The 144179-nt window shown below is 34.6% G+C and overlaps 1 pseudogene; it reads right to left on the reverse strand.

The window, feature by feature from the left end:
- Window positions 1-38847: 38847 nt before the first annotated feature.
- On the reverse strand, window positions 38848-104774 carry LOC121491845 (annotated as a pseudogene).
- Window positions 104775-144179: the final 39405 nt, after the last annotated feature.

The raw sequence follows: 144179 nt of genomic DNA on the forward strand, positions 1-144179 counted from the left end.
AACTATATATGGTGATATACTATCTAAATTCTAACTGATTTTTAAATATATTAATTACAGATTTATCTGGAAATACAGATAAACTAAAGAACAGTGTGTGTGTGAGAGAGAGAGAGTGGGGGGTTGGGGGGGGGAAGCCTTAAATTAAGAAATCAAGGGAGAGTTTTACTTGCAGCTGGCAATACTCCAGAAATGGAATGATCCTTCAAGATTGCTCATTCTAATGTTCTCAGTGTACTTATAATGAAGCCAAAGACCACAGAGGGAAAGGCCCACAGAGAGAAATTGAAGACATGCCATGGGAAGAAATAGGACTAGAATTCAAATCTTCTGACTTCTATTCTTTTTATTTTTTTATGATACTTCTAGATGCCACCCCTGTATGTATACAGAACTGCTATAGTAAAGGATTTAGTCACCATTTCTACCATTTTGGTCAAGACTCAAAAATAGAGGAGGGATAACTTTGCAGTGGAAGAAAGGGAAGGCTTTAGGTGTGATTGCAGACTATTAACATGGGGAAGCTGAAGACAAGTTAATTAGAAGTAGGTCATCTTATGTGATTGGTTAGGGGTGCATATTTGCCTTTCTCCAGTTGGTTCTAAATCAAAAGTGGGCCAAATATTAGGAAAGCTGTCAGTTTTAAGCAAGTGTTAGCTATTTGGGGATTGCTGTATTAATGAGTTATTGTTTGACTTCATGAACTGGTTGTTGCAGTTAGTAGTCTAGTTTCCTTTTTTTTTTATTGATACAGATAGTAGGTTGTCTTCCTGGGCTGATTCCTGCAATTCATGGCACAAAGGTTTTGTTTTGTTTTGTTTTGTAAAGTTTTTGTATCTTTTTATACAATCTGGCCATTGTTTGTTTTTATACTTAGTATATTAGTCCCTCCTTTAGATCTCTTACTTGCAAGAGGTTGACCAATTCAGGGAAGGCTGGAGATCCATATCTTCATTTCTTAGAGATTTCTCAGTTATTTTTATAGTCAGTTGTATTACAAGATCTTCTTGATCTTTTTGTAGCTATCATATCATCATGGTGATCATCTGATGAGAGAGCAACTACATAGAAACATTTAAGACACTGGAAAGAATACAGCAGACCAGTATTATGACCTTATGACAGAAACAAAGACAACTTATATTCTCTATAAGGTGCTTCAGATGCCATTTGCCCAACCCAAATCAAAAGAATAAATCTCATAGGTTGTGAGGATCAGCTTTTATAAAGCCAAGTAGCTTTTTCCTTAAGCCTATCTCATCTTACCTATCTCATTGATCTAAGTACAACATAAATATTAGCAAAGGTTTAGACACCAGTTTCACTAGTCAACAAGAAACCTAGAATGTGATTGCCCATTACTACTTATATCAGTGAGTTAACATTGATATATTCCATTTAGGTCAGAAGTGGTGCCATTAATAACTTCTACCAGAGTTAGTGATGGGTGTTTTAAGTTTTTTTCTATTTGTATGATTCTCCACAATTGAAATACTGCTCTGATTGTTTGCCTAAACAATGAGTCAGTAATTCCCTGAGGAAATGTCTCTGAATAACTAAGAGTAGCCACATTTTGCATTTTATTTTTGAATTGGACTTTCCAGTATTTGTGATTGATAGAATTAGAATTAGTCTTTGTGTATAAACAAATCACAGAATATTATTATTAAAATATATGACATGTTAGTCTGAGGCAAACATGACCAGACATCTGGCCACAAAAGAAGTTATATCCAATAGGGACTCATGGAGACACAGAAATAAAGGGGTTGTTGACAACACAGGATTAGACCCTTGGTTGTACATTAGTTGGGTTACATAGTTGGATCCATGTTAATCTCTTCTGGGCAGTATTTGGCCCATCGCACTATAAAGGTTGTTGACTTCAAATTTATAATTATAAATTTGTAATTGTAAAAATTGTAATAATCAATTCTTTCTCTAGGAGAGGGATATACTTCTGTGGGTTGATTTAGTAAAATAAAACACTAATGTAGGTGGAGATGGAAACACCATCAACTATGATTCTCTGTAATCTCATTTGATGAAACTAAAATTATCCAATTTTCCATTTTAGGGTTCTGGTGAAAATGACATATCCAAAAGTTAGTAAGAATTAAAGATATGGCTACTGTTTGGAATAATATAAAGATGACATTAGAATGAGTATGTTCTGACCTAATAGTTACAATAAGAAAGGGATAAAAGAGAAACAAAAAAGCTATTATGGGTGAACAACAAGGTATCTATAGAGAATGAGGAGAATGCTTGTAAACAGACATATTTTAATTTTTTTTTTAAAAAAAGAAATAGATAGAGATCTTGATCTGACATGGTGGATGGAAACCATCTGCTATCCATTATCATCTTCTTATTTCAAAGGTCTTGGGTCATTTGTCTGCTTTTGGAGATCATATGCTTCTGGAGAATTTTTGAGAATCTTCAGATTGAGGCGTCCTATTGGTTTGGCTTTCAATTATGTAGAATTCTGAATTTCTTCTTAGTTGTAAAATGTGAATCCAAGGACTGACTCTCTGGAGTTTCACTTCAGTGTTTGTTATTAACAATACCTAATCTTTATATTTTCTAGTGAATTCCAGAACAGTTGTTTTTCCTTCTCTGATGTCTCTTACAGTAGACAAAATATTTTGACTGAAGATTATTAAAAGACTTTTAGGAGAATGTTTAGGAAGGTGGCCTTAGCCTGTTGGTGATAGGAATTGGGCAGCCCCGGTGGCGCAGTGGTTTAGCGCCGCCTGCAGCCCAGGGTGTGATCCTGGGGACCCGGGATTGAGTCCCACATCAGGCTCCATGCATGGAGCCTGCTTCTCCCTCTGCCTGTGTCTTTGCATCTCTCTCTCTCTGTCTCTCTCTCTCTGTGTCTCTCATGAATAAATAAATAAAGTCTTTTAAAAAAAAAGGAATAGGAATTGATGCAAAATGTTGCCATGTCTGCATGAAGTAAGACAAGGTCTAAGATCAGAGGTGAGATCCCAAGACACATAGGCCTTCCTGTTACCAACTCATCAGAAAGGTAGACTTTTCCCATACTTACAACAGAGTAGACTATATGGCCATAAAGACAAGCCAGAATTATCTTTGGCCAAGGGAGCTCAAGGGTTTCTGTAAGTTTTGATCATTTTAATTAATATGCTCCTGGTCCTTTCATCCTTTCCAGAAGATTATAAATGTAAGATCAATGCAGTTTATGACTAAGGGGTAATGCCTTACAGAGTTCTTTTATAATGGTTCCCATGAAGTATGTGTCTTAATCACTTGATATAAAAGTTGGGATGTCCCAGATTGCAAACAAAATCTAAGCATATTTTTAGTGGTTGCAGGAGCTGTAGCCTTTTGTCAAGGAAGTTTCTTCACCTCATCTGGAAAATATATATGTTAACTAAAAACATATTCAAATCCAGTGTGGGGTAGATGTTGGATAAATGTTGTTTTGAGAGGAAAGTTATCTCCAATACAGGCCTTTTGTGTATTAAAGGGAAGATGGTGGTTATATAATGTGAACAGTAGATAACTGTTCCAATGACCACTATTTGTGGTAAATTTACAGCTGCTGCTAATTATGAGACTGTCTTACTGGGGTTACAGGATAAGATCTAAGTTTACAATAAGTCATATTATAGTATATTATATATGTTATTGTATTTCTGACTCTATGTTTCCCTTCCACTCCCTAAAAAAAAATCCTGTTCATCTTTCCCTTCCTATGGACTAGATTCACCATCTGCTTGATATATAACAGAAAGGCTAAAACCACAACATCTTTTATTATTGCAAGAGTATTTAGTTCTGCTTGTAAGAAAACTTAAAGCTCATAGAAGTGTTTTCTAGCTCCATAAATAGTAGGTGAAATAACTTACCTGAGAGTACTTCCCACTGGGTTCCTAGTGAAGCAATATCTTTATTAATCTATGAGAAAGATGAGGAGTTAAATAAGCACATGATATTCCCAAAATGTTGTCCAGCAGTTGTGTTTTTCCATAAAAAAATGAAATTGATCAGACAGCCTAAAGAGAAAAGTAAGATTCAAACCAAATCCAAATGAACAACCCAGTGTAAAACTAATTTTAAATAAGACAAGTTTCTAATAGTGTTGGTATTATGTATATATGTACAGGTACCCTAACATCTAAGTATTTGGGAATATGATAATGTTTTTCCATCAAAATATTCTACATAAAAAGAAAAACTTAATATTGAAAATAAATATATGCTCTTAGTAGTTAATGCTATAAATTAGAATATTCCTCAATAACTGCATTTACGGATCAGATGGAACCATACATCTCATCTGATCTTCACCAACAACGATAATGTAGTGCCATTGACTGCAAAGGGACGTTGTCCCAGTAGTGAGGTGCCTATTATAACACATTTTCATAAACAACAGCTAAAAGCTTCTCCACTGTGAAAGCTTGCTTAACTTCCCTCCTCTGGTATCTAATGCTGAGTTTGCACCTGTCTTGTGAATTTTTATTTATTGTTTGTATTTGTATACTTCTTTCATTATCTGCTAAATATTCCATTGCCTGTAGGTGGGTGCAACTTTATTTATCTTTGAACCTAATATTGGTACTGTATTTGGTGTAAGTTAAGCAATCAGAATCCACTGATTCAATGAGGGGTTTTCCTACCACAGTTACAACCTTCAATTACAATTCCATGTTACAGTCTCATTCAGTGAAACACTTCCATTAGTTCCTTTGATATTCAAAGCTGTTGCATGAGGTAGATCAAAGTTCATTATGTTAGAAGGCACAACCTCTTAACCAAACAAAGAGTTAAGGTGACTTTTCAAGTCATTACAAATAAGTGGGTTTCTAAACCAAAATAAATAATTGACTCCTAATACAGTGTGAGCACTTCCTGTCACTTTATTATGCATAAAATTGGCAGCACAACATTAAGACTCTTTTTTATCTTACTATCTCAGAGAATGAATAATGCTATACTATCAGTTCAACACTGAGACTACTAAGAGTCAATACTAACCTAAATCTGTTGTCCTTATAAGTTTATAGTATTTCTGATATTAGCACAGATGTTTGTCTCTTGTATTTACCTAACCCTCAATAATGCACTTGAATGTACTATCACCATGAACCATAGGAAGCTCCGAGGGAGGAAGCCATCTAACCTCCATATTATCTCAGGGAATAAACAGAGGTAGAAAGTTAAGAATACATAGACCTTCCTAGAACTGGGCCCTCAGAGGGAAGAGTATGCATTTGTCACCAAGCCACTTGAGGGCACCATTATGTCTTGGGACAGGATGTGTGTTTCAAATTCTACCATGGGATAAAAACTTTACATTCTTTTTCAGTGTTCTCCAGGATTCCAAAATATGTTTCCTCATATATCTTCTCTGCTTAAAATTCTCTGGTCTTTCCCTCTCCCAGCATATAGCATCATTTTATTATCTTGTCCTAAATTCCCCACCCAGTTTCATACCGCAAATTTCTTCCACCCACAAGCTCCAGTATTCATTGGGAATAGTCCATTTACTCTCCCTATGACATTCCAACCCTACTTATCCCCAGTACTTTCATTCATCTTTTTCTTTTGGTAGATGATCTATTTCATGTGGAATTTCTCCTTTTCCAGTTCTTTGAATAGTAAGCTGCTACAATTTTGCTTAGTGGTCACTTGGGATACTCCACAATTCTCCCAGACAGTTAAAATGTCCTTTTAGTATTCAGTGAGCCTTACATTAGTAAGAATAAAACCTTGGGGGGTAAATTTGTGTCTTTTTGCCTTTTCCTCTCAAAGAACTTAAATCAGGTCTGAAATTAGAAAACATGAATATATATTTCTTCATGAATCAGTTGAATGCCCCAGCTCCCAATAGACAGCTTAAAAGTGAAAGGACTGTTATGCATGGCTGACATACTGTGTAGCACAAAAGTTAGATCATGGGCTTTAAAGCCAAACTCCCTAAGTTTAAATTCTGGCTCTGCTATTACCTGCTGTTTTTTGAGTTAATCTCTCCATGCCTCAACTTCCTTACTTGGAAATTGGATAATAACAATACCAGTCGCATAGGACAATTATAAAAAGAAAGTTGATTAATACATCACAAAAGTATGGGACAACTGGGTGGCGCAGTAGATTAAGCATCCAATTCTTGATTTCAGCTCAGGTCATGATCTCAGAGTTGTGAGATTGAGCCCCACATTAATCTCCTTGCTGGCTGTGGGGTTGCTTAAGATTCTCTCTCCCTCTTCCTCTGCCCCTCCCCCAGTCCCACCCCTACTCACTGTGATCTCCCTCTTAAAAAAAAATAATGTATTTGGTGGTATGGCCAATATTTTTAATGAATGAATGCATAAACAATATAAATGAGAATACTATTCTGTTTTTCTGGAATGTATCTCACCTCTGCCAAATCATTCTGCTTGGGAAACCCCTCATTCATTCACCAAAGCTCAAATCAAATATGCTCTGGTATTTCAAGGAATTTTGTTTTATTTGATATCCAATGCTGTGGCTACTAAGCATGTTTGGTTATTTAAATTTTAATTAATTAAAATTAAATGTAATTAAAAACTTAGTTCTTTAGCCATACAAGCCACATTTTAAATGGCCACATGAAGATAGTGACTATCATACTGTGTAGGATCAATTATATGGCTACTAAGCATGTTTGGTTATTTAAATTTTAATTAATTAAAATTAAATGTAATTAAAAACTTAGTTCTTTAGCCATTCTAGCCACATTCTCATGGCCACATGAAGATAGTGACTATCATACTGTGTAGGATCAATTATAAAACATTTCTATCATTGCAGAATGTTGTATTGGACAGTGTTTTACCTAAGACAAACTGGGAAATTGTTTCAGTAATTTAATCTCTGTAGTATCATGTATTATTTCTTATTGTATTTATATACATATACAAAATTACATATATATTTACATAAATATATGTGTTTAAAGGATATATACATATTTCTTACATATACCTTAATACATATTTTTACATATGTGTATGTTATATATATGTAATATACATATCTACACATGGGACATGTCTATATATTCTTTATACTAGGTATGTTCCTCATGCTAGGGAAAATTATCTTATTAATTTTGTATTAGGTCTCTTACTAATTTTTTCTCAATATACAGTAGTGTTCATGATGCATACAGAAAACACGTCAAAATAATTGTGAAGTAAGAAAATGAGTTGGTCAATGAATAATCTACCTTACAAACTAAAATAGCAAGGTTTACTTTAGATTCCTAATAATATACGTATAAGCCAATGAATTTTAAAAAGTGTATAGTATGCAGCAATTGATACCATGATATGACATTGGTGTATTACTTTAATAACATACTCTGTAGTATATATAAAAAGTTTTAAATTCATGACTTATCTCAGTAGCATACTAAATACTGTATTGCAACTTTCTGCTTTACAAACAGCTGAGTAGAACTCATCTCAGAACAACCTCTTCTTAAATGGTCCATTCCTTGCCAATATAATTCTTTTTAAAGCTTGCATCTATATGCTCCATATTCATATACTCTGAGAGAGTCTAAATAGTCAATGTTTGGATAATGGTATATTCATACTTAACCTACACTGCCAGTACCTAATCAGTTAGTGAAATTCTGGCTCACAAGAGAGAGCCAGAAAGGGATTAATCTTTGAAGACAGACTTGGTATGGCATGATACCAATTATAAGGGGAAGTGATAACAAATGTTTGGAACCTTTATTAAGCATCTAACTTTCCTCCCTGAGCAGAAATGAAGGCATCCTACCTATCCCAGTCATTTGATTGCCTCTTATTGCCCAACTTCCTGAAGGGCCCAGCTATTTGCAGGACAATATATTCCCACTTTTTAAAAAAATGCCTTGACTTCAAAGAGATAAAAGCAGTAATTCATTTGGCAAATTATAAGTATACATCAACTACCAATCATTATTTAAGGAGGAATTATCTTGGAAAAAATAAAGAGGGTTGAAAATGTATCTTTAAACATCGCTTAGAACAGAAGCAGATTGAAAAGGATGGGTCTGCTAAACACATGTCTTCAGTATATTGCCACATATGTTCAGATGGCATGCTACCCTCCAGTTCTAAATTTCTGAAATAGAAGAATTTTGTAGGTGTGTTATATTTAGGTTTTAAAAATCATTTGTAATGGTAAGTGTATAGAAATTACATCCAAAGTGTAATTGGTAAACCCAAAAGTATATTTATATTTCATGTACTGAGGTGTATACAACTCATACTCTAAATGGTACTAATATTAATCTTTTAAAATTTTCTTAATCTCCATGTTTCCTGTTAGTTAAAAATATATCTGTCAAAATCCTTCACTGTGGGCAGCCTGGGTGGCTCAGCGATTTAGCGCCACCTTCAGTCCAGGGCATGATCCTGGAGACCCAGGATCTAGTCCCATGCCCAGCTCCTTGCATGGAACCTGTTTCTCCCTCTGCCTGTGTCTCTGTCTTTCTCTCTCTCTCTCTGTGTCTCTCATAAGTAAATAAATAAAAAATCTTAAAAAAAAATTCCTCACTGGGGGGCAACTGGATAACTTAGTCAGTTGAGCGACTGAATATTGATTTCGGCTCAGATCATGATGTAAGGGGTGTAAGATTGAGCCCCCCTTGGGCCTCTGCTCTCAGCATAGAGTTGACTTGAGTTGGCACTTCCCCTTTGCCTCTCCTCACCCCTCACTCTCTCAAATAAATTAATCAATCTATATCTATTATCTATCTATCTATCTATCTATCTATCTATCTATCTATCATCTGTCATCTATCTATCTAAAATAAAATCTCTTACCCAGAATTGTAGGAGGCAGGGGGTATTGTGAAAAATTTTATGTTCCAGAGAGTCTGAGTGGCTCAGTCAGTTAAGCATCTGACTCTTGATTTCTGCTTGAGTCATATTCTCATGGTCATGAGATAGTGCCCCAGGTTGGGCCTCATGCCCAGCACAAGTCTGCTTGAGATTCTCTCTCTCCCTCTCCACCTCCATCACACTCTCTCTCTAAAAATAAGTAACTAAAATCTTTAAAAAATACATATTCTAGGGGGTGCTGTGGGTGGCTCAGTCAGTTAAGCATCTGCCTTTGGCTCAGGTCATGATCCTGCATCAGGCTCTCTGCTTATTAGCAGGGAGTCTGCGTCTTCCTCTTCCTTTGCCCCTTCCCTCCCACTCTTGCTCTTCTTCTCTCTCTCACTCTTTCTCTTTCAAATAACATATCTTAAAAAGATATGTTCCAATTATTTTCCCTTCAAATAATTAAGCTATAGAATTCTGTTTTAGAGTAATCTAGATGTTACATAATTCTTTTTATTTTAGAGGTCAAAGGAATCAATGCAGCATTTATCAGGCTCAGACTTGGGGCTCAGAAAAAAATGGAAATTCTGTGTTTACAAAATAAATAGATGCAATTGCTATAGACCTAAGCTTCCTTCTTTTGAGGGTACAGATTTTATGTCAATATAAGCCAATTAGCAAAACCATATGGGAGGTGATTCATATTCAATTCTCTCCTTTTATCATATGATGATCTTAAATGAATCTTTAATTTTTTGTTATTTTTTATTTTATTTATTTTTATTTCTATTCTGAAGTGAATCTTTCCTTTAGCTCATCCATGTACAAATGCCCCCTTTCCTTAGATCAGCATTATTCAAATACCTCAAATTGTAATAGGGACGGACTATCCTTGGTATCTACCAGGAAGCCTCTTTTCCTGGTAAGGCCTTATTACCTGGACCTAGTCTCTATCCTCTTATGTTGAGTAATAGTAGCATGTATGTATCTGGTAAACAATTGTGTTGGGGCCTACTCTTTGATTTCAGTTTGTATTGACTTGATTTAGTTCATCTCAGGACATTAATTTGTTATTAGTAATTTCTCTAATAATACAATTAATGCTAACAAATAAAAGCAAGGCAATGACTCATGCAGATTTTGAGAGGCTCCAAATATAAAATAAAATTAATAAATCTCTGATGATGGGAGTTTCAAGTTCCTTAACAGATTAGAGTAACAAGATAAGCAGAAATATATTAGGGTACCAAAGAAAAAGAGCTTGTAAAAGAGTGTACTAGTTAAATGGTATACATCTTAATTATCATAGTCTACCTGCAGTTTCTAGAAGTTATTTTTATTCTGAAGTCACTTCTGATTAGTCAAGTGTTAACCTAGAAATCTTATTTTTATCTAGTTTCTAGTTAATGAGAGATCCTTTTTCTCTCTTGCCATTACTGTGGAGATTGAGGTGCAGCTATTCTAGTACAAGCAGTTATTCTAACACTCCATGTGAGGTAGTATATCGTATGCTTGGATTCCAGGGAACAAAGGGCTAGATGAAACTTCTCTTTCATTTCTTATCCCATTTTCAAACTTGGCAAAACCTACACCAGACTCTCTAAAGACACTGGATGACAAATACCTTTGTGTTGCTTTCTTTGCAACCCTTATTTGGGAAGGTCTGTTTTTGGAGGGACTTTTGGATCTGTTAGTTCCTGCTCCTTAAACACCACAGGCTTTACCAATCATGAAGGGGAAAAAAACCTACATAAAATATGTATTTAGGCAAAAAAATAAATAGATGAAACTTTTCTCTCTCCCTGTTCTTCGACTGTCCCTTATGAATTTGTATCTATTACTGTTTTTGAGACTCTAATTGGTATATTTGCATATTGACAGTTTTACTTAGTATTACAGTTTCCTTGTAACAGAAGGTGCTTGTTCTATTTTCATTGATCTAATTAGAAAATTTACATATTGACAGACCTTAGAAGATTCTACCTGGAACATATCCTTTGCATTTATTTGAATATTTTTCTAAGTCTCCAGGTTGCCCTGTGACATAGTTTCCCAATAGCTAGCATGCCCTGGCACCCTCTGGAGGTGTTTCAAGTTCTCTGTTTCCAGAGGCTCAGTACTTGATTTATCTCCTTTTCTGAGTAGTCTGTCATGTATAATATAGTGCTGATGTTTGGTTTGTTTAATGAACTGGTGCACAATTGATGCTGCTTTCATAAGCCACTTAAGCAAAGAAAATGATATCCTTTCTGTGCAGGAGACCCATTTGAAACAACACATCTTTTTGGAGTGTGATTTTATGGAAAGTTGCATGAACCATAAGAGAATGCTAAGCAAAACTGAATAAGGTATTTTCATTAAAAGTTTCACCTTTAAGTTCTATCCTTAAAATGCAAGCTATACAAAATCTAGAAGGTAACTTACATTTATATTAGTATTTATTTTGTACAAGCCTAAGTACAGTTAGGACAGAAGTTTACAAAATGCTTCCTTTCAAATAAAAAAAAAAATCAATAGATAAAACATATTGTTAGTGCTCCTGAGCTAGGAAAGTTTGATAATCTTGTATATGAAGAATTTTCTTTATGAACTATTATATACCAAAGAGAATAAATTACCAGACCTATATTTGGAGTTTCAAAAGAGCTAGATGAAAAACCAACAGAAAGAAGAAAACAGGAGGGAGAGAGAGGGACAGAGAGAGAGAAAAGGCAGTAATAAGAAATTCCTTCTTAGATCATGACCATGATTTCATAAGTGTATAAATCGGTCTCTGTCTCTAACATGAGATGAAATTATCAATCTCTATTGACTGGGAGGGAGTTCATCACTTCCTACTTCTATCAAATTTATTGGTCAAGTTAAGGATATCTTAATAGACCACCATCACAGAAGCTGGGCTTTTTGCATGTACAGAAAAGGGATTAAAGGAAGCCCACAGATGAGATAATGTTTTTGGCCTGCTGCCTTTCATGTGAACCACCCAGGTGATGAGAGTGAGCTTCCACTTCACCTTGTGGGAAGGACTACTTTCTGTATCTGCTCTTGTTCTCCCTTTCATTCTTGGTTCTTGAGATTTTTTTTCCTCTTCTCTTTCATTTTTACTAAAGATATCTGGGAGGGGTCTCTTCTCATTTAAGAGGAAATGCTTTTCCCCACTTCTCTGTCCATCTTGAATATTTAATAATAGCAAGAGTGAGACACAAAGAAGACCTAAGATCTTTCCTATTTGCCATTCCCACAGATTTTGGAAAGCTCAATTGGTCTAGAATTCAGAATCACCAGTTGCTTTAGGATTGGACTTCAATTCAGCTAGTAACTGAAAATCTGTTAATGCCAAGTATGTCATCAAAAAGTCACAGGGTTATTAGTGGAAGCTAGAAAAGTGGATTGGATTGTTTCTACATCTTGCTTATCCAAATCCCTTCTTTCAGGATCTTTGCAACTCCATAAAACAAAATATTCCACTGAGCTTTCAGTCCCATATTACTAAATGTAGAGAAAGAGTTTACTGAATAGTTAACAATTTCAATTTAAGCCTTTGCTCTTCCATGATAGAGAAGAGTAGAAAATCATTTTTATAAAGAGGTAACCCAATTATTTGGTAATTTTATTTATCTCACTGTCTCCTATCTCCTGCTTTAATGTATTATTCTGATGGTTCAAAGATCAGAGATACCAGAGATATTCCGTATTTTGCCCAAAGATAAAATAATACTTCAGTATGTATATGGTATATTGGTTCAACTGCAATATATGCTTATTCAGGAAGGTACAACTAAAATGACCAAAATGAAATCTCTACCTCATTTTGACTAGAGACATATAAACATGACTTGAATCATGTTTGTAAAATTTCACAATTTTGACTAGTTCCTATCTTTTTGTATGTCTTTTTCAATAATATTTTGAAACTATTTTTCAAACCATGCTATGGTTGATAACTTTCTTGTTGAATACAGTTCATTTTGGAGGTGCTTTTTTTTTTCTCATTTAAGCATTCTGTCTTTTAGATGGTGCCATTCACATAGGTTTAAATGTAACTCAATTATAAGATGATAAAGCAAATCCCTCATTCATTTTGCAGGGTTTTTTGTTTGTTTATTTGTTTATTTGTTTGTTTCAGGGAGTTGATATTTAAAGGAAGAAAATAACTGAAAAGAAATACCTTTTTTTTTTCTTTTGGCCTCACATGCAATTCTCTGAATATTGATGGTCTGTGTACTAACCCCTAATACTTCTAATATTTGAACCTGAATTTGAACAAAACTGAGATACTTATGTCTTTAAATATGACATAAGTACATAGATATATTGGAAAATTATACTATTTTAATTATGTATATGTAAGCAAGAATAAATAATCTATAAAGTTTATTTTACACAAAATAAGATATTTCAAAAGTATTGGTGTCACCTAACTATATATGCAGGTTCATTCCACTGATGGATTTCAGAGCAAGGGATTATCACTATTATTCTAATTCTCCTTTACAAATAATTTATCACTTATGCAAAGCAGCTAAGGTATTCAGGTAGCTGAGACAATGAAGAATAATCCAGCTCAATTCCAGAAATCCTTTCTCTTATCTTTCCTCTATTTGATGAAACCTTTAAGAAGAATTTATTGAATCTCATATATGCAAACCATTTGATCTCTTTAAACATAGCAACATCTAATACCATGGAAGTATGGACCAAAAATTATTTTCTGAGTGGATATATGAATCAGATTCTTTCATGAAGATGAAAGAAACTAGGTTCTAAGTTATGATTGCTGGCTTTATTGAAAGAAAAAATGTATGTTTAGACAGACGAGAAAAATACAAAAGCATACTCCACAGGGATTTATTAGAACTGTTTAGTTTCTAAACTTGACATCTTTGTGAATGTAGATGAAATGTTCTCTTCCTTCAAGCAAAAATCCTCTTGCCATGCACTAACACCAAAGCTGGCTGACTGGCTGTTCTTTGGCAACTTAGATGCCATTTACTGAGAGCTGGAAAAATGTATTACTTTGGATATGCGGCATTCTACTTTGCAGGATTCTGAAAATTATCCTCTACCCTCTCCTTTTCAAACAAACAAACAAAAACCCTGCCAACACCACTGCAACAAGAACCACCATCATAACACCATAAACACGGCAACAGGCTATTCTCAGACTATATACTCAGCTAGTCACTTTGAACATAATGGTAACTAATTTATTTCAAAAAGTATGCACTAAATTGGATCCACATATATAATGTATAGAAAATTCCTCTCCATTTCCAAACACCTTACTACGATTTTCTATGCATAGTGTGTACTATTCTAACAGGAAACTTGGTAGTGAAAGTTTTTTTTAAAAAAATCTATAGGATTATGATGGTTTCACATAAAAGTGTGACTCAGGAGAAAGTTGAAAACACTTTGGTTCACAATATACCATATTCAGTAAAGGAAGAAGAGATCCACATACGTGGGAACTGAAACTAAGATTCCTTCTTGTCCCTTCTGAGATCAGGCATATTTTCTGTGCCTCTGTTAAATAATATAGAGAAACAGTAAAAATAACTTGGATACTTATCCAAAGAATACTTGCTAATGGAAGTTATGACTATGAACCAAATAAATAAGCTAATTATCAAGAATAACAGCTTGTTCATCAAGGCTTTCTTTTTTAAGATTTTATTTATTTATTCATGAGAGACACAGAGAGAGAGGCAGAGGGAGAGAAGCAGGCTCCATGCAGGGAGCCCGATGTAGGACTCGATCCTGGAACTCCATAATCACACCCTGAGCCAAAGCCAGACGCTCAATCACTGAGCCACCCAGGCATCACCATCAAGGCTTTCTATAAGAATCTCACTTCATTGAACCCCCAAACCCTAAGTTATTATATCATAAAATTTGCTCAGTTTCCTACCATGCAAGACCTATCTGAAACCCTGCTGGCCCAGTGCCTAAAAATACTATAAACTTCCCTGACTTTCACCTTCTGAGATCTGTTCAGATTCTGTAAATGCCTAATAAACTTATATTTGCTTGGCCAAGTAGACTTTTCTGGTAATCTCTTGGTGACCTGATACTTAATAAATCTAATTTCAAAGTTCTTTTAACATCCTATTAAGACAGTCTTGCTGCTGTAGCTCAAGACCCTTGATTTACAAGAGCTCATGTGTTTCCAAACCTCTTGCTCAGCGTTCCAAACAAGAGTACAGTAGATTCTACATTAAATCTGAGATCCAATTTGTCTTCATCAAGCTCCCAAATGATAAGTTTATTTTGTCTTCTAGGAATAAAGAACAATTATAGCAATCCTTTGAATATCTTATCAGACTTGAAAACTTACCTGGCATGGAAAACTGCCTCTTTACTAATAGCACTACTGTTTATCATTCTGTCTTTGCTACTTTTTGTTGTAAATATATACAAAGAAATTTCATGACAAAGATGGTTAACATAGGTCGGATGAGTCTATGAGAGCCGGCTGTGAGAGTTTACAAGGTCAGCCATTCTCATCAAACTGGCATCTTTATAGGGCAAACTTTTCTTTGGGTTACCTATCAGAATTGTATGAAAACATCTCAGCCATCTCATTTGTCCATGAGAGTCTTTGAGACAGAGATTTCCCCCAAAGTTCCCTTCTATTGAAAGTCACAGATTTAATGGGTCTGCAATTAAAAATGCCTAAGTGTCACCTTGGAGGTCTAAACCACACAAGCAACATTACAACAGATATTACCCTACACTCTTAGGTTCATCTCAGTCCAAGTTCATGATCAAACTGGGCCAGACTCCTCTAACTTAAATACTTTTGTGCTAAGATTATGATTCATATGCTTCTCTTTTTTATATCATAATAAAAAATTCAGAATTAGAGTAGTCATCTGGGGAAATTTTGATATGTACATAATTATTCATTTACGAAGATCATTAGAATGAAAAAGAAGTAACATTAAAAAAAACTTCAGATCTCTAATAGTCTATATTTTTTTATTGGAATAAAGATGCTTCCAAAATAAATTTAGATTCAAAATTTATTCTTTAATGAATTCCTTACCCAAAGCAAATAATTTTAGAAACTAAACTTGTTTCTCTTCTACGTTCTCCAAAACCACAGTCTTAGTTTCACTGATTTCATTTCATGATTCCTCTACTCATGTTCTGTGACTTCCATTGCCTTCTGCTCTTAGCACTCTTCTCTTCCCTTCTGGTTAACAAGAAAAACCCGTTTTCCATTTCCTCTTAGTGAATAATCATGTTCAGAAGAGAATAAGGTATTTGAGGTTGATTTTCAGCTATAGTTTTGATATGAACTGAAAATCATTGTTAAAAATGTTCTAGTGTCTACAAAATTTAGACAGAAATTTACAAAGAGATTTGCAATATCTCTAGCAGCACATAATCTAGGAGTCCTAATCAGTGTTATTTGTTTCACATATTAGAAGGACAATCAGTGGAAATGATTTGATGGAAAAATCCAGACAAATACTTAAGAAATCATGAAGTAGTAGAAACCAGAAGAGCTTCAAAAAATGACAGCTGATAAAGAGTTATAGGGTCAGTTTCTAAAATATTTGTAATTAGGGGCACCTGGATAGCTCAGTTAGGCAAGCCACTTGCTCTTCATTTCTCAGGGTCATGAGATCGGCTCACATAATGATCTCAGAGTCATGAGTTTGAGCCCGGTGACAAGCCTCATCTGTGGAGGCTTAAGATTCTCTCTCAGCAATGCCCCATATAAATAAGATAAATTATGAAAATAATTAGAATATAATGCAGTTATGAGAACAAAGACTGAATTACGTTAAACAAATAATGGTAAGGCTCCTTAACACCTAAGATGGCATTTAGGAGTAGCATCTATGATCACAACTCTGTCTCTCACATTTTGTGAACAACCTTAAGCTAGGGTTAAATGAATAATTATGCAGGAAAAGAAAAATAAAAGATGAGACATATCTCCATTATCAGATCACCCACCTGAACATTTCAAAGAGCAATAAAATAAAAGCCAACTAAGCCTCAGAATAAACTGATGACTTTAGAGCTAAAAACAATTAGATACTCTATTATTCAGTTATTCTGTATTTAATTATTAAATCTAGGAATTGAACATTTTCATAAAGGAACATGTAAAATTATATATGTATAAATGTATACAGTATATTAATTTCCTGATACTGCCTTAACAAATTTCCACAACCTGGGTGCCTTCAAACAACACACATTTTTCTTTTTCATTTTTACAATTCTTGAGACCAGAGCTTCAAATCAAGGTGTTAGCAGTGTTAGTTACTTCAAGGAACTTGGAGAGAGATTTTTTTTCTATGCCTCCCTCTTAGATTATGGTATTTTCTGGCAATCATTGGAGTTTCTTAGTTCATAGCCATCTCTGTCTCTGTCTTCATATGAACTTCTCCTCTGTGTGTCTCTCCCTGTACTTTCTCTTGTAATTGAAGGATCCTATTTTTAAATGAGGTCACTTTTTAGGTTCTGGAAATACATGAATTTTTGGTAATTATTATTCAACCCTCTACAACCTGAAAGAAATTTATAAACACACTCAGTACATATGTAATAAGCTCTTTGATATCAGTCTTAGCAATTTTTTTTTTTTGAGTCAGTCTCCTCAGTCAGGGACAACAAAAGCCCAAATAAATGAGTGGAATTACACCAAACTTTAAAAAAATAAAACAAATCCCACAAAACAACTTTTGTACAGTGAAATAAGTCATCAGCACGATGAATATACAACCTACTGAACAGGAGAATCATACAATCAATAAGATGTTAATATCCCAAATTATATAAAGAACTTACACAACTTAATATCAAACAAACAGCCCACTTAAAAATTGGGCACAGAACTTGAATAGACATTTTTCTAAAGAACGTACAGATGGCCACCAGACATCTGGAAGGATGTTCAACATTATTAATCATCAGGGAAATACAAATCAAAACCACAATGAAATATTACCTCACACCTGTTAGAATGGCTACTATCAAAAAGATAGGAAATAACAGCTGTTAGCCAGGATGTAAAGAAAGGAAAATCCTCACATAGTCTTGGTGGAAATGTAAATTGGTGCAGTCACTGTAGAAAACCATGGTAGTTCCTCAAAAACCTAACAAGAGCTACCATATGATTCATTCCACTTCTGGGCTTTTTATCCAAAATAAACAAAAACACCAACTTGAGGAGATATGTGCAGCATTATTTATAATAGCCAAAATATGGAAGCAACCTAGTTGTCCATCAATAGATTAATGGATAAAGAAGATATGGTATATATGTACAATGAAATATTACTCAGCCATAAGAAATAATGAAATCTTGCCAATTGTAACAACACGGATAGAACCTAGAGGATATTATTCTAAATGAAATAAGTCAGGAAGAGAAGGGAAAATACCATATGATTATACTTATGTGTGGAATCTAAAAAACAAAACAACCAAACAAACAAAACAAAGTAGAAACAGACTCCTAGATACCATAAACAAATTGTTGGTTACTAGAGGTGTAAGGGTTATAGAGTAGGGGAAATATTTAAAGGGGATTAAGAGGTACAAACTTCTAGTTATAAAATAAATGAGTCACAGGATTGTAATATATAGCATAGGGGATATAGTCAGTAATGTTGTAATAGATTTGGTGACAGATGGTAACTACACTTACTATGGGGATTATTTTCATAATATTGAATAAAAATAGTAAATCACTATGATGTACATCTGAAACTAAGATTATTGTACATTGATTATACTTAAATTGAAAAAAAAGGTAGCCACTCAATAAATATTTATTGAATAAAGAAAAAACACCTAACAATGAATTAGAAGACTTTATCTTAATTCTCAAAAAAAGATAAATAGGACAATAGAGAAATGTTAGAAATTTATAAAAAGAAGTAGTCTGATTGTTGTTAAGGAAAGGCTTCATGGAAGATTAAAGAAATACAAAAGGATAAATAAGATGTACATACATTGAGGACAGAAGCAGGGCTTTTAAGGACAATTCAGGTAGCAAAATGTTCAACATGGTATTTTTTTTTTCTGAAATTGTTGCTGTGTAAATTGATGGAAGAATTAGTTTCTCTTTCTTCTCATTAAAACATTTGTGGCACTCATCTCTTCTATGATTGTCAAGTGGAATTTTAACTTTTGTTCACATTATAGGCAAGGTACAACATTGGCAGGATGAATTTTATTACTTTTAGTTAGAAGGAAAAAAAGCAAAACAAAACTAAACCTGGATTAAATTTTCTATATTTGGATCACTGATGTCTTATTGTAATAAGCAGATCACTTGATTAGCTATGATGTCTTTATTTTCTTTTTAAAAATTTTAGAACTACATATGTTCATTTGACAGAAGAAAAAAATCTGTAGTAGTAAAATATGATGTATTTTTCTTAGAATCTATAGCTTGGAGAGCAGTGAGAGAATTTACATAATCTACTGGAAATATTAAAATAATAAAAAGTATGTATTTATGTGTATATATATAATATATACATATGTATTATATATTAAACAGTCATCCATGTCAATAAACTATTATACCACAAAATAGAAGAGCAATTTTCAAATGCTTCTCACCCAAGAGATAGAATTATTCTGGTTAAAGGCTTATAATCTAGAGTTTTGCCACTAACTAGTCATGGGGTTTAGCCAAGTTACTTAAAGATTTAGGGTCATAATATCTTGACCTCTAAAACTCGGATAATGATTATACTCACTTCATTGGGTTGCTTTTGATAATTAAATAAGCTAGTATAGACAAAACATTTAGAATAATGACAAGCGCTAAAACCTCAATAAGTATTTTCTTTTTACTACCATTATTACAGTTACCTATTCTATGGAAGAAACTATTTTGAGCATTTTTCACTGACATAAATAATGAACCTCTCCTCCAAGGAACTGAAGCGTCACATTGAAGAAAATAACTACTGACTTGAGAAAATGTTTTAAAGTTAAATTATAGTGAAAAAAAAAAGATATTGGTTTTTAAAATATCATTATCCTCATTATCACTACCACCACTATAATCACCATTATATAATTAGTTGTCATATTATAATCATTATAATCATGGTAACAATGGCATTGACTGAATTTTTACATTGTACCAGGCATGCCTTTAAAGTTTTAACATATGTAACATAATATAGTATAAAACACACATAATTCTCTCACAAGTCAATATTGATGATTAAAGACATTCAGTTAATAAATGGAGTAGCTAGGATTCGAATGCAGAATTTTTGTTTCCAGATCTCATGCTCTTAAAATTATATATATATATATATATTACATATGTATATACATATATATATATATACACACACACACATAACTTGTAGTTCTCTCTCTCTGCACTTCCAGTGCATGTGCTCTCTTGCTCACTCACTCTCTCTCTCTAAAGTACATAAATAAATCTTTAAAAAATATAGAAGTCTTTTGCCTAAGTAGTGGCATCAGGGAAAATTGTTTGTTTCCTTTATATTTTCTCTCAATTTTTTTTTAGTTAATTGAGAGAATACTAAAAATATTCTGTTTTATTGAAATATACACACATTCTGAGATGCAAGCTGATGTCTGAATGCTAAGAGTAGTGATTAGATACTGACTGTATAAGGTTTTGTATTTGGCCATAATGAAAACAGGGAGTTGTTAAAGAGGCTGATCAATATTTTAAAAAGTCTGATTTCAAAGTGGTATGCTGGAAGGAAGGCAGGCTGATTTCAGGCGAAAAGATCTTATTGTAATGTCTGTGGTATTTATAATTGAGGATTGGAACCATTATTAAAATGACACTGGAAACTTGGAAGAAGCATTGGATGCAGGGGAGATTTCTGACGAGGCTGGGCAAAGCTTAGTGATTGGTTCTAGTAGTTAATAGAAGGACTCAACTTGGTAGTGGTAGTGTATGGCATCCAGTGAAATTTCTGACTCTGTTAATCAGGTCTCTTGGTGAAGTGCCTCTCATAAATCACCATGGCCAGACTCTGTCATTGGATTATCAAAGTTCAATTTGGAAATATGACAATACTGGAAGAGCGAGAATTCTATTAACCAACTGACATTACTGTTGTACTGGGCTAATGACAATTTGTTAATCTGAAATTGTAAATAGAATTACTGAGAGCATACATTTAATCTCTCTTAACATTACAATCTCTTAGTGCTGAGAAATCTGAATGGGAAAATACAGTGTAATTAAAACTTGCCAGATGAACACAGAATCTAAGCAAGGAGAATTAATTATATGATTTGAATGTTTAGTCACATGAAGCTAAGATAAAATGACAAATCCACCTTTACAATTATCTTTACACTCAGACCAGTAGATCTTGTGGCAGAAAGGAAACGTCTTTTAAGAGAGAAAGAGTAAAAAAAAGGAACTTTTATTTTTATTTATTCATTCATTCATTCATTCATGAGAGACAGAGACACAGGCAGAGGGAGAAGCAGGCTCCATGCAGGGAGCTTGACGTGGGACTCGATCCCAGGACTCCAGGATCACGCCCTGGGTCAAAGGCAGGTGCTAAACCGCTGAGCCACCCAGGGATCCCCAAAAAAGGAACTTTTAGAATAGCAATGCTAATAGCTCTCTGTCAGTACTCATACTCTACTTCCATTGTTATGGACACCACTCATATCACTTTGGGTCATAGATACAACTTTATATTTCATAATATTTTTAAAAATTCTAACAGTTAAGAACATCTGGCCTATCGGTTACTTGGATATTTAATATGATTTTCTGTCTGTTGGCTGTGATTCACTATGAGTTAATTTAGTTTCCCTCTCAGGGGACAGTAATAGAAGCTGGCTTTTTGACTTACTGTGAAGATTAAATGAGTTTATATATGTAAAATGCTTAAAAGAGTGCCTGGCAAGTGGTAAGCACTATATAAGTGTTTACTGTTCTGTGTTATTATCATTTTATTCTATTTTTCTTAAAATCTCCGGGGATATATCACTCCTGAACAGTAGTGCTGACACAGACCCCAGGCTGTACTCCTCACCTGTTAACAAGGAGACCAATTCCACCATTCAGAGAAAGCATAGACATTACAGTCAGATTGATGTTTGGCTTCCAGCTGTGCTATCTACTAAATGTTAGTACCTGAAGAAAGTACTTAACTTCTCTGAATCTTATTCTGTTTACCTGAAAATGTTGTCTGACTACCTGTTCATGTTTTGTGGCTTGAATGCATATATAGTAGCTACTTGCCCATTTCAGGATATGGTAGCTACCTATGCTTTTTTTTTTCACATTTTTAATGTTATTTATTAAATATGAGGCTGTTGAAATAATTAAAAATGCTTCCACATATATTACACAGATTTTGAATTGTATGTGTTTCCAAGGTTCTAATGAACTGATTCATGATTAGTGGGGAATAATACCTGTAATTGATGCTTTAAGTCATTACTCTTTTTTATAAGAATAGCATAATATATTAGACATGCTATAATTGTTCCCTTAATCAAAATTCCATATGTAGAGAATTTTCCTACCTTTTCAGCAAAAACAAGGAATGGATACCTTAGCCTAGCTAGACCAAGCAGATTTTGTCTTTTTGAGTTGGAACCCAAAGAGACCTAGAAAGTTAATAGGAGGGCCTATATGCCATCATAGGCCCTAGAGCTGTTGACAACATGATGGGCCTTTTGAAATCAGAAAAAGGAACAGAAAAAAAAAAAAAATGACAGGCAGAATAAAAAAAAAGCAAGAAATAAGCTTTGATGAATTTCAGTTAGATTTTTTTTTTTCTCTTGGGTTTGTGAAATACTACTACTTCTTGGAAATAAATCATACTTATCTGAGGTCACCTTGAGTGAGTTTTTGATGTTTGTTTTGTTTATTTACAAAAAATTAAGATGTAGCTTATTCTACATCATCATATTTCAATAGTTGCACATATTGGGAAAGTTAGGGATCTTGTAGGCAAAGGGAATGGCTTGAAATAAAACAGTGAGGTATGAAACATTCACTATTCTGTTCAGTATTAATAGGGCAAACAGTGCGAAGCAGGAAGCCAGGGGAGCTAAAAGGAGGTAAGACACAGCTCATGGACTGTCTTATTTACTATGCTAAGTTTGGTTATTTTTCTTCTTTATTTTCTTTTCTCTTCTTCTTCTTTTCTCTTCTTCTTCTTCTTCTTCTTCTTCTTCTTCTTCTTCTTCTTCTTCTTCTTCTTCTTCTTCTTCTTCTCTTTTTTCTTTTCGGTCCTCTGTACATGACAAGCAGGAATAGTGACATGGGTACATCTGCATTTGGTATCACTATAGACAATAGTGATGAAATTGACAAATATAGATGAGGGAGGACAGGTTAGGTCAAGGTATATAAGCTCAAGTAAGAACAGTTATTTACATATGCCAGAAAACATATGAATGTTGTTTTATTTGCTACTTACAATAAACCCTATGCAATAATTATGATTAGCTTCTGATACTTGTAGCAGCAGGCTAAATTTGCATAGCTAGTCTGTGACCAAGATTGACTCTGTGACCAAGATTGACTTTGAATCCAAAATTCCCACACTTTTAAGACCTGACTTCTAGAACTATAGAAGTTTTTAATAAAACGTTTTCTTCATTTCCAAAGCAGTGTCGCACGGTCTTTTTAGCAGCTGAAAAGGACACTGCATGTGTGGGGACTGTTTAATTTTTCAGCATTTCTGTAGAGCTTCTTCAGAGTTCCACTTTTATCTGATTTTTTTACATATTGGATTTCCACTTAAAATTCCAGTTGGGAAGAAAAGAATTAGGGATAAGATGAATTCTACTGCTGTTAAAGGAATAAATGTATAAATATACCCCAAATAAATGCATTTTTTAAAAATCACACTTTTGAAATCTCACTAGATCTTGTGATCTTTAAGCTGCTACTTAAGTGGAATACCTTATAGCAGACATTACTGAGAAGCTATCCTTAAGATGCTAGATACCTCAAGAGAAAGGTAGGTTGTTTTCCAGAGAGAGGGAACTAATATTGAAGGAAGAGAGTTGCACCCAGTTTTTCTTCAGATTGAATCTGAAAAATGAAGTCTATTTTTAAAATATCAAAAGTTCTAAATTAGAAGTGTACCTGATGTGTCTGCTTTTGATTGTTTTAAGCAAACTGGCTATTCCAGCCACTTGTTGGGTATGTGTGATGACATAATCTTTAACAGAAAAACTACTTGCTCTGGAAAACCAAGAAAAACTTTAATTCTAGGAGAAAAACCCAAGAAGAAAGATAAAAGGAAACACCGGGACACCCTATTTGCAATTATTTTGCATTGTATTCAGGGCAGCACAGTCCAATAGAAATATTTTACGAGCCATATAGATAATTTTAAATTTTCTAATAGCAGGATTTTAAAAGGTAAAATAAATAGGCCAAATTATTATAACATCTTATTTAAAACAATGTATTGAAAATAGTATTCTAACGTATAACCAAATAGCAATGATGAATGATATTTTACATATTGCACATATTAATGTAGACAGTAAATTTTATGATCCATACTTGACACCGTGAAATTTATAATTGTAAATATAGATTCACATACGCAAGTCATCCCAAAGATGCTTAAATGTTTTTCAATAATTAAATCTAATATCATATTTTAAATTTAAATTCATTATAATTAAGTAATATTAAAAATTTAATTCTTTGGTCACACTTGCTACATTTCAAGTGCTCAGGAGAGACTTGTGGCTTATGACTATATTAGAATGTAGCTATTTTTGAGTGAAAATGATCAAAGAATGGGGAGTTCTAGCTAATTAAATATTTTGATACCAAAGGACATCTGTAGTTTTCATGCTTATTATTAAAAATATTTTACATTTTCTGAGGTCTTTTTTCTGCCTTGATCTAGCCAAAATATTAGGAGTTTCAAGGTCACAGTTCCATTAAAATATTCTTGTTTATTAAGATTGGAGCTGGAGATGCAGTAGGTATGAGAGATTGAAAAGAATGAAACTTGAAACAAGAAAATGATATTCTATGTGGTTATTTACTCTTTTTAACTGATTTCTTTATTTTTCCCTCTTTCTCCAAAAACAAATAATGGCTACATCACTCTACCCAATGGAGGTATATGACATTTGGGGGATTCTATTTTAAGAGACTTGCTGCATAAATAAAATGATACTTTGTTTTGAATCGATAATAGCCCCCCAATTTCCTTCTCTACTAAGACTATTAGTTAGAACAATTTTAGGTTTTTATTATTTTTTTACTTTTTAAAGATTTTATTTATTTATGATAGAGAGACAGAGAGAGGCAGAGACACAGGCAGAGGGAGAAGCAGGCTCCATGCAGGGAGCCCGACGCGGCACTCGATCCCAGAATTCCAGGACCACGCCGAGCCAAAGGCAGGTGCCAAACCGCTGAGCCACCCAGGGATCCCCCAATTTTAGGTTTTTAAAAGAACTGAGAGGAAAGTATAGACATTTCCCATATATACCCTGGCAACCACACATACATTGCCTCACTATAATCAACATCCCCGACCAGAGTGGTACATTTGCTACAATTGATGAACCTACACTGATGCATCATAACCACCCTAGTCCATGGTTTGCATTATGGTTCTCTATTGGTGGTGTACTTTCTGAGGGTTTAGACAAATGTCGAATGGGATGTATCTGCTATTAGGGTGTCAGAGTATTTTCACTGCCCTAAAATCCTTTGTGTACTGACTATTCATCCTTCCCCTTCTCCAAATCCTGGCAACTGCTGATTGTTTTGTATTGTCAACATAGTTTGCGTTTTCCAGAACATCACAGATGTGGAGTCATAGAGTATGTAGCTTTTTTTAGATTGGTTTTGATTACTTTATAATGTGCATTTAAGGTTCTTCCATGTCTTTTCATGGCTTGATAGCTCATTTATTTTTTAGCACTGAATAATATTCCTTTGTCTGGATGTATTACACTTTATTTACACAATTGCCTTCTGTAGGGCATCTTAGTTTCTTCCAAGTTTTGGCAATTATAAATAAAGCTATGAAAATATCCATATGCAGGTTTCTATGTGGACATAAATTTTCAACTCCTTTGAGTAAATGCCAAGAAGAGTACTTGATTGATCATATTATAAGAGTATGTTTAATTTTATAAGAAAATCGTGAACTTTCCTCCAAAGTGGCTGTAACATTCAGCATTCCCACCAGCAATGAGTAAGAATTCCTAATGCTTTACATCCTTGCCAACATTTGGTATTGTCAGTGTTCTGGATTTTAGCTATTCTTAGAGGTATTTGGTCGTATCTCATTGCTGTTTTAATTTGCATTTGCCTGATGACATTTGATGTGAAATATCTTTCGTATACTTATTTTTTCATCTGTATATCTTTTTTGGAGGGGTGTTTATAAGGTCCTTGGCCTATTTTTTACCCAGGTTGTAGCCCTCTGATTTTAATGTGCTACTATCTAGCGTTTTCCATGATGAATTAAATGATAGACCAAAAACGCTAAACAGAAGTTAAACATGAGGTTCAATTTGGTAGATGGGAGTTATTATACTATTACATCTACTTCTGTGTATTCTTGAAATTATCCATAGGTTACATCTCTGGGCAAAAAGTCATTAACAAAACTGATATTTGGGACACCTGAGTGGCTCAGTTGGTTAAGTGTCTCCCTTCCCCTCAGGTCCTGATCCCAGAGTCCCTGGATTGAGCCCTGCATCAGGCTCCCTGCTCAGTGGGGAGTCTACTTTTCCCTCTGCCTCTCCCCAAGCTCATGCTCTCTCTTGCTCACTCTCTCAAATAAATAAACAAAATCTTTAAAAAAAAGCTGACATTTGAACCCATTCTGATTTCTCCCTTTACATTAAAAACTTCTTTGTACTGATAATGAATATAAAAAAGAAGACACACATTCTTGGGTTATAAACTACTTTCCAGAATCTGCAATTCTTAGGGGTATTCCTTCAGTTATGTAAGTTCTTGCAGAGCATATATTTTTTCCTCTGTGTGCAATGATAGCAGTTACCTTGCTTATAGGTAAAATAATATATGCAAAATCAATATTTACTAAGAATACCTAATGTTTAGACCTTCCTTGCTATATGCCAAGCACAAAATGTTTATCTGGAATAACTTAGGCAGTATTTATAGAAGCCTACAAAGGAGGTAACATTATCTTCACTGTGCAGATGAGATGCAGAGGGATTAAAACCCTGCCTGGCTTCACATAGCCAGCTAGCTATGTCTCGTGGACCCATGGTTCAACAAGGACAAGTTAATTATAGGGCTTGCACTCTATCTGAAATATTATGGAGCACTGACTTACCACATGAGCCCTGTGATAGCAAAGCCATTCTCTAAATTAGCTGAAGATCTAACTGGAGAGGAACCTGGAACCTATTCAAAATGAACAATTCAAACACCAATGCAGAAAAGAATGTTCTGAAAACAATAATGAATCAGAATTGATTAAGCTGAAAAAGATTGCCAAGGGAAAGCTCTTTGTAAAGTTCAGACAGGAGCTGAGCCTTGAAGTATGAGTGACATTTGATGATGGGAAGGGGCAGAGATGGAAATCCAAGGAAAGTATAAATTAATAAAAGTATAGAAATCTATGCTTCTTGGGCAGCCAGGGTGGCTCAGCGGTTTAGCACTGCCTTTGGCCCAGGGCCTGATCGTGGAGACCCAGGATCTAGTGCCTCATCGGACTCCCCGCATGCAGCCTGCTTCTCCCTCTGCCTGTGTCTCTGCCTCTCTCTCTCTCTCTCTCTGTGTGTGTTTCTCATGAATAAATAAATAAATCTTAAAAAAAATAAAAGAAATCTATGCTTCTTGGGGGTAGTAGGGGAGAACAACTTACTGTAGCAAAAGTACAACTTGGGGAAATAGTCATTTTAAATGAATTAAAATCCAGTTTCCCACAGAGTATTTCTTGTGGGTATAGAGGCAGAATCTACTGTTTTTTCCCTAGATTTTGTTTCGACCTCAGAACCCTGAAACTCTGCTTTCAGCAAACAGCAATTACCTTTTAGCATTTGTATGGTTCTTGTGCTCATGAACAACTGCTTTCTGGTCTCACAAGAAGTTTGCTATCTTCTTCCTTTTTCAAGGCAGTCACACTCTGTCAAATATAGGCATAGTTTACTGTGGTTATTTCTCTCCTCAAGTAACACATACAAAAACAGCAAATTCTGTCACAGATCAGTAAAAGCAAATAGCTCCTGGTGAGCCTAGAAACACCCGGAATCTGTGGATGGAACACTCATTAGCTTAAAGCCTGGACCACAGTTGGACTTCTTTTACATATGCTTGCTCTTGGCCATTGTCTTGAGGTTGTCTTGTAAGCACTGAGCAACCTGCTATTAACTAGGAAAGATACTCATCCAGACCTAACGAATGCAGAATACTCTGTAGTTTAAAAGTGTACACAAATGAAGGTCAGAGAATGTTGTAAGTATTCAGAGCAGGACTGGACTATTTTGTACGGATTAAGATAAGGAGTTAAGATTCTGAAGGTAAGCTGCAAAAAACTTGGAGATAATCAGCTCCAAGGATTAGTTACTTAAGCAGTAAGTCATACTTTAGTAATTTTAAACATGATCTAGGCTGCACTTTAGTAAATTTTACTTTGTACCAATGCAAAATAATAATGATGATAATAGTTGAATGGTGAAGAAGAAACGTTAGGTAATTGGGATACTTTATACTAATAATAGTCAAAATTTATCATGCCTTTGTTTACATGTAAAATTATCTGTGATGCTGTATAGGTTTGAAAGTTGAGCTACTTCCATGTAAGTACTCAAACTCAGTAGTTCAACTTCAGGCTTAGCAAGTATATTTTTTGTGGTAGTAATTTTGTCGTACCTTTGTGTAAGGGAAATGTTGGAGTAATTACCCAAATTCTCATCGTTACTTTGTCTATGGAGACATAGCCTAAGTTTACTATAAATCATGAAATAGTTACTTGATTGGCAAGTGGTGGACCAAACTTCCACAATTTCAAGGGATTATTTAATACTTCAAAATCCACAAAACTCGTGAATATTACTATTATTTAGCTTTTTTTTTTCTTCTGAGAGAGAGATGGGGGGGGAGAGAGAGAGTGCACATGAATGGGGCAGAAGGAGAGGGAGAGAGAGAATTTCAAGCAGACTTCATATACAGAGCAGATCTCGACCTGGGGCTCAATCTCATGACCCTGAGATCATGACCTGAGACGAAATCAAGAGGTGGACATATTCACTATGACACATTTTTTTTCTCAAGTCAGTCTGATGAACAAAGTATGTATTTGCAAAACTGTTGCAGATATAAGAAATACCCCATATATGTGGACCAGTGACCCTCCTGCAAATTTTGGTGAGCACAATTAATGGATTCATTGTGTAACATTGGGTGATGGCATCATGGCATACTTTCAAACTTAAGTATGAACAAAAACATTAAAAATATTACTAAATATTTTCAATATGTAACATATTTTCCTTTACATAGTTCTACCATTTTAAAGATACCTATGGCAAGCCTGTATCAACATATTGTCTCACTTTAGTGAGCAAATATTTTATTGTGAGGAAAGAATTCACAAATATGAAACAATGTAGAAGCTAAATCCTATTTTATAATCAAGAATTAGGCAGAGGGCAGCCTGGGTGGCTCAGCGGTTTAGCGCCTGCCTTCGGCCCAGGGCGTGATCCTGGAGTGCCGGGATCGAGTTCCACATCAGGCTCCCTGCATGGAGCCTGCTCCTCCCTCTGCCCATGTCTCTGCCTCTCTCTCTCTCTCTCTCTCTCTCTGTTCTCATGAATAAATAAAATCTTAAAAAAAAAAAAAAGAATTAGGCAAAGAATGAGTGTCAGCAAGCACTTTGCAGATGGTTTGAATTATTAAGGTAGACTTCATAGAAGGAGTGACCTCAAGAAATTTCTTGGAAACTGAACAATTGACAGGGAAAGGAAAGGCAGAGCCAAATAAGGGCAAGGAGAAAGGATGGATAGGAAAGAATACAAAGGGAACTAACTTGTTAGCATCAGGTGCACCTAGCCTCAACTCTTCAATGTAGATATTGTGATTTTGAACATTGTGGATTAGGTAAATTAGGTATATCTAAAGTTATACTAGTAGAGAGTGATTGAGATGGAACTGAACTAGGTCCAGCAAGCTCTTTTTACTAATTACACTAAGGTGCAAAGAGGAAAGTTAATTCAGGTGAATGTGAATACAGTATACTTTCAAGCTCAGATAGCACTATGTCTCAAAATTGTTTAAATAAACCAACTTATTATTGATGGTTGCAATAGGAATTTAGTAAGTTTGTACCTGCTTTATAACAAATATATAAATATAGAAATAGAGGGAATGCCTGGGTGGCGCAGCGGTTGAGCATCTGTCTTTGGCTCAGGGCATGATCTCAGGATCCAGGATTGAGTCTCACATTGGGCTCCCTGCATGAAGCCTGCTTCTCCCTCTGCCTGTGTCTCTGCCTCTCTCTCTGAATAAATAAATAAAATCTTTGAAAAAAAATAAATATAGAGATAGAGATGATAGATTGAGATATGAATTTACTATGATAAAAAGAAAATCATTGTATATATCAACTTCATAAATATGTACACTGAGAAAACAAGGATATAACTAAAACAACTATACTATAAATTTTTAGCCTAAGAAAAGCAGCTGCAAGGCAATAACTGTATACTGGTGAAAGGGTTTTATGAAGAAAATTCTTTATTACTGGAAGTTATGATCATAAGATTATAAAACTAACAAGAGCAAGGAACAAACAAAAAAAAAAACAATGCCTCCTTGTAGTAAGATGGCTCTGACCTATTGTCACACAAAAAATACTGAACTTATTTTAACATCTTTGGAAGATGTTTCCTAGAGATTTTATACAATGAGTAAGGGTGATTCTTTCAACCAACTCTTAAAGGACACATATTTTTATCCTTAGAAGTGACTTTGAATATTGAAAATAGAGCAAGTACACAGGATTTAGAAAAAAAACATGTTTAATATTTTACTTCTCAAAAATTAAAAAAAAGTTTGTGAAGAGTAAAGACCAAAGGTAAACATGAAATGTTAAGGCAAGAGATCCTCAGACATTTCTCCCTCTCTTACGGGGAGAAATAAGGGAATCAAGCAAAATAGTAGAGTGGTCGTGGGTTGAGTTGATAGAGAAAAATTTTGTCAAAGACAAATTACCACCCTGGGAGTGACTTGAAGAACACACACATCTGATGTTAAAATGTAAATGTAGTTTTTAAATGTAGCCTATTTTCAGTCATGTGCACTACACACACTCAAATCTTGCTGAGTTGGTGCTTTGGAGGGACTATGGTCCAACTCTTGGTCCAGGCACTGGAATTAAAACTCAAGTGCAAATAGGAGATTGACAAAAAGAGTTAAATGAAAATCAGAGAATGTAAGTCTCTCAGGATTGTTGGATATCCACTAGCTGTGGAAAGGGGGTTAAATCTTAGATCCAGTCTCTAAGCTATTATATACTTCTATTTGAATAGAAAGAAAATAAATATATGCACACACATTTGTCCATCTCTATGTCTATCTTGAGTGAAAGCTTATTCCAGATAATATTTTTTAAAGATTTTGTTTATTCATTTGAGAGAGACAGAGAGACACAGAGAGACAGAGAGAGAGAGAGAGAGCATGAGCAGGAGGAGAGGCAGATGGAAAGGGAGAAGCAGACTCTCCACCAAGCTGGGAGCTAGATGTGGGGCTCGATCCCAGGATCCAGAGATCATGACCCCTGCCGAAAGCAGACACTTAACCATCTGAGCCACCCAGCACCCCTATTCCAGGTACTATTAAAAAGAAAAAAGAATGATGGCTCTTTCCTTAAATTATTCAGGCCAATATGATTATAATAAACACTTGCATTTCTTATAAGGAACTAGCACTGGTTATGTGGACTTTCCATGTGTACAGTTCAACTTAATCTTCATTCTCACATTGTGAGTGAGATTTTACCATTTCTATGTGTCTTTTGAGAAAGCAAAACTTAGGATGCCTAAATATCATGTCTAATATGATGGCAAATTTGAGAGTCAAACTTAGATCCCTAATGTTAAAATATGTATTTTTTACACCCATATCACTGCCTCTCCTGATGTTCTGCTTGGCCTCCCTTTGCTTTATTCTTTGTAAAACCAGATCTGAGCAGCCTTAGGGAAAATTAAAGAGTAACCCTGTCCTCCACCACCATTTTTGTGTTATTTCTTGGTTGGAATTGAATTGTCCTCTACCTGCCTAGGACTCCCTGAATAATACTCTAATTCAAGTTTACCTTCTCCAAAATCAGTATGCTTGACTTTTCTATCCAGATATTTTGTTTCTTTTTTTTTTTTTAAGATTTTATCTATTCATTTGAGAAAGAGAGAGAGAGACAGAGAGAGAGACAGAGAGAGACAGAGAGAGAGCACAAGCAGGGGGAGTAGCAGAGGGTGAGGGAGAAGCAAGCTCCCGGCTGAGCAGGAAGACCAATGCAGGACTCAATTCCAGGACTCTGGGTTCATGACCCAAACCAAAGGCAGAAGTTCAACTGAATAAGCTACCCAGGTGCCTCCAGATATCTTATTTCTGAAAGCAAACCTGCTCACACTGAGGGCTTACTATATGCTTATTGAATTTTGAAGTAGCCTCTAATAAGTTACCTTCTGCATTAATTACGGGGGGTAATAAATTAAGCTGTCATGCTTAAATCACTCCAAGACCTTTCCCTCCCATCTATTATGTATCTTCTACAAATGATCTAACATTGGCTTTTAGGTGTCTTTTTTTTTTTTTTTAACCTAAGGGGCTGACATATCTAATGAGGCAAGTCTAATTTTCTTTTAAGTCTTAGAAACTATACAAATAGAGACATCAAACAAATGACAATGTCACTTTACCTAGGGCACCTCTCTAGGTGGTCAAGGGGGTACATCTTCCTGGGATTATTAGAGCAAATGAATCTAAAACAAACAAATGAACAAATAATGCATTCAAACTGCAATGATAAATATATTAAATATGACCTACTTTTTGGATGACCCATTCTTTTCTGTTCAAAATAAAAAAAAATTAGGTGACTTTCCAAATCTACTTGAAAAAATTTATACATATTATGGATGTCACAGGTGATGAAGTAAATATGAGGTCGGTTTTCATAAAACTCTGAGGGCATGACATATTTTGAAATTAGCTTTTAGTATATCTGATATTTTAATATTTGAAAGATAGTAAAATGGAGCCTAGTTAAATGTGTAATTGTGGGGGCAGCCCAGGTGGCTCAACAGTTTAGTGCTGCCTTCGGCCCGGGGTATGGTCCCAGGGACCCGGGATCGAGTATCGCATCGGGCTCCCTGCATGGAGCCTGCTTCTGCCTCTGCCTGTGTGTGTCTCTGCCTCTCTCTCTGTGTCTCTCGTGAATTAATGAATGAAACCTTAAAAAAATAATAATAAAAAAAGATAAATGTGTAATTGTGAGCAACAAGCCACATGTCTGTTTTATACAGAAACATCCTAACTCAATTTTTCTCAGTAGAACTCCAAATTAGTAGAGGTTGGAATTCTAGAACATTTTATATATGTGACCTTTAGTAAACATGTTTCATGAAATTTGATTTCCACAAATTAATTTGAGAGGGCTCAGTTTAGAATATGTTGTTGAAGTGAGAAAAATAGCTTGCCAGACTACAGAAAAAGACTAGAGGGCAATGAATAAATCAATCACCATGATAAAATGTCAAGGAATACGAGGTGGAATCAGTGCTTCCGGGGTTGCTATGAAGTCATGTATTATTTAATGTCTTCATTAAAGCCTTAGAAAAGGGAATTGATTGACACTGGGAATTGGAGTTGGTCCTTCTGTACAAAACTATTTAGATAACACAAATACTAGTGTTGAATTATAGTGCACCCATTTATTTCCAAAAGAAGATTGGCACAACTGTTTCATAAGACATTATCCAGAACAAAGTAGCTGGGTTTATTTATTTATTTATTTTTTATTTATTTATGATAGTCACACAGAGAGAGAGGCAGAGACACAGGCAGAGGGAGAAGCAGGCTCCATGTACCGGGAGCCCGACGTGGGATTCGATCCCGGGTCTCCAGGATCGCGCCCTAGGCCAAAGGCAGGTGCCAAACCGCTGTACCACCCAGGGATCCCCAGTAGTTGGGTTTAAATTCAGTATATCAAAGTTTCCATTATGATATTGTAGGCAAAATTTTATCTCTACTCTGTTTGCAGACACATCAGTATAAGATTTTCATGACATGGGAGCTCTCATAAAGAAATGAGGACTAGGGACACCTGGGTGGCTCAGCAATTGAGCAGTTGTGTGTCTGCTTTTGCCTCAGGGTATGATCCTGGAGTTCCAGAATTGAGTCCCATATCAGTCTCCCCACAGGGAGCCTGCTTCTTTCTCTGCCTATGTCTCTGCCTCTCTGTGTGTCTCTCATGAATAAATAAATATAATCTTAAAAAAAAAAAAGAAATGAGGACTACGGGAATGGTGAAACCTATAGCTTTTTTTTTTTTTTTTTTTTTTTTCGTTGAAACCTATAGCTTTTAGGTTAGATTGACAGAGACAGGCAGTTCTGGAAAAGTAACAACTATGTGGGAAGGCTAATAGAAGATAATAATCAATCCACTAGGTCTGTTCATAGAGAATTCTCTTGGTCTTAGCTTCTCATCCTTGATGACAAGAATGTTACTTTCCTTCTGCTATAGGAAGGACATTTTTTATGTAGGAATTTCATCTGCTCTTAAGAAAAAGTGGGAAAGTCAGAGTGTTTTTCTTGCATTTGCTGTTTTTTATTTTAAGTACCTTTATCTCAAAGCAGTCAATATTCTAGAGTGGCACATTTTGTCATGGCATGTTCTTCTACCTTTTAGTATCAAAATTTCCATTTCTTTGAACTTCCCAAAAGTATTGAAAATGATAGTATATTAAGCATCCACTATACAGCAAATATATCTTATTGGTTGATTGAAAAGAGGACAGTGTTATGACGATTTATTTGATTTAAATTTCCTTACACATTGCCCTCCACATGCTTGCATATATATACTTATCCTGATCCAAATCTGAGGATGGCAAAATGGTGAAATTTAACAAAATAATTGCAGACACCTGTGTATATTTTGAAACAGCAGAACCCACAGAAACAAAATATTAATTCAGGTAAATAATTCCATGTGATAGATGTATACTTAATGTCTACCTGCTACCCTAATATCAGGCACCAAGAATAGGCAGAAATAGGACTATTCTTGGGTGAAAGTGACTTCAGACCAGAAAGAAAAGAAAAATGCTGGAAGACTTAATTGGAAGGACTGCAATTGCTGCCTTGACAATTTTGCTTACTCACTCCTTCAAATTAATCACTTCTTTGGTCTCAGGTCTCACAGGCCTTTTGGAAAGATGGACTGCCTTGCCAGACTGCTCTTTGTGTTCCTTAAAAAGGCATTTTCCTCAGGTGCTAACTTAGACCTGTTTACTAGTCTCAGGAATTTACACTTCAGCCAGGGAGAGAACTAACTTTCAAATGTGAATGAACTAAAATATCTACTTAGGGTTTGATCAAATTCTTCAGTTTTTAATCTTAATTAAGCTCAAAGAAAATAATATACATAAACTTACAACAATTCCAAAGTGCTACATAAGTATGTAGATTGCTCAGAACATCAAACATAGCTGATCTTTAAGGGAAGAGATATTAGATGGAAGTATCTTGTTCTTCATTCTGGAGGACACTTAGCTCTTCTCTGTCATTTGAAGAAAATAAGAAAACATGAGTCATACTAAGATTTTGTTATATTTTCTACACCTATATAATTATGTATGAATATCCAGTTGCCCAATGCACCTGACATGAGCAAATCAAACACAGAGTTAGTAAAAAAGAAGTGTTGCCTTTGCAACATTTTCATAAAATTGAAATAGCTATTTTTTCTGATTATATGAGTGATACAAGTCAATGATTGTAAAAGTTCAAAGCAATGCAGAAAATTAAGAAAGAAAGTAAAAATTCACTGGAAATCTCAGTGCTCAGGGATAAATATGGATGTCATTTATCTGGTACGCATTCTTTAACGCCTATGAATATGCACAAATACATAGCCAAATGTATAACTCTACATGAGTAGAATCATATTACACATGATATTTTTACTTTAAGCACCACTTTATTTATTAATTCTCCCATTCCTCTTCCTTCTCTCCTATCTCTTGACCTTCCACATTCACACCTTCCACATATTCAGAATTAAATCATCATTTTCCATGACAGTCGTCATTATTTTCATAATATGTGATAATGCTATTTTTTGGATCAAACATGATTCTAGAAATTCTTTTAAGGTGATTACTAAAGCTGTAACTCAGGATGCCTGAGTGGCTCAGTCGGTTAAGTGTCTGCCTTCGGCTAAGGTCATGACCCCAGCATCCTGGGATCAAGTCCTGCATGGGGCTCCCTCCTCAGTGAGGAGTCTGCTTCTCCCTTTCCCTCTGCCCACCCAAATGCTCATGCTCTCTCTCTCAAAATAAATAAATAAAATCTTAAAGAGAGATAAAAGTAAATTATCACTTGTAATGATTATGTAGAAATAATTTATAGTTAGTTATAGCAGAATTTATTGTTTCCTGTCAGCGATTAACATTCTGATTTCTTAGTTTGCTCCCTTAGAAAATGCTGCAGTTGGAGATCCCCGAGTGGCTTGGCGTTTTGGCGCCTGCCTTTGGCCCAGGGTGCGGTCCTGGATCGAGTCCCACGTTGGGTTCCCGGCATGGAGCCTGCTTCTCCCTCTGCCTGTGTCTCTGCCTCTCTCTCTCTCTCTCTGTCTGTGTGTCTATCATAAATAAATAAATAAATAAATAAATAAATAAATAAATAAATAAATCTTTAAAAAAAATGATGCAGTCTCCATGGTTATTTTCTTTTAATTATGAAATTCTCCAAGGCAGAAACTACTCTAATAGTTATGGCTATAGTGTGATCCAAAGAGTTTTTAAGATATACTTAATGTTCATTTTATTAGCAATGAATGAAAATATGTTTTTTACTCTGCAGTCTCCTCTTTTTTTTTTTTAAAGAGAGAAAGTGTGTGTGCAAGGCGGTGGAGTGAGGGGCAGGGGCAGAGGGAGAGGGAGATAATCTCACTTCCAGTACAAGCTGGACTGGGGATTTGATCTCATAACCTGGAGTCATGACCTGAACCAAAACACAGAGTTGATCACTTAACTTACTGAGCCACCTAGGTGCCCTGCATCTCACTTTTAATCCATCTTGCATTTCCCTAGCTTCTACAACATTTGAACAACTTTTAAAGGTTACTTTTCTCTTCACTTTGGTGATTACCTATTTATACTTTCCCCCTGTTTTTCTATTGTGCGTTTTTGGTCTTTTTTTCCCCTAATTAAATTTCCCAAGTTCTTTATTAAATGTAGTTTTTCACTTATTATTTGCCATATGCATTGCCAATATATTTTTTTGAATTTTATTTTTATTTTTTATAATAAATTTATTTTTATTGGTGTTCAATTTACCAACATACAGAAAAACACCCAGTGCTCATCCCGTCAAGTGTCCATCTCAGTGCCCGTCACCCATTCCCCTCCAACACCCGCCCTCCTCCCCTTCCACCACCCCTAGTTCGTTTCCCCGAGTTAGGAGTCTTTATGTTCTGTCTCCCTTTCTGATATTTCCCACACATTTCTTCTCCCTTCCCTTCTATTCCCTTTCACTATTATCTATATTCCCCAAATGAATGAGACCATATAATGTTTGTCCTTCTCCGATTGACTTACTTCACTCAGCATAATACCCTCCAGTTCCATCCACGTTGAAGCAAATGGTGGGTATTTGTCGTTTCTAATGGCTGAGTAATATTCCATTGTATACATAAACCACAGCTTCTTTATCCATTCATCTTTCGATGGACACCGAGGCTCCTTCCACAGTTTGGCTATTGTGGCCATTGCTGCTAGAAACATCCGGGTGCAGGTGTCCCGGTGTTTCACTGTATCTGTATCTTTGGGGTAAATCCCCAGCAGTGCAATTGCTGGGTCGTAGGGAGGGTCTATTTTTAACTCTTTGAGGAAACTCCACACAGTTTTCCAGAGTGACTGCACCAGTTCACATTCCCACCAACGCATTGCCAATATTTAATTGCAATCTGCTATTTACACTTTTTTCAGGATAGTAAATTGTTATATCAAAACTTAAATGTTTATGGTCATATATTATTAGCCCGTCTCTCTCTCTCTCTCTCTTTTTCTTTCTTTCTTTCTTTGTTTCTTTCTTTCTTTCTTTCTTTCTTTCTTCTTTCTTTCTTTCTTTCTTTCTTTCTTTCTTTCTTTCTTTTCTGAGAAGGGGAGAGAAAGAGGGAGAGGAAGAAGCAAGGGAGGGAAAAGGAAAGAAGAATCCCAAACAGACTCTACACCCAGTGTGGAGCCTAATGCAGAGCTCAATCTCGTAACCCTGAGATCATGATCCAAGCTAAAATCAAGACTCAGATGCTCAACCAACTGGGCTATCCAGGTGCCCCTATATTATTAGCTTTTTGAAACAATGTTATTCTCTTAGGGAAATAAGTCATACCAACAAATGAATCCTCCATTCTAATGGAGAAGTTAAGGAGAAAATAATAATACCGAAAAAACATTAGCTGGCTTACAGGCATATAAAGTAATACAAAAGCAACTACAAAGACAGAATTTCACCAAAAAAAAATTATGCAGAAAAGTAGAGGAGAAAAGAATAAAGCTTTTCTGATGTACTTTGGAATTGTCTTATATTTAGCTTGTGAGAGACCTTTGAGTTAATTTTGGAGGGTTCCCAGGGTCAGAATGTCTATGAACTTACTCGCATTTTAATATCAAAAATTTGGGATTTTTTTATTAGATAGTTTATGTTCTTACAGAGATATTCTAAAAAAAAATTTTTTTTTTGAGTGGAGTACCTGGTTTATTTCTGATGCAGGGAAATCTCGGGACAGTGGCAAATTCTGGGCTGAGGGGGTGGTTGTCGGGAACGGAGCTAGAACTCCACCTTGCAGGCGGGGAAGGCCGCGTCCTGCATGGACACGGTGCTATTGCTACCCAGCACGGTGATGCCCAGCGCCTGGTGTCGAGCATGCGTCTCCTCGTACCACTCGTGCATTGCCACTGAGTCGAAGGTGGGGATCAGGGTCACCTGGAGGTCACGGTCCCACTGCTGCTTGCCCGCGAGCAGTGCATCCAGGACGGCCCGCATGCCCTCTTCCTTGCGCTGGTCCTGGCCACTGATGACATAGCAGAGTGCACGCACCCGCCAGAAGAATTCCTCATCCACTAGCCGGGCACTGCTCCCGCTGGGCAGATAGGCCAGGTCAAGGTAGACGGGAGACCCTGGAGGGGCTGCTGACCCACCTGGCCGGAAACAAGTAGGCAGTAGTCCCACTTCTCATCATTTTACCCTAAGTCTTTCCAAAGATGTTTTCTGAATAACTGACTGATACAATAAATCATCCATTCTCCTTTATCATTCATTCATTCTTAAGCCATTGTTCACATGGACATGCCTCTATTTAAGTATTAACAATAACTGTTATGCATTGGTCTCATTTCTTTCTGTGCAACACAAGAAGAAAGATACTTTAATAAATATCATCAAAATAAGTTGAAAAAAAAAATAAGTTGAAATAAGCAACTATTATTTGTGAAATGGTTATTCCAAATTAAGAAAATAATAATTTTCAGTAGATCATAATAAATGTTGGTGATTTGAAGGTGGTTCTGTGATAAGCAAATGTGTGATTTTAATATAGCAACAGTTGCAAATTACCCTCTTAAACATAGACAAGGGATTTGCACATTTAAGGAATTATGAATTATTGAAAAGTGCTCAGGGCTAAATTGGCTAAGAGTGCATGTTAAGTGAGCAATCAGGGACTCGGTACACAAAATAACTCACAGCCAAAAGTGAATTATTTTCAAAAGGGAAATTGAAGAGTCAGTTGAATTCTAGACCATTGTACATCTTCTGCCAACACATTCTCTTCATGACTAAGAACATTATGTTGGGAAATTAATGGGTTGCTTCAGGACAATCTTAGAAACTGTTTCAACATTAGGACTGTAGGTCACAAGATGAACATGATGAGTTTCTTTTTCTGTGATTAAAATTGATCATAAAATCATTCATCTTATAGGGTTTAAAGCTATTGCAAAAAGTTTTAGTGGTTTTGGTCATGAAAGATCATGACTATAAGTCGTATTTCAAATTAACTGTAGCCTATGTAATTTAGAATCTTTAGCACTATGAATACTTACAGGCATAAAAGAAGTAACTAATTAACAATGCAGTGATTTAATATTTTAAATACTCTCTTTAATAGCAGTTTAAATGTGATATGCATTCTTGTTGGGGTAGATTTCCAGGAAATACTGAGGTGGGACTATAACAACAAGATATATTTAGAAAGACATACAGAAAGCTGAAATGAAGCAGTCATTAGGATAACTTTGTTCATGAACAGTTTGAGTACCAGGCCAAACTTTGTCAGTATTATCTAAGTGGGCACTAAAAAGTGTGTGTGTGCATGTGTATGTGTGTGTATGAGAAAGGAAGAGAGAAAATGAGAGGGAAAGAAAGAGAAATAAAGGAGGCTAAAATGGGGGCATTTGGCTATCACTAGATTAATCCATCACCATAGTGTCAAAGTAATACAGGGTCAGGAGGGAAAATGAATTAATTGAAGCAGAAAGGTTGGAAGCCAGGAAAGTAGATCAACCAGTGGGTCAAATGAGGGGAATTAAAGAGAAGATTTATAAAACAAGGCAAAGATGGTAAGAATGATATACATGAAAATTGGAGAAATAATTATTCCAATGCCATCCATCATCTGGAATTATTTCTGTGAATCACAATTTCTTAAAGTGACTTCATGGCCCTGGGAGTGCTTTACCTAAGTAATTAGACAAACCTTTTCAAGGATAGATACTTCTTAGGGCTTATGAATGGCAAGCCTGCTGCTCTGCTACAGTTGTCGAACTCTGAGATCTAAATCTGCCTTGTTAAATTTTTACATTAAAACAGGAAGCCAAGTTGTTTTCATTAAATTTGAGATGATTTGTTATGTGTACATTTTGATACTATAAATATATAATTTTGGGCAGCCCCGGTTGCCCAGTGGTTTAGCGTCGCCTTCGGCCCAGGGCGTGATCCCGGAGACCCGGATTGAGTCCCACGTCGGGCTCCCTGCATGGAGCCTGCTTCTCTCTCTGCCTGTGTCTCTGCCTCTCTCTCTCTCTGTGTGTCTCTCATGAATGAACAAATAAAATATTTATATATATAGATTATATATAATTATATATGATCATATTTATTTATAAAATTATATATATATATATAATTTTGGCCATTAATTTTTTTAGATTTAATTTATATAGCAGAAACCAACTTTGTAATAAAAATTGCCATTTACTAGGAACCCTTTATATTTTGAGAATTTTATATGTTTTTCTGCCATCTCATAGAAAAACATATTAAAAGGTGAGAGAACTAAAGTTTTGGTAGGTGGAATCACTTGTCTAGGGTCATGTACTTGAAAATAACTGTTCCAAGATTCATTCCCAGGTCTGTGTGTCTCCAATGCATAGGCTTTTGACTTTGTTTATTTTGTCCTGCCATATCACATGAAATCATATCATATCAGCAGAAATGTAGGTTAAAAGTACAAGCAGACTTGGAAAAAGTTGTTACAAATCCTCAGAGAAAACTCCAAAGCAAGCAGTCAGGAATATGAGAAACCATTCCCAAACTTCTGAAATCAACTTTGTGGAGAAACAAAATGTCTCAATAACAAGATCATCAAATAATTCCCATTGGTGAGGCTGTGCCAGAGACTAGCCCAGCATATAATCGCCTTCATTATTGTTTTCTTCTTTTATTCTGTCTTTGTGTGGCTTTCAAAACTAATAGAGTCACCTTGTATTAAGATATATTATTTCAAGCAGAAAATTAGGATGACTAATTCATCCCAGTTTACCTGGGACTGTCTTCATTGGCCTAAGACTTTCTGCTTTGACATTGAAATCCCCATGTTCCTGGAACACCCTCAGAAACCGGAATGAGGGGGGATCCCTGGGTGGCTCAGCGGTTTAGCGTCGCCTTCAGCCCAGGGCATGATCCTGGAGTCCCAGGATCGAGTCCCACATCGGGCTCCTGGTGCATGGAGCCTGCTTCTCCCTCTGCCTGTGTCTCTGCCCCCTCTCTCTCTGTGTCTCTTGTGAATAAATAAATAAAATCTTAAAAAAAAAAATAAACCAGAATGATTGGCTAATCCACCTGAATTGCAATATAAGGAGAGAGAGAGAGAGTGTGTGAGGATAGATCAACTTCCAAATGAAAAATGACTTAAGAAGATGGATGGCACATTCAAGTTCATGTGGTTCAAACTGGTGGTGGTTTACAAATAAGATGTAATGACATTTATTTAGTTTATTCTACAATGAAGGAAACAAATAGAAGCATTTGGTAAAGAACATTTCATTTCTGGATTACAAAAAATCTACATTTTTCACCTTCTTGTTTATATTAAGAAGCAAACTGCTCAGACCATAAACTTTGTTCCAAAGTAACTGAAATTTCAAGACTCCCCATACTAGAATTTCCTAGCTATAATTTCTTTAAGGTTCAAATATTTCTAAAACACAATAGTCTGACTCCAGTGTTTTAGAGTGTGTGTGTGTGTGTGTGTGTGTGTGTGTGTGTTGGGGAGAAGGCTACTGGGTTGCTTTCTCCAGGGCACAAAACAAAACAAAAACACAAGAGTGTTTTTAGAAAGCTTGGAGTCTGTAGAGGAAAAAGGGAAAGGAAAGAGAATCATGATCAAAATGGTCACTGCAAATCTTTGATAAAATTTGAAGGAGTGCTTCAGAAGAAAATTATTCCTCATTATTGGACATGAACACATTCATAAATCTTGATACTTTTTCAGGATTTTAAGATCTACAGATACAGGAAGAAATATTTCGGAGCAAATATAAAGTCATGAGAACTGGATAAGAGCCCATTGTCTGAAAGTATCTCTTTTATCCTGTTTTTATATATTCCCTTTTGCATACTGCAAATCAGAGCAACATTAAATGATTTACTGTCTTATCAAAACTGCTGTAATCCCAATAAGCAGTTACATTATAGAGGGTAGAGCTGAGGTGCATTGTGCAACTAACTGCACTGTTTTCCTAGTAGCCCAGAGATAACAATTAATATTAACTTAATACTCCCGTGTAGAGCTTGTGTATCTTTTTAATAGCCAACTGATTTGTCATATTCTTTTACTTTTTTTTATTTCTCATAAGCCATTCAGTTTCTAAGAGTAATAGTTTTTGCATGACTTTCTTTAGTTACACATATTTTATTTTCAATAGTTTGAGATATTTGAGTCCTTCTATTTAAATATATATTTCACATACATATTATTAACAAATCACTGTTGTATACATTTTAAATAAAAAGAAATACAGAAAAGCAAAAGGTAAAGTAATTTTATTTCTTACATCATTAAAAATGGCACCCCATATGATTGCTTACTTAGTTTTGTGGCCTGCTTTTTCATTTAACAATATATATGAACTTTTTTCTCAAGTCAATTACATACATACATATGTATGTATATATACATATACATATATCTATGTGTTTATATCTGTGAGTGCACACACACACATGCATGAGAGAATGAATGAATTGGGTACATAAAGTATGAATGTCTGGTTGCATAAAGCACCACTTATGGCTTGTGGTCTTTAATTTAAAGTGAGACCAATGAATGTATTTTGTTTTTGTTTTTTCTTCCCATGTACATGAACCTATCTTGGTACAAGAATGGAGTAAGAATTTTCTTGGATTTAATCAGAAATGTGGTTTTGGCAAGAAAGTTGGATTAGTTGAGAGGAAAAAAAATGTTCTAGGTATAGATAATGGAGTGATTAATATGATTTATCATGGAATTTGAACTAATAAAAGAAGAGATTGAGGACATTGAGGACAGGAGGAACTATAAAAATCATTCAGATGGAATCATGGATTGTTGATACCAGGATCCTAAAAGCAGAAATAAAAAAAAAAAAAAGGCAGAGAACAGAGATGCTAGTCACAGAATAGAAAGTATAAAATTAAGGTGACAAATCAATTTTTAGTATTGATAATGCCAAGTGCAGGCTATATCTGAAGTGTGAAGGATGTGATCATTGGAGAAGATGAGCTCAAGGATTGGAGAAGCATGAGCATAGGAAGGATCATCTATGCATGAATTGCAACTGCTATGAATTAACTAAAATGATAATATTGGTAAGCTGATAACTTTAAATCAATTAAGGGAAAGTACCTGGTTATTATTTGATTATAGCCTTGAAAGGTAGTGGATGAGGCAATATAGTAACATAAAGCTCAGAGCTAGTATTTTGGGGGAGAGCAAGGAAGAAATAAGAATGTTCTGAAAACAGAAGTAGGATACACCTACACCACCTCCCAGGCTCAATGATACAAAAAATATAGGAAAAGTTAACAAAACAAGCAGTGTAAGACCCTTTTGGGGTGGCTGAAGGCAAAGCAACATCTTTTCTTTTCTTTTTTTTTTTAATTTATTTATGATAGTCACAGAGAGAGAGAGAGAGAGAGAGAGAGGCAGAGACACAGGCTGAGGAAGAAGCAGGCTCCATGCACCGGGAGCCTGATGTGGGATTCGATCCCGGGTCTCCAGGATCACGCCCTGGGCCAAAGGCAGGCGCCAAACCGTTGCGCCACCCAGGGATCCCAGCAACATCTTTTCTTGAGACGTAGCAGGATCTTTCCTGCCTCTCAGACATTGATCTCATGGATTTCCTCCTTTCTAGAATTAATTAGTTCACTCATTTATTTCTTTATTTTAAAAACACATGTGGAATTTAAGAAACAAAACAAATTATCGAAGGGAAAGAGAGAGAGGCAGTGTGTGTGTGTGTGTGTGTGTGTGTGTGTGTGTGGTGGTGGGTACTAAGAAACTTACCTTTAACGGTAGAAAACAAACTAATGGTTACCAGGGTGGAAGTAGGGGAGGGGTAAAGATGATTAAATGGGTGATAGGGATTAAGGAGTACATGCGTGATGATCACTGGGTAATATATGGAAGGATTGAATCACTACATTATACACTTGAAGCTAATATTACATTGTATGTTAGCTAACTGGAACTTAAATAAAAACTTAAGAAAAACAAACATTGACCATCTGGTAAGTGATAGAATCTGGATATGCAGCATTGAATTGCATATCAATGTTGGAGACAGATAATAAAGAAATTAATAACTAAGCATAATAAAATTCTGAGATCAGTGAGAACCATGAAGAATAATGTAGCAAAGCATGGAAAAAAAGAGTAAGAGAGTGAAAGATACAAAGTAGTCACAGAAAGTCTTTGAAGTTCTTGCCCATGAGGAGAAATCAAAGTAAAGAGAACCAACTCAGGTATCATCTAGAGTAAAATGGCTCTAGCACAGGAAACACAGTTGAGCAAGTATTGAGACCCTGAGGTGGAAATGGAATAGAATAGTTAGAGCAGAAACGGTTAGATGATGGTTAGGTGATGGTAGAAATTTAAGTTTAAGTCAAAATGATAGTGAGATGCTTGATCATACTGAGTCTTGTCAAAGAGAAATTGTACCAGGCAGTTGTTTGAAGACAAGGAAGACTTTACTCAAGACTATTGCAGTAGGAAAGAGTCTTTTGCAATGGTGCAAAGACATCAAATTCAACTCCACCAAAACACAAAGTGTGATAGTTTTTAAGCACGGGGTAAACTGGAGGCAAAGTATGGGAGGATACTGGGGGGAAGTCATGTGTTTGCTAATTGGCATTTATTGAAGTCATTCTCTTACCTTCCTATAGAGGCTAGGAAATACTGTCTCCATCTTCCTAGATGGTTAGATTTTAAAGGGATGATTCCCAGGTCTTTGAAAAAGCATTACTGAGTTGTAAAGTTGGCGAGAATCTGGGAGACTTAAATCTCATAAGGACAGAGAAACAATTTATAACAGCAAGTTTTCTACAGTAAATGCTTGAAGAAAAGGGAGTTTAGGAGCCTGTAGTCAGGAGGACTGGGGAAAGTTTAGTCAAGTGGAGGGGAAGATTGCAGAAATCCTAGTCAGTTTTATAGGCTGTGTAGGGACTTTGATCATAATTGGAATATGATGAGGAGGCTATGGAAGCTTCACAAGAAAGGAAAAACGTGGACTAATTTATACTTTAAAAATCTAACTGTGAACGCTCTAAGTAGAACTAAGTGTAGGAGAGATAGTGGACATAGAGAAGCTGCTTGCTGTATTGCAGAAATCCAGGTGAGTAAGATAGGAGGCTTACAGTAGAAGTGAACATCATCATGTAGAGATGACCGGGTTGGCTAAGGGACTATGTATGTATCATATGCCAGTGAGAGGAGGTAATGGTGGTTCTTGTGTCTTGTCCTAAAGAACAGAGTGAATGCAGTGCCACCAGTCAGTGAAAGATTCAGACAGAGAAGCAATAAAGTGTTTTGTTTGAATGTATTGAGTTAAGAGATATATTAACAATAAGCACAAATCTACAGAGAATAATGTAATGAATGCCATTTTATTCATCCTCCAGCTCCATCAAATCATGTTTCTTTAATATTTCCTTTAGTTTCTTTTTTAACCTAATACAGTCTTATAGATAAGGTTAAAATTCACTGTTTACCAAGTGGATGATTTGTTTTCTTCCTTTCCCAGACATACTCACTTTACTGAATTTGGTGATTATCATTTTCATACAGGTTTTAATATCTTTCAATTATTTATGTATGCACAAAGATGATACAGTCTTGTTTGGCATACTTTGACATTTTTCCTATTCACTCTTCTATAGAGAATCCATCTTACTTTAACATCCTGGCTTTTATCCATTATCTTTATTATAAATAATTTGTTACTCTTTCACTGTTTTAAGTGTTTGCTTGCTTATAAGACTGTAAGTTGCAAGAAATCAAGGAATATCCCTATTTTGTCCAAAACAGTATCCCCATATAGCTTATGTTGTATGTAAAAGGTAATCAAATATTTGTTGAAAAAGTGAATTATTGAATATCTATGAAAAATCATAGATTTTTCAGAACATTCATAGATTTGAATCAGTTTGAGTATTTCTTCTACAAAAATAGAAGACTTTAAATTTCCTAATTGGACAGTAGAACAATCTCATTTGGTTTCATTTCCACATGGTTGTTTTCTGTTTTATCTTAATCATAAAACTCTAATTTCACATTCTTAAGAGAGGGCCATAAAAACACATAAACTTGCTACTCCTTGAATAATGCATTTTTACTTCGATATTACAGTCACCAATTGAGATGCTATCATCACTCTTAACATGATAACCATTGAAGATTTTATTTTAGACACAGGGAAAAAGTGGGAATTGACAACCCCTAAAATGGTAAAAACCATGTGCCAAACATTGTAGGCAAATTTCAATGAACTCATGGTCTGTTTTCTGGGTTTTATAAATGAAAAGCCAAAGTTATGAGAATTGATTTTAAAGGACTTAGTCTGGGCACCCAATAAGGGGTAAATTAAATGTTTGAATTAGAAATTCTCTTGTTCACTTCTCCCACATCCCTCCACAATATTTACCTGCAAGCAAAAGAAGAGGTTCCCTTAGGTAGGTAGAAAACAATATCTACATGATATAGTGGCAGATGGATGCAACTTTCCAGGTGAGCAGTTAGAAGGAATGTCGCATAAAAGTCACAAATTTGGAGATCCTGAAAATGCAGCTGAACAAAAGTATATGGTTAGGTACCGTATGCATAGGCTCTATTAATGAGCTCTGACACTAGGAACAGGACCTCACACACAGCCTAGAGACCAAGCACAGGACTTCATTCTCTCTAAAATAGAATAGAAAGGAGGGGTACAAACAAACAAAAAAGACAATGTAGAACTTTATTTCTAGAACAGCTTATAAAACAAGCCAGGAAAATCAGAAAAGGAGCAAGGCAAAGATAAAGCTTTTCAAACAAAAATGGATGTAAAATAAGAAAACTGGCACCAATGGTCAAAGTAAGGCAAGGGTGAAGTCTGTTTGGAGAGTGAGTCCCTTATCTGCAATATGGACCTCTTTAGAACTGGTATAGCAGTTTAAAAGCATGAACTATGGAAGCCAACTTTCTGTGTTGGAATACCATTTTCTAGGTGTGCAACCATGGGCAATTTATTTATTTAACTTAATATCAGTTCAATTTCCTTGTTTATAAAATGTGAATCATAAAAGTACCTATTTCACAGGTTAATTCACTAAGGAGATTAAATTAGTTAATTTATAAAAGCTCTAGATGAGAACATGGCAAATATGTGCTATGTAAGTATTGCTGAGTAAATTAAATAATTAGCATGATCATGCTGAGTAAGAGCAGAAATTATTTCATAGCTTAGGCTTAGTTTGAAGTTCAAAGCACTCTAAATATGAGGTTTGACACAGGCCTAACTCTTCTGTTCTAAGTTACATTTTAGTATCCACAGAGCGAGTTCATTGTTTTAAACAATTTGCAGTAACAAAAGCTCGTGGATATTTAAGGTTACCCCAAACTGATTTATGTGATTATGAGCTCCATTTGGCTTTCAGGAAGCAGTGACATGGCATGTAAAGATGTGAAATGCTTAACAAAAAGAGTCCCTAGAAGAAGAACTCAAAAGGCTAAGAAAAAGGGGAAAAATAAGTCTTACTTTGAGCTTAGGGGAGTTCAGGTGGTAAAAGCAGTCCCATTTCCCTATACTCATGCTGTTACCTTCATTTGAAACTCTAGACATGCTATGAATATGAAGTCTATGGGGCTGTGCATTAAATGAAAAGATAAATAGATTTTGTGTCCATGCATAAAAAGCTTGAGTTATTTGAATAAGAAGGGAGTAATGTAGGTTAATTGTATTAAGAAAGGCAAAATTTGAAACTAAAACTATTAATTATTAGATGAAGGTGTGCTATGTAAATGGGCAATAAATGAACAGACTGCAAAATTTCAATAAAAAGAGGAAGAGTGGGTATCCATTTTAGCACAGGAATTTGTCTGATTACAAGCCTAACCAACCATATCAGAGTAACACCCATTCTTGGATGAAAGATAACTATGTCAAATTAAACTCTACACAAAAGTCACTGAGAGGGCCCCAAGTGCTCCCTCCAAATAGTCTGCATTTCTTGAATTTATATTCTCATTATTGTTGCAAACCTCCTTCTGACCTCATTATTCAGCTCCCAGGCTTGCTGTCTGATTCTATGCATATTTATATTGCTTGGTTCAAACTAACTTTATGCCCAAAGTTAAAATTCTACTGGAGAAAATATTACCCAAACCCAGAGGCTGTACCGTTTTCTTTCTATACTTTAGGCATAGGAAGGAAGATGTCATTTTCCTAAGGTTCACATTTTCTACTCCTTGATATTCAGAGGATTTGGATAAGCTTGACCTGCGCTGCACTATGACCCAGACTAGAAAGAAATATGTTAATAGGATAGATTGATTCAGAGGAGAAATCAGATGGAATTCTAATAGTAAATCGAATAGAAATGGTGTCAGTTCTGAGAAATCATTCCCCTGCTTCACATCATTTCCCAAAACCATTTACATGTGGCCTACAGACCTAAGGGTAAAAGAGTTAACAACTCTAGAAGGAAAAGGGAGGACATTTCAAAATCTTGGAAATCGGCAAAAAAATAGGGCATACATTCAGTAACCATAAAAAAGATGGATAAATCAGAATTAATTCATTCTGTGTTCATCAAAATTATTGCATTACGGTGAGAAAAGGAAACCACGTAATAGAAGATAATTGCTATATATATATGTGTGTGTGTGTATAAAGATTCGTATACATAATAGGAGCTCTACTCCTATTACTCAATAAGACAAAGATTAAAATATGGGTGAAAACATGAAAAAATACCTCATGAAAGAGGATCTTTAAATGGTTAATTAATATATAAGAAGGCACTTAACCTTATTAGTCATCAAAGAATTGGATAAAGTCACAATGCAATTCCACTGCATACCTATTCAGATTACTAAAATAAAATGAAAAAGAGACAGTTCTAAGTGTCAGCAAGGACAAAGATTTTGGAGCAACTGGAACTTTCCTCTATATAAATTGATACATGCACTTTGGAAAATTATTGGGTGGTACCCAATAAAAGATGAATAGCCCATCTACTCTAGTCCTAGGCATGATCCTTACAGAAACACATATATGTCTTTACCAAAAAAACTTTGTATTATTAATAACTATCCAAATACCCATCAACAGCAAAATGGATAGATATATGGTGGTATGGTCATAAAGAAATACTGTATGAAAAGAAAGGGAATAAATTACTTCAGTAAGCAATACCATAATTGCATTTCACAAATGTTGAACAAACATGGGGGCACTTGCATGACCCAGTTAAGTGTTCCACTCTTGGTTTCAGCTGAGGTCATAGTCTCAAGGCTGTGGGATCCAGCCTCAAGTCAGCCTCTGCACTCAGTGCAGTGTCTACTTGAAGATTGGTCTCCTTCACCTCTCTCCATCTCTGCCTTCCCCTCACTCGCACATGCCATGTGTTCTCTATCTCTCAAATAAATAAAATCTTGAAAGGAAAGACAGATGCAAGAGAGTTCATGTATCATGACATAATTTATAGCATGGAAATTTACATGGCAAGTAAAAGTAATTTCAATTAGAGTAGTAGTTTGCTACTACTGGTGAGAGAGACCAGGCACTTCTAGGATACAGGTGATATTCCTTTGATCTGTCCTCTCATCTGGGAGGTGGTGACAGGGGCTGTTCATTTTACAAAAATTAACTGAGATTTACTCTTATGATTTATGCACTTTTCTGTATATATATTGTATTCTATGAATAAAATCACTCTTAAAATATAAACATGAACTATTATTCATTCAAAAGAATGGTTTTAAATCCTGACCTGAATCCTTACAGAGTTGTATAGATTAGTTAGGTATACTTCCCATATTTCACTTTCTTCATTTGTAGCAGGAGGTTAGCAATTTGTGTGTGGGGGGTACGGTGGTGGTGAGGAAAGTGTAATTGCTTCATGTGACATATTTAATACTAAATGGCAATTTTGAACACATAGAATATCTTATTTCATTTTGGGTTCTATTTTGACAACTCAGTGGCTTTTTAAAAATTGTTATTTTTAAAACTTCAGCAAAGTACTACATATGTCTTTAAAAAATTAAATAACAACTCTAAGGGTTTTTTAAATTTTTAAATATTTTTTATTAAAAATGATTTTTAAATTACAGAAAAGATGCAAGAATAAGGATAGTACAAAGAACATGGGTATCCTTACCTAGTTTCACGTATTGTTAACATTTTGTCCTGCTTGCTCTATAATTTATCTTTCTCTCATGCTTCATCTCTCTCATTCTCTTTCTCATTCCCTGCATGGGTGTGTGTGTGTGTGTGTGTGTGTGTGTGTGTGTTTACTTAACCATTTGAAAACCAATTGCATATATCATGTCCCATTACCAACAAACACCTTCATGGACAGTTCTTCTAAATATGGATACTCTCTTTCATAATCACAGTGTATTCATCACTCAGTAAATTTAAGATTGCTGCAATACTTTTGTCTAGTTTATCATTGTTATTTATTTTTTAAATGACCTTACAGTTTCCCTTATAATGTTTCTTACTCTTTAGTGTACAGCCAAAGGTGAAATACTGAATTGCTTGTCCTGTCTTTTTAATCTTTTTTTCAGTGTGGAATATTAACACAGCCTTTTTTTGTCTTTATGACACTGACATTTTGGGAGAGTATAGTACTTTATATTACTATTATTATTATTACTATTAGAGCATTCTTTGTTTTAGTTTTATTTGATATTTCCTCACAATTAGATTCAAATTGTGAATTCTCAGCTATTGTAGTGCCTCAGTGATATTGTATCTTTTTCTCAGGGCATTTCTTCTAAAAATGCATAAGGAGTATCTGTCCCTCATGTTAATTTTGATCACTTGGGAAAAATGTATGCTTCTGTACTGTATAGTTATTATCGTTTTTATACAAATAATCTGTGACAAGACTCTAATAACTATTTGTGGATTTGAATCAGCAATGTGACTAAGAAACTCTTTTACTTTGACACATTAAATAATGTGTCAAGGGACGCCTGGGTGGCTCAGTGTTGAGCATCTAACTTTGGCTCAGTGCATAATCCTGAGATCAGGGATCCAGTCCCACATAGGGCTCCCTGTGGGGAGCCTGCTTCTCCCTCTGCCTATGTCTCTGCTTTTCTTTCTCTGTGTCTCTGATGAATAAATAAATAAATCTTTAAAAATGAATAACTGCTGGGGATTTACCCCAAAGATACAGATGCAATGAAACGCCGGGACACTTTCACCCCAATGTTTATAGCAGCAATGTCCACAATAGCCAAACTGTGGAAGGAGCCTCAGTGTCCATTGAAAGATGAATGGATAAAGAAGATGTGGTTTATGTATACAATGGAGTATTACTCAGCCATTAGAAATGACAAATACCCACCATTTGCTTCAACGTGGATGGAACTGGAGGCTATTATGCTGAGTGAAATAAATCAGTGAGAGAAGGACAAACATTATATGATCTCATTCATTTGGGGAATATAAAAAATAGTGAAAGGGAATAAAGGGGAAAGGGGAGAAAATGAGTGGGAAATATCAGAGAGAGTGACAGAACATGAGAGACTCCTAACTCTGGGAAATGAACAAGGGGTGGTAGAAAGGGAGGTGGGTGGGGGGTTGGAGTGACTGGGTGATGGGCACTGAGGGGGACACTTGACAGGATGAACACTGGGTGTTATGCTATATGTTGGCAAAGTGAACTCCAATAAAAAGAAATTTAAAAAGTAATAAATAAATAAATAATATGTCAATAAGATGCATTCTTAAATTCTTAATCAATTTTAGTACAGTCTCCAGCTGTGGATCTGAAGACAGATCTCAGGGTGTCTCACTTTACTGATAGAGCTTTTGGACATTGGGAAGAATACACATATCTGTATGATTTGAGCTTGAACAATGCTTTGACGGGTGGGATCAAGATATGTGAGATTGGCTTGTAAATTACAAATATATTTCAATGTGAGCATATAAATAGTTTGTGTTCTGTTATATTAGAACAGATTAGAATGAATAATTCTGCAGCAATGATACCTTACCAAGAATTAATAACCATTTACAAGATATTTAACAGACAAAACATTCTGTCCATATATGAAACTCTGCATCTCCATTATCATTCCAGCTCAACCATGAATCTTTGTTTCAGTGTTTTTCTATTATCTCACAGATGTTTAACAACAAATCAGAAGATTAATTGAATTGGTGTTAGAAGCTACACCATTATCTAACACATCTTAGTGTATTAGAAATAAAAATGATATACATGCATTACATGTATTAGGCCTCTAAATTCTACTAATTAGAGTTCTTTGTTGAAAATAGACCAAAGTACACATAACTGTTATAATCTTTCTGTAAATTCTATTAGTTTGGGAAGAGGTTCTCCTATCCAAAAATATTTGGACCTTGCTCAAATATAAAGAATTATAGAGCTTGTTAATTTTTACTTTGGATATATTGATTCAACAACTCTATGCAAATGCAGCTTTCAAAAAAATCAATTGGTTAAAATAGCCCAAGTTGAGATATATCATAGGGAGTGTATTAATAAACTAATCCTGTTGCGACATGTTTAAATATTTAAAATTCAGCATAACTGATGAACATCTAAAATGTATGCAAGTGTTCAGGAATAATACGTCCAGCTTTTGCTGAACACAAATATTTTCTCATAAGTCCCTCGTGCCTCCCAACTTTCTTTTCTTTCTTCATTGGCTCCTTTCTTCCTCATATAGGTCATTAGGTGAATTATATAGGATGCTAGTATACAAAATTTGCTTTGCTAACTACTTGTATACTGAAAGAAACCCGTTTGGGGGTCTGTGCACACAACAAAATTCAATGACATAAAAGTACAGCTATTTCTGGTAATGTAATAATAGTGTATAGCATGTTACTGTGATTAGTTTGGGCTGATAAGAGAAATATGAAATAAAAATATTATTTTCTAATAATAGTAAAATTCTTTGAAGAAGAAGAAGAAGAAAAAGAAGAAGAAGAAGAAGAAGAAGAAGAAGAAGAAGAAGAAGAAGAAGAAGAAGAGGAGGAGGAGGAGGAGGAGGAGGAGGAGGAGGAGGAGGAGGAGGAGGAAGAAGAAGAAGACAGCCTGGGTGGCTCAGCGGTAGTGCCACCTTCAGCCCAGGGCCTGATCCTGGAGACCCGGGATCCAGTCCCAGGTAGGGCTCCTTGCATGGAGCCTGCTTCTTCCTCTGCCTGTGTCTCTGCCTCTCTCTCTCTCTCTCTCTCTCTCTCCCTCTGTGGGTGTGTCTCTTGAATAAATAAATAAAATCTTTAAAAAAAGGGAAAAAAAAAAACCTGTACTTTAAAACCTTTGTTTTATCCTTTTTTTTTTTCCTTTTTTTTCCCCTTTGTTTTATCCTACCCCTCTAATTTAATAATGAAGCCAAAGCTGTAATTCTAGGAGCACTCTTATTAAATTGTTTTGTCTTAAAAAAGAAAAATATTTATGCTGGGTAACATAATTTTACTGATTAAATCATGAAGTAAATGCAGTATGGGTGTCAACTTAATAAGGAAATAGAGCATTTATAAGTTTTCTAAATTCAAATTTGATATTAGAGAATTTTATTTTGATGCAGATATTGACTTTTCATCAATGACTTTGACTTTTTAATGTTAGTGTCACAAAATAACTTAGGGAACACATTTTAATCTCCTGGAAGATTGCTTCCCTATAGCAAAACCTAAAAGAATTATTATTTTTAATGGTGGATTAAAATCACACGAGTCTAAGTTAAAAAAATAAATGTTGAGGATCCTGGGTGGCTCTTTTATGAATCTAACTCAATTTTGGCTTAGAATATGATCTTAGGGTCGTGAGATCAAGGCCTGTGTCGGGTCAACTGTGTTGAGTGTAGAGTCAGCTTAGGTTCTCTCTCCCTCTCCCTCTGCCCCTCCCCACTACTGCACTCTAAATAAATAAATAAATAATAATAAATAAATATTAACAAAATATTGTAACTATCCAGTCTTAGAAAAATACCTCTGTGGGTGCCTGGGTAGCTAGGTTGGTTAAGTATCTACCTTCAGCCCAGGGTCTTGCTCAGCAAAGAGTCTGCTTCTCCTTTTACCCTTCCCCCTGCTCATGATCCCCCTCTTTCTCTCTCTCAAATACATAAAATCTTAAAATAAAAAAAAAACCCTCTGCAACCATCTCAGACTTCAAAATCAAAGGTAGCATGAACGAAGATGTAACGCTGCATACTTATTAGAAGTAAGCTGTCTAAAGTAATTACTTCAAAAGATTGACTTATAAGCAGTCGTTTCAGATTATTGTCTTTTCTCATTCTAAATGTTGGTCTATGCTTCCAATTTCACTTCACTCCATCCATATTTACTATAAGAATGTTATAAGTCAACTGTATTTTACTCTTATTTGTATTTGGCTCCCAGTAAAGCCTAGAATAACATTTGGAAATGAAATGATTTACCATAACTGCGGTTGGTGAATGAGCAACCTGAAAACAAAGCAGCGTTTCACTGTCATCCATTCCTATCTGGAGTATGATATGTAACATATTTTTTCACTATTTTCCATCTGCTATTGTAATAATTCCTATTGCATGCTTTCTGACTTATCTCAAATAAATGTGAATATCATGAAAAAAGATGCTTATCTATGAAGCAAAAGAGTAAGTTTGGGAAAATATGATGCTGAAGCTCAATCATTTGGACACATTAGTATTTATTTATTTTATTATTTCTTAAAGTATTTTTAGTATTTAGAATAATGGGTTCCCAAAAATGTCCATCTCTTAATCCTTGGGCTTATACTTCAGTGTTGTACATGAAAGTTATTATCATATCCAAGGTCATTCACATTTTCTCCTGTTTTATCTCCCAGTTTTATAGTTTTGCATTTTACATTTAGGTTGCTGATCAATTTTGACTTAATTTTTTTCTGAAAGGTGTGAAGTCTGCATCTAGATTCTGCTCCTCTTTCTTATTCTTTCTCTTCCTCCTTCTCCTCCTTCCTCTCCTTTGTCCCCTCTTCTTCCTCCTCCTCCTCTTTTCGGTCTTCCTCCTCCTCCTTCTTCACAGGTCCAGTTAAATTGATATGGTTTTATGCTACCAATTTTGTGGGAATTTGTTACAGCAGTAAAAGAAAATTTAAAGCATTAGCAATAGAACTCTTTTTGTTTGTTTGTTTTTAAATATTTTATTTATTTATGAGAGAGAGAGAGAGAGGCAGAGACACAGGCAGAGGGAGAAGCAGGTTCTATGCAGGGAGGCCAATGTGGGACTCAATTCCAGGTCTCCAGGATCACGCCCTGGGCTGAAGGCAGTGCTAAACTGCTGAGCCACCCGGGCTGCCCAGCAATAGGACTCTTGATTCTACTCATTTTGAACCCACATTTTGAGGCTCTTTGTACAAGGCGGTAGTACACTGGGGAATCCAGTGTTTCATTAGCCATTCTTAGGGACTTCTTCAGCATATCCTGGCTTGTCAACCTCTTTTCTCCTTCATAAGTCTACTCCCATATATATCTAATGGCATGCTTTCCTAGGTTTTAACCTAGCTCAGAGATAAATGGATTGGAGTCCATAAACTGAAAGCTATAATAGAGACCAAGTTTCAGAGCTATCCTACTCAGATGACTTAACAGTTATTGGCATAAAAATGGCTTATACTTGCTCAGACACACACATATACACACCAACTGGTACAGAAACACTTCAGAGATCTTTGATGAAAATTTTTCTGATTTTCCCATTTTTAACAAATGACTTGGTTTCAAGATATCAGCTACTGGGAACTGAAACATACTTACCAAATAGCTTCATCTCCCAAACTCATCCAAACAACAGTTCCAACCTACACTTCCTCTACCCTCTCCTGTCCCCTCCCCCATACACAACGGATTCAGTATTCATCATTCTAAATGTGAGATATGTAGTCTGAACACTTGACACTGCTTAGACTTAAATGCAAAATATTACTTGATTTATCATTATAGTCTTTTTTCATATAGTAAAGAGGAAAAAAATCTAAAGAATATTGAAATGTAGAGAAACTTGAAACATTAGAAATAGTCTAAAACATTTTTAGTAGGAATGATGTTTGGGCGATTGTCCAGCCCAAAGTGTCCTAAATATATATCTATGTACCAGCTGTATTAGAATAACATGGAAATATATTTATATATGTAAATTCCCAGAATCCCACATATACTGTTATGTAAGCTGTTAGAATATCTCTGTGTTAAATTTGAGGTGGAAGCTCAGGAATATTTGGAAAATTTAATCCTCCTGATCATAACTTATACTGTGGGGCAATGGTCATGAGCTTTTCTATAAATACCTTTTATTTCTATTTGGCATAACCATGACTAGATAAAAATAAACTCCAATTTTAAAATTTACACTTGAAGGAAAAGTTCTCATTTACTTCAGTTTATGGATGCATATTTTTATAAGTGGATTTTTAGTGAATTCTCTATTGAAATAATCACAGAAAATATTTTCTGCCAGAACCTGTAGCAATTTAATATGATATTATTTAAATATAATTAATGAGAATTTAGAGATTATATATACATGAAATTATATGTACATGAAGGGTTAATAGGTATAGATTCCACATCAGTTTTTAAGATCAGTTACTGATGCCAGTATTTAAAATCCATTCACTCTCTCCACTGCCATTATTGTCACCCTTCCTTAGACTTGTCTGTGCATTGGGGTATATTTATTTCTCTTAAGGTCATGCATGCCTCTAGCTTTCTTGAGATCTTCACTCTTTGCACTGGCTTTTATCCCACCCCCCAAAACTTAGCATATGTTTCTCCCTAAGTCAACTCCTTAGTCATAATGTGTTGAGTTTTAGAAAAATGGAAATCATTAGGCAGAATGACCATCTTCATTTTTTTGCTCTTTCTTTTTTCTTTAAAGAGCAGGGGTAGGGGGTTGAAGGATGGGGAGAATCAAACTCCCTACTGATCAGGGAGCCAGATAATGGGGATCTCAATCCCAGGACCCTGGGATTATGATCTGAGCCAAAGGCAGATGCTTAACTGATGTTGGGTCACTCAGGTGTCCTTCTTGCTTTTTCTTTTTAGCCAGGTCCTCAAGTCTTCTCTCCCAAACAGTCCCTTATCTAAAGCATTTAGCATTTTTACATTCTGGGCAGCCCCAGTAGCCCAGCGGTTTAGCACCACCTTCAGCCCAGGGTGTGATCCTGGAGACCTGAATCGAGTCCCATGTCAGGCTCCCTGCATGGAGCCTGCTTCTCCCTTTGCTTGTGTCTTTGACTCTCTCTCTCTCTCTCTCTCATGAATAAATAAATAAAATCTTAAAAAATTATTACATTTAAAGACATTTAGGCTTATCTCTAATATTCCTTCCTTTAGTAAGATGTCACAATTAAAACTATTTGATAACCATGTATAGAGCCAATATCCCTATCATGTTTTTTTCTCACAGAATATTTGTCTAACCAAAATATCTGTTCTTGTTCATTCTTCATGGAGATCATTTAGTGCAATTCCCTAAGTTTGTAGATGAGAAAAAGAGAAATGGCTTGCCAAAAGTCACAGTTTTTGTTATAAGAAGAGCCATAATTAAGCTACACACCTCTCAATTGTGGTCAATGCTGTTTTTTGTTTCCTTTTGCTCCGAAATGGCATCATTTTCCTCACATCATGCCTTAACTCCTTTCCTCTGCATTCAAGGAAATGAAATTCAGCTCTACTCAAAATAAAAGTTGTTCTCTGATTCATATTTCAAATATGAAACAAATGTTGGTCTTCAGCTTATCAATGAGAAATGAGAGATTTACTCTTGCCTGGGTGTCCATTAGTTGTAATTTTTTTTATAAAGTGACGAGAGAATGCACTCTCTAAGAAAATGATGGTTCACTTCACTAGCAATGCAGTCTTCCTCCTCTTCTCTGGCTTTCCGTTTTCTGCTTATAACTATTGCTCATGTGGGATTCTGGCCTAAAGTCATCTCCAGATGTTTTAGTATAGTGGAATGCATATTCTAGTACATCTTTAATAGTTTAGAGGAAATAACACTTCCCAGCAATATTGGTTCTGTGTGTGAGGTGGAATATTTATTCCTGAGAAAATATATCCTCTGACATTAAGACAGCTTTTGGAAGTTCATGTTGCTAGGTGATCCCTTACTGGCCTTTAGTCAAAACTCTTTTTATGAAATATCCTTTGTCTTAACTAGGTGATCTTGTAAGACAAGATATTGAAAAATAATTTCCCAATAATATTTTAAGCGCTTACTGCTTTCAAAAAAAAAAAAAAAAAGCTTACTGCTTTCAATCAAGTGTAAAAGCACAAACTATTTCTTTCCCAAGTGCCAAATTTTCTCTTCACCTCCCTAGACTATTGAGAAAATGTTTTTTTTTTAATTTTTTTTATTATTTATTTATGTAGTCATACAGAGAGAGAGAGAGAGAGAGAGGCAGAGACACAGGCAGAGGGAGAAGCAGGCTCCATACACCGGGAGCCCGACGTGGGATTCGATCCCGGGTCTCCAGGATCGCGCCCTGGGCCAAAGGCAGGCGCCAAACCGCTGCGCCACCCAGGGATCCCGAGAAAATGTTTTAATAAATATTTAATAAATATTTCTCTATGTTTTTCTTTTATGTCCCGTTTTATCCATCAAATGCTAAAAGATAGAGGTTTTTCTCCAGAAAGCTGGAGAGTGACTGACCTTGGACAATGACTAAGGAAATTGTACCTTCTTAGGAGCCAAGCTCTTTTCACTGAGATCAGAAGTATGTTGAGGAGCTGGGGAAGACTACTCTGCCCTCACTTGAACACAAGAACAGGAAGGACAGAGAAAATATTCTGTGTTCTTGATCTTTAGATCTGTATATGCTACCCCAATTAAACATCAGTATTAGAGAGAAATAACACTGAAGGTGTAAGTCTCATCACCTTCACTTCCTATTTGATTCAAATAAATACCAAAAGCATCCTGCAGCATAGTCCTACCAGAGACCACCTTCATCCTGCCAGATTTAAGTCATAGTCTCAGACTCCATGAACATTACAAGTGTGCATCAAAATTTCATAGTGCTTGGTAAAATCTTAGACACCTAGTGGTACAGAGATCTGGATTTTTTTTTCAGAGATTTTTAACCATTTTCCATGAGAGGTTCTGTTGCCAGTGCACAACTGTCTTGCACAACTATTCTAAGGAATAACTATCACAAAGCCTGAAATACTCTGATTTCATTATACTGTCACTTATATGCCAGTCCCTGAAACTGGTTGTATGAACCTCGTCTATAATCAACCTGGATACCCTGTTCCATATACACTATATTGTTTTCTATCTTCCAACATTTCTTCATAAATATCCTTCAAATCCTTGCTACTTTTAACTTACTTTGTGTACTCTTGTGATTAATTCCTTCATAGAGACAGTGAGGACTTAGAGAACTCCACTTAAGCTGGGATGTGACACCTGAAGTTATATTTGCCTCTGGGAATGGTCTGGGTGTTTTCCCAGTTTATAAGCAATGGGACTATGCTGAGAGGTTTATTTAAGATGCATCATCTATGAGGGACCCTGAAAGTAAAAGCTGGTCATATTTTCTGGGCAAACTGTCAATTGGAAGGGACAGATAGAAAAAAATATATCTGGAATAGAAAGTGGTAAAACATAAGAGATTAAAACATAATTAAAAAAAAGGTAATCAAGGGTAAATATAGAATAGCTGCTGAAATAAACTAGTGATTTTTTTCATGTCCTTAAAAAGTAAAGTTAGAGAAGAAAAGGTCTAGTTTATGCCAACATCAGTCAACGGGTATGACAGAAAACCAAAGCAGTCACTTTCCCAATATTACTGCTTTCATATTTATGATAGCACAAGCCATTTATCATCAATTTCAGTGCTGTTCAAGACACTGGATCACATTTATTGAAAAATTTACTATCATATCGGCTATAGTAAATCTATGGTTCTTAAATACAGAATATTCCCAAAGAAGGGATAGAAGTGTGAGTGATGAGTTACTTTATATCATGGTTGTTTATCAAATCTTAATAAAATTGAGAGAAAGTCACACTGCAAGGAGCATATGGTCTCATCATTTAAGGAATTACATGAGTAAATAATGACATTTACATGATCAATCAATAAATCAGTGACTATGAAATTAAATTGAATATATTTAACCTCTTACAAAACTTCAAGACCTTTTGACTTTATTCAAATTAGGGTATTGCAGATTCTTAAATCCTTCTCATTCCATTAGAGCATATAGTATTAAAAGATCATGGATAATGATCGATAATTATGATGACCATCATTATCATTTAACTATCCATATAGTGGTTCTCTTAGCTAGGGTGAATTAAATGCCTTTCCTTTATAGATATATTATATATATATTCATATATATCTTTATATAGATAGATAATATATCTATAATATATATTAATATATATTATATATATAATAATATACTTTGAGTAATATTATCATGAAAAGGGATCCTTAGGCTTCCCTATACTTCCAAATAGTCTATAACACAAAAACTGGGGGCCAGAGGCTATGGTTCTCACTGCTTTGCATCAATAGTAGCACTGTAAATTTTCAAATTAATATATTTTAATTATGTGCAGGAATGGATTTATCTATATTGTTTTACGGTAAATAACATTTTACTAAAATTTTGATTTTACTTATAAATAATCTTTAAGATCTGACCAGGGCTACTTTATACTCCAATAAATTTCTATTTATCTTTTTTCTATTTATTCTATTTCCAAGTACGATTTGAGCAAAGTGAGCTCACATTCAAAGAGAGGTCATATTGATGGTAAAGAGAAAGAAAAGTACTCATAAGGCTGAAGTCCTGGCTTTAAAGTTTGTCTCCTTGAACAAAACATTTAACTCTTTTAAGTTCATCTTCCTTATAATGGACACAGGAATGCATTCATTATTCCAACAACAAATATTTATTAGTAATTTTTTATTATACATCATGAGCTATGTTAATGGAGCATAATAATGCTTTACCTTTCATGAGGTTTTCATGAGCAACAAATGACAATGTACATGAAAGTACCTTATAAAATTTAATGGGCTACAAATATAAGAAACATTTCTAATGCTCTGTAAGATTTTAAATTGCTTTCTGAAATAGAGAAGACAAAATTATATCCAGCAGAGCTTTAATATTCAGGGAATTTTATTGAATTATAATTCTTGGAAATTGCTTTATATTATAACTTTCTCTAAAGTGTATTATCCATTTTATCAGAACACCAGAATCTGTGATACAGTATATAATCAAAAACCTCTTTATTAAAGGTTTTTATAGTGTGTGTGCACATGTGTATGTATTTTGGGAAAGGGTATTCTGGCTATTTCATTTGCTTTTTCAGTTCAACTTATCTTTGGAAGCTTGTTGTTTTTGTTTCTAAATATATATGTTTTATATTATGATTATTATTAATTTCCTCTTGTATCCTTCAATTCAAGAAGCTTACCCTTTGTGTAGTTACTTTGTTCCTGATAATTATAGTTAACCTGTCTGGGGCCTTACAAATATGTCTATAGAAGATGGTCATGAAACAGATGTCTGCTTTATATTACCCGTATTTTTTCCTGTTCTATCTAATATGAAGACAGAGTGGACTTATATGCAGGTCAAGAACTTAACAGGAGTTTAAGAGATTTATATTATGGTACCTAATCTTTTCAGGAAAAAAATTCACGATACTTAATTAAATACTAAATGAGCATTTGTTGAGCACTCATCTTATATCCAGAATTAAGTGTTGATGGAATAACAAAATATTAAGAACCTTCTTAGATAAAAAAAATACTTAGTTGATTAAAAACTGGAAACCTACATTATAGTTATACTGTCAGGTGTTGATGAGTGATCAATCTGAACTCTCTCCACTGTTCATGGACAGTTGGTGCTGAATTGATCCTTAACAATGTTAGGGATAGATAAGTAGTATTATGGATTATATGCATGTGTTTGTTTTTAAATTTTTTTTTTACAAATACTAGCTCTATCCTCTTGAGAGAAAATTATAATTCTTTGTCCTATTGGCTCAAGAGCCATTAGATTTGCCCAGAATAATGAAATGTGAGCAAAAGCAGAGTGCATTACCAATAAAGAACAGCTTTTAGAGCTAGTGGATGAGTAATAATGATTTCCTTTTTTTTTTATTATAATGGGGCAAGGTAGTTGAAGGAGGCTGCTTAATCAGTCTGCATTTTGGATAGCAGAATAGATGGAGTAGAATCAGAGCTGACCCATATTGGTCATGTAATATGGGCAAAAAATAAAAATTTGCTCTTACAAACCTCTGAGTTTGAGGTCATGTGTGTCTGCAGCATAACTAGCCTCTTCTGAGTAATATTAGTAAGTGAACCTTTTTGGGCTTTTTTTAGCCTTGGCCCATAGGTGGTGCTCACTTACTGTTGGACAAATTTTAAAATGCAATAATTTTAAGTGAAATATATGCTAAATACTACAAATGCAAACAAGGAAAATGATATGGGTTCTTAAATTACTCATTATCTCATTGCAACCAGACATATCTCTAGTTATAATATCATGTGATAAGTGGAGTAATAGAGGCATGTACAAATATTTAACTAAAATGGGAGTGCATAATTCAGATGGGTAAGGTAGGGGGGAAAGTCTTTTGCTCTTCTTCCCACCCATTTACCAGTACCCCTCCCCACTTTTTCATTTCTTCTTTATGGGAAGAGTCATTGATAGTTTAATTGGTATGCTAATTTTATTGATTCTATGACAGATTATCATAAACTTTGTGACTCGAAATCAAACAAATGCATTATATTAAAGTTCTGTATATTAAAAGTCTAACATAGGTCTCGGTGGCTAAAATCACATGTTACTAGGGCCATCTTCCTTTCTGTAGTTTCTGGAGAGAGAACTTGATTTCTTGTCTTTTCCAGCATCTAAAGGCTGCCCACATTTCCTTGTCTATGACACCTTCCTCCATCTTCAAAGTCTACAGCTCCAGGTCAAGTCCCTTGCACACTCTATCACTTTGACCTTCTCTTTTCCTTTTTCATTTTCTTTCTGCTTTCAAGGGCCTTCGTTATTACAGGCCCAGGTCAAGTCCCTTGCACATTCTATCACTTTGACCTTCTCTTTTCCTCTTTCATTTTCTTTTCACTTTCAAGGACCTTTGTTATTTGTGGTCCCACTCAGATAATTCAGGATAGTCTCCTTGTTTTAAGGTTAGCTGATTAGCAAACTTAATTCTATGTGCAGTTAATTCCCCTTTGCCATATGGGATAACATAGGTTTCTAGTATGAGGACCTGGCCATCCTGGGAAGCAGGGACTACTCTGTTCTCCACCATAATTACTAACTGAGTGGGATGTATCTGAGTGGGATGTATCACAGATTCATTTCATTCCACTGAATTCATTCTATATAATGTCCTAGATCAGCAATGTCTCCTTATACTGAGTATATAACTCAAGGGATTAGGTATTGAATGAAAACAGCAAAGAGGTATCCTATTAGATGCACTAGACCAAATTTATCTGATAAGCTAGGTTTTTATGCCTTAAAATACAAATATACCCTCTCTGATTACTGATTTATGCTTAAGTGGCACTTGCCTCTGGAGACAGCCCAGAGTCTGCTCTATTGCAAATGTCTAAGAAAGTGCGTTCATGGCTACCCTTGGAGCCATTTCTTATTTTTCTCTGTAGGTGCGCAGCCCCAAGCTAGCCACATGATTTAGAACTTGGGAGAGAAATGAGAACCACACTTCAGGACTAAAACCTAACTTACATTCTTTAATTAGATGTTTATCAGAAAGCCCTGATTCAGATCTGAAATGTAGCCTTAGTTAGTTATAATGAATGTTTGTGATAATGTATGTATATCTCATTCTTCTATTTTTCTCAAAAGTCCGTTTGTTGGGAATGCTGGGGTAATGAAACATTGGCAGTAAAGTTAGATTAGGAATAACAGGAGTCCATATGTGCTATTTTTCTCCCTCTGGGATGAATCCACTGTTTTCTGTTCCCTCTAAGAAGATACTTAGAAGTTAGTTGATTTGAGTGCCACAAGGGCCAGCTTGTGGGAACCTATTTCCAATTTCTTAGTCAGGGTCCAAAATGGATGCCATGGTAGAAACTCAGTGGTTTTCTAACCTCAAGCAAAACTAAAGTGAGGCCATATTAGCAGATGGAGTCTCATAATTAGGACCAAACTAGTTATAAGCACTGCCTTTACTTTGTACATATGCTTGTAATATGAATAAGTATGCAATCCTGATACATTATATAGTTTGTCAAATGCTGATTCTCCCAAACTTAATAAAAATTATTTGTTGATAAGACAAAATTTAGAATATTGTTTCAACTACTCTAGAGAAGGTCATTTTGCTAAGATCTTAGTAATGTCTCAGAAGGGGAGGACAAAGTCAGGATATTTACTAAGATTTTAATATTGGCTTAAAGTAATTCTTTGGTTACGATTGAGAAAAATACCATGAGATAATAGTTCAGTGATTGTGAATAGACTAAGGTGAGGATTTTAAAGCCATAGGTTTCAAATGTCTGTCATAAACTGTAGCTTGATACTTCCTTTTGAAGATTTGATGACTATTTTAAGGAAGTTCCTGGAATGAGCAATAACAATATTTGCAACTCTAACTTCCTGAGCAAGAACGTCCTGGGACAGTAAAAGAATATTGATGAATACAGTGAAATAGGAAATTTATGTTAAATACTAAGCTGGGTAGAAGATCTTAGGTTTCATAATCAAGGAAATGTGGCAGAACAGTAAGTCTTAGCATGCACAAAGTCAGCCAGTGAATTATTGAATAAGGACGACATCTCATCATTATTGAGGACATAAGAAGATTTCTACTAACCACCATATCTTTGGTGTTTTCATTCAATACCTAATCCCTTGAGTTTTATCCTCAGTATAAGGAGACATTGCCGATCTAGGGCATTAAATAGAATGTATTCATTGGAATGAAATGAATCTGTGATACATACCACTCATATATTCTCCAACTTGGTCGAGGGTAAACTTGTCCCAAGTTTCTGGAAAGAGGCATCTATCAGAAATAGACTAGTGTCATTCTTTAGGGGTTTTATTGATGAAATATTACATTTGATGGAAAGATAATTTTCCAACTCACTTGGAATAGCTTTGACTTGAAATATGAGAGTCTATTCTCCATGATAAAATTAAGATCACCAAACAGTGTAAAAACCTCTAGAAACTACTGCTTATTTAGCCCTTTGGATGCCAAAATTAAGAGCTACCTCAAAGCATCTGTCAGGGAAATTTTAATACATTGTGGAAAGATGTTCATAAGGTACTTAAGATCCAGTTGAAGGTAAAAGTCCATTAACAGGTGTAGGGATTTCAGACATTAATGAATGTTGAACACCCTGAGATTGTGTGCTTGGCTACTTCCTTCTTCTGGGAATTGGTATTTCTTCCCCTGCCCTCACAATTCACATGAAACTGTAGTGAGAAAACCTTTAGTATAATGTAAGCTACTATCCCTTGGCCACAGTTCAATAATTCAGGAATAGAAACATGGCACAAATTTGCCACTGAGAAAACTTTTCCCTAAGAATTTTGGATTTGGAATCAAGAAAATCAAGCTAAACATTATCCATTTCCTGAAGCTTAAAGATTTACATAATAGTACTTTTAAAGTCTTTGAAAGCAAAAAGTGTATCCTGAAGTTAAAGGAGGGAAGTTGAAGAAATAAATGCCAGCAATACTCTATTCCTAGAGCAGTGGTTCTCAAAATTTTTAAAACACAGATTTCTGGGCCCCACATCTAGATTTTCATATTCTTTAGATCTGTGACAGGGCTGGAGATTTGAATTGGTAATAAATTCTCAGATGATACTGATGTGATCGGTTAAATAACTGTACTGATCTAAAACCACTGGCCTAAAAAAATAAAATAAAATAAAATAAAATAAAACCACTGGCCTAGAATAAAGGGAAAAACCCAGATGTTACACTAAAAAAAAAGATGTCTTAGGAATATGGCAAAAATGCATTTGATGGCATCAATCCATATTAGTGTGTTTCCCTTCCTAGATTTAGGTGCTTTAATAGCTTCATGCTATGTAGTAGCCAGGAAGAGTGATTTGGAGATAAGGAGATTTCCAGGTGGAAGGCTAGTGTGATTCTCAAAAGATGGTAGGGTTGGTAGGGTTTTGAATGAGTTGGAAATGCAGTCATTTTTCAACCTTAGTAGTGGGAGTCCTGTATATCCAGCTGTCACCAATTAAACTCCTTAGTAAACTGCCAAATTTGTACTTGGCTTGTCACCCTGATTTAAAAGGAAATGTCAATATAGTGAGTATGGCAAAAGGGACATGGTTGCTAAGGTTCCCTAATAGCAGTGCATTTGACAGTTACAGAACACTTCAACTGACAGTTCCTAATAATAAAGCTCTGTGTCTCTGAGAATTTGAGGCCAGGCTAAGCATAACATGTATATAACACGTTATGTTTTTGAAAAAAATGTTGTAATTTAGTAGATGTTTAAAATCATATATAGTCTTTATGTGTGCTGAGCTAGAAATTTAAAAAAATATATTATTAAGGACAATGATGAGTGAACAATAATTTTCATAAAAATAATTGGCCCTTATGATTAAGATATTTAAATTAAATCCCAGGAATTTCTCCTTCCATTATGTAAAATTCATTTAAATAACAGAATTTGAGTAATTCCACTTGAATTGGTGGAAATAATTGCACAGTGCTGAGAAAAAAGTTGCATGCCTACCTACACAAATGAATTAGAGTTCTAAGGGTCTGCCATTTTTAGTGCCAGGATAGAAGGCACTAAATTTCCTTAAAAGGGTCTTTAAAAACAAATTAACAAACTCATAGAAGGATTTTCTATAATTAGCATTCCATTGTCCCATCCAAAATCTAACCTGCCTGAAAACTAGGATAAATTCTTCTTTTAATATTATATAAATCTTTATTATTGCATTTTAAGCCTTTCTCCTCTGGACATTTACTGCACATAATATGTATAATTTAGAGACAAGACAATTAACACATTAATTGAGACAGCAGATAATCCCAGTTTCTGTTTTAAGTTTCAAAAAGATAAATTGGGAGACTGATAAACCAATCAATTGGACCAATCTGATCTATTTTGGCAGTCTATACCATCGTCATGCAATGCTCTAATTACTAACTGACTTCCCCACTTTGAACTTAACATGTTATTATAGTGGTTGGAATGATTTTCAACCATTTTGGAATAATTTTTATGAAACAAAATTCATAGATTCAAATAATTAATAACATACAAGTATTACAAATAAGCTGGAAACATATGAAAAAGTATATAGCTTCAGTACCCCTAATAATTTGAAGAATTCAAATTATAACAAAATACTTTTTTTTTCATTTATCATACAGACAGTAATTTTGGGAATATACTTTATGGGAAAGTATTGTATGGATTTTAGTTTACAGTTCAATGAGACTTGAGAAATTTTTAACACTCATGTACCTCCATCCTAATCAAGATATGGAACATTCAAAACATTCAGAACTTTTTAAAAATATCAGTTATCTTTAAAAGATATTTTTAAATGGAGAAAAAATTATTTACTTACTTGTTTACCATTTCCACTGTTCTTAATTATTTATTTAGATCTAGAGTTCCATTTGGTGTTTTCTTTCTTCCTAAAGGCACACCATTCCTGGAGTGCAGAAGTGATTAATTCTTTTAGGTGTTGCATTTCAGATGGCAATTATTTCCCCTTTACCTTTAAAAGGTATTTTTACTAGGTATAAATTTCCAGGTTGACATTTTATCCTTCTAATGCTTTAAAGATCTGCTCAGTGTCTTCTGACTTACATTTCTAACATTTTTTTGTCTTTATCCTTGTTCCTTTGGACCTACTGTGTCTTTTCTGGAAGCTTTGAAGATGATCTCTTTATCATGGGTTTTGAGTAATTTGATTATGACATTTCTTAATGTAGTTTTCTTCATGTTTCTTGTGCTTGGGATTTGGTTTGTTGAACTTCTTGAATTTTCGAGTTGATATTTTTCATCAAATTTGAAATATATGGGCTGTTATTTCTCAAAGACCCCTCTTCCCACAACCCTTCAGGGTCCCCAGTATCATGTATATTAAGCCACTCAAAGTTGTCCCATAGTTCGAATTGTTGTTAATTTATTCCAACTTTTATTTTTCTTCTGTGTGCTTCATTTTGAATAATTTATTTTGATATGAGTCTGTATTCTTCAGTATTTATTTTGCTACTAATTCCCTGCAGGATATTTTTTTCATCTCAGACTTTTTTCTTTTTCTTTTTATATGTTCCTTGTGGGTCCTATTCTATTTTTCATTTCTCTCTCTAACATTCTCATACTTTCCTCTATATTCTTGAATATATGTAATAACTCTTTCTACTAATTCTAAAATCTGCATTGTTTCTGGACCTCTATTCTTCTTATTGATTTTTTCATTTATTATGAATCATATTTTCCTGTTCTTTTGTATGCTTGGAATTCTTTTTATTGGATACCAGATATTGTGATCTTTTTTCTTGTTTTGTGCTAGATATTTGTATATTCTTATAAAAATTTCTGACCTTTTTTGGGGGGACACATTAAATCACTGGAAATGGTTTGGTATTTTCAAATCTCACTGTGAGGCTTATTTTCAGAGGGAGAAGAGCAGCTGTTAGCCTAGGACTAATTTCTCTCACACTACTGAGGCAAAAAATTCCTACCTGATGTTAAGTCTATCGTAAGGTATTGGCATTTTGGCAGATAGGAATACCAACTATTTGTAGCGCTGTCTGAGCTCTAAGAATCGTTTTTCTGTTTTGTTTTGTTTTGTTTTGTTTTTTGTTGTTGTGGTTGTTGTTGTTGCTGTTTGTTTTTTGATGTGTCTTTCCCCACTCTTGGGTAGTTTCTTTACATGTAGGCATTCATAAGTGTTCAGCTCCAGACATGAGGGGAACCCTGTGAAGTTCTTTAGAAGACATCTCTGTGTGATTCATTCCTCTCCATGCAGGTTTTTCCTCTCCTGTATTCTGCCTGAAAATTTCAGCTGGCCTCCCAAATTCCTATTCTCCTCAAAACAGGACTGGGTATGGGTTACCCATTCATACACTGTAGCTCAAAAGATTCCTATCAGATAATAAGTTAGGGTATTTGCAGACCTACCTTGTTTGTTCCTTTTCTTTCCAGGTTACCCTCTGGCATTACCTGTTCTCCAATGTCTTAAAACTGCCTTTCCATTTATTTTATCTGGTTCAGTAGTTGTTTGAAGCAGGTGTGCAGATTTGGTTAATTTTACTCCATCTTGGTCAGAAGGTGATATGCCAATAGATCAATGTAGAAAACAAGCAAACAAATAAAAAAAATATAACTTAGAAACTCATAATGTTTTCTATATCATCAATAGAAAACATAAGCAAGTGGAAACTACATTATTAAAGTCCTTTGCTTGAGTTATCTCTATAGTTGAGATCAAACTGTACAACTTTATCTGTTCTTTTTCTCGGTTACATGGGATAGTTTCTATAAAGAAACTTAAATGTAAACAAAAAAAAAGACTGATTTTCAATAAAATCTGAATGATGAATTTTTACAGAAAATAGATTAATGTTGAAGCAACAATGATAAGTTTTTAAAAAATACACAGATATACAATTATTATTACTTTCTATCTTAATCTTTCTTTTAAAATATAGTAAAAGGAACACAGTGCTATAAGATAAAGCTCGGTGAAGAAATGAACTCCAGTGTGAAATAAAAGGCTTTATTTTCACTAGACTTAAAATACTGATATTATTTGGGAATATATTCCAAAAAGAGTAATAAATGGAGAAATCTATTTAAAGAAAATGCATCTTTGAAAATTCAATGTTTCTGAAATTATTTTATTTCATAAAATGTCTACTACTTTAATCCATATCAGAAAAACAATTTGTTTCAAAACATCAAAGAAGCTAGTTGGAGGATTCCTGACCTTGTGGTTGATAAAAGAATAGCTTACATTATATATGTATATTAATATGGAACTTTATTCTATAAAAATTGCAAAGTTTTAAAAACTCTATAAATGAATCCTTTCTGAGAGACTGAGACAATATGATTTATTTGATGTTTAATTAGAAAAGATTGTACAGTATATCTCCCAAATCTGTATTTTTTGTATCACTGGTTTGAATTTATAAAACCAACTAGCTGTTTTATGACTATTCATATCTATTTCATTTTTTAAAAGGGTATATATTTTAAATGTTAACAATGTGAAAATTACTCACTTAGAATAGATTTTGCTTCAAAAATAACCTGGTTTTCCAAGTCATAGCAGCCTGAGTTTAAAATATGGGGTCTGGGGATGCCTGGGTAGTTCAGTGGTTGAGCATCTGCCTTTGGCACAGGGCATGATCGGGGATCCATAAACCAGTTCCACATTGGGCTCTCTGTGAGGAGCCTGCTACTCCCTCTTTCTCTCTCTCTCTCTCTCTCTCTCTCTCTTTCTCTCTCATGAATAAATAGATAAATCTTTAAAAATAAATAAATGAATGAATAAACAAATACAATGGGGTCTGAATGATTTTATTTTTGACAATTTACTGCTATTCTTTTTCTATATCACTACCCTTTCCCTCCTCACATGTATGACTAATTTCTCAGAATGTCCTGGAGCAGCTCATGTGTACCATGTACATAGTCCTCTTTGCTTTTAGAGGACATCTACTATTTTCTCCTTTTTTTTTTTTTTTTACCTTCCCTGTGATAATTCTATTACTGAGACCTCTGAAGCCTGTGAAAACTTTGTAAAGCTATTATTAACAAAGCCAGTTAAACTCTAGAAAAAATCATCAGTGCTATAGTGCTCTGATGCTTCCTTAAGTAAATATTTTCTCTTACATCTTCTCTATTCCCAGTGGTTTCTACCCTGTTTGAATTTGAAGATCTCTGAACTTGCAGCATTCTGTCAACAACCCAAAAAAGGGAAATATCTTTGAATCATATTCTCTTCCAAAATGATTTAACATTCATTTTCACAAGCAATCCTTTGCTCCAAGTATCTTGCAGAAGTTTTAACTTTTTATTGAATACCCCAGCACCAAGGACCTAAGCTTAATTAACATTAAAATTAATTTTACAAATTAGGACAATTCTTTAAATCTCAGAAGATTATAATTTTTATATACCTTATTTTATTCTTAATAACTTTTTAAAAATACTTTATTCATAAGAGACACAGAAAGAGAAGCAGAGACATAGGCAGAGGAAGAAGCAGGCTTCCTCTGGGGAGCCTGATGGGGAGCTCCATCTCAGCACCTTGGGATCACGACTTGAGCCAAAGGCATCAGATGCTCAACTGCTGAGCCACCCAGGTGCCTACTACCTTACTTATTCTTTGAGAAGTTTAGACTATAAGAGGAATTTTCTCTATTAATCATATGTAATTTTTATTCAGTATCCCAATAATACAAAGACCAGTACTAGTTAGAGGGTGCAAGCTTTTAACCTTGAAAATTTTTAGGAAATAAAAAAAAAAAGAATTTCAAATCAGTTAGTTTGCCTACCTATTGTATTATTTTAGATGATTTATTTAATCACAGTGCATAACTAGGGTGATGTTCCCAGTTAAACTGATTTTCTGTTTTTCAGCATGAGATTCCTTAGCTCTCCTTATAGTTCCAGTATTTGCTTGAGTTAGTACACTTTGCTTCCTAACATATTATTTTGGATTTGAGCTGACTGTGGGGTAATCAAAGAAAATACACAAGTACTAAAATTAATTATACCACAATACCAGCAGTCTCATCCATGATTTACTTCTAGATGCATGTTGCAGAAACCATCTAAACCAGCTAATAAAGTGGAAGGAAGAAAGGAAAGAGAAGGGGAGAGAGGGAAGGAGATGGGAGGGGAGGAGAAGAAAAGGGGAGAGACGAAAGAAGTGAAAAGGAAGAAGAGAGGGATGGAAGGCAGGAAGAGGGAGGGAGGAAGAAATAATCCAGACAGGAAAGCATTCAAGAGCCAATAATTCCCTCTGACTTCTAGTATTCCTTTTCACATCTATTTCAGTCTGCTCTCCTATTAAAACAGTTTTCTAAGGACTCACTGTTCACATAAAATAATGATCCCAAAACTTTTGAACTTTAAGTGTCTTTCAGTTTCACCAACAGAGAGAAGATAGTTATTTTTGAATCCCTATTTATAGTTCTGGTAGCAAATATGGATCCTGTGTCCATCCCTGGTCCAAGCAACTAGACAGAGGTGAAGAAATAGAAATATAGTTTGTGAGCTGAGAAAGCAGGCAACCATAAGAAAAAGGAAATAAATTTTCAGAGAAAAGAGTTGGGATAGCCTGGACAGAACTGCCAAAATTTGTCTATGACACAGGAATTTCAATAAGGGTCAAACTGGTCAACTTGAAAAACTTATACAAAACAGCATGAAGAATACTGATTAAGAAGGTAAAATGTAACAACCCAAAAATATCACACTAGATCCTATTTGTCTAGTCTTAGTATACACCAATGTGCACCCTCCTTTAGCCCCATTTCTTAACTATTTGATTCTTGTTTGCTTTAATCTTTGTATTTCCCCTATGTCTTCATATACTCCTCTATACAGATTATTCTTGTCATTCTGTATTAATCTAAAGGTACTAATTTTCCATTAAGGCTTCCACAAATTACAACCCATATTGCACTTGGTTGATTATGTATTGTGATATTATTTTCTCTTTTTTCTCTCTTGTAACATTTCGTTCTCTAATTTTCTTGAGAGAAGGGATTGTAAATTACACATTACTTTTATTCTCTAAAAATGTTGAAATATTGTGGACACTCCTTATAAAATTATTTTGTCACTAATTCAGATGATTTTTTTCAGTGCATTTATTTATTAAGGCTTCCTATATGTAAAAATATGTGATACAGTTCATGAAAACCAAGTATAAGAAGATATCAGAGTGGATTTTTTTCTCTTATTATTATTAGTCCTTCTATTTTAAGGTATCTAAATGCATAAGGGCATTACAATGTAACGTAAAGTAAAAGTCACTTTTCCAAAGTCAATTTCATTAAAACTTATGCTTAAACAATTAGATTGAGTTCATAATTTGCAAAGAAGAAAGGGTGAATTTCAAATTCTACCTTGAAATTATTCCTTTCATCCACAAAGTCAGACATCACACTTTGAATTAGGCATGATTATTTTTTTTCTCTTTGTACCAAGTTCAAATATAAAGTCATTCCCAATTTTAGTTAATAATTTATACACACATATATTACAAGGATTTTAAAAGATGAATCCAATTCCAAGTGAATAAATCAAATTAGAGATATAATGTGAAACCTTACCAGTTCAAACTTTTAAATTAGGGGAGAAAATATGTTGACATTTACTAAAGCTTGGTCAGTGTAAAGAAATGCAGTAGACATATTTATATTGTAAAGCAGGAGCAAAGGTTTGTTGTTTGATTCCCTCAGTTCTGCCCTGGTTTCTGCAACTGTCAAGGCATCAGTGGTGCTATTGTGGGCTTCAGTTACAGAGCCAGTTAGTGGCATTTATGACGTGTGAAATCACTGTACACTGTACAGTTATCACATAGGTAGAATAGGTTTACAGAGTGTTCATCCCATATATTTACTAGACAACTGTTATGGACTGAATTGCACTTTCTGCTGTCCACCCTTGCCTACCCAGTTCATACTGACATCCTAACCCCCAAAGTGATTGTATTTAGAGAGAAGGGTTGTAGGGGGTAATAAAGGTTAAAGGAAGCCATAGGGGTCAGATCCTAATCCTATAGAATTGGTGACATTAAAAGAAAATGAAGAGAGAGAAATGTGTCTGTCTGTCATATACAGCAAGCCAGGAAGTGAGGTCTCACCAAAATCCTAGAATGCTGGCACCTTGATCTCAGACTTTCAGCTTCTAGAACTGAGACACAATACATTTCAGTTATTTAAGCCACCCAAACTATAGTATTTTGTTATGGAGACAAGTTGATAATTACAAAAACTGATCATGATGATTTGAAACTTGAGTACACTTTAATAAATTCATGATTTTAATGCTATATGTATGTGTACATGTGAGTGTGTGTGTGGGGGTGTTATTTGGGATGACATAAGCACAGAGAAAAGGTTTTTGTGGAAAATAATTAAGATGGGAAAAGAACAACATAACAGTGTAGCAAAAACAAAAATTACTTATAATGAAAAAATAAGGTTGTATCACAATGTCTATGGTATTACTGCAAATATTGATAAATTGAATAGTCCTGTGAGCTATTTTTGAAATAACTACAATAGAAAGAATGACCCCTACATAAGATCATTTTGTCCTTGGCAAAGTTAGATATTCCACCGTTAGGCCTAAATATTGTAGAAAGATAGTAAAGCTTTTCTCAAAATAGTGCCAAAGACCAAATTTAGAAATTCCATGACTAGTCCTAAACTGTTTCAATCCTCAGCCCTCAAATAGCAGTACTTTCTTTGTAACATGAGTTCCTCCCAAAATTAGTAGAAAAAAAAAAAAAAAGAGAGAACAACAACGGGAAAATACTGTATGATTGTACCCAAGCAAACTAAAAAGTTAAGAGGACTGTCTTGCTGATATCAAGGTATGTCAATTTATTAATACTTTCAATTATCAGAAGGTCAGAGTCCAGAGACCCACGTGTGGAAGATAGGGTAATGATCTAAATGGGCTACAAAAATTAAAAAGTAGACCCAGGGGCATTCTATTTTGAGAATTGGAAGTATAAGAATTAATAATGAGGGGCACCTGGGTGACTCAGTGTTTGAGATGACAACCTGGGGCTCAGGTTGTCATCTCAAGGTCCTGAGATCAAGTGCTGCATCATGTTCCCCACGGAGAGCCCACTTCTCCTTCTGCCTATGTTGCTGTCTCTTTCTGTGTCTTTCATGAGTTAAAAAAAAAAATCTTAAAAAAAAGATTAATAATGCGTGTAAGGTTTTGATGATAAAGTGATGGCCATGACTCAGAATAAATTTTAGAATGACTTAAATATTTAAATACATTAAAACGGTTGTTGTATTATGTTGTATTAATATGTATTGTTGTATTAATAAGTATTGTTAAGTGTTAATACAACCGCCGTATTTAAAGTATTTAACAGTGACTCTATTCTTCATCTGGTCAAGTAATTATGACCCTGGCCCAATTGTGAAATTGTGCAAGAAAAGGATGGAATAACTTCGGTTTAAAAATATTAATATCACATATCAATCATTAATAACAATTCTTAAATGGGATGCAATTAGATAAAACATTTGATAATTAAAAATAAACATCAATGATTTATACTCTCAGAGCCATGGAATATAAGAAATGTTCATTGTAGCCATAAGTGATAGAAAAGGACAGAAGTGAACATATAAGAGGGCCAACTGTGGGTTGTCATTATGAAAATTCTTCTTACATTCAAAACTATTCAGAAATAGGCTGAACTAGTAATAAGTTATAGCTATAGAATTAGGACTGTCACTGAGACTTAAATTCAATGAAGGAATATAGTAAGGCTTGATAGAGTAGTGGCTGAATGATAATGATTTTACAGAAGTTAGTCAAGATTTTATATGAGGCCAAAAAATACTTTTAAAATCCCATCCTAGAAATATCTGCAATTTAGTCATTTTTTAAAACACACTGTTAGACATACACAGGTTTGTCTTCTAGCCTTGCCATCATTAAACAAAATGACATAGAGTTTTTTCATTTTACTGTTTTTGAAACTGAGTTTTCTATTTCTAAACATGAATGAAGTAACTACTTTCCATAGATTTTGGAAAATGAATGGTGTATATGAGTGTCAGAATCCACAAGACCCTCTGGAAGGACTCACAGGTCTCAGCATATAAGTTAACCCCTGAACAACGCAAGAGATGGGGTGCTGCCCCTCCAGGCAGTTGAAAATTTGTGTATAACTCTTGACTCCCCAAAAACTTAACTATTGATAGCTTTCCATTGACCAGAACTGTTACCCACCACATAAACAGTCAATTGACACATATTTCATATGTGATAAACGTTATATGCTATATTCTTACAAAAAAGTAAGCCAGAGAAAAGAAAATGCTATTAAGAAAATGAGAAGGAAAGGAAAATGCACTTATAGTACTGTAGTGAATTTATCAATACCATAAGTTTATGTGATCTATTTACAAAATGAATTGTCTGTTATTACCTACATCAGTATTGTATTGTAAGGTATGAACACTGTAAATGTCATACATGTTACTAACACTAGGCATAAAAAATGAAAAGATAGTGGTGAAAAAGAAATTCATATTTATTTACAAGTATAATGATTTATGCATTGATAATGAAGAAGTAGCAATATGATTGTTTCATAGTAGCCTGCATATATCAGTATATATCAGTATAACTGATATAGTCAATCCATGATGCCCTAGACTATACCCTAATGAATGAATCCTTTAAATTTTTATGGCATATGGTATTACAGTCATATTTATAATATAGTATTAGAAATATTATTACATTAAAAACACACCTGTGATATAGGCTGATACACAGTTTCTCTAATTACCAGAATAAGAAGTATACTGTACAGTACTATAATTCCTGGAAAGCAAGATTATAAAACAGTAAGAAAACTAACACATTATGAATTTTACATTAATATCACTCATCTTATGCCTACATAGGGACAGGGTGTCCTGTCCACGTCTATACTTGCACAATGGTGTTCTACAAAATGAATACTTAGGCAATTATGGTGATGCCACTGAAACGTCTCATACAGTTCTTGTCACACATTTATTAGATCTTCGCATAAAGATGCACACATACATACAAAACTGATATGTTTATTAACTTTACAGCATGGTGATTATTTACTGTTCATTAAGTGGAATTGGTCCATCATAAAATTTTTCATCTTCATTGTTTCCATGTTAAGTAGTCTGAGGAGGAGCAGGAAGTGGAGGAGTTGGTCTTGCGGTCTCAGGGGTGGCAGAGGTGGAGAGAGTGGAGGAGTGAAAAGGGAGACAGGAGAGGCAGACACACTCTGTGTAACCTTATGGAAATGCATCATAATTTCTTTTTGCTCCTTCATTTCTCTAAAAATTTTCCCATATGGTACCAACCCTTCTTCCTCCATTTGCTTTAGTTGCAGTGCCCATATCATAGAAGGTCCATGTCCTAAAAGAAGTCAAAAGTAATCTTGAATAATCAGATTTCCTAATGTCTATTTGTTTTCTGGCACTGCTTCTAGTATGTCTTCTTCCTCATTATTTGGCCCTGGTTCAGAAGCACTCATCTCCATCTCCATCAAGCTGTCTTCTGTCAATTCCTCTGGTGCCCGTCAGCTCTTCAATTTCTCCAAGATCCATATATTGAAAGCCTTCACCTTTTTTTCTCCCCATATCCACAATCTCATTCATGATTTCCTTGATTGACTCTGGTATAAATCCTATGACTCTGTCATAAATCCATGTACAACATCTGGACACACTTTTTCAATCAGGAGTTTGTTGTTTGAGGATTGAGAGTTTTTATGGTTTCTCTAGAACAATTATAGGATTTTCAATGATGTAATCCTACCAGACTTTTATCATGTTTCTTGTGTCATCGTTCTCTTCCATAGTGTTGGCAACCTTTTCCATAGAGTACCATGTTTAATGAGCCTTAATGATCCTATGAAGCCCTTGATCTAGAGGCTAAATTAGAGATATTATATTTGGAGTCAAATAGACCATTTTGACACTTTAGGTGTTGAACTCATAGTGTTCTGGGTGGCCAGGGGCAATTTTCAATATCAGAAGAACTTTTAAAGGCAGTTCATTAATGGGAGGGTACTTCCTGACTTTAGGGATGAAGTATCAATGGAATCAATCTCGTAAAGGTATTCTTATTGTCCAGGACTTCTTATATAAACCAAAGACTGGAAGTCAGTGTTTACTTTTCCCTTCAAGACTTGGGGGTTAACAACTTTATAGATAAGGATCATAATTCTGATCATAAATCCAAGTACACTTTTACAAAACAGGAGAGTAAGCCTATCACTTCCTACTTTAAATCCCAGGGTTTACTCCTCTTCCATACTAATAAATGATCTTTGTGGCATTTTTTTTCCCACAAAATAAGATATTTTTTATCTGTAATAAAAACCTGTTCAGGAAGATATACTTTCTCCTCAATTATTTTGTTAATGGCATCTAGTAATTCATCTGCTGTCTCTTGATCAGCAGAAGCTGCTTTTCCTGTTATCTCGACACTTTTAAAGCCAAATATTTTTCTAAAATTATCAAACCATCCTTTGCTGCCATTAAATTCTAGATCATTCAACATCCTTTTACTTAAATTGTCATATAATGATTTTGCTTTTTCTCAAGTCATATTAGAGTCTATAGGAATGCTTTTCATATAGTAATTCTGCACCCACACAAAAGCTGCACTTTCAGTCCAAGATAAAAAGGTATCTCACAAGTTTGGTGGCATAGCTGCAAAGATGGCTTCACAAAAATCTTTTTCTTTTTTTGCAGTGATCCTTTTGCTAAATTCATTTATCTTGAAATTGCAAGCACCCACAGCTGCAGACCTCAATTTATGACATATATCAAGCAATTTAACTTTTTCTTGTAATGTCATGACTTTTTTCTGTTTCTTGGGAGCACTTCCAGCATCACTGGTGACACTTCCTTATTGGTCCCATGGTATTATGCAAGGTGTATAGTATTGCATGATTAAAAAATATGCAAGAAATATAAGAGATGACTTTTTGCTGCAATATGAAATTTACTAGAGATGAACTGCTCACACAGAGATGATTTAGGTCACATGACATTTTAAGTAAATACAATATTTGAGCTCACTGCAATAGCAACAGGAGGTAGCTACAAAATTAGCATAGCAGTACAGTTTGTACTACTGTGCTAATTTTATGCAATTATTATTTTACACTGCATCTTTACATTTGTGTACATTTCTCTTGACTCTAAATACCACCATATATGCTATTAACTTTTTATGATATATTTGTCTATATTCTGTGGTAGTAAATGATAAAATACACTAGTATCTACATATATTTTATGTATTTATGGCACACCTAATATTTTCTTAATTTTTTTGGTATTTCTAGGCTATGTGGTTCAAATTGTTGCAAATCTCCAAAAAAATGTTCTAATACATTTATTGAAAAAAATGATCTTATAGGTGGAGTCACAGTTCAAACCTGTGTTGTTCAAAGGTCAACTACACTTCCACTCACAGCTAAGATCTATTAAAGCAATTTATAGGGATAAATGGAGTTTGGAAGAATCCAGGTGTAGGCTTCCTTATGCTCTGTCCCCATCACAAGAGGTCACACAAAGTACACTTTTCATCAGCAACAGAAACACACCGACATGTGTATGATGTCTCTGCTCAGGGAAGCTCAATTGAGGCTCAGTGCCCAGAGAATATTTTTGAGGCTGGTCTGTAGGCATCTTCTCCCTTAGCACATAGCAAAATTTCAGACTCTCAAAACAAAAGCAGGCATTCCGTAAAAACCACATTGTCGAGCTTGGTGGCAAGACGGCTGAAGAGTAGGGTCCCCAAGTCACCTGTCCTCAACAAATTACCTAGAAAACCTTCCTATCATCCTGAAAAATCTACGAATTCGGCCTGAGATTTAAAGAGAGACCAGCTGGAATGCTACAGTGAGAAGAGTTCGCGCTTCTATCAAGGTAGGAAGACGGGGAAAAAGAAATAAAGACACAAAAGGCCTCCAAGGGGGAGGGGCCCCGCGAGGAGCCAGGCTGAGGCCGGGGCGAGTGTCCCCAGGACAGGAGAGCCCCGTCCCGGAGGAGCAGGAGCTGCACCAACCTTCCCGGGCGGAAAGGGGCTCGCAGGGAGTTGGAGCAGGACCCATGAGGGCGGCGATGCCCTCGGGCTCCCGGGGACACTAACAGGCACCTGCCCCGGGAGAGTGCGCCGAGCTTCCTAAGGGCTGCAGCGCTCGGCGGGACCCGGAGCAGCTCGGAGGGGCTCGGGCGGCGGCTCCACGGAGGGGGCTGCGGGGCGGGAGCGCGAATCCAACAGCGCAGGCCCCGGGGCACAGGGCGCCGGTACACAGCCCAGGATCCGGCCTCCCCCGGGGACAGGCAGAGGCCGGGAGGGCCCAGGACAGCAAGGACGCCCCTGCCTGGAGCTGAGCAGATCAGCGGCCCGCTCTGGAGCCCCCAGGCCCTGCAGACGGAGAGCCCCGGAGCTACTGCGGGAGCTGACTCCAGGGTCCCAGAGCTGCCCCCGCCACTGTGGCTTCCTCCTGGGGCCTCACGGGGTGAACACCCCCCACTGAGCCCTGCACCAGGCAGGGGCAGAGCAGCTCCCTCAAGTGCTAACACCTGAAAATCAGCATAGCAGGCCCCTCCCCAAGAAGACCAGCGAGACGAACCAGTTCCAGGGGAAGTCAAGGGACTTAAAGTATACAGAATCGGAAGATACTCCCCCGTGGTTTTTTTTTGTTTTGTTTTGTTTTGTTTTGTTTTGTTTTGTTTTGTTTTTTGTTTTCTTTGTTTTGTTTTGTTTTGTGCTTTTTTTCTTTCTTTCTTCTTGATTTCTGATTGCTTCCCCCACCCCACCCCACCCCTTTTTTCTTCTTTTTTCTCCTTTCTTTCTTTTTCTTTCTCTTTTTCTTCTCTTTTTCCCCTTTCTTTTCTTCTTTCTCTTTTTTCTTTTTCTCTTTTCTTTCCTTCTCTCTCTTTTTCTCCTTTTCCCAATACAACTTGTTTTTGGCCACTCTGCACTGAGCAAAATGACTAGAAGGAAAACCTCACCTCAAAAAAAAAGAATCAGAAACAGCCCTCTCTCCCACAGAGTTACAAAATATGGATTACAATTCAATGTCAGAAAGCCAATTCAGAAGCACTATTATACAGCTACTGGTGGCTCTAGAAAAAACCATAAAGGACTCAAGAGACTTCATGACTGCAGAATTTAGATCCAATCAGGCAGAAATTAAAAATCAATTAAATGAGATGCAATCCAAGCTAGAAGTCCTAACGACGAGGGTTAACGAGGTGGAAGAACGAGTGAGTGACATAGAAAACAAGTTGATGGCAAAGAGGGAAACTGAGGAAAAAAGAGACAGGCAATTAAAAGACCATGAGGATAGATTAAGGGAAATAAATGACAGCCTGAGGAAGAAAAACCTACGTTTAATTGGGGTTCCCAAGGGCGCCGAAAGGGACAGAGGGCCAGAATATGTATTTGAACAAATCCTAGCTGAAAACTTTCCGAATCTGGGAAGGGAAACAGGCATTCAGATCCAGGAAATAGAGAGATCCCCCCCTAAAATCAACAAAAACCGTTCAACACCTCGACATTTAATAGTGAAGCTTGCAAATTCCAAAGATAAGGAGAAGATCCTTAAAGCAGCAAGAGAAAAAAAGTCCCTGACTTTTATGGGGAGGAATATTAGGGTAACAGCAGACCTCTCCACAGAGACCTGGCAGGCCAGAAAGGGCTGGCAGGATATATTCAGGGTCCTAAATGAAAAGAACATGCAACCAAGAATACTTTATCCAGCAAGGCTTTCATTCAAAATGGAAGGAGAGATAAAGAGCTTCCAAGACCGGCAGGAACTGAAAGAATATGTAACCTCCAAACCAGGTCTGCAAGAAATTTTAAGGGGGACTCTTAAAATTCCCCTTTAAGAAGAAGTTCAGTGGAACAATCCACAAAAATAAGGACAGAATAGATATGATGACACTAAACTCATATCTGTCAATAGTAACTCTGAACGTGAACGGGCTTAATGACCCCATCAAAAGGCGCAGGGTTTCAGACTGGATAAAAAAGCAGGACCCATCTATTTGCTGTCTACAAGAGACTCATTTTAGACAGAAGGACACCTACAACCTGAAAATAAAAGGTTGGAGAACCATTTACCATTCAAATGGTCCTCAAAAGAAAGTAGGGGTTGCCATCCTTATATCAGATAAATTAAAATTTACCCCGAAGACTATAGTGAGAGATGAAGAGGGACACTATCTCATACTAAAAGGATCTATCCAACAAGAGGACTTAACAATCCTCAATATATATGCCCCGAATGTGGGACCTGCCAAATATTTAAACCAATTAATAACCAAACTGAAGAAATACTTTGATAATAATACACTTATACTTGGTGACTTCAATCTAGCTCTTTCTACCCTCGATAGGTCTTCTAAGCACAACATATCCAAAGAAACGAGAGCTTTAAATGATACACTGGACCAGATGGAGTTCACAGATATCTACAGAACTTTACATCCAAACTCAACTGAATACACATTCTTCTCAAGTGCACATGGAACTTTCTGCAGAATAGACCACATACTGGGTCACAAATCGGGTCTGAACCGATACCAAAAGATTGGGATCATCCCCTGCATATTCTCAGACCATAATGCCTTGAAATTAGAACTTAATCACAACAAGAAGTTTGGAAGGACCACAAACACGTGGAGTTTAAGGACCATCCTGCTAAAAGTTGAAAAGGTCAACCAGGAAATTAAGGAAGAATTAAAAAGATTCATGGAAACTAATGAGAATGAAGACACAACAGTTCAAAATCTTTGGGATGCAGCAAAAGCAGTCCTGAGGGGGAAATACATCGCAATACAAGCATCCATTCAAAAACTGGAAAGAACTCAAATTCAAAAGCTCACCTTACACATAAAGGAACTAGAGAAAAGCAACAAGTATACCCCACCCCCAGCAGAAGAAGACAGTTAATTAAAATTCGAGCAGAACTAAATGATATCGAGACCAAAAGAACTGTGGAACAGATTAACAGAACCAGGAGTTGGTTCTTTGAAAGAATTAATAAGATAGATAAACCATTAGCCAACCTTATTAAAAAGAAGAGAGAGAAGACTCAAATTAATAAAATCATGAATGAGAAAGGAGAGATCACTACCAACACCAAGGAAATACAAACGATTCTAAAAACATATTATGAACAGCTGTACGTCAATACATTAGGCAATCTAGAAGAAATGGACGCATTCCTGGAAAGCCACAAACTACCAAAACTGGAGCAGGAAGAAATAGAAAACCTGAATAGGCCAATAACCAGGGAGGAAATTGAAGCAGTCATCAAATACCTCCCAAGACACAAGAGTCCAGGGCCAGATGGCTTCCCAGGGGAATTCTATCAAACGTTTAAAGAAGAAATCATACCTATTCTACTAAAGCTGTTTGGAAAGATAGAAAGAGATGGAGTACTTCCAAATTCGTTCTATGAGGCCAGCATCACCTTAATTCCGAAACCAGACAAAGACCCCACCAAAAAGGAGAATTACAGACCAATATCCCTGATGAACATGGATGCAAAAATTCTCAACAAGATACTAGCCAATAGGATCCAACAACACATTAAGAAAATTATTCACCAAGACCAAGTAAGATTTATCCCTGGGACACAAGGCTGGTTCAACACTCGTAAAACCATCAGTGTGATTCATCATATCAGCAAGAGAAAAACCAAGAACCATATGATACTCTCATTAGATGCAGAGAAAGCATTTGACAAAATACAGCATCCATTCCTGATCAAAACCCTTCAGAGTGTTGGGATAGAGGGAACTTTCCTCGACATCTTAAAAGCCATCTACGAAAAGCCCACAGCAAATATCATTCTCAATGGGGAAGCACTGGGAGCCTTTCCCCTAAGATCAGGAACAAGACAGGGATGTCCACTCTCACCACTGCTGTTCAACATAGTTCTGGAAGTCCTTTCCTCAGCAATCAGACAACAAAAAGACATTAAAAGCATTCAAATTGGCAAAGAAGAAGTCAAACTCTCCCTCTTCGCCGATGACATGATACTCTATATAGAAAACCCAAAAGCCTCCACCCCAAGATTGCTAGAACTCATACAGCAATTTGGTAGTGTGGCAGGATACAAAATCAATGCCCAGAAATCAATGGCATTTCTATACACTAACAATGAGACTGAAGAAAGAGACATTAAGGAGTCAATCCCATTTACAATTGCACCCACAAGCATAAGATACCTAGGAATAAGCCTAACCAAAGAGGTAAAAGATCTATACCCTAAAAACTATAGAACACTTCTGAAAGAAATTGAGGAAGACACAAAGAGATGGAAAAATATTCCATGCTCATGGATTGGCAGAATTAATATTGTAAAAATGTCAATGTTACCCAGGGCAATTTACACGTTTAATGCAATCCCTATCAAAATACCATGGACTTTCTTCAGAGAGTTAGAACAAATTATTTTAAGATTTGTGTGGAATCAGAAAAGACCCCGAATAGCCAGGGGAATTTTAAAAAAGAAAACCTTAGCTGGGGGCATCACAATGCCAGATTTCAGGTTGTATTACAAAGCTGTGGTCATCAAGACAGTGTGGTAGTGGCACAAAAACAGACACATAGATCAATGGAACAGAATAGAGAACCCAGAAGGGGACCCTGAAATGTATGGTCATCTAATATTCGATAAAGGAGGAAAGACTATCCATTGGAAGAAAGAGTCTCTTCAATAAATGGTGCTGGGAAAATTGGACATCCACATGCAGAAGAATGAAACTGGACCACTCTCTTTCACCATACACAAAGATAAACTCAAAATGGATGAGAGATCTAAATGTGAGACAAGAGTCCTCAAAATCATAGAAGAGAACACAGGCAACACCCTTTTTGAACTAGGCCACAGGAACCTCTTGCAAGATACATCCACGAAGGCAAAAGAAACAAAAGCAAAAATGAACTATTGGGACTTCATCAAGATAAGAAGCTTTTGCACAGCAAAGGATATAGTCAACAAAACTAAAAGACAACCTACAGAATGGGAGAAGATATTTGCAAGTGACGTATCAGATAAAGGGCTGGTTTCCAAAATCTATAAAGAACTTATTAAACTCAACACCAAAGAAACAAACAATCCAATCATGAAATGGGCAAAAGACATGAAGAGAAATCTCACAGAGGAAGACATGGACATGGCCAACAGGCACATGAGAAAATTCTCTGCATCACTTGCCATCAGGGAAACACAAATCAAAACCACAATGAGATACCACCTCACACCAGTGAGAATGAGGAAAATTAACAAGGCGGGAAACAACAAATGTTGGAGAGGATGCAGAGAAAAGGGAACCCTCTTACACTGTTGGTGGGAATGTGAACTGGTGCAGCCACTCTGGAAAACTGTGTGGAGGTTCCTCAAAGAGTTAAAAATAGACCTGCCCTATGACCCAGCAATTGCACTGTTGGGGATTTACCCCAAAGATTCAGATGCAATGAAACGTCGGGACACCTGCACCCCGATGTTTCTATCAGCAATGGCCACAATAGCCAAACTGTGGAAGGAGCCTCGGTGTCCATCGAAAGATGAATGGATAAAGAAGATGTGGTTTATGTATACAATGGAATATTACTCAGCAATTAGAAACGACAAATACCCACCATTTGCTTCAACGTGGATGGAACTGGAGGGTATTATGCTGAGTGAAATAAGTCAATCGGAGAAGGACAAACAGTGTATGTTCTCATTCATTTGGGGGAATATAAATAATAGTGAAAGGGAATATAAAGGAAGGGAAAAGAAATGTTGGGAAATATCAGGAAGGGAGACAGAACATAAAGACTCCTAACTCGGGGAAACGAACTAGGGGTGGTGGAAGGGGAGGAGGGCGGGTGTTGGAGGGGAATGGGTGACGGGCACTGAGGTGGACACTTGACGGGATGAGCACTGGGTATTTTTCTGTATGTTGGTAAATTGAACACCAATAAAAATTAATTTTAAAAAAAAAGAGGAGAAAGTTAGAAGATACCGTAAAAAAACAAACAAACAAACAAAAAAAACCAAAAACATTGCCTGCACAAATAATCTGGACACAGTGGGCTATCCTGATCAATTAGGAAATGGTGAGAACACATGAAATTCAAGTTCCCAGATGCCAAATGACAAACTTTGTAAGAAGGCCTTTTTTTAAGAATAACAGTGGCAGGCCTGCTATTTTTTTTTAAGGTTTACTTATTTATTCATGATAGACATAGAGAGAGAGAGAGAGAGGCAGAGACATAGGCAGAGGGATAAGCAGGCTCCATGCTGGGAGCCCTACGCGGGACTCGATCCCAGGACTCCATCCCAGGACTCCAGGATCGTGCCCTGAGCAAAGGCAGGCACCAAACCGAGGAGCCCCCAGGGATCCCCAGGCCTGCTATGTTAATACTTTTCTGCATAGTGTAAAAGGTAGATCTCAGTATTATGCGTAAAATAAACATGTAAAAAGTATAATTTTTTCTACCTTCCAACTCCCCCCTCATTGATTCTTTGCACAGTTAGAACCATAGGTTCAGTCATCCTTCCCTGAAAACCCTCACTGTATCTTTACTTGATGCCCTATAACATTAGTACTCCTGCATTTATTGCCAGAAGAAATGGTTTTCTCCAATCTTTCTTTACATTATTAGCCCGAAATCAAAATTTCAGGTTAGGTTTCTGTGCCTGAAGTTCAAGAAAGGCTATATAAGGCAGTAAGTATCTTCCTTTTCTGACTTTATACACAAAAGTGGGTAAAATTTCCTGAGAAGACTAATAAAGTAGAAAATTATCACCTAAATATAGACAAATACCTCTGGCTTGTATTTGTATACAAAATATGCCGCCCAAAGGCATATTCATTGCAATAAATTTCTGATGCTAGACTTAAGTACAAGTGTCCCTGCTTTACTTGATTTAGAGGCAGAAGTCCTAAATGTAGTTGGGTTGAATTCTCATAAGGAATTTTAGTGTAAGTTGGCCTTGCAGTCTATTTTCTTAAAGGAGTTATTGGGTCCTGGAAAAATTCAAGGTTCTATTAAAACTTAAAATACAATGCTTAAAATAATAAAATACAATGCTTCGAGTTTAGAAAATCCAGTTGAACCATGCTAAATTCCTAATCCATGGAAACCATAAGATTGTAAATTCCAGCATTTGGATTCTCTCTATTCAGGATCTCACATTCAAATTGTTGGTTAACTACATGCTCATCTAAAGTTGTGGGGAATATTCTGCTTCCAAGCTCATTCAAGCTGTTGGAGAAACATTTTCTTGCAGTTGTAGAAATGAGATCTCATTTTCTTATGAGCTATCAAGTAGAAGTCACTGTCAGCTTCTGGAAGATACTGATTTCCTGTCCATAGTCCTCATAAATCCTCATAAACATCGCGGTTTGCTCCTTCAAGTCTGGAAAAAGGATCTGTCTTGTTGAATTGCCCTCACACTTTGACTTAACTCTCTAACTAGCCATAGATAACCCTCAGGTTCAAGGGCTCATGTGGTTAGCTTAGCCTCTGATGCCCAGACAAGCATCCTAGTTGAAGGTCAACTGATTAGTAATTTACCCACATCTGCAGTATACATTTGCCTTGTAGCTTACAATTAAAGGAGTGACCTCGGGGGTAAAAGTCATGGGGACCATGTTAGAATTTTGCCTGGCAGCCTTTAAGTGCACCTATATCTCTAGTAGTAATTCCCATATTAAGGATTCATGGTTTTATCTTTAGAGACTATATACAGGCTTGCATATAAGGCTTTAATTTTATGTATTTCTTCTTAAAGTATCAGAAAAGTGGATTAAAAGTGAAGAATGCAATGTATCTTTTCTAAAGTATTTATTTGACTATCTCTCTATCCATCATCTAAAATGTGCTTAATGTTATAAGACTAGAGAGCAAAATTACCAGATATAATCAATCTATCATCTATCTATCCATCTATCATCTATATTACTTTTCATACACACACACACACACACACACACACACACACACACATATATATATATATATATATTGGGCTTAAGTTTTATTTGTATAAAATTAGAAAAATAACTGTTAAATGTCTGGTAAAGTCAAGTGAAAGTAATTTTATATCAATCTTTTAGACAATTGAGTATTTTCACTAAAGAGGTTTTCAATTTGAATTATTTCAAAATTGTTTTTATGCTCTACTTTCACAGTTATTTGTAAATCATCAAAATCAATAGTTAACATGCTTCTTCAAAGTGTTAATGAATAATTTTCAAATCTCAACTGGATCTACAGTTTAAAATATAGACACCAATGAATGAGTTCCTCAGCAGTAACATCAAGGTCCTTAAAATATGGATGCTGGAGTTCTGAGTTCAAATATAAGTTACATCATTCAGGAACTTTAGTCCTTGGTTTAGTTACTTCAACTATCTTTGCCTGCATTTTACAATTTGTTACCACTTCCATTATTTTGGCTCTAGTAGTTAGTATGCATGTTAAACTTAAAAACTACCTCTTTTCTCCATTTATTGGTATAAATGTTGAAAATTACTTCGTGTACAAGTTTGCTATGAAACAAAAATAAGAATGTATAAAAGCATTTTCTAAATTGTTTTTCAAATACCATGACTACTAGTTGATTGGGGAGTTAGCCTCTAGTTAATGTGAACCCAATATGTTTCAATGATAATGGAACACTATACATTTAATGCAGAGATAACAGTTTTTGCATTCACAGAAAGAGTGTTTTATTAGGGACACAAGGATAACACAGTGAAATATGTAGCAGATTTACAAAAAGTAAAAATACATCTTGTCACTTTGACTAGACGATGCTGCAGATTATCAGGAAAGTAAATGAAAAGCGAAGAATGAAATCAATAGGGAAGACATCAATGAGAGATGAATGGAAGTGGAGACCTAACCTGGGATTTGAAGAATGATTGAAATTTCAATACTAGTGATTTTCAACCCTACAAATATTCCAAAGCCTGGGATTCACCTCAGATTCTAATTGGTACTTTTTAAAAGCTTTCTAGTTATTGCAAATATGTGGTTGACTTGAAAACTACTGTGTTAAAGAGGCTTCCAGTCACTTTTGTTGCTGTAGAGCTTGTTAAAAATGCAGAGTCTCAGACCCAAATCAAGACTCACTGATTTGGACCCTGCCTATCAAAGTTGTAGAAGTTATAGAAACAAGAGGAGAGTTGAAAATAAAATTTCAAGTTACCATCAGGGAGAAATGTACACATGTACTTCAAACCTTCTACCAACCTTAGATATCCCAGTAGGATTTTATCCCTTTCTTGTTCTAAATTCCAATACTTGAAATTATTTCCTTTTTTTTTTTTTTTAAAGAATTTTATTTTATTTTATTTATGATAGTCACAGAGAGAGAGAGAGAGAGAGGCAGAGACACAGGCAGAGGGAGGAGAAGCAGGCTCCATGCACCGGGAGCCCGACGTGGGATTCAATCCCGGATCTCCAGGATCGCGCCCTGGGCCAAAGGCAGGCGCCAAACCGCTGCGCCACCCAGGGATCCCTTGAAATTATTTCCTGATTGAAATTACATAATTCATTCAGTAAAGTATAGTCAAATATGCAATATATTTTTAAACTTTTGATGATATTCCAAAAGACGCAGTTATAAGCCAGAAAGTTAGATTTCAAGCACCACCTCCATAAGACTTCACCATTTTTTAAAAGATTTTATTTTTTCATGAGAGAGAGAGAGAGAGAGAGAGAGAGAGAGAGAGAGAGAAGGAGAGAGAAAGAGGCAGAGACACAGGCAGAGGGAGAAGCAGGCTCCATGCCGGGAGCCCGACATGGGACTCGATCCCCGGACTCCAGGATCGCGCCCTGGGCTGAAGGCAGGTGCTAAATTACTGAGCCACCCAGGGATCCCCAAGACTTCTCCATTTTAAACAACCAAGAGGCCTGTTCACTTTCTTCACTTATGTTCAAGGCTTTACTGTAATAATTCTTTTTTTCTTAAATATCTAAAGAACTCATAACATCTAAATGGATATCAGAATGATATAACTATTTTTATAACCAATATCAAGTTTGGAATCTTGAAGACAAAAACAGGAGTTCCCAAAAGCAAGAAATTATGCTTTCTTTAAGACATACTTTTCATGGGTGAACAGGGATAGTAATTCATATTTCTGGGTTTTTAGGTTGCGCTTCAGGAATGACTCACCCCATGGCACTCCACAAACCACTTAACCTCTCATACCATTAAAAAAAAATAAAATAGCTTGAAAAAGCAGATATTGACATCTGATAAGTCAGACATCAAAGTTTATTGATCAGACAAGGCAATATTGTCCCCCAAAATCAAGAATAATAAAATGTACTGCAATAGAGGATGTATTTCTCTTTGCGTCATTTTGCAGTCTGGTACTAGAAATAAGGCTGTTTAAAACAGCGAGTAGAAAGAAATCCTCTCAAGAATTATTTTATCTGATACGTCATTTGCAAATATCTTCTCCCATTCTGTAAGTTGTCTTTTAGTTTTGTTGACTGTTTCTTTTGCTGTGCAGAAGCTTTTGTGTCCATCGAAAGATGAATGGAAAAGATATCAGAGAGGGGGACAGAATATGAGAGACACCTAACTCTGGGAAACGAACAAAGGGGTAGTGGAAGGGGAGGTTGTCGGGGGGATGGGGTGACTGGGTGACGGGCACTGAGGGAGGCACTTGATGGGATGAGCACTGGGTGTTATGCTATATGTTGGCAAATCGAACTCCAATAAAAAATATATACAAAATAATAAAAATAAAAATACATAAAAAAGAATTATTTTATATCCCATTGCACTCCATATCTCTGAGTAAAAATGGACATTTTCTTCCCATAAAATTCCAGAAAGCCCATTACTATTTCCAATGGAGGAAAATGGGAAGGCTTGCTTTAAATGTAGATTAAAATGTTGCCTTGGTAAGGACAAACACAAGAGATACTACACATGTACAAATCAAGGTGGCAGCATAGAGAGACCTTGAACTCACCTCCTCCTATGGACAAAATAAATCTACAGCTACATGTGGAATGATTTTCCTCTGAAAAGGACTTGAGAACTAGGTGAACAGTGCCTCACCTACAAAAGACTTTTTAAAAGAGACACCTCAAGAAAGGTAGGAGAGGCAGAGACATGACCTTGCTGGGAGCACGACTAGTTCCTTGATTTCAGAATACAGCCTGTGCCATGGACAGATTCAAAGGAATGGCAGGGGCCACCTTGGTGGTGCAGTGAACTGGGCATCCAACACTTGGTTTTGGCTCAGGTGGAAATCACAGAGTTGTGAGATCAAGTCCCACCCACGTGAAGCCCTATGTTGGGCTTTGCACGCAGTTCAGTTTCTGACTATGTGTGTCTCTCCCTCTGGTCCTTTGCCCTGCTCTCAGGTGCATGCGCTCACACATGCTCTCTCCTCTCTCTTTCAAATAAATAAATCTATCTTTTAAAAATTTAAGAGGAATGATTTCTTTCTTCATTGAAGCTCACTTGTTATGATTGCATGTTTCCCCGTTTTCATAGTTCTTTCTTTTTCAAGGAAGGATGTGATATAACTCAGATAGCTTGGATGAAATCCTGCAAAAACTGTAGGCGCATTTGTATTAAAAGTTAGAAGTAAGAAGACTTTTGTTTAAGTTCAAATTATGAACTGTGAGTGATAAAGTTGACTGTGGCCAGGAAGTCAGTGAGATATACTGGAAGATACAAAAGTATTTCCTAATGTCCTTCTTATCAAACCACAAAAGACATAATTTGTGTGCATATAATATCTACCCTGCTCCTGAACAAGTTCTGCTCTCTGAATTTGAAAAATAAATTATGTTTTATTTTAGATTATATTTCATTTTCATGGTCATTGATGAGATAATCTTCAAAGTTCCTTTGTAGCAGCAGAGAAAAGCCTAGATGTTGAATGTCTGTGTCAATTCTGGATCAGTTTTGATTGTTTTGTTTTTATTCTCAGTATGGTTATATTTTCCTGCTTATTGGCATGCATGGTATTAATTGATTAGATGCTAAACATTGTGAATTTTACTTGATGGATGCTGAATGTCTCTGGATTCCTATAAATATTCGTGGGTTGTGCTCTGGCACAGAGTTAAATTATTTTGAAACAGTTTGATCCCTTCAGGGATTACTTTAAAAAAGAGGTATGATTCACATATCATAAGACATACACTTTTAAAGTATACATTGGATTCATTGTTTTCTTTTTTATATTCGAAAGTTGTGCAAACATTACCAATAACTAAATCCAGAATATTTTTACTTCCCCCCAAATTAGCCTAGTACTCATCAGGAGTAGTAATTTCTAATTATTTTACTGACTACAGTAACTAGAACCATTAATATACTTTTTGCCTCTATAGATTTGCCTATTTTGGCTATCTAATATAAACATAATTATATAATATATGTCTTTCTGTGTCTGGCTTTTTTAACTCAGCATAATGTCTTAAGGACCCATCAATGTTGAATTATGTATCTGTACTTTGTTCCTTTTTTATAATTGAATAATATTAATTTTATGGATTATACCATATCACACTTACTAACTCATTAACTGATGGACTTTTGGGTTGCTTCCAAATTTTGGCTACTGTGCATAATGCTACAATGAACACTGGTATATAATATTTTGCATGAACATATGTTATTAATTCTTTTTGGTATATCCATAGGAGTAGAAAATATGGATTATATGGCAACTGCTAAATTGTGCTTCCAAAGTGTTTGGAACCATTTTATATTCTCATCAGTGATCTGTGATGGGAATTGTCATTCCAGCAGGTGTAAAGTATTATCTCATTGCTTTTGGTTTGCATAAAACTAAGCATCTTTCTATGTAGTGACTGGTTATATACCTTCTTGAGAACAATATCTAATCAAATCCTTTGTCCATTATTTTTAAATGGACTGGTTTTTGTTGTTCAGTTGTAGTAATTATTTATTTATTATATATATACTATAATCTTTCAGATATATGATTTGCAATTATTTTTCTTTGTTCTGACTGCCGCCTTTTACTGTGTTGATTGTGTACTTTAAAGCATGGAAAGTTTTAATTTCTGTGAAATCCAATTCATCTATTTAGGTTTGTAATGCATTTAGAGTTAATTTTTCTGTGTAGTAGGAGATAAGTTTCCAAATTCTTTTTTTCTTTTTCTTTTTCTTTTTTCCTTTTTGTCTTCTTGATATCTAGGTGTCCCAGCAACCTCTGTAGAAATACTATTTACTATTTTTTTTTCAAATTAAATTGTCCTGGCACCCCTGGCAAAGAATCAGCTGACCATAAATGTAAATATTTCTTTCATAACAATTCTATTTCATAGAGCTGTATGTCTAAACATAATGCAAGTACTACACTACGTAGATTATTGTAGGTTTGTTGTAAAAATTTTTTTTAAGATTTTATTTATTTATTCATGAGAGACACAGAGAGAGAGAGACACAGGCAGAGACACAGGCAGAGGGAGAGGCAGGCTCCATGCAAGGAGCCCGACGTGGGGCTTGATCCCGGGACTCCACGATCACACCCTGGGCTGCAGGCGGGGCTAAACCGCTGCACCACCGGGGCTGCTCAGTTGTAAATTTTTTTTAATAGAAAGTGTGCCTTTCAGTAGTTTTCATCTTTTTAGAAATGTATTTTGGCTATTATGTGTTCCTTACTTGGATTTTGGGAACCGCCTTTTAATTTCTTACAAAACAAACTAGGCAGCGGGAATTTTGATAGAGATTGAAGAATATTAGATCAATTTTGAGAGTATTGCCATCTTAATAATATAAGCCTTCTGATCCATGGACATGGGTTGTAATTCCATTTATTTAAGTCTTATTTAATTTCTTTTATAATGTTTTATAGTAGTTACTATACATGTTTTATACTTTTCTGTTATATGCTTACCTATTTTGTCATTTTTGATTGTTGCAGAATTGTTTTTTAAATTTTATTTTTAGATAGTTCATTGATAATGAGTAGAAACACAACTGATTTTATACTTATCTTTTATCCTGCAATCTTATTAAATGTATTTATTAGCTGTAATATTTTCTTGTGGATTGTGTAGAATATTTTTTACATACAAGATCAGACCACCTGTAGATAGTGGCTTTTACTTCTTCCTTTCTAATAAGGGTGACCTTTTTTTTTTTTTTTCTTTTTCTTGCCTAACGTCCCTGAATAGAACCTCCAGTACAATGTTGAATAGAAGTGATGAGAGCAGGGATCCTTGTTTTAGTCCTGAACTTAGATGAAAAGCTTTGAACTTCTCACCATTAAGTGTGATGTTGGTAGTGGGATTTATTAGTTTGAAGTTTCTTCATATTTCTAGTTTGTTAGTGTTATTATATTGATTTTTGTACATTGAACCACTTGTGTTCCCAGGATAAATTTCATTTGGTTATGTTGTATAATCATTTTAATATATTGCACAATTCTGCTTGCTAGTATTTTGTTGATGATTTCCGCATCTATATTCATAAGGTATATTGATCTATAGTTTTTCTTTCTTGTAATGTGTTCGTTTTGTTTGCTCTCCAGGCAATACTGCCCTAATACAATGCGTTAGGAATTATTCCGTTCTAACTTTTGAGAATTTGTAAAGAATTGATATTAATCCCTCTTTAAATGTTTGGAAGAATTTAGCACTGAATCCGTCTGGCACTGGACTTTTCTTTAGGGTTAGTTTTTTGTTTTGTTCTACAAATTCAGTAATTCAGTCTCTCTCTCTCTCTCTCTCTCTCTTTTAAGACAGAGGAGGAGGGGGAAGGAGCAGAGGGAGGAGGAGAAAGAGATTGTCAAGTAGGCGCTACACCCAGGGTGGAGCCCACTGGGCTTGATCTCACAACCCTGAGATCATGATCTGAGCCAAAATCAAGAGTCAGACACCAAATGACTGAGCCACCCAGGCGCCGTTCTTTACATTTTATAAATTTGTTGATAATTTCTGTTTTTTTCTTAAGTCATTATGGTAAAATATGTCTCTTTCAGAGTTTACCAATTTCATTTAGTTCATCTGATTTTCTCTTCTGGTTTGGTTATTCTAACTAAAGGCTTGACAATTTTGTTGATATTTTTTGAGAAGACAACTTTTTGTTGATTTTATATTTGTATTCTCTAATTTGTTTCAAAGATTTATTAATACTTAATAATTATCATTTTTGTCCTCCTTGATTTGGGTTAAATTTAAACTTTTTATCTTAGTTTTTCAAGTTGGGAGACTAGGTTTTTTCTTTGAAATATTTCTTCATAATGATTTTTTAATTTCATTCCATTTTGATCATGCTAAGTGTCTAAAATCTAGTATGTGTTTTGTATTTGCTTAAAACTAGCCGTATTTCAAGTGCTCAATACACACATATGGCTAGTGGACTCTGTACTGGATAGCAAAATTTTAGCAGCTTCAATTCCTCATTGAATCTCCCAGTTAATTTCACCTCAACAATAAGTTTTGCCACTTATCCTAATCAAAGCTATTCATTTTGCCAAAAGACTGTCCACTTTCTAACGGGGGCGGGGGGGAGAAAGGGACTCAGTTAGTAATTGACATGAGAATAAAAGGAATGATTTGAGTCCTCTAATTTTTAGACTCAGTTCTACATTCTGTTGAAGTTAGAGTACAAGGTTAAAGTAGGCCCAGCACCAATTTTTAGCTCCTTGAACCTTGTCAACAGCCTTGTAATAGGTCACCAAGAATGGGCTTGTCTTGGCAATGTTAGAGAGTCTCAAGCTTGGGGACCTGGGTGGCTCAGTGATTGAGCCTCTGCCTTTGGCTCAAGTCATTATCTGAGGGTCCTGGGATCAGAGTCCCACATCAGGCTCCCTGTAGGAAGCCCACTTCTCCCTCTGCTATGTCTCTGCCTCTCTCTGTGTGTTTTTCATGAATAAATAAGTAAAATATTTTAAAAATTAAAAAGGAAAGTCTCAGGCTCAACCCCATATGTACTAAATCAGAAAAAATAGTTTAACAAGATCTACAAGTTATTATATACACATTAGGTTCAAAAACTGTTTTAGAGCAGTAGCAATAATAATAGATAATAATATTAGGATCACCTGGGGAGATTTTAACAATTCCAATACTCAGAACCACAAATGCATTAAATCAGAATCTTTGAATTGTGACCAAAATATCATTATTTGTTAAACTCCCATATGATACTAAAATTCAGCCAATGTTGGAAACCACTCTTAGAAAAGGATTATTTTCCAAATGTGGAAACTTAATTCTTTTCTCCTTCAGAAAAAAATGGGTTTTCAAGGTAGGTAAGTCCTATTAAAATTTCAAGAGATACTGATATTAGATAGTTCAAAGGCCACATTTATCCTGTATAGCTCATTGCATTGGATCTAGGGGACTCTTAATGGAAACAATAATAGAAAAAATTTAAAAATATATATATATTCTTCTCCTCCTATTTTTCAAATAAAAACCTGAGGGGAACCTAGGTGGCTCAATTGGTTAAGTGTCTGCCTTAGGCTCAGTTGGTGATCCCAGTGTCCTGGAGTCAAGCCCTGTATTGGGCTCCCTGCTTAGGTGAGCCTCTGCTTCTTCCTGCCTCTGCCCACTCCACCACTCTCAAAATAAATAAAATATTTTTAAAAATTTAATTTAATTTAATTTTTAAAATAAAAACAAATACAATAAAATAAATAAAAACCTCAGATTAGGAATTTTCCATGACTTATACAAAGTCACTCTACTCTTTCTGTGAGAGAGATGGTACTAGATCATTTTAGTTAGTGAAGTAGAATGCCCTAGGTATGATACTATCCTGACATTTTCTGTTCTGTTTATATACATATAACTCTGACTTTTTCCAATTATGTCATTTGATCTAATAGATTACATATTTTATTCAAATATCTTGTCCAAAAGTTGTATTAGAATTATTTATTGAGAAATGGTACTCTAGGGGCTCCTGGGTGGTACAGTTGGTTGAACACCTGACTGTAGGTTTTGGCTCAGGTCTTATTCTCAGAATCATGAGATCAAGCTCCTCATTGGCTCTGCACTGAGTGCAGAGTCTGCTTGAGACTCTCTCTCCCTCAGCCTCTCCCCCAGCTCTCTCTCTCCCTTTCTCTCTTTCTAATATAAATAAATAAATCTTAAGAAAAAAACAAAGATATGGTACTGTAACATAGATTACAACCTACTTATCATTTTGCATCTAAGAGGTTATTAATGCCTGAGGTTCTTATTATTGAATAGAGAATGATTTTTACCTAAATGTTGCTATGTTTCTTGTTTTCTTTTTTTTTAAATTTAGACAATAGTGTTAAAAGAAGACATTCTCAGTTGTTACCCTGAAACTCTAGATGATTTGTGAAGATCTGAGCCTCTAGGGAATATTCCATCTTGCATAAAAAATTTAAAAAGCCACTACTTACGAAGAGCATAATATGTGTCAGATGCCTTAATGCATTATGTTATATAATCATAATTGGTTCAGATAACTTCATTGACTTCTCTGTTTATTATCTTACAGTTAATAAGAGGTTAAACTGAGATTTCAATCCTAGTCTACATAATTCCGAAGTCCGTGCAATTTCAACTAGATATCACATCCACCAAATGTTTTAATATGGCCTTTGATTATGAGAATATAGACTTTGAGTTCATCCTAAAATAATTGAGCTGACAGGAAACTCCTAATTCTTAGATGTGGACTGAAGTTGTGGAGCAAGGGAGGAAACTGACAAGATCACTTAGCTGAATTTATGCTAAGAATAGAGGTGTTTCACTAATTTAACTTTTCTAAAGGCTATAGAGTTGGTGATTATCTTTTAAAGACTATAAAGTTGCTATTATCTTCACATTTATATTCTCATGCCTTCTGAATGATGAGCATGATTGCTCTGGAGTTGCTGTTACTTTGTGGAAGGAAAGGACTTCAAAAGCAAAAACATGTATTTCCAAAAAGCAATTTTTGTTTTTCCCAACTTTTACTACAATCATTATCCTAAAAATCTGAATGGATTTTATGGAGAACACTGATAAACATATCACCTAGATTAATATTTTCCTATACATGCTCTATCATGTACTCATTTCTCTACACAGCCATTAATCTGTTATTTTCTGTACATTTAAAAATAAATTTTTTGCTAAATATCTAAACATGCATATCATTAGAGTTCGATATCTGTATTTTACTTTTAATGCAAAATCTACATACAGTGAATGTACAATTTACACGTATCCATTCAATCACCTGTTTAACCCCAAACACTAGCTTACAGAACTTTATCATTGATCAGAAATCTCCCTATGCACTTCATCACTTTCTGCTCCCATCCCTGAGAGGCAACCATTTAGTCTTCTACCTTTTTCCCATGGAATTGATTTCCCTCTTCTAGAATTTCATATTAATGAAATCATGCATTATGTATTTTGGGAAAGTTTTTTTTTTCATTATATAGATAATATTTTTTGAGATTCATGCATGCAACTTAGTATGTTATCTCTATGTTTATTTAATAATTATATACTATTTGTTCTTTACTATTTTCCCACAATGTTCTAGATTATGCCGTATGTTCTATGTCCTTTATATTTCCATTAAAATTTTAGATTCAGCTTGTATATTTCTGTGAAATAAAAGACCACTTCAATTAAAATTGTGATTGTATTGAATCTATAATTGAATCAGTTAGGATTCTAACAGTATTGAGTATACCATTTCATGAGTATGACTTCTATTCCCATTTACTTGGTCTTTTCTAATTTACCTTATCAATATTTTATAATTTTCAAAGTAGAAGTCTAGACAACCTTTAGTCAATATATTCCTAACTTTTAAAAATATTTTAACACTAATATTAATGGTATTTATTCTTATCCTTTCCAATTATTTGCTACTAGTATCAGAAGTACAGATTTTAACAATATTAACTTTGAATACTGTGATTTTACTAAATTCACTTTTTATTTTATTATTATTATTTTTTAAGATTTTATTTATTTATTAATGAGAGAGACACAGAGAGAGAGAGAGAGAGACAGAGACAGAGACAGAGACACAGGCAGAGGGAGAAGAAGGCTCCACTCAGGGAGCCCAATGTGGGACTCGATCCCGGGACTCCAGGATCACACCCTGAGCCAAAGGCAGGTGCTAAACTGCTGAGCCACGCAGGCGTCCCAAATTCACTTCTTAGATGCAGAAGTATTCTTGTATATTTCTATTACTAATAACCAATTATTTAATATTCAAGTAGAAATAATTGTTCCATATATATGTAATATGTATGTAATTATCATTAGATAATTTATATATGTACGTATAATATATATAATTTATATATTTTGTATATATAAAGTTTCCTATATATAATTTTCTCTATATATATTATCATTAGATAATTTATATATGTATAATATATATAATTTACATATTTTATATATATAAAGTTTCCTAAATATAATTTTCTCTCTATATATGATCTTGACTGGTAAATGCCTTCATAAGATGTTGGATTTATATAATAAAAATGAATCTTTAGAAGGGAAGTAGTTTATATATACCAAGATAATTATTAATTTTAGTGTTCTTCATTCCTTCTTGAAATCTGAGTATCGTTTCTTCTCTGAGAAGAATTTTCCTTAGAATTTATTGTAGGGTGGGTCTGTTGATCCTAAATTCTCTTGGTTTTCTTTTTTTTGAAAATATATTTTGCCTTAAATCTCACAGGATATTTAAACTGGATTTCAAATTTTGAGTTGACATTTAAATTGTTCTCAGTGCACATAATGAATCCACTATTTTCTAGATTCCAGTTTCAGATGAGGAATCAGTGATTATCTGAATCAATTTCTACTACATTAAATCTGTTATTTTATCTTGGCTGCTTTCAAGATTTTCTCTTCATCTTTGGTTGTCAGCAGCTTTAATTTATTATGTGTAGAATATTTTGTTTGTATTTATTCTGCTTTTATTTGCTAAGCTGCTTATATCTGTATATTTTTTGTATTTCATCAAATTTGGGAAATTTTGCCCATTATTTCTTCAGATACTTAGTTTTGCCCTATTTTCTCACTCCATTCCTGTTAGGTCTATATTTAAACATCTTTTTTTTTTATTAAATATTAGGCAGGTTCCTAAGACTGTGATATATATATTTTTTTCAATAATTGATCTCAACTCTCATGGAAACTATGATTTAGCTAAGAATAAACCAACACATATGAAACTAATAATACATATAACTGCTGTACACATAAAAATAAAATGTATAAATATAATGGGATGTCTATATGGTCAACCATGCTGTTTGCTTTTGTTTTTGTCTTGTTTTGAATTTGTTGTTTCATTGTTGAGTTATCATGCTGACATGTTGCTACCTTTGAGGGAAACACATATAAACAATGTTTTTATTTTCAGAGATTGTTTCCAGTACAATGTTGTTCCTTTTTTCCCATTCTCAGATGGTATTTACCCATGCTATGCAAAATTTTTTTTAAAATAATTCAACTTATTTCAACCAATATGTTACATTATATCTATTTAGAAAGTAAAATCTTTGAAATAGTCTGTTATTTTTATTTTAACCTAATCATGCCCGTCAACTTTCCATCCATTTGCTCACAGGCTGCTCATCATATCTCATTCAGATCAAAATGGGTTGCTTTGTAATAACTCTTAGGGCTTTCTGAGGATGTTGCATTTTCTAGAAATAGTATTCTCCTCACTTCAATTTAGCTTGTGCATGGGCTAAGAGCAAGCCTTTCTCATTTAAAGTACGCTATGCATGAAGAAAACTAATAATGAGGATGGTGTTACAAGTAGGCTGGAAACATGAAGAGGTGTTTGCTGTTTTTGAGGAAAAATGCCATATTCAATTGATAGAAGTGTACACAGCTGTGTTTGGGTTCATCAGACATCTCATGATAAAAGTCTGAGGTTTGCTTATTTTCGAAGTGTTTTGCCACATGCATTTCCCCTTATTTTTTAGCATGGAGAGAGTTTCAAAAGGCCCATATGCTGCAAGTTGCCATTTCATCTGTTTATCAAAATAAATGCATAAATAGGCTTTGTTGTCAATAAATTATATTGAGTGGGTTTATAGCCTGCTTTTCTTTCTTCCAGATAACCAGATAGCTCGGAAGTAAACATTCCAAAGCCAGAGGATTCAAGTATCATTGCCAGAATTTTCATATATCCTGGAATATGTGCTTCAACTTTCTAAATGTTGACAACTTTTTTGTGGTAACCAACTCAAGCCAGTTTCCTAGTTGTATCATGTCTGCAGCTCTTACCTGTTTAGACTAGTTAACATTTTCTTTTTGAAACAGAATTTCAAGAAAGAATCAGATTATTTCTAGAATCATATCTTATAAAATTCTGAACTGAACTACTATGAGTCATTGATACAATCAGTACTTCCCTAATCTTCAGTCATGACCATAATCTGTCCTACTTCTAATTGAAAGTTTGTGATTTTAGAAACATTTTTTAATCTTGATTGTGGTGCTTCATCATTCTCCTACTTTACTTTTTATCTCTCGGCTAAAGCTTAATATTTTGCTAATTACTCAGAAGTTGCTCTTTTTGAGTTTGCTTCAGTTTAAATGTCTGTCTTCTTGGATGCTATTACTATGAATGGCCTAGCTTTTTGACAATTATTTAAGACCTTTGTTAACAATTTGTTGGCTTGTTGAAAAAAATAGGTTATTACCTTTTATTAGACATTACAAGTTAGGTTCTTAAAAAATCTCAATTTGACCAGAAATGAAACAATTTAAAAAACTTTAAAGGTGTATTGAGAAAAAAAAAAACAGGCTTACAAAAACAAATACAGCATATTTGTCATTACCAAAAAGAGACAATTTAAAAACAACCATGCTGAATAGATAATGCAGGTAATCCTAGTTATCTGGACACAACTCACAGTAGGCGCTCACAGTCTACAACTCTCATCAATTGTTCATTTTTTATTGGAGTTTCATAATCATTTCTATTTGTTGGATGACTAAACCCTAATATGGATGATGATAAAGATGGTAATGGTAAATCAGCATTTACTTAGCCCCCCACCCCACTTCCAGGTTTGGGAGTGGGCACATTTTCAGCTGCTGAATGCCCTGCCTTTGTCACTTTGTCATCTTGTGGGTTAGGGTTTTCTGAAGGTCTCAGCAGATAATTGAAGATGCTGTGGTACTAACTTTGAAGTGGCTACTGACATGGTCTCTCTTCTCCTTGATTTTCCTTATCTTCTTCATTGCTGTCCTTCCTAGGCTGTCTTTGGCAATGAGGACCCCTGCAGAATATCGATCTATAACCCTGATACATATTCTGTCTCACTGGTCTACCTTGTTCTCCTGCACCCTGTTTGTCAGCTCCCTCCACCACCTTTCCCTGTACAGGAGGTTTGGAATACTCTAGTTGGCGCCCATGGGGTCTCTGCAGATAGAAAGGTGGCAACCATTACCTGAGCTAGGATAGGCATGTTGAGCCTGGCCTTCAAGAGTACTCTCGGATCCCACATTCTTTTCCCCATGCTCACTATTCTGATTATCCTGATGACAATTGCATTGAACCCCTGGGATATGGACGTGGAAGGGGTCTATAGTGGTGACAATCTGCTATATGTTTACTGCCTTAAATTGAAACTCCACCAGGATTGGTGACATTTGCTACTTCTGCACCCTTTTCTCCTTCAACAACATCAATTCCAGTCTCTCCATCTCCTATACTTCTAGGGTTAGTCTTTATGACAGTCTGGTGTACAAATGCATCTTCCTTGGTTTACATATACATCATTTTTGTTGATGAAACCACATCTGTTTCTTACATCGAACCATTTTACTTTCTCCAAAACATTAGTTGCAATGATCTTCTTGTCCCCACCTACCGGCACTGCCTGTGTGAGGTTGCCTGGGTTTCTGCACACTGTGGTGCCAGGTTTCTAAATGTTGACAACTTTTTTGTGGTAACCAACTCAAGTCAGTTTCCTAGTTGTATCATGTCTGCAGCTCTTACCTGTTTAGACTAGTTAACATTTTCTTTTTGAGGCTAAGGGAAAAACCTGTTGCATTTATTCCTTGCCACAAAATACACTGGGAATCAACAATCCAAAGGGTTAAGTTCGTTTTGAACACTGTCTTGCAGCATCTTTTTCTTTTGTTATCCATTTTCAAAGATTATAATGAGACCTTAATGTATGTAAGAATTTTTCACATTGGAAATTATACAAATATTTGATATGCTAAAATCTTGTTAGCTGGATATTTCAAGGAGGTAAAATCAAGTAATCTTACTGGAGACATACAGATTTGGTCCTCCGCCCCTCTGCCTTTTGATGGATTTTAATGAGTGAAGCAAAAGCACCAATCTGGAGGGAATGTGTTTTGTCACACCAAAGAGATGAAATTTTTGTAAATTTACATCTCACTTAGGTTGCAGATTCTTTGCCATAGGCCAATTTGCTTTCATCTAAAATTCTATGGGAGATAGGGATGACCAGGCCAAGTTGCATTCAACATAATGTTAAGCTAATGAGGTTCTGTTAGTTTGGGAGGTTTTTTTCTTTTAACCTGAAGGAAAACCTATTTGGGGCTTCTAAACACTAAAGAGAAAATTTTGGCTTAGACTAGTATTCAGTCTGGTGCCAAACTTCCAATGGAATTCAAATCCACGGAATAGAAGTTTTATCCATAGAGACTATCCTAATAAATTAATCCTTCACTTTGATCTATTTGATGGTCTTAAAATTTCCTGTTTCAAACAGCTACATTACTTGATTAAAACAATGTTAAAAAAAAAAAAACTGTTTTTTTTTTTTTTCTGTATTTGCTGCTGACAGCAGGTGGATCTCAGCCTGGCTGCTCATGGTTACCTTGATGGTGACTGGGGTTTCTTTGTGGTAGCTTCGGCTCTTCCTGGTTATAGTGGAAACTAGGCAGGTGGCAGGGATGTGGCTGCTCTGGGCTTTCTGGGGTCCCCATTTTCCACTCCCACTGCCTATCAACTGAATGGCTTAGCTTTTAAAGTTAGACACTTTTTGATTTAAACTGCATTTCCTCCTTGTTTCTTATAAGCCTAATTACTGTAAAATGGGAATAAAATAGCTATTTTTAAAGTAATATTATGAGGACTAAATGAGAAAATTAACGTAAAACTCAGTAGCATTGCCATGAATTTGACATGAGATAACAGATAATAAGTATTCATTTCCTTAAACTTCTATGAAAACTTAAAGAAATTCAATAGGAAAATAACTTTAAATTTTAACTTTGAGTTATTAGCATTATTAGCTCCTTATTTTGACATTAAGAAAAAAAAGGGAAAGAGAAGGTACATAAATGAGGATGCTGAAAGGCTAATATGAAATATCAAGTAGTATTACAGATATACATGGCAAAAAAGAAAAAATGATTAATAATTTCAGTTGCTCAACTCAAATGTGTGGGTCTTTCTATCATACAACCACATCCTCATTGCCAGAGGAAGAGATCCTCAGATTTCCAGAACTTCTTCTAATTTCATCACAAAGTGAATGACATTATTTTTTCTATTTCTTATTTAATTTAGAAATTAAGTAAAAAATAAAAGATGATAGAATACAGCCAAATCTTGAGTCATGGGGAATTCACAGCATAATTTTCCAAATAAAAATATATAGAAAAAATATAAAAATCTACCAAATATAAATATAGATACATTTAAAAAATTCAAAGTCAGTCCAAAGATAGGAAGTACTTGATTTTTAAGCAGAAAATGTAATGAATTATATAAGATGGAAAAAATGTTTACTAATATACCCAAAAATACTGCCTTTGAAAAAGTTAATAAATTTTGATAAAAGTACAATGTCAAAAGGAATAGACATTAGAAAAGCTATTAAATTATTTGCCCCCTAATGAGGATCACCATATGCTGTTTTTATACATAGTTTCTTCAAATCTTGGAGAAAGTTATATAGCATATCATTTATACATATGTAGCACCAAAGCATATAAACTTCTTCAGAATTTCAGGTGAAAAAAAAGCTTGATTTGCCACCTCATTTTTAAAAAATATTTTATTTATTTATTCAAGAGAGAGTGGGAGAGAGCACCAGCCTGGGACGGGGGAAGGTAGTGGGAGAGGGAGACTTCCCTCCTGAGCTGGGAGCCAATGCCAGAGGGATCCCAGGGCCCTGGGATCATGACCTAATCCCAAGGCAGATGCTTAAATGACTGAGCCTCCCCCATGCCCTTGCAACCTCATTTTATTAGCTGAAACTAAAATCAGACAATACAGTATGCAAGAATATGCTCAGCACACTTAGTTTTCAGTTTCGATCCCACAATTTTAAACAGAGTATTAGGCATGTAACAGGTAACTATTCTTTTACAACAAGCAGGAATCTAAAAAGTCAAGACCTAGTACACTCTTAGAAAATATATTGGAGGCTAAGGAAAAATAAGAGTACCTTACCGCTCATAATTATTCTGACAGATCTATGCATTATTCTCAATTACAAAGTATTTGATAAAAATATAAAAGGAAAATAGCTGTTTCTGTTAATAGCAAGATACAACTTCAATAATCATTTACCCAGCTTAAAATCACTGGCCGATGCAATAAAATTAAAACATAAAATATATTTCTTAAAAGATGAATTATTAGTATCTTCCTATTGTGTATAGATTTTTGTAGACTAGAAAACCTAACATAATCAACACAAAAATACTAGAACCTTAAAATGATCCACATGTGGGAAAATTTCTTAAAATGCATATATGAAATGCCATACATTTTCTAAGTCAGAAAATAAACTGAGAAGACCAAGAATAAAAACCTTCCCAATATAATAAATGATAAAGACAAACTACTTAGAAATAAACATTAAATTTTACTTAGCAATTAGATAAAGAAAAGTATATATGTGTAAGTAGACCCAAAGATATCAATAAATATAAGTTAATAGTGTATTACTGGGAAGAAAACATTAATAACACAAATATATCTGTTATTTTAAGTTTAAGATTAGTAGAATTTTGATAAAAATTCTAATAAGATTGGGGAAAATGAACTATTATTCTAAACTTTATTTAACAAAGTACTAAAAATTAAAATTAAGGAAGACTAAGGAAGTGTGAAGGGGACCTTCACATATAAAAGCCTTACAACTTTTGATTGAAATATTACTAAAATAACTTTGGAAACCTGTGTCCCTTCTGTAGATCAAATAGTACCTAAATTATTTCAGCAAACAGGATACTTTAATTTCTGAAATACTATATAGTATCATAATTCACAACAGAATTATGAAGTCGCTGGGATGCCTGGGTGGCTCAGTGGTTGAGCATCTGCCCTCAGCTCAGGGCATGATCCCAGGCCTGGAATAGAGTCCCACATTGAGCTCCCTGAGGGGAGCCTGTTTCTCCTTCTGCCTATCTCTCTGTATCTCTCATGAATATATAAATAAAATCTAAAAAAAAAAAAGAATTATGAAGTCACATTAAACATAGCTAAATGATTTCCAATTGCATAGAGATTTGAAACTCACACTATTGAAAAAAAAAATAAAAGAACTTGCAGAATTTCATTATGTAGTGCATTTGTTCCTCCTTAGTCATGTAGTTTTTCTTCTACCTCTTCCACAAATATGCTAATTTAACACATTCCTATGTTTGAAAGTTTTTAAAAATGATTTACTACACTAGGCAACAAAAATATGTACACTGATAGACTTATGTGTATGTATGAATAATTTGTATGTATATATAAATCATATATAATATTATTTTAGCATAATATTAAATATATAGTATATAAGTTATCTCTAATGTATTATATATATATAATTCCCTATAAACAAAAGGCCCAATATTTCAACACATTTTATCTATTTAGCTAGCATATTTAAAAATTACACATTTTGGGGGGCTCCTGGGGGGGCTCAACGGTTGAGCATCTGTCTGCCTTTGGCTCATGGCATGGTCCCGGGGTCCCAAGATCCAGCTCCACATCAAGCTCCCTGCATAAAGCCTGCTTCTCCCTCTGCCTGTGTCTCTGCTTCTCTCTGTATGCGTCTTTCATGATTAAATAAAAAAAATCTTAAAAAAATAAAATAAAATAAAAAATAAAAATTACACATTTTGAGAAAATATTAAATGTAAAATGTTAGGTTTTACTTAGTATATCTCTTTAATGATGTATAGCTAGATGAATATTATGTCATACTTAAAGGAGACAACTCTAACATCGATTTGATTTTTTAAGCTACAGAAATGCCTTGTTTACATAGTTAAAAATAAGAGAATAGAACTTCTATATCTGTAAAACACTCAATATTTGAAATTCTTCCGAAGACATGGCACATATCACATAGGTCATTAAACAATTTGAATTATGAACAACTCATTTAAAGCTTGATTATGAGGCTTCAGGTTTTTTGAAAAAAAAAATAGATCACACATGTAAAATGATTTTTCATTTCTTTGAATCTCACGTTCTACACTTTTAAGAAAAGTAACAATAATGCCATATTTACCAAAGGTCTATTAATTTCAACTATTAATCTTTTTGTGTGCAGTGCTTTTGCACCCTAGCTACAAAATGAAATCATCTAGAGAGCTTACAGAACACTGTGGTCTGAGTCACATCACCAGAAATTCTAATTATTCTAGTAAACAACCTAAACGCAATTTTTAAAAACTTCCCCATTATTCTTTTTTCCCCATTATTCTAACATGAAGCCAAGACAGAATTGCTATACCACTTGTTTTTAACCAATGCATACAGAAGGGTTGAGAAAATTGGGAAATTGATTAATTCAATATGTCTGCAAATATTATGGTTGAAAAAAGTCTTTATTTCCATATATTTATAAGTACTTTGATACAGAGAAATATTAAAGCATATTGGCTATTCATATAGTATATTATTGTACAAAAATTGCAAATGAGAGAGTATGATCAAACTATAATAAATGAAGAGTACAAGTTAATAGATTAAAAAATCTTTACCTTTGAAACATGGGGAATTTAAATAACTTTGAGTTATTCAAGAGTGTATTACAAAAAAAAAATCCCTACTTTCCTTTTTTTTTTTTTTTTTACATTGTCTTCATTGGTATTATAAAAATAATCTGATTGAATTAAAAACCTGTAGGTTACATATAATGTGAAGGTTTGCTCTATGGGCACAGATTATAAGAAAAACAAAATAAAATCAAGTGAACATCCTGGGTAAACAACCTGGGGATCCCTGGGTTGGCTCAGCGATTTAGCACCTGCCTCCTGCCCAGGGTGTGATCCTGGAGTCCGGGGATGGAGTCCCACATCAGGCTCCCTGCTTAGAGCCTGCTATTCCCTCTGCCTCTCTCTCTTTCTGCGTCTCATGAATAAATAAATAATATCTTTAAAAAAATAAGAATTAACAAACCTAAGAAGCTCACCCATCCACGTAAACAGTTTTTAACGCATCAAAAGATAATCCCTAATTAACTTGCAACTTCTTAAATACCTACCTTAACCAAAGGAACCTACCCTTTACCCAGATTTATGCTTTGTTTTCTTTTCTAAAACATTACATAAAAATATAATCTAAGAAAAACATCAATGTTTCAAGTTGTTTTTAAAATTCTTCTAAAGCAGTAGCTTAATCAGTTAAGTGTCTTATTCTTGATTTCACCGGAGGTCATGATCTCGGGGTCCTGTGATCCAGCTCCAGGATCAGTCTCGCCTTGGGCTTCATGCTGCAGAGTCGGCTTGAGATTCTCTCTTTTCTCCCTTTGCCCTTCCTCCACCACAGGCTAAATAAATAAATAAAATCTTCCAAAAAATAAAAAGTAAATAAAAATATAATTCTTTCAAAGTACACAACAGAAGAGAAAATTAAAATAAATAAGATTTATTAGGAATTTTATATCTATTTTTCCACTTAAATCCAAATTTTATAGATAAAATCATTATAATTAAAAGGTTACAGTATATTTCTCTAGAAACAAATTAAACAAAACTTTTTATTATGAATCTTATGTTTAGTTCTGGTTGATGTTTTTAAATAAGACACAAATGACAAAAAATAACCATAATTACAAATTAATTTAAAAACATATATAAGGCACATTCAGCCTATATACCTGTACTGCATCCTCAACACTATTTTAGGGTACTGGACACTGAATTTAAATTCTTCTATCCTGGACAAACATTATATGTTCTCATTCATTTGGGGAATATAAATAATAGTGAAAGGGACTATAAGGGAAGGGAGAAGAAATGTGTGGGAAATATCAGAAAGGGAGACAGAACATAAAGACTCCTAACTCTGGGAAATAAACTAGGGGGGGTGCAAGGGGAGGAGGGCGGGGGGTGGGGGTGAATGGGTGACGGGCACTGAAGGGGGCACTTGATGGGATGAGCACTGGGTGTTATTCTGTATGTTGGCAAATTGAACACAAATAAAAAATAAACTTATTATAAAAAATATAGCAGTAACACAACCAAAAAAATAAAAATAAAAATAAATAAATTCTTCTATCCTAAATAAAATAAATAAATAAATAAAAATAAAAATACAAAGTTAAATAAAACGTTTATTTTATTAGATAAGACAAATTACAGAAGAATGGCTATTACTAAAGTCTTATAACGATGGATATCTTTCATGAGTGAGTTTTACACTGTAGGTCAGGTAACACATTAGGGGACTATAAAACAACAACTTTGTAGACATGAACATTGTTTTAAAGATGAAATAGAGTTGAACATGTGTGTACCACATATTATATTGGTAGAGTGGAGTTTAGTGAAATGCTTTTTCAGATTTTGCATGTTTATCTTAAGCTGTGGTATACAATGTATATCTCATAGTATTTTTGAACCAGACAAGTTCATAAACCACTGATTGTACCTGGAAGCTGTTCCCCAGCTAACTTTACAATCATGCAGAATATTGTGTCAGAAATAGATTCTGCTTCACCTAGGTTTGCCTTTGATTTTTATCTAATGACAGCTTGCTAATGAGAGAGATGAAGACAAAGAAGAAGGATGAGAAGAGGAGAGGAAAAAGAAGGAAGAAAAGGTAGCATGGGAAAGAAGAGTGTATAGAATTCAATCTGAATTACTAATTCCCAAATTGTGGACTCCTATGTGTAGACATTTTCTTTGTTGTTCTTTTCAATTGTATTATACTTAATAACTGACTTACTTAGAACCAAAGTGGACCAGAAACATATAGCTCTGAGTTAGTTTATCATAAACACCTGTCATTTACCCCTTCCCCAAGAGGGTAAAATATCATATTCCTGATTTTCAAGTGAGGATCCATAACATTAGAGAGCTTGTACAGTGTCGTGTCCAAGGTTGAAGAGGTGGAAGAAGATGAACTTACCCAATAGATGACATACATGTCTGGATTACTATACAGTCATGGATGTTCGCATGACAGGATGTCTGCAATATGAAGTTTCCACTACAAATTAACTATCAAATTTAAATGAATATGACTTTTATATACATTGTCTATGTATTGTGTGCTTGTGTATGTGTTTATGTTTGTTGGAGAAAGAGAAACAGTATGTACTTTGTTATGTGAGAATCCTCCATTGCGAGTTTGGGCCTACGTAAATAATCCTCCTGGAGGTTCACATGTCACACAGTTGTACACAGCTTAGTGTATTAAAGAAGCATGTTATTGAATGCATAAATATTTACAGTTCTAACTTCTTGTTGAATTGTCTCCTTTGTGATTATATAATGCACTTGTCTCTTTTTACAAACTTTGTTTTAAGGTCTAGTTTGTCCTATATAAATAAGTATTGCTACTCTGGCTTTCATTTGACATCCACGTGCATGATAAATGTTTCGCCACTCCTTCACTTTCAATTTGCAGGTATCTTTAGGTCTAATGTATCAGAGCAGAAAACCCAGAAATCAACCCGCAACTAAATGGTCAATTAATCTTCAACAAAGCAGCAAAGAATATCCAATGAGAAAAAGTCTCGTCAACAAATGCTGTTATGAAAACTGGACAGCCACAAGCAAAGGAATGAAACTGGACTACTTTCTTACACCATACACAAAAATAAATTCAAAATGAATCAAAGACTTGTGAGACAGGAAAACATCAAAATTCCAGAAGAGAACATAGACAGTAACCTCTCTGATATCAGCCATAGCATCTTTTTTCTAGATACATTTCCTGAGGCAATGGAAGCAAAGCAAAAATAAATAAATAAATAAATGATTGGGGCTTCATCATGATAAAAAGCTTTTGCACAGTGAATGAAACAATCAACAAAACTAAAAGACAAACTATGGATTGGGAGAAGATATTTGGAAATGACGTATCTGATGAAGGATTAATATCCAAAATATATAAAGAACTTATAAAACTCAACACCTGATAAATAAATAATCCAATTGAAAATGGGCAGAAAACATGAATAGATATTTCTCCAAAGAAGACATACAAGTGGCTAACAGACACATGGAAAGATGCTTGACATCATTCATCATCAGGGAGATGCAAATCAAAACTATGATGAGATATCACCTCACACGTTTCAGAAGGCAAAAATCAACATTACAAGAAACAACAGGTGTTGGCGAGATGTGGAGTAAAGGGAACCCTCTTATATGTTTGTGGGGATGCAAACTGGTGCAGCAACTATGGCAAACAGTATAGAAATTCTTCAAAAAGATAAAAATAGGAATACCCCATGGTTCAGCAATTGAACTACTTGGTATTTACCCATCAGATACAAAAATACTGATTTGAAGTGATACATGCACGCTGGTGTTCATAGCAGCATTATCAACAATAGCCAAATTATGGAAAGAGCCCAAATTTCCATTAACTGATGAAGGGATAAAGAAGAAATAGTATATAAATACAATAGGATATTACTCAGCCATAAAAAATGAAATCTTGCCATTTATAACCACATGGATGGAGCTAGAATGTATTATGCTAAGTGAAATAAATCAATCAGAGAAGGACAAATACCATATAATTTCACTTATATGTGGAGTTTAAGAAATGAAACAGGTGAACATGGTGTGGGGGGGAGAGAGGCAAACCATAAAACAGACTCTTAACTATAGAGAACTAAACAAGGATTACTAGAGGTGGGCAAGAGGATGGGTTAAATGGGGGAATGGGTATTAAGGAGGGCACAAGGTGTTACATGTAAGTTATGAATCCCTAAATTCTACTCCTGAAACTGTTATTACACTATTTGTTAACTAACTGGAATTTAAATGAAAACTTGAAACAAAAATAACTAAATAAAAGAAAAAAGTCTGTTTGCATTTCATCTTAAAAAATAAAGCAGAATACAGGGAAAAAAAAACAGGAATAGAACCAAAGTTGCTTGATTGTTCTCCATTTTTTTAAGCTTTTAAAAAAATCTAACAGAAAATAGATTGGGTATTATACCAATGACAGTATGTTCTGAGAGTCTAAAGTCACCTCACTTAACCCCCCAATTTTTCTCATCTTAAGGATTTTTTCACCTTTTCCTAATTCCACAATTTCATTTACTTGAAATGTCCATGATAGTTAAGACATATTGTAGGTTAGAAAGAGAGACATTTATTTACAGTGGCTGTCTCACTTTGTTCATCTATACATAGGGCCATGGCCTTCAAATATTTTATAGCCTTTATATTTTAATATATCTCTAGATGATGGCATTTCACAATAATTGTCAACAATGGAAACGTCTTAACCGGGAAAATGCATCACAACGCTTCAAAGCTCTTTTTCAACAACATATAAATCATTGATATAGCTAATCTGTTTTGCTTTTGATTCCCAGTTTCATTTATATTTAGAAAAAAATAAGGAATGTATTGTTATAAATAGTCACCAAATATTATCTTTTTATCGTGGTAGGTAGTATAAGAAACACAAGCAAAGACAAATAATAAGTTGTCTTTTTCCTCAAGCTACTTAGATTCCAATAAATTTCTCTAAAATACAATCTAATAATAATAGTGTTACATAGAAAGTAGTGAAGGCTTGCATCTCCACTAATATTATGGGCTACAAACCCAGAACAATTATTTTCACTGATTGAATTTCCAAAAAGGAATAGAATTGTAGATCAAAGACAATATTTAATTGGGTAAAACTCTGAGACTGCGTAGAACTGATGAGAAAGATTAATGAAAGGATTTATGAAAGATCCAAGAATCCCGGAGACTCACAAGTATTAACAAGCAGGATAAATAAAATGAAACTTACATTGTGGTAATAATGAAGAACACTAAAAATAAGACATAGATTTTACAAGCTGCCAGAACTAAACGTTTACCTTAGAAGAGGTAACAGTTTGACAGATGACTTCCCTTCTGTCACAATGGATGTGAGAAGACAGAAATATGACAGTGCCCATGCGCTGAGAGAGCAGTAACTGTCAGCCTAGATCATTATAACCAGTGAAGGCGTCTTTCAAAATGAAAGTGATATAAGGACATTTTCTGACAGAAATCACCATGGTGTGCCACCCACAGATATTCTATAAAGAAAATTCTAAATGTTGTGCTAATGGGGGGCTTGAGTAGGAAGTATAAGGGAAATCAATGTGTTAATTATACATGGGGAACACTAAATGTATATTAACTGCATAAAGCAATATTAGTGGTTTGTGGAATTTACATGAAAAAGGAAAGAATTAAAATGCACACAAATTAACACGCCATTGTTGATGTGGAAGAATGAAGTTAAAATGTTCTAAAATCTTTAAATTTTCCAGGACAAGTAAAATGTATCAATTAAACTTTGAGATTGATCAAGAGTGCATATTGTAATGTCTAGAGCACATAATAAAGGACAGAAACAAAGTGTAACTTACAAACTAGTAGAGGGATATAAACAACAGAATAAATAATAAATTCAAATGGAAGCTAAAATTTAAAAGGGAAAAAAACATAAAATAGATGGAATGTAAAGTGAAAAACAAGTCCACTTTAGCTTTAGTTTTTTAGCTAAAATTGATTAAATTCTTCAGAGAAAAAGAAGTTGTCATCATGGGTTACAAATGTAATCCAAACTGTGCTGTTTATAAGCAACATAACTAGATAATAACATACCAAATGATTGATAGTAAAAGATGACAAGGTACTGCTAAGCAAACTCAAACTAGAAAAGCTGATATAGCTTTAATGATAACAGACAAAATAGAATGTAAGGCAAACATAATTACTAGTTAAAAAATTACTCATTTCTTTGATAAAAAGATCCAATTACCATGATTACATATGTACTCTAAGAGATCATTCACTTAACAGTTTACCCTCAAAATGTAGAAAGCAAAAGACAGAAATACCTGGCATTTCAATTTAACATACTTGTCTTAGCAATTGTTAGGACAGGTTACTAAGGTTTAAAAAAAAGTTATGGAATACTTAAACACGTTTTTAAAATCAACCCAATATTTGGAGAATCTGGATGGAAAAGTCAGTTGAGCCTCCAACTCTTGGTTTCCACTCAAGTCATGATCTCATGGTGGTGAGATTGAGCCTCACATTGGGCTCCATGCTCAGGGTGGAGTCGCTTGAGATTCTCTCTCTCCTCTGCCTCTGCTTCTCCCACTCATGCTCACTTTCTTGCTCTCTCACTCTCTATCTCTTTTTCTAAGATATTATTTATTTATTTATTCATGAGACACGCACACAGAGAGAGGCAGAGACACTGGCAGAGGGAGAAACAGGCTCCTCACAGTGAGCCTAATGCGGGACTCGATCCCTGGCCTGGGATCATACCCTGAGTCAAAGGCAGATGCTCAACTGCTGAGCTACCCAGGTAGCCTCTCTCTCTCTCTCTCTCTTTCTCTTTCTCTTTCTCTCTCTCTCAAGTAAATTTTTTTTTAAATCCACCTAACATTTAAATATAGAACAGTGAACCCAGAAACCACAGAATTTAATCTTTCCAAATACAAAGATATTGATAAAATTGACTGCATATAAGGACTTCAAGAATCTGTACCACCAGTCTGTGTTTTGATTGCTAATATGCTAGGCTAGAAGTGAAAGGATTCCACGTAATTACATAATTAACATGGGTTTGAAAATTAATAAGACTATCGTAAAATAATGTCTGGGTAGAAATATATATCATAGTAAGAATTAGAAAACATTTATAACTAACTGCATGGTGATTAAAATATTGCCTATCAAAACATTTGGGAGAGAACTAAATTGATGCTGAGAAAGATATGCAGTCTTAAAAGTTATATCTTAAAAATAAAGGATGACAATTAATGAGGTAACTCAGCCTAAATTAACAAAAAAAGGAGAAATAAAATGAGAAGGATTTCAATTTAAAAAGAAAATATAAAATGGAGAGGAGAGAATCAATAAAATTAGATTTTTTGAAAGGCTAATACAATTGACAAATCTCTGGCAAGACTGAGTGTGGAAAGAGAGCCGGGAAGAGAAAGTGTGTAACCACACACATACACGCCCCAGCAGTGAGATAGAATTACTAATTATATAAACTGAATAGAAAATTTTAGGGACAACTCGGATCAAAAATTGTACTTTTAGAACTCGTACAAGAAGAAAATAGAAAATCTTCATTGTTTCATAATTAATGAAGACTGAGTAAATAGGCAAAATATTCTAAGAAGAAATCCAAACCTTGGTGGCTTCATTTAGCAAGTTTAACAAATGTTCATGGAACAAAAAATTGCATGTTTACTCCTGCTTTTCCAAAACAATGAAGAAGATAGAATAAACTTATCAAAGAAGATAGAATACACTTATCAAACTTGTCAAAGAAGAAGCCAGGAGAAAATAATGTTTTTACATAATTAAACAGTATAAAAATAATTATATTTCAGGTCAGATAAGAATGAAAGAGTCCAAAACACTTGTTAAAGCATTCATAATTGTGTCAAAAGGGTAATTCCTTATATGCCAGATTTTGTGTGTATGATTTACTCAAGTTTTTGGTCTTAATTTCTTCTGTAATTTCTTGTAAAAGTGGCTATAAACTGTTTTTGCAAAATATCTTCTTTACTCCATTTCTTGGCTTTTCTTAGTCTTGATGGGTCCTTAAATAAAGAGAGCTTCTGAATTCTGATGCAGTCTGATAAAGTTATTTTTCTTCTAATGTAGAGCTCTTTAGTTCCTTTTTTGATTATTCTACTTAATAAACCGTAAATTTACTCAAAGTATATTAACATAATTATCTAAAGGCTCCATATTTTTATTTTGTATTTAGATTATTATTTTAATCCTTTATGTGTAAATCTATAACACATCTGGAATTTTTATGTTGTATGAAGTGGTGTAAGGATGATCAATCAGGATCAAATCATTGTCTTTATGTGGAAAAGCACCTATTTCTAAAAAGTCCATCCTTACCTTGCTGCAAAAGAGTTTCATCTTTCTTATAAGTCAGCTGAATGCTGCAGTCTGTTTTCTCTGTTTTTTCCCCCTCTCTACTGTATTACCCTATTTCTGTATTCATTAAACTAAAATACACTAGTATACTATATGCTTATATTCAAGATTGTCTTGGCTATATTTGACCCATTGCATTGTCATATAAATAATGAAGCATGGTTTACCCCCACCAAGCTTTACTGAAGTATAATTGATAAATAAATAATATATATATTTAAGGTATACAACCTGATATGTTGATATATTTATTCATTGTGAAATAATCACTACAATCAAGCTCATTATTCATCATTCCACATGCTATTCATCACCTCGCAGAATTACCTTTTTAAAAATTATTGAGGTATAATTGACATATAATATTGCATGTTTCAGGTATGCAATATAATGATTCAATATTTCTATATATTGTGAATCAATCACTACAATGAAACTAGTTGATTTCCATCACTGCACATAGTGACAATTTTTTTCTTGTGATAAGACTGTTAAGATTTACTCTCAGTAACTTCGTAATGTGCAATGCGGTATTATTAACTATAGTCATGTTGTGCATTATATCCTTATGTCTTATTTATTTATTTATTTTAAAGATTTTATTCATTCATTCATGAGAGACACAGAAAGAGAGGCAGAGACTTATGCAGAGGGAGAAACAGACTCCCTGCCAGGGGCCCAATGCAGCACTCCATCCCAGGATCCCGGGATCATGCCCTAAGCCTAAGGCAGACCCTCAACCACTGAGCCATTCAGATGTCTCCCTTATGACTTATTTTATAATTGGAAGTTTGTACCTTTTGATACCCTTCACCCATTTCCTCTGTGCCCCGTTCCCCCAAATGTGGCATCTACTAATGTTTTCATTATATATGAGTTCTGTATTTTGGTTGTTTTATAATCTCATATATGTGAGATTATACAGTATCTGTCTTTCTTTGACTTATTTCACTTAGCATAATGCCACCAGACTCCATCCATAGTGTTGCAAATGGTAAGATTTTCTTCTTCTTTATGGATGAATCATGTTCCATTTTAACTACATACCACAAATTCTTTATCCATTCACCCAGTGATGAACACTTAGTTTGCCTTCATGTTTTGGCTATTGGAAATAATGCTGCAATGAACATGGTGCCTATATCTTTTTGAGTTGGTGCTTCCATTTCTTTCAGATAAATACCCAGAAGTGGAAATGTTAGTTTTATTTTTAACTTTTCGAGAAATCTCCATATTGTTTTCCATAGTGGCTGCACCAATTTTCATTCCCACCAACAGTGTACAAGCATTTCTTTTTCTCTATACCCTCATCAATACCTGTATTTCTTGTCTCTGTAATTGCCATTCTAACAAGTGTCAGATAGTATCTCATTATGATTTTGATTTGCATTTCCGTGATTATTAATAATGTTGTGCACCTTTCATATACTTGATGGCTCTTTGTATGTCTTCTTTGCAGACATGTCTATTCTTGTCCTTGGCCCGTTTTTAAAAATTGGGTTAATTGTTTTGTTTTCTATTGAGGCTATGGGAGTCCCTTATATATTTTGAGATTAACCCATGAGGCAGATATATTTGCAAATTTTCTCTTATTCTGTAGTTGTCTTTCATTCTGTTGATTGTTTCTTTTGCTGTACTGAAGCTTTTTATTTTGATGCATTACCACTTGTCTATCTTTGCTTTAGTTGCCTGTGCTTTTGCTGACATACCCAAAAAGTTAATGCCCACTATTTTCAAGGAGATTTTTCCCTTTATTTCTTCCAGTAGTTTTATGGTTTTAGACCTTACATTTAAGTCTTCAGTCCATTTTTCAGTTTATTTTCATATTGATATGAGATAAGGTTCTATTTCCTTCTTCTCCATATAGACATCCTATTTTATTTAGTATTTAATTTTAAAATTCTATTAAATTTATATTTTAATAGAAATAAACGAGGAAAGTCATCATGTACTCAACAACAATATCAATTAACTGGAGATAATTGGCATCTAGAGACTATTTAATATCAAAACAGTAGAATACATATTCTTCTCAAGCTCACATGAAACATTGAGCAGACAGACTACATTCTAGTCCAGAAAACAACCTGACAAATTTGAAAAATAGAAATCATACAATGTCTGCTCTCAGACCCTAGTGTAATTACAATAGAAAGCAACAACAGAAAGATAACTGGAAAATACAAAAATACATGGAGATTAAACAACATAATTCTAAATAACATATGAATCAAAGACCAAATATTAAGAGAAATTTTTAAATATGTTGAACAATGTGTAAATAACATGATATTACAATTCTGAACTCTGATATAATCAGGTTGCCTGAAAGGAAGTATAAAATCTCACATAAGTAGGATAAAAATACAACACTGTATTTTTTTTCTATCATTTCATACCACTTATTGTTGAATTTAGTTCAGAACACCACAATTTAAAATTGTGATAGGACAGGTCCTATCACAATGTGTCCAGGGAGAGTAATCAGCATGGAAAACAAATCAATACCACATATATGAAAAAAATTTTTTTCATTGATTAGAGAAGATTCATGAGGAAATTTATTTTTATTTCATCTTAGTTCTATTATTTGGAAGAAAGATTACAGTTGATCTACATGGCTCCAGATTTTTTGGCCCAATAGAGTAAATATAAAGGAAAAAAGAGATGTCAGTTTTATTATGACAACGAAATTTCTATTAGTCAAAATTTCCAAATAACTAGACCACCCTTGGTTACTAGACCATCCTTACCTGATACTTTTAATCAGAGAGAAGATATTCTTTCTTAAGGAAATGCATTTAGGGATTTGTGCACAAGAATTCCTGCAACTCTTTTTTTGCATGATATTTTACTTTTTGAGATTTACTAACGGAGCATAGTTATATGATACAGAATCCTCTAGAAATAAATATGTAACAAAGCACCTTAATCTCTAAGTCTTCCATTATCTTTTTTTTCCTTTTTTTTTTTAAGTGGTAAATCCAAGACCATGTAATTGAGGGTTTTATTATCTGCTCCATCTTCTAAAGAAAGCTAAAATAAGGTTATTTAAAGTAGATAAAAATGAGCAGCATATTACAGAAGCTGTTTTGTAATATACTGATCAAGATCACTTTGTGCTTCTTTAGCCTTTAATCCAATACTTATTGGTTTTGAGTGTTCTTTATCCTAAGATACCCTGAACATCTCTGATCATTCTTATCAGCTATTGAAATTAGATTTTAGTTGCCCAATGCTTGTTGCCTTTAGATTATCTTTATATCTTCTAGAATCTAACTTGTTACAAATCTGATTAAGAATGCCAACACGTGGGATCCCTGGGTAGCACAGCGGTTTGGCGCCTGCCTTTGGCCCAGGGCACGATCATGGAGACCTGGAATCGAATCCCACGTCGGCTCCCAGTGCATGGAGCCTGCTTCTCCTTCTGCCTATGTCTCTGCCCCCCCCCCGCCCGTGACTATCATAAATAAATAAAAAATTAAAATATATATATATATTAAAAGAATGCCAACATGTTAATGAATCATAATTGATTAATACCACGTCTATACACATACTCAAGATTCTTTTAAAAAATATTTTAATCATTGAATTTCTATACTGAAAAAAAAATGCAATGGAAATCTCAAGCCTGTGTAATGTCTTAGTTAATTGTTCAACAAAATCTTTTGTTTTTAAAACTCCATTTTGAAGTTACTAGTGTTTTTTTTATTTAAATTTTTTTTTAAATGTTTTATTTATTTATTCATGAGAGACACACATAGGGAGAGGCAAAAACACAGGCAGAGGGAGAAGCAGGCAGCATGCAAGAGCCTGATGTGGGACTTGATCCTGGGACTGGGATCACGCCCTGAGACGAAGGCGATGCTCAACCGCTGAGCCACTGAGGTGTCCCTGAAGTGACCTGTTTTAACCTTCTGACAAGCATGATTCAAACGGCTATACCAATTGGTATTGGCTTTTATTAAGCAAAGGAAAGAGGTGAATATTTTCACTCAGTAGTCAATGCTCCCTTTTCTGTAATTTTATAGTCGCTTTGGCAAGCAACCTCAAGGACCCAGCAGGAACCGAAGGCCAGAGTCCTTATCTGGGTCACTAGTACTGGATAGAAGACCCTGTCCTCAGTCAGCAGTTCAGAACTTGCCCCCCATCTAATAATACCAATAAATTATATTTATAAAAGATTATCTGGCTTTTTCAATCAGACTTTTTTCTTGATTCACAGTTTGCCACCCTCTCAACCTTCTGGCCCTAACTTGGACAGGGCTAATGATGGTTATACAGTTGGGAGCAGAAATGAACCAAGGAAGGAGAAATAATAGCTCGCTTTCCTATACTCTTATGAAAGGTGATGTCTACAGATTCTCAGGAGCCCAGTCTCTGAATACTCAGCTGGAAATGTCTGCTCCTTGTCTTCTTTGAAAACCAAGGTCTGTTTCAGCACTGTGACCTTGTCATTGTAGAACTTTAATTAGTATTGAATGTACCCTGGTAGGATCCTAAGTATCTGTGAGGCTACATTAGTTCTATATGATTCCTGTGCTCCAGTGACTATGAATTAAGGACAATATCAACCTCAAGGTTCTTCTTTCTACTTTTAACTTTGCAAGATAGCCATTAGCTAGATTAATATTTTGTTCTTAACTGTTCTGTCTTTCCCCCTCCACATCAAGTCTTTCAGATGACAAGTATTTTATCTTGAACTAAATAGGAACATATTGCTTCTTTTTCAGAAAATGTTTATTATTTGTCTAAGCCTAATTTAACTTACCTTTAAAATGTGATTCTTCATGGTCTTTATTAGTACTGCACTATAACTCTGCTTCATTATTAGGTCTGTGTCCCTTTAATAACGGTTTTATCATAGCAAAAGATCTTTTTGCAATCCAGATGATGAGACCCAAAGCATTGAATACATTTAATTTTAATATCACTGGAGAGCTTCTCTATAGTCAAACAAAATTTCACCCCCATCACAATGTTTATGGGAATGATTTGCAATACTGTATATGATATAATTCTTTAACAATAGTCCAATAAAAAGGATATTATTATATGGTCACACAAATGTCTTTCCCTTCAATAAAACTTTTAGTTACATGAACAGTCTATCTTTTAGAATGACTTACAAATAAAATTTTTACCCTGACTTGCACATTAAAACACAGGGAGGGGAAGCAAAATCTATTTTTCAAAACATGACCTAACCACCTAATGACTTGTTTAACTGGGCATCAATCTTTGTAGCTGCCAGATCTTTTCTCTTTCCTTCAAATAAACTGGCATAATGCTGATTTTGTTCATATGTAAACACACAATGCCCTCTATCCTAGAGGAATAATTATTAGCTTTTCCTTAGAGCAATTTGAAGTGAAGAAAGTCCTTTTCCCCCAGGAAACAAACAAAACAAAAACAAAAACAAAACCCTATTCTATTGCTTGCTCCTTCCTGCCCCATTTGAGGAGTGATGAAAGGAAAACAAAGTATTTTCAGGAAAAATGAGGCATACAGAAGTATTCTTATATGTTTCAATGAGAAAGCTTAGATTCTATCTAGGGGGCAATTTTAAGTAAATTTGTTATGATGTAGGTTACTCCTTGGACCTGTGCATCACTATTTTCTAAATCATTATCCTAGATAACTCCTGAGCTTAGCCATTCATTAGATGGTCTTGAACAGCAAAACTCTCATTGTTCCTCAGCTCCAACATGCCATATAAATATACTTCATCATCACTGGAACCACCCCCACAAATTTTATGCTTGCCATATATGCCTTAGTATATTTGGATTGCTGTAACAGAATACTGTAGACTGTGTGGCTTACAAACAGCAGAATTTTATTTCTCACAATTCAGGAGGCTGGAAAGTCTAAAATCAACCTGCTGACAGATTTGTGTCTAGTGAGAGCCCCCTTCCTGGTTCATAGATAGACATAGTTTTGCTGTGTCTTCGCATGTTGGAAGTGGGCATGGAAGCTCCCTGTAGTCTCTTTTGTTAAGGGCATTAGTCCCATTTGTGATGGCTCCACCCTCAGGTAAGTCCTCCCAAAGGTCCCATCTCCCAATACCATCATACCAGGCATTAGAGTTTAACATGAATTTTGGAGAGATACAAACATTTAGTCTATAACACCATGTTTCCTAATGATATATACTGCTTACATAGGCAGTGTACCTGGCCATGGAAAGAGTTTCACCAGCATTCCTAGACTAGATCTGATTCAAACTGTTGTAAGCTTTCTTTTTCTGAAACCATATGTGTTTTGTTTCCAACTCATTAATGTCATTGGACACTTTCAAAAGATATTGTTGATAGCTAGTGATTATTTTTAGGATTAGTGCATATTTTTTCTTTAGCTCTTTGAAATCAAGCATGCCAGCTGTTGTTAGTTGCATTGTCTGCTTTTCTAAAGATATTCTTAGTTTGGTAAAACTACTTCCAATAAGAAACAACAGAATAAAATCATCTCATATTCAATGTTCTAATCCCATGGTTCTAATAAGTGGCTCTAAAATGATCACTTTAGAATGATTTGCACTTATGAACTTCCTTAAAGTTAAAATAAACAAATGAATATAAATATATATGTTTTTTGATGTGTGAGATGATGAGTTTCATATCTTGCTCAATTGAGACCGTCTTTCACATGGGTTTTAAGTGAAAAGTATATCAGTTGCAGGGGAAGGAGGTATGCTTACTTGCATCATTGCTCAGATAGGCATTTGTTCAGATCCGAAAGAAGTCAGTGAAATCTATTTAGCTAACTACCTTTACCTCCCTCCATAAAAGACATACACACACATATACACACACACACACGTGCACACAGTAAAGAATAAATAGAAGTCCTATGCTAGAATTTATTGGATGCAAAGGTGTACATATACCTATACACTCATACATATAATTTATTTTTGAAATGCATCAGTTATCAGTTATTTTTTTTATAATTACAAAAGAAGCAACAGAAATCAGACAGGTTATAAATACTAGTGCTACCATTTTCTGGGTATATTCTCTTCAGTAAATCTTACTACTCTGAAAAACTTTTCCTTCATTTTTAAATGATAAAATTTAAAATTCCTCTCTTTACTCACAATGTTATTATCAAGATCAAAAAAATAAAGTATATTTGTCAATTCTCCATAGACTGAAACTTACTATATACATATTATTAAGAATCCCATATGAAAGATTTCTCTTATTGATTGGTAATGGCATTCTAAATTTATTTTTATTTTACTTTATTTATTTATTTTTAAAGATTTTATCCATTCATGAGAAACACAGAAAGAGAGGCAGAGACATAGGCAGAGGGAAAAGCAGAGGGAGAAGCAGGCTCCCTACAGGGAGCTTGATGGGGGACTGGATCCAGGGGACTCTGGGCCATGACCTGAGGGAAAGGCAGACACTCAACCGCTGAGCCACATAGGTGCCCCAGCATTCTAAATTTAAATTGAACAGAACTTTTTTCTTCTACTCCTCCTCCTCATTCTCCTCCTTCTCTTTGTCTTTAGTGCTTTCATATTGTTACTTAGTAAAAATTACATGACATGCTCCATGCTTTCAATTCAACCTTATACTTGCAAGATTTGGCTGCCTTTGAGCAGGGACTACTAATGAATATATTGATAACCTGACATTTCCAATCTTTTACAAAACCTGGTAGCCTAATGTTAGTTTTCCTTTTAAATATATGTAATAAGAAGTAAGTCCCTTATTAAGTGAGGAGACATCTCAAACCTGGGTTAAACTACCACCTCACGGTAGGGTACTCAGGTCTACCTGATATTGATATTTTACATCTGTTCCTCTGTTTGTTTCCATTCATTTTAGAGTTCTGACCCCTTGACAGGAAATGTTACCCAGCTACTGATGGGATGCAATTACACATATCAAAATTACCATCCTGGGGTAACTGTCAGCATAGTGCATCAGCTAAAGCTACAATTACATTGTGACATTTGGCTAATTGTCATTCAAGCCCCAAAGACAAAGACGCTGACTCTAAGTTTCAAAGCTGACCTTTTTAGAAGGAGCTAATTGGAAGGGTTCCTTCCCTTCTCAGGAACCTTCTATTTAGCATCTTTAAATAACCTACAGAAGCACTTACTAGCATTAAGATACATAATGCAGTCACTTCTACTTAATCTGATCTCTGGATAATATTACATTTATCATTTGATTTGAAATATTAAAATCCTACCAGTCTTCTTTTCTAGTCAATAATTATATCAAGCAAATTTTAATGGATAATTCAATTATAAGGTCCTCAGAAACCTACCACCTTTAAAGGCAATGAAAACAAGCAATTAAACAAAAAACACAAAATAATAAAGAACAATGAGGAGCTGAGGCAGGACCATGAAAGACCCTTATAGCTAAATCTGAATACTTCTTTTATCATTTGATGTGGGAATTTGAATAATATAAATGCAAATATTAACCTAATAAGTACATTCCCTTAGAACTGAGAACCACAAGTTGTTTTGTTGTATTGTTGATGGAAAAAGTATTACATAGACATTCAAACTGAAGGCTCAGATTTAAATTTTGATTCACTATTATTTCAGAGTTTGTTTGCAGAGTTTGTTTGCAGTGAAATAATTCACTATTATTTCAGAGTCATAATGGATGTGTTTGTGTGAAATATGGGTACCAAGCCTACTCATTCTCTATTGCCAGCACCCACAAATAGTAATTTGCAGACCTCTAGGATAAGGATAAGTGATTTAAGTCATAGTTTAAAATATAAAACAATAATACAGATTTATTCACTAAAAGTTATTGTAGCAGGAGAAATGTATTAGTTACTTATCGTTGCATAAGTAAATTATGACGAAACTTAGTTGCTCAAAACATTTATTCTCTCCTAGTCTTTGTGGTTTTGGAATTTTTGCATGGCTTTTCTGGATTGTCTGATTCAGTGTCTCTCACCAGTAAAGCAGGCTGTGGTCTTATCTGAATACTAGATTGGGGAATGACACAATCTCAAATTCTGATAGTGTTTCATATGGTTCCATTCCTTGTGAGCTATCAGACTAGATTTTCAATTCTCTAGTGACTTTTGACCAAACACTGCCTTTAATTTATTGTAACAGGATCTCTCCATTGGGTAGTCCACAGTTTGCTTGATCAGAGCAAGCAAGGAAGATGATAGAAGGGGAAGGAGTATAAAAAATATATGAAGACAAGAGACAGAGTAAAGGAAAGAAGGAAGTTAGTGTTTTCTGTCTAAACTTGAAATGATGGGGAATCCCCGGGTGGCTCAGCAGTTTAGCGCCTGCCTTCCACCCAGGGCGTGATCCTGGAGCCCCGAGATTGAGTCCCATGTCAGGCTTCCTGCATGGAGCCTGCTTCTCCCTCTGCCTGTGTCTCTGCCTCTCTCTTTCCCTGTGTCTTTCATGAATAAATAAATAAAATCTTTAAAAAAAATAAACTTGAAGTGACAGCCTATCAAACTTTTTATAACATTCTACTTACTAGAAACAAATCACCATGACCATCTCACACACAAGAATGTGAATCATTGGTGATATTTTAGAAGGCAGCCTATCATAAGAAAAAATAGAGTTTTGTTTCTTTATTCTCCAAGATAATGTGGGAGGTTTATCATGCTTGAGTTGAGGTCCATACCACCAGTATACTTCTGACTGCCTTTTCAGTTGCAAAAAAGCAGATACATGGATGGTAGATAGAAAGACAGACTGACACAGGTATAAATACAGATACAATCACAGATACAGAGGTTGATATAGATAAATTATAGGACTATCAAGCCTTACATTGGGTAAAGCAGAAGAATTATATGTGGCTGTTTTAGGTTGACTCACACATTCTTTTTTTTTTTTTTTTAATTATTTATTTATTCATGAGAGACATACAGAGAGAGGCAGAGACATAGGCAGAGGAAGAAGCAGGCTCCATGTGGGAAGCCTGATGTGGGACTCAATCTCAGGACTCCAGGATCACGCCCTGAGCCAAAGGCAGACGCTCAACCTCTGAGCCACCCAGGCATTTCTCACACATTAATTCTTATGAACAAATATACTCTATATTATAAGTAGAAACAATAGAGAATACATTTTACATATTTTAATAAATTTATAATTTATTTTTGAAAAGTATTTCAAATTCTTTATTCCTTTGAATACTTCCTCTGGTAAGCATATAATATAGCAAACTCAGTAGTTATAGGTGTTGAATTATTTAATGGGAAATATTTTCTAATAAATAAAATAAGTATCATTTAAAAACATACTGAACATGATATGGTTAGCATAGCAGGTGTATGAAAGCCTCTTGCAACATTTAATCACTTGTGAAAGCATTCATTCCACAGTTCCTTATTAGGGCAGAAAGGTGTGATTTGTTTATTAGCTAGCATAGCTTATCTGGATTTGAGTGCAGGAACCTCATTTATTAACAAGTAAGAACTCTAGTAGTACAGTTTAGGATTCCTCATCCCTTATTTTGTGTTTGCTTCCCATTTTTAAGCAAAGATAATGAAATAAAACCTAAAGAGTAAGTAAATCTACATGTTCAAGTTCTTCAAGTAATTAGTTATAGACCTTGGGCTAAAATCCATTTATCAGACTCCAATTTTAGTACTTATCCTAAAACTGCATATTTATGCCAATATGTTACAAACCAGAGAGTACAAGTAAGTGACTACAGAATATTTCATAATTTTTCTTATTACCCTTTTCCTTCGTTAAGAGCATGAATGAGCAAGATTTAGATAGGTAGGTTTTAAAGAAATTAGGAAAACAATATGTTTTAGGGACTCTCAACCACGATAGAAAAGTATTCATTTAAAAGAAATCTGATAACTACAAGTATATTCAACTCAGTAACATAAGTTCATCTAGTGAAATTAATAAACTGAATAATAAAATAAATGAGTTTATTTTTCTGAAAAAAATATTGTCTTTCTCAAACATATACTATAATACATATTAGAGTCACTGTTTACTGTGGGCTGACCCTTAGGTGCTGGATATTGAACACCGATACTTTGAGTATGATTGCTCCTGAGATAAGTGTGAATTGGTGCCATTATGCATATTACCAACATGGATTATCTATTGATCCTGCTCCTTTCATTCTAGATTGTTGAACTTACACACACCTCTACTTCTTAAGAAAGTCAAACTAGGAAACTATGTATTTGGACTTACCATTTTTTTTATCTTATAGATTTTTTTAATTACATTTATCCTGTAGGGGATTCTCCCAATATTCAGATTCTCCATGTTAATATATGAATCAACAAATGAGGGACAGGACCTCTTTTTTTTTCTTCTTTTTTTGGGGGGGAAGAAATCTTTCCAGTGAGCTGACCATATGACAATAATAATGCTATGATATTAAAATGTTTTCTTGTTAAGCATCATATCAGTCTTGTGAGATGTAATTAATCCCATTTTATGTATAAAGAAAATTAGGATTAAAAAAGTTAAACAATTTGCCAAAGCCATGGAAAAAGCACCAATTAATTCAAGATGTTAGAATCAATCCCCTTTGCCTCCATAACCCATGTTCTTTCCATTAATCTGCTGTTATCAACAACCACTGATGGAGAAAAAAAAATAGGGGGGATAGAAAGTCATTTTATATTGAAGAATAATTAGATTACTCTTCAAAGCCATTGGCATACAACTAATAACAAGCAGTGCTTAGATAATGATGACTTTCAAGTACAAAAGTTCAAAGCTATTTATTTTTGTTTTTATTACTTGGAATAATAAGCTATAGCAATCTCATAGCAGGAATATTTTTCAAGTCTTTCAATGGATAACAGAATGAGACTTGATCACTTTTAAGGTCGTCTACAACTTAGAAATTCCATGAAACCCTAATATTTTATAGTTCTAAGTTATTAGGAAATCAGAAGAACAGCGACCTCAGTGCAGCATATAATTAGTGAAACAAGTTGCACAAAGAAACAAATGCTATGTTTCCTACACTGGAGATCCATATTGATCATATAAATATACTAAATTTTAAACCAAATAAAATGGAAGAATTAGAAATTGGTAACAGTTTGTCCCTCATAATGATTTGAAAATTGTGGCATCTTTATATGACTTTACTTAGGTAATCACTATTGATAAAATATCCTTCCAAATAATTTAAACTCTCCCTCACTTAATATGAAAGAAGCCAGTTGATGTGGTATGAGTTGGCTTATGGAGAGGTCCACATGGTAAAGACCTATAAGCTCCAGTGTGGAACTGAGAACCTTGATTCAAGAGCTCATAAGGAATTGAATTCTACCCTAACCTACCCTAATGGGTGAATCTAGAATGGTTTGCATTCAGTTGGCCCTTCAGATGAAACCACAGAGCCAGTTGACAACTTGGTTGAAGTCTTGTCAGAGACCTGATTCAGATGACTGCAAGTTATATTTGCCTGAAATTTCTAAGTCACAGAAACTGTGAGATAATAAAGTGTCTATCCTGAGGTAATTTGTCATGCAACAATTGGTAACTAATACAAGCTGGATTATTTAGTTATTTAAATCAGAATAGTGTTAGTGATCAAGAAAACTGTAAGACTAATGATATTGTCATCATCTAGTGAAAATAATAAGCCAGGAAGAAGACTAAAAAGTTTTATCAAAAGAGCTCTGATAATGCATCACAATTGCCCTGTATTACTAGTGCAATTTAAATTTTATGATTGGAACACAATACAATTTTAACGTGTTAAATACAATTTTGGAGATAGATGTAATGATCTTTACTTTTGGCTTCTATTTTTCATCCTTTGGGAAATCTGATTTTCATAGGTACACAGCTTTATAGAAAAAGCTTGTTGAAATACAATTTTCTGTGTCCTCATATATTATGCTTGTAACAAGTCCAATAGAATTTATCTATACTGTAGGTCATTAAATGCTTTCCATACAAAAATATTTTATCAAGTTTTATTTAATTTAGGAAGTTAGTGCTATATTCTTGGCATGTGGTTAATATTTACTGGGAAAAATTTGGAAGTGTTTCTTAATATTTTTCAAAGTTTTGAAGGAATGGCTACTATAAATCTTTAGTGTGAAGCCCTTTGGATTTTACTTTGCATATGCAGAGAAAGGGCAAGGACTAGACTCACAAAAAATATGCATTGATGTTTCTGAAAGCATATAGAATATTAACTCAGAATCTTAGAATTTAAAGAAACAGAAATGTATTTCCAATATATCAAATAGATGATATCATGTCAAATTTAATCTATTTTGTTCACTCCCTGCAGTGCTAAGAAGGCTTCCTACCTCACCCACATTCAGAAGAAAAACAAAAGTATAATAATTAATTGTATTTATAATTGATACAGCAGAAGAACAGAGATGCTTGTACCATTTATATGCCACTGCTGTCTCAGCTTCCTCCCATAGTTTTGTCATGATGGAGTAACACTATATTTGCAAGAAGACCATTTCAGTATATCCTGAAAAGTTTTCACACTGAATTAAAGTCTACTTTCATGATTTTCTAATCTCAGTTTTGCTCGATACAACTCATTTCTATTTTAACTTTTCACTGATCCCATCCCAGATATTTTCAAAAATATAATTTTTTAAGCTCTTACAAAATCTTATTCTAATTGTCTACAATTTCTATAAATTTTCTCTACAACAGAATACATTTTTGTGGAACCCTCGATTGGGGAGATCATGTATTGATCATACTTTCTATATAGCAGTGTTTCTCAAGTTAGGTTACTGAATCAGGCTACTTGAGAAAGTTATCCTAGTGATTTTGTTATTCACTTCTAATTAATAAAATAAAAAGAAAATATTATAAATGAAATATAATAAATACATAAAGTGTGCTTATATGTATTATAATATATATTATAAATTAAATAAAAAGAAAAAGTATTTTCTTTTATTTCCTTCTTTTTAAAAGAATGAAGTAGAGCGTTGTGTCCTTTATACCCATCAGGTGAATTAAACCCACTTTTGCTACAGCAGATAAGATATTATCTCTTTGCTTATCATGTATATTAAATAGTATATACTAGTTAATTATATGCTCTCCTGGATCTTTTTATTAATTATCTTTTGGCTAAAATGATTTTTTTTAAGATTGTATTTATTTATTCATGAAAGACTCACAGAGAGAGAGAGGCAGAGACACAGGCAGAGGGAGAAGCAGGCTCCATGCAAGGAGCCCAATGCAGGATTCGATCCTGGAACTCCGAGATCAGGCCCTGGGCTGAAGGCAGACGCTCAACTGCTGAACCACCCAGATGTCCCTGGGCTAAAATCTTACTTCCTTAAAGGCTCTAAGCTTCCCAATGCATTAGATAATGGGATGCCTTTATTATATTGTTAACAAACTTTACAGTTGGCTCTGTACTTTTATCTGTATCCATGAATATTAAAGAAAATGAAGTTCAGCTCTGATCTAGGGTGTCCTAAAATGTAGTAAGGTTGGGAATTATTACAATTTCATGGTTTTGTACCATAGCTATTGTTTAATTCGTGGTGTCTTGTTAGTATTTTCCAAGTGATTGTATACTGCCCAATACTATTTGATTTACAACAAAAGCATATACTTAGCTCTTATATATTCATTTATTTAAAAATATATTTTATATATATATTTATTTAATATATATATATTTGGTGTATATATTTAAAAATATATATATACATAAATATATATGTATATATATATATTTGGTGTTTCCCTGAGTTTTCTGTGATGGCACAATAACTTCTATCTGAATAAATGATACAAAGTGTGAGATAAGTAACTACAGTTTAGTATTTAATGGCTGTCATTTGTGGAAACTCAAAATCAGCTGTCTTATCAAACATGCACTGAGCTTAATTTTGTTTTCCTTATATCATATAAATGATAATGCAGATGCTGATACTGATAAAAACAATTTAATTATCATTTATCAGGGGCATCATAGCAAACATGTTGCATAGTTTATTTTTGTTTATTTTTAAGATTTTATTTATTTATTTGAAAGAGAGAACAAGTGGGGGAGGGGAGGTGCAGAGGGAGAAGGAGACTCTCAGCTCAGCAGAACTTGATCCCAGGACCCTGGGATTGTGACCTGAGACAAAGGCAGATGCTTAACCAACTGAGCCATCCAGGTGCCCCAACCTGTTGCATAGTTTATCACCTTGTTTTATTTCAACATCACTCTAATAAAGGTTGTTTTGCCATTTCAAAGATAAGTAAACTAATGTTTATAAGGTCACACAACTAAAAAATATTAAGACTCACTCATCAGCTCTATTAATCATAGTGTAATGTTCCCACATATTCAGAGAGCATATTTAAAATTTGGGAAGTACTTCAGTCTTTGTTTTCAGCTTTTCATCAAAACTGTTTTTTTTTTTTTTCTTATTTACTGTTTTTGTTGTTTGTTTTTTTTCCTTTTCACTCAGCTCCCTGGTCATTGTATAAAAAGTATTAATGATTAAAATTAATTATGCATTATCTACAGGGAAATATAAGATGGGAGACAAAAATAAAGAGAAGAACAAACTTAGAAGATATTTATTCATGTAGCCCTATCAACAGACATGAGAATGTGATTTGTATTATTAGTCAATATCACTCATTACTTTTAAGATACCAATGTCCATAAATTTACTTTCAAGGTGTAGTAGAATCTGTTTAAGTTATCTTGGAATGATTTTCAACTTTTTAAAAGGAAAGTGCTCAGTTTGAGTGCTCTGGGACATGGGAAAACATTCTGTGTTCCCAAGGCAGTACTTTTTTTAAAATGATTTTATAGCTTTGGGTACAGCAGTTTTAGGTTTTATTTTCTCTTCTGATAGTGAAAAAAATCATTGTTATATGTCTAGTATATTTACTGAACTTCAGACTATTTTGGATCTCAGGTTTGCTTTTACTATAGAAGGCCACATTTTATAGGTTTGGAATGTGATCCGGGACTCTAATACACATCTTAAAGCAGAGGATTGTGCTTATAGTTAGAACTTGAACAGTGATGGTTATATGATACTTCCTACAAACATGTGCTTTCTGGATTATCAGTTCTTCTTCCTGTAGCAGTGGCTCAACAACTAACTATCCATATCTCAGAACCTTACTTTTGTCTCATCTGCCTTTGTTCTTGCACTATTATCCTAAATATCTCAGATTTTCTCTGCATGCTTGCCCTTTACTAAATTTCTGATTTTCCCTAAAATATCTAGTCACTTCCTAATTGACTGTGTTGGTTGTATTTTGCACCATCCAATTCAGTGATGTACATATCATAAATTGAATTTTCTCAATAAATTGAAGGGAGATGACATGATTTGGCAAAATAAGTGGAGACGAATTGGATTAGCTAAATCTTTGTTGTAATAGAATGAGAGAAACAAATGAATCTAAGAAAACCTCATTAGAATGAGATTTCCAATAAAAAATAAAAAATAAAAAAAAGAATGAGATTTCCAAGAGAAAGAGTATTAGGAGTAAAAATACACATTTTAAACCTCCCAGGTTTGATCAATATGTAGAAAATGTAGAAAAAAGGATAACTCTCATTAAAAAAAAGAAAAAAAGAAAAGCATTACATTGGAGATTGGGAGTGTAGTTAAAGCTACCATTTTTTGATCTGTACTTTTTACCTGGCATTTTGCTAAAACCCATGGCATATAGTTTTATTTACTCAAACAATAATACAATATATACATTAGCATTTCTATTTTGTAGATAGGGAACCTCAGATGTGGGCAGGTTAAGAAATTTATTTAGAAATTCAAACAGCTAGTAAGTGACAAATTAAGGACTCAGATTAAAACCTTTTTTTTTTTTTTAACTCTAAAATGTCTTGTTCTAAACTCTCCATGATGAAAATAAGAGGGGTAAGGGAAGCAAAATTTTATCTTTACCTCTTATGGATTTTTGGTTGGGCCTGAGAAACTGGCATAAGATAGATTAACAGGAGAAAAGCAAACAAATTGATAAGTTTTATGTGAGTTGGGATCCCCCATGAAGGAAAAAAAGAAAAAAAAAAGAACGGAAGAAGTGCCAAAACCCAAATACTTTTATGCTTGTGTGAACAAAGAGAAGTAAATGTGGAAAAGTGACTAAACTATGTGAGGAAGCTAAAGAAAGGTAAGAATTATTTTACCAAGTTCTCTTTGTATGAAATTTTCTCAGCTGTAACTCTTATTAAAGAATGTTCCTTTTTCCTGGTATAGGGGAGTTTTTATTTCCTGTTTTCCAGAATTAAAGGGAAGGTTCAAATGCCCTTCTTGCATCTCCTGTATTTCAAGTGCCTTAAATTCAAACTAATCCTTAATGTCTAAGTGACATATTTGGGGTGGCATTTTCTGTCACCGTTTAGAGCCAATGCAGAGGGATGTACTTCCCGTGTGACTTACAAATATTCAGATATTCAGAAACAGCATAATCAACAGTTGTCAGATATCTGTGACTGACAACAATTGTGACTAAGGGATTTGTCATAAATAACCCCACTTTGTTTTTCAATATTAATCAACATTCTCCTATTTGGTTATGGAATTTAGTAACTGATGCCCAAAGTTTGATACACATGTGCAGCTGGCACATTACTCTCTAAGAAGCTTATGAATATTTGCTCCTACAAGCTGAATCTTATGCTCATCAAGATTGATTCTGTTGTTCCCAAGCATACCCATTTCAGGTATATCAGTTATTATATGTTTATGTAATTCAATTAAATGTTGCATTCATCCAGTTATGATTGTCAAAAAAGAATTTTTTTGTTTCCTGAAATTTTTTGTTGAATGATTCCAAATAAAAGCCAGACAATTCACTAAAAATTTGCTAATTGAGTACTCTTTTTTTGCTACAAAAAAGGTGGGATTTTATGAAAAAAAAATATTAGAAGCACTTTGCACTAAGATGACTTTGCAATCAGCTTTTGTTTCCCACTCCATTTTAAAGAACTTGACACTAAAATTATAGAATTCATTTTTAGATGTGATTTATGCAAGAAAGATGATGGAGATTGCCAGCTAGCAGGCATATACTCAAACCAAAAACCTGGATCTTGCATCCAACAATAGGCCAGTGAATATGCATCATGTGAATGTATGTGTTTATGTTTGTGGATAATAACATATTCTACTTTTTCATAAAAGTGCTACCAAAAATATATTGTTTTCTTATCTTAAAAATACAACATTGGAAAGCAAAATTCTAGTTGTAATTCATTACATATTTTATTAACAGTGGTGTAAGGAATACATTGATAGTAGAATGGATTTATTTTTGAAATATAAAACTGTTCAAGAGTTTGACTTTGCTCTTTTGTAACTTAGGGGTGAGATTTTTGCTGATTTTCTTCTTGGGGATGTTCATTTGTTACTGTAAATACTGAGACACAATCTTTTCCCCTAGCTTTTTGACTGCTATTCTGTTTTCTGGGCCCTGTCTCAGACTTGCTTTAAAAGTTTTCTTCCAGTTGAATTTACCTTTCACAGAAACATCCTGATCTTCCTTTTCTCTAACTTCAGAATGTCCTAGGTACTTTTTTCCTTAGAATATGTTTCAACTTCTGGATGCTTGTTTTTCTTTTTCCTACACCAGTTTTTGTCTCTTTGCCATTAGTGTCTTTCTCAGGACTCTTATCTCCATCAATTTTTCTCTCCACATCTGCCCTGGCTTCTCCTTGTGCTTTTCTTTCTTTCTGAGCTAGTAGCCTTAGAGTTTCCATACCTGTAGCTTCAAGCTCAGCCTGCTGGTGCTTTTTAGGTCAGAAACTTAGTATTCTATGTTGTTTTTTTAATGTTATTTTTTCACCTATTTTCAGCCACTATCCCTTCTTCTCTTTTTTCTTCTTCACCTTTGCTTGCTCTTCTATGGTTTCATTTGGTTTGGAGGACTGAGCCTTGCCAGAGATTTCTGTATGCAGGCTTGTTCCCTGTTTGAATGACTGTTTATCTTGCCTCTTACTGACTGATTCATTTCCCTGAATGATAAGGACATCTCTTCTGCAAGTGCCTTCCATTTATTTCTTCCCATAAATGAAGGTACAAAGAGGTTCTGTTGCTGGAAGCTTTAGAAAAGATAATCCACACCTGTTCAAGAGTAGATTTCTTACAAACTTTTAAACGTAGTCCCTTCTCTAATTCTGAAGTTTCACCTTTTTACTTTGACCATTGTCAAACCAGTAATTTGTCCTAAAGGTTTTCCCACATTGTGGCTGATGTTGGGTCTTTTTATTAAGTTTCTTGATGTTATTCAGTTTCTTAATCTGTACCTGTTGTTTAAAATCACTCTTTGTGGTTTTACTTTTGTAACCTCTGCTATCATACTGCTGACTGCACCTGAGCATTTCATGTGTTTTTTGTCATCATTGCTCCCTCACTCAGAATCCTGTCAGTGGAAGTGCTTTTTTTTTTCCCCAAGGTAGGGAGGAAGAACTCTATTCACAGTCATCTCTGATTCTCTAGTAAGATCTAGTATCCTTTTCTACTAAATATCTCTCTAGGAATCATTACCAAAGCCAATACAAGAAAAGCACTCATGATTTCTGCCAATTGGCATGTACTTTTCTAACTTCACTTTCTTCACTGACTCTCCACATGCATTGCATATAAAAATAGCATTTTAACTAAATGAGCAAATATTAGATATTAATAAATATTAGTATTTAAATATTTATTTTTGAAAGATTTTATTTATTTATTCATCAGAGAGAGCAAGGCAGAGACACAGGCAGAGGGAGAAGCAGGTTCCAGGCAGGGAGCCTGACATGGGACTCAATCCCTGGTCTCCAGGATCATGCCCTGGGCTGAAGCCACCTGGGCTGCCCTAGTATTTAAATATTTAAATTTTGTTTCTCAACCAGTACCTGCCATTGTTTTCAACACACAAGAAATTGCCACAGCCTGCCTTGAACATCCACCACTTTTCTCCTAGGCTTACCTATATAGAATGCATGCATTTGAGTTTTAAGGTAAAATTTAAGATAAATTCACATTACCATTTACTTACTAATTCTGAATGTTAACTGAAATATTCCAACCAAAATCCATCCAGATAAAGCTTCTGTAATAATACAAAATATTATTTTGATTTTAATAAAATATATATCAATCATCTATATGGTTTAACCTTTATTATATACCTAGAAAAGAGTTGCAAATCTTAGTTATACTCAGTTTTTCATACACTTCATGTTCATTCATTCATTAATAAGTTTTTTTAAGCATTAACTCAAGAGAAGTAGTTGACTTTTGAGAACAGATTCTGTGTCCTAAATGCCTTGATGAAATTAATAGTGTGACACAGCTGATAAAATTTCCCCATGCCTCAGTTTCTTCAAATCTAGAAAGAAAAGTGAATTAAATAAGTTAAGAGGTCATTTTCAATATCAAATGATTTATGTTCTAAGAATATAAGGATTTCCACATGTCAGCTTTATTAGTGCCAGCATGTGAAAGGTAATACTATACATTCTGATAATGGGCAAGGCCATGGCTCATAAGCTTTAAAGCTTCCATTCTTGCCTGGGCACCAAATACATACACACACACACACACACACACACACACACAGACATACACACAGATACACATATGTATACATCTATACATATATATGTATATATACACATATATAGAAACACAGATATATACAGATATCTATATATCTATAGATGATAGATTGATAGAGATAGATGCCTATATATAGGCATATATAACCATATATATATGCTTGTGCTCTTTAACATAACTCTATCCAAGTGGTTACAAATGGCATTTTTCATTCTTTTTTATAGCTGAGTAATATTCCTTTGTGTATATATGCACCATTTCTTCTTTATCCATTCATCACTCAAGGACATTTGGGCTTTTTCCATAGCTTGGCTATTATTGATGATGCGGCTGTAAACGCCACGGTGCATGTATTTCTTTTAATTGATGATTTTGTATCCTTTGGGTAAATACCTAGTAGTGCAATTGCTGGATCATAGGGTAGTTCTATTTTTAACTTTTTGAGGAATTTCCATACTGTTTTCCACAGTGGCTGTACCGTTTGCATTCCTACCAACAGTGCAAGAGAGTTCCCCTTTCTCCATATCCTCACTAACAACTGATGTTTCTTGTGTTGTTGATTTTAGCCATTCTGACAGATCTGAGATGATATCTCATTGTAGTTTTGATTTGCATCTCCCTGATGATGAATGATGTCAAGCATCTTTTCATGTGTCTGTTGGCCATCTGTGTGTCTTCTTTGGATAAATGTCTATTGGTGTCTTTTGCTCATTTTTCTGATTGAATTATTCATTTTATGAGTGTTGAGTTTTGTAAGTTCTTTATATATTTTGGATACTAATCCTTAATCAGATATGTCATTTCCAAATAGCTTCTTCCACTCCCATTCTGTAGGTTGACTTTTAGCTTTGTTGTTTCCTTCACTGTGCAAAAGCCTTTTATTTTGATGAGGTCCCAATAGTTCATTTTTGCCTTTGTTTTGGTTTCCTCAGAGATGTATCTAGAAAGAAGTTTCTATGGTATATGTCAAAAAGGTTACTGTGTGTATTCTCCTTTAGTACTTTGATGATTTTCTGTCCCATATTTAGGTCTTCTATTCATTTTGAATTTATTTTTGTGTATAGTCTAAGAAAGTGGTCTCATTTCATTCTTTTGTATGTTGTCGTCCAGTTTTCCCAATAGCATTTGTTGAAGAGACTTTTTCCCATTGGATACTCTTTTCTACTTTGTCAAAGATTAGTTGACCACATAGTTGCAAAGTCCATTTCTGGGTTTTCTACTCTGTTTCATTGGTTTATGTGTCTATTTTTGTGCTGGCACCATACAGTTTTGATCACTACAACTTTGTAGTATAGCTTGAAATCTGGAATTGTTATGCTTCCAGCATTTCTTTTCTTTTTCATGGTTGCCTTGGCTATTTGTTTTTGTGTGTGTGTTTGTGTGTTTCCATACAAATTTAGGATTATTCTAGCTCTGTGAAAGGTGTTGTCGATATTTTGATAGGGATTACAAAAAATGTGTAGATTGCTTTAGATAACATAGGCATTTTAACAATAAATTTTCTTCTAATCCATGACTATGGAATCTTTTTCCATTTCTTTGTGTCCTCTTCAGTTTCTTTCATCAGTGTTATATAGTTTTCAGAATATAGGTTTTTACTTCCTTGGTTAGGTTTACTCTTAGATATCTTATTATTTTAATGCAATTATAAATGGGGTTGATTTCTTAATTTCTCTTTCTGCAGCTTTTTGTTGCATAGAATGCAACAGATTTCTGTATATTGATTTTATATCCTGTGACTCTACTGGTTTTGTGTAGCAGGGTTTTTTTGTTTTTTGTTTTTTTTTCTTTTTTTGGTGGTCTTTTGAGCTTTCTTTTTATAAAGTATCTGGTCATCTGCAAATAGAAAGTTTTACTTTTTTCCTTGCCGACTTAGATGCCTTCTATCTCTTTTTTCTATCTGATTGCTGTGTCTAGGGCTTCCAATACTATGTTAAATAACAGTGGTGAGAATGGACATCTTGGTCTTGTTCCTGATCATAGAGGAAAAGCTCTCATTTTCTTCCTATTGAAGATGATATTAGCTGTGGATTTTTCATGTATGATCTTTATGATGTTGAGTTATGTTGCCTCTAAACCTACTTTGTTGAGGGTTTTTATCATGAATGGATGTTGTACTTTGTCAAATACTATTTCTGCATCTATAGAAATGATCATGTAGTTCTCTTTTTAAGGTTTCTTTATTTTTTTTTGGTGGGGGTGTGAGCAGGAGGAGGAGCAGAGGGAGAGAAGGAATCCTCAAACAGATTCTCTGTTGAGCTCTTATCCTTTCTTTTACTAATGTGGTGTATCACATTAATTGATTTGTGAATATTGAACTACACTTGCACCCAGGGAATATATCCCACTTGACTGTGGTGAATGATATTTTTAATGTATTGTTGGATTCAGTTTGTTAGTATTTTATCGAGACTATTTGCAGTCATGCTCATCAGAGATATTGGCCTGTAGTTCTCTTCTTATAGTGGAATCTTCATCTGATTTTGGTATCAGAGTATTGCTCATTCCTCTTGGACAGAGTTTGGAGATTTTTCATTCCTTTTCTATCTTTTGGAATAGTTTGAAAAGAATATGTATTAACTCTTCTTTAAAGGTTTGGTAAATTTCACCTGCAAAGCCATCTGGACCTGGACTTTTGTTTATTGGGATATTTATTTATTTATGATTCTATATATTTGCTGGTTATTGGTCTTTTCAACTTTTCTATTTCTTCCGTTTCAGTTTTGATAGTCTATATGTTTCTTGGAGGTTATCCATTTCTTCTAGGTTGTCCAGTTTGTTGACATATAGTTTTTCATAATATTCTCTTATAAGTGTATTTCTGTGGTGTTAGTTGTTACCTATCCTCTCATTTTTAATTTTATTTATTTTCATTATTTCTCTTTTCTTTTTGAAAAGTCTGGCTAGAAGATTATCAATTTCATTACTTTTTTTTAAAAGAACCAACTCCTAGAACCAACTAGTTTCATTGATCTGTTTTGTTTGTTTGTTTTAGTTCCTAAATTATTTATTTTTGCTCTCATCTTTATTATTTTCTTCCTTCTGATGGCTTTAGGCTACATTTGTTGTTCTTTATGTGAAAAAGTAGGTTGTTTATTTGATATTTTTCTTATTTCTTGAGGAAGACAGGCCTGCATTACTATGTACTTACTTTTTAGGACCACTTTTGTTGCATCCCACAAATTTTAGACTATTGTGTTTTCATTTCCATTTGTTTCCATGTATTTTTTTAATTTCTTCTTTGATTTTCTGTTTTACCCATTCATTGTTTAATAGCATGTTGTTTAGATTCCATGTATTTGTGGTGTTTCTCTATTTCTTCTTGTGGTTGAGTTCTAGTTTCATAGCTTTGTGGTCAGAAATGGTGTATGATATGATTTCAAGTTTTTTTGTATCTACTAGGGCATGTTTTGTGACCTAATATATGACCTATTCTGGGGAATGTTCCATGTGAACTTAAAAAGAATGTGTGTTCTGCTGTTTTAGGGTAGAATGTTCTGAATATGTGTTGCCTGTCTAGTCCGGTGTATCATTCAAAGCTATTGTTTCCTGTTAATTTTCTGTTTAAATGATCTGTACATTGATGGAAGTGGGATGTTAAAGTCAACAAATATTATTATGTTATTATTAATTCATTTATGTTTGTTATTAATTGTTTTATATATTTTGGTGTTCCCATATTGGTTGTATAAATATTTATAATTGTTATATCTTCTCATTGGATTGTCCCATTTATGATCATATAATGCCCTTTGTCTCTTTTTATAGTCTTTGTTTTAAAATCTAATTTGTGTGGTATAAGTATTGCTACTCCAGCTTTTCTTTTTTCTTTCTTTCTTTCTTTTTTTTTTTGACATCCATTTGTGTGATAAATATTTCTCCACCCCATTACTTTCAGTGCAGGTGTCTTTAGGTCTGAAATGAGTCTCTTGTAGGCATCATATAGATAGATCTTGTTTTTTGTTTGTTTGTTTGTTTTGTTTTGTTTTGTTTTTTGTTTTTGGGTTTTTTTTTTAATCCAGGGTGATTTTGTCTTTTTTTTTTTTTTTAATATTTATGTATTTGAGAGAGAGAAAGAAGGAGTGGGGGAAGGGGCAGAGGGAGAAAGAGAATCTCATGCAGACTTCCCACGCAGTGCAGACCCAAAGTGGGAGTTAATCTTAAGACCCTGAGATTATGACCTGAGCCGAAATCATGAGTCAGACACTTAACCAGCTGAGCCACCCAAGTCCTGTATGTCTTTTGATTAGAGCATTTATTCTATTTATATTCAAAGTCATTTTTGGTAAATATGTATTTATTGCCACTTTATTGCATGTATTGTCATCATTTCTGGAAATTTTCTCTGACCCTTTCTTGTCTTTGTTACTTTTGGTCTCTCCTTTGCACTTAAAGAATCCTCTGGTTTACTTCTGGTTTAGTGGTCATGAACTCCTTTAGTTTTTGTTTGTCTGGGAAACTCTTTATCTCTCCTTCTATTGTGAATAATAAAAAAAAATAGAGTTTTTTTGGCTACAGATTTTTCCCATTCAGCACTTTGAATATATCATGGCATTCCCTTCTTGCTTGCCAAGTTTCTGTTGAGGAATCTCTAGCTAGCCCTATAGGTTTTCCCTTGTCAGTTAAGGACTTCTATTGTCTTGCTCCTTTTAATATTTTTAAAAATATTTATCACTACATTTTGCAAATTTAATTCCAATATGTCAGTGTTGGCCTGCTTTTGTTGATTTTGATGGCAGTTTTTTGTGCCTTTTGGATCTGGATGTCTGTTTCCTTACCCAGATTGGGGAAGTTTTTATGCTATTATTTCTTGAAATGAATTTTGCCTCCTTTCCTATGGCTTTGTCCTCTAGGACTACTATAATACAATGTTATTACATTTGATGGAGTCACTGAGTGCTCTAAGTCTATTCTTATGTTCCATAATTCTTCTTTCTCTCTGTGTTCACCTTCATTATTTTCCATTATTATGTCTTCTGTAGCACTAATTTGGTCCTCTGCTTCTTCCAGTCTGTTCTTCATTGCATCAAGCCTGTTTCCAATTTCATTTATTGTGTTTTTTCATTTCTGATTGATTCTTTTTTAACTTTTCAACAAATATTTATAAAGCCTCTACTATAAGCAAGCACTATTGGAAATAAAAGATGTTGAATGCAGTATGGATTTCATTTTCTGAGCCTGTATAACTTTATGATGAGGATAATAATATCAGAACCAAACTGGAAAAAGTGTATTGAGGCTGTGCCTGTGTTAAGGCAAGTAAGGCCATTTGAACTCTCTTAAGTTTTGGGCTATATTTAGACCTGTATAATGCTGATATATATTTAAACCAAATTTAGCCCACATATGCAACATTTATTTCCACTTTCTAAAATTACCTTGATGTTCTTTTGGTGAGATAACTTACCCCAACAGAATTCTATGTAACGAACCTTTTTCCTATCCTCAACAAAGAATAAATCTGAAATCTAAGATACACAATTGAAACTTCATTGTCTGAAGACTGAATATGACTAAGGAGATGAATAAAGTCACCTAAATATTTGGAGCTCATTCAGTTCTTGCAGCTAAATCCCCACATTGCTACTCTTATTATACAACTGTATCAGAACCAAACACATCTGAATTTGATTGATGACTATCGATTTCCAAGTCTGATTGCTTGGATTGATCCTTTCTAACAATTACACTTCTGATTATGTAACTACAGTCAGACCATCTTGATTACAACTAAGGAATTCTAAGTGATAAATAACTTCAAAATAGAGAATTAAATCTATTCAATAGAGACTGAAATAAATTAATTTATAATAGGATAGAAAACTATGTTTATAATCTGACACAGGGCTCACAGTCCATGATGTTTAAGGGGAACACAATTAAGTTATTCTGTGGAAGAAGCTGCTCTTGACTACTGCACAACTGCTGCCCCTATTAGTGTGATAAGCAAGAATACAAAGGCCACATAGTAGGGTAGTCATGACTGAATGCCTGAGGAAATTTAAAATAAAAGAATAGTCCAGATCAAATCACTAAATTCCAACTACAAACTGAACTCAAGGAATATGTATGAAAGTATTTTAATACAACTATCTTCTTACAACTGGACAGTTGATATGGCCATAAATCAGATTTGCAATTTGTTTCTGCAGGTAGTTTAATTGAATTGTCAGCTATATTCTCAACTTTTTCTGGTCTTTTTGTGAAGAATTATTAATGCAAATAAATAAGGAAAGACTAGCACCTGAAGTGTTGAAATTGTGTTATGTATGAAGATCTGGGGATCCCTAATGTCTGAAAATCCTCTTCTGTCATTCTCTTCCCATATGAATAAGTTCCCTCTTCCTTTTCTGAGCATTTTCTGCTAAAAATACTATAGTCCCGTAACCTGAATGAATGTCCTAATAGTAGATACTTAAAGATATCCCTCATTTCCCTGTTATGTGGTGCCACTCTATCTGT

The sequence above is a fragment of the Vulpes lagopus genome, chromosome 5, assembly GCF_018345385.1.
Source record: "Vulpes lagopus strain Blue_001 chromosome 5, ASM1834538v1, whole genome shotgun sequence".
Lineage (NCBI taxonomy): Eukaryota > Metazoa > Chordata > Mammalia > Carnivora > Canidae > Vulpes > Vulpes lagopus.